Raw genomic sequence first — 112818 nt, 5'->3', positions numbered from 1 at the left:
CAGAGAAGGGTCCCTTTTGGGGACGGTGAGCAGACACGTCTGGCCAGCAGCTCCTCACTGCTGGTGGCCTCGCAAGTAGACAGGGCTGGAGGGTGCCTGAAGGAGGATGGGAAATGTGCTGTCATTTCTCCATGTCTCTTCAACCATTCATGATATTTCATACGAGATGAGGTGCTTGACGCTCCCCATAAAATAATTTCTGGCCTCTGAGAACAGCAACTGCAATGAGATCCAGCAGAGGTTGGAGGGCAGCGGGTGGTGATGGAGTATACTGTGTTCAGATCCTTCTCATGTCACTGTCACTGTCACATCACTTTCCTGGTTTCACAGGGTCTCCTGGAAGGAAGCCCTCCCAAATTACCCCAGCTTGCAGCCTCTTCACAACACACATGGATCCCATAGCCCTTTCCCCACAGACTGCCCAGATGTGAGCTGGAAACAATCTGATTTTCCATCCTTATCTTCCCTCCTCGCTGCCAGTGAAGTCAAGTCCTCTTCAGCCCCCTCCTTCCTGTAGGCCACACATGGATTCTTCCTCTCTCAACGAGTCTCTTTGTCCCTGGAAGGGGTTGTGTGTCCAGCTGAATGTGCTGCTGGGCCAGTGGGCTGGTCACTGGCTCTCCTGTGTCCTCTCACAGATGGGGAGATGGTCCTCCCAGCGTTCCCATGGTCCTTGGAGTTTAGGCAGCACAGGCAGGAGTTGGGTTTTATCAAAAGCTTGCTAGAAATGCAAATAAACACTGCCACAAATGCAAATGCTATCAGCTGTGCGTTGGCTTCAAACAGCCACAGAATGTCCCCATGCTCTTCCCCGCCTGAGGGTGGAAGGAAAAATTGTCTAAAACCACATGTTTGTGTCGGCACGGCCGTCCTTGCCCCAGCACCCCAGGGCCACTGGCCTCAGCAGCAGGTCCATGTCTGGGCCAATGCAGTCAGGGCAATGGGGCAGAAAAATAGGTTTTTCTACAAGTTCAAGGTCTGACCCAAACTCATTGGTATTAGAAGCATTTTTTGTCAGACTTTGGTGCAATCTTTTAAAAACACACTGGGAGCATGGGAGGAGACAGAGCAGCAGGACCAGAGGGCTGATGAGTTTGAGAAACAAATCTGACCAAACACAACAGACTGTAATCACAGCTTCTTTCTGAAAGACATCCCTCGTTCTATAGTTAAGTAAAAAAGACAGTCGTATTTCAAATAAACTGGAGAAGTTTCTCAATACTGCATAGGATCCTAATGGAAGATCCCTTGTGAAATCCTAAGGGTAAGGCTGGAGGCATGTTATATGGTGTCCTTAGAGCAGGACAGATTGGTAAGGTGGACCATAGTGGGAAGTCCTCTGCTTTAAGCAGTGACCCACCAAACAAGCCACAGCAGGGCCAACTGCTGAAACTGCATTTTGGAGAAATATAGAGGTTCATACATTGCAAGAGTTGATGGAAGACTTCCTGCAAAGAGAAGACAACCCAAGGAGTAGCCCCATCTGTTGCCAGCTGGCCACACAGGGAGTGTGACCTTGTCTCACAAGATAATGAGATTTATTCTGCTTTTTTTGATCGGACATCGATTAAGGCTTCCATGCTTGTGAGGGCACCAGGGGTTCAAAGGGCTGAGGGGACAGCATGGAGCAACGGCTTCACCCAGAGATTTATGCATGCTGTTTGTCTTAGAGCAAGATCAGTATGAACATCCAACTGCTTGTGACCAGACCAGAAAGGCAGAATCCATCAAAACTGCCAAACTGAGATGAACTCAAAATAAGCTTCAAGACCCCTGGCATATCAGGAACCCAAACAAACGGTGCTGCCAGCGCTGGCGGGGCCGCAGGTCAGCTGGCTGCTCTCCCAGCAGCGCGCTTCGCCGTCCAGAAGATATGAGCTCACCATGCAATGGGGCTGGAGATCAAACCCAAGCCAGGAGGGCAGTTTGTCTGTCTCGTGCTTGCTCTGACAGCGAATCGGGGACAGTTTTGATGCTCATTCAAGAAAAATGACTGTTTTGAGTGGATGCAGCTGCTCATTCCTCGTGCTTTTTGGGTGATGGCTTCAGTCAGGCCAACCCGATGGGACTTTGCAAGTGGAGCTACATGCATCTAGAAGCACTCCCTTGGAAATAAGCTCAGCTGTAGGTGCTGTGAAGTGGGATTTGTAGCTTAGGAGCCTTCGATGGACTGAACTCACCGCTACTGAGTGATTTTAACCCAACATCAGGCTAGTAAGCCTTTGCCACCTGTGCATCTGAGGCAGGAGGAGCAGCAGGGACACATGCTTGGCCAGCTCACTGCCTCCAGGAAGCCTTCGCGCACTATTTTTGCAGCGCTGACCTCACTGCTCGTATCAGACTGCCCTTTTCCAGCTTCCTCTCCCTGATATCTGGCTTTTGCCCCGTATTTCCTCACGCGTTGAGCAATCACCTTAAGCCTCTCTCCACATTTCTAGGATTCTTGTTTACCTCCCTGTGCGGCGCGGGGCTCTGATGGGGCCCTGCCTTCCGGTCCTTCCTGCCTGGTTTCTCTGTTTACCTATAACACAAATTATATTTGTTTGCCTTTTTTTTTTTTTAATCAAGAGCAACAACTTGTTACTAGGGGAGATGTTTTCTCCTCTCCTTTCTACTCATTTCTCCATGGTCCCAGCCCTCTTCTCCAGTTCTTATCACCTGCAAAGAGCTTTTCTTCTGCCTTCACTGTGGTCACCGTCTAAAATTTCTACTGACAACAGGAATTCCCAGCTCAGGGGAGCCTGGAGTCTCCCAAAGCCTCTAACTGGTCCCATACTGGCCGCTATTGTGCGCAGGGAGGTAAAAACTTCGATCCCAATGGGACACAGAGGGGAAATGAAAATCTCTTTGCCACCCCCCACTCCCTGCACTCCCCCACTGACCCCTCTCCCCTCCGTGATCCCACACTCTTCCCTCACAGAGCAAATTCTTCCTGGATTATATTTTAATATCTGCAAAGCCTCAAGTTTGAAAGAAAAACAAATGTGAAACCAGCTCATGAATTTTCTCGATGTGAAAAGAAGAGAAACGGCCTCCGTCGCTCCTGAGAGCCTGCGTAGGAGCCACATGAACGGATTAGGGTAGGCAGAGCTGACAGCCAGGCACTCTGTTAGACCTGGGATTGAGATGTCAGGAGCTCAAACTGAAAAGAGATGGGACAGTTGCACAGAGCAAGGGGAGAACACGACACCAACCATTTTGAAAGCTTAATCTCTCTTTCTCCACACATTTCTGATTCATACCCCTGGCATTATATGATGTGGGTAAAAGTGATAGGGTGGCACTGCAGGGTTTCAAGGCTGGGGATGGTGCACGAGCAGGAGCATGGTCCTGCAGCCTGGAGGAAGCCTGTCAGCAAGAGCATCCCACCCTGCAAAGGCTGGAACGGAGCTGGGAAACAAAGTCTTGCTGTTCCCTGAGCTTTTCTCTTTTGCATTTGACCCAGTTTGGGGAAATGGCAGCTTGTCTGTGCACAGCCCTTGGTTAGGGAAGTTCCAGCCCTGGTTGGCCCCAGCTCAGTGCATGGGCTCCCTGCAAAGCCCTGCTGTGTTTTTCTGTTTTGCAGAGGGATGCAGTTGTTACAAAAGGGAAGCAAGGTGAGAGATAATGGCGTAATACGGTTTCCTCTTCCCTCTCAGCTGCCAGTTTGAATCCAGCCCAGGTCAGTAGTGGAGGATGCCGTTGCCACTGGGTCCAGCGGTGTGTGCAAACCGCACCGTCTGGCTGTGGTCCCGCTTCCTATGGGGCAGGTGGACACATCCCCTCTGTGGGCTTGGCACGCTCCCTGCACTCTGTTCCAGATGAGCAGCCAGCGACCAGTTTATTCCAGAATAAAAGTCATGTTATTCTGAGTATAAAAACCAAGATAACTATCCTTCAATAAGTCCTTTCTCCACCAGAGTGAACAACCCACACCCAGGGTGCTATTTCTAAATGTGGATTGCAACACCAGAAATACACCCAAAAGAAATGCCATTGTCATCCTTAGATCCTTCAAGGTCAGGGAATGGGGAAAAAGAGGTCCTTCACGGCACAAAGGACAGAGGTTATTCTGCAGCAATGAGAGGAGCGATCACTTTGCCGAGGACACCTAGTCCCTTCCAAGAGTACAAAATGCGTCGCCTCCACCCTTCCTGACACAAACCTTTCTGAGCCATGGGGAACAGGATTAAGGAGTTTCCTCATTTTTTGCTACCAGGTTTTGATGATGGTCACTGACCTTAGTTTTTCCGAGGTGACAGGGAGTATGCAGAAACGCTGCATGGTTCTCCACCACATCTTGGCTTCCCAGCCTACAGTACGCTTGCTCTGCTTCTTGAATCACCTTGTTACAGCAGGATAACAGTTGACACAGGCTGTCCTTGAGTCCCAGGGTACCTCACAAACCGGGACGGCTGCTCCCAGAGCACCCGGTGCAGTGGCCAGGCTGGATTATTATCTCCCCTCCCAGACAGGAAAATTAATTCTCAGTATTTTGACTCTGTTTCCTTTTTTTTTTTGTGCAAACCAGTCCAGGTCTGAAGAAAAGCTCTTGGCCATCCTGGGTGTTGGGAGCATCTTTCCACATCCCTTGGCCGGGGACTTCCCCACTGGGCTCCATGTGTGGGACAGACCTAGGGGACTGAGGCAGGGACACTGGCTTGCAGTACACATGGGCTCTGCCTTACCAGCAAGTTCCAATGCCACCTGGGTGTCTCAGGCACCCTGTCACACATACGTGGCAGTAACTTCAAGCAAACTGCTCAAAACCTCAAATAAGTGACCAGTGCTGGGCATCTTGGCGGTTGGACTAGAGCACCTTTGAAGGTCCCTTCCGACCCAAACTGTTCTATGATTCTATGATCTTGGGGTGAGGTTCCAGTGCACGGGAGGAGCTGGAAACTTGGCGGGGAGGGGTTAGTCCTGCAATAAATATCATCTGGGGTTTTTTGTCTATGACCGACTGATCTGGGAAGAAATGTTCTTGACTCCCTTACTGCCACAAGGATTTGTTCTGACTTGTCTGTGCTCTAGGGTTTAAAATGTTCTCTTCCCAAAGGGATCATCTGTTCTTGGTTAGCTACCAGCAGGCCACCCCACGGTGCCAGTGGATTTCAATGGCTAGAGGGACTTGTCATTAAAGGCTCATAACTCCCCAAAGGCTTTAAAAAAACACATTTTAAGTGAAGTTTAAGAAGTGGGTCTGAGTGCTTCTGAACAATTCAACCCTGGAGCAGCTGTGCTGAAACTTATTCATGTTGAAAAACCATTTCTGCATGTGCTAATATTGCAAGAGCAAATATTGACTTGCAAGTATGGTATTTGCATCTATGAAGAATTCTTTCTCTCTTTTTAAAGTTTTAGTCCTTTTCATCTGGAGCCTTTCTTCTGAATAAATCACTGTTGTAAATTCCAGTGTTTGTTAACATCCTTGTCCTCGGGGGGTGGGTGTGCCCTGATGGGCTTTCAAGGAAACACATAGAGAAAATCACCCTTGTTATACTGGGACACAGAATTGCAGATGTTCTGGGGAATGCTGGAAGTTTGGGTTTCTCATTTTCAGTGTTTTTTTGTATGTGCTCAGGATTGAGCTCTATGTGGCTAATTCCTCTTCCATTTGCAGTTGGGCAAAATGTTTCTTGTTTTCAAGAACCCTGAAAGGTAAGAGCCTTGGGTTGGGAGGGAAGCAGAGCCCAAGCACATTTCTCATCTCCAGGACAGCTGGAAGAAAACATCTCTCGCATGATCTAGGCTGGTGGCTTCTCATGGGAGGAAGGTGTGTAGTTGGGCAATGGAGGAATCCCTGGCTATTTGTGTTCACAGGGAGATGAAATGCCTCCAGGAGCTACAGATCAGCATCATGAGGATCCACCCTCATGCTGCACTTCAGTGGCACGTCAATATAAATTAAGTGGCTTTCTCTGCCTATGAAACTGCGCAGACAGGATTAAGGCCTCCCAGAGGATTCCATGGAGTAAGGCACACTCTGTAAAATGGATGGGGAGAAAGGGAAGGAAGTGCTAATTTTAAGCTCTGTGCACCCACCCCTGTTTACAACGTGGGGAGTGGCATCCCCTGCAGCCCAGCGGTGAGGTGAGAGGGGCAGAAATGCTGTGTTGAGCCTTGGAGGAGACAGTGGCACCTGTAAGCGAACCCCTTTTTCCCAGAGGGGCTGTGCTGGGGCCCTGCCGTGTTTCTAAGTCTGCAGTCTCAGCGGAGCTATTCAAGGGAAAAACCACATGCACATTCCTCAGCACAATGGAGCCCAGTGCCAGACGATGCTGTGGTCCAGGCGCATCCTCCCAAGACCAAGCTGTACAAGAATACCTGAAAGAGGAAAACTATAGTTAAACTTCCAGTTCCCCTAGAAGGTGGAAGACAATAAGCAGCCATCAAAAGGCATTTCCTGCCCATCTATTGTTTCACTCTCTGAGTCCTGATCAAGCTTTGCACATGCTTTACAAATGCACAGACCTTCTAATTACGGCACCAGGTGAAGACCTATGCACACCCTTGTTGTGTCCATGAGCTGTGGAGCAGTCACCGAGCAGCCAGATGAAGGTGTTTCTTGCAAATGTTTTCTGCTGGCGGCATTTCTCCATCTCTCAGTTGGTCTCACCAGCCTCAAGAGCCGTCTCAGTCTCTCACTCCTATCCCAGGTGCCTGCACAGCATCAAACCCACTGGCACGGAGCAGGGACTGTTCCCTGCCTGCTCTCCCATCAGAGCACACGTAGCACACGTGTCTTCTCCAGGACAGGGCACCCAACCTGTCCTCCATCTCTGCCTTCCTTTATCTCATCCCATTTCCTGGCCCCAGCTTTTCTCCCCTAATTAAATGGTAAAAACACGTGGGATTCAGGCCAGGCACGAATGGTTTCAGCAAAGCAATTTCAGCGAAGCAATTAACCCGACGTGAGCGAGGAACAATTAGCGCTGCTCTCTGGAATTCGGCCATTGTGTGGCTCATTGTATATTTTTGCCTTAAAAGGGGGCCAATGTGTTGGGAGGAGGGCGAGGGCCCCCGTTCGCAGAGCCGGGCTGACATTTGCACTATGTTAGTCATGCTACATGTCAACATTTTTGTGAGCTTTCCAAAAACAGAAATTCTAATGGGATGTTTTAATCCCGTCTTCACCCCCGCATGTCCCCCTGCTCCCTTTCCCTGGTTCAGCTCCCACCTCCCTCCTCCTCCTCCCTGCCTCGCACAGCACTAATACCACCCTCTCTCGGCTTCAGCTCCCGGAAACCGGGCAAAGCCAAAGCAGTGAAATTCCTATTTAAACTAACATCACATGAAAAATGAACTGCTGCTTTTAATCCCTTTTGCAGGGGGAATGGGAAAGGAGTGAACAATTTCCCAGGGGTGCAGTGGCGAAGGGGCATTTGGAGACCACCAAGGCAAGCTGGGGAAACTGGTGGGTGAATATTGACTCACTGATCTACCTTTGAAAAAACACTCAGCAACTTCATTGGGACACCTGAGGGGCAAGGAAGGAGCCAAGAAGCTGTGGGGGCCCAGAGAGAAGCCAAGTTCCCCGGGGACAGCCAGCATTTGGAAATATCCTTGAGGAGTCTATTGCAGCTGGGGTGACACATGTATCTGACCTGGGCTGGATATAGAGGGTGAGATATCACTGCTCCTGGGTGAGCTGTGGGCACTGAGATGCTCAGGTCCGGGCAGAGAGTTAAAATGCATCCCTGATCCTCTTTCCTGACTCCCTGTACCCAGGAGGTTTTGGAGACCTGAATCTGTAGGTAGCTGTGGGCAGCAAACCTCCAGCCCAGGCCAGTTCTCAAGCTCCCTTTGCTCTCAGGGTCAATTCCAAATGAGACATCCGCAGCTGGGGACACCTGCATCCAGCCCGGCGTCCCTGGCCACCAGCAGTTCCCCGCTCCATGGCCTTGCGAAGAGGGGGGGCTCCTGCCCGCCAGTCAGGGAATGTTGGGGTGCAACAGCCAGGTCTGTAAGGCCAGGAGCTGCTGTTGGAAGGAGGTGCACATGATGCAGGCAAGCAGAGTGGTATCCAGCTGATTTGACTAGCTCAGGTTCCCTTTTGCTCCTGTTTTTACCTTCATTCCATGGTTTTAACATTAAAAATCCACTCCCCAAAGAAAGGAATGGAAAGGTCCCCTTGCACACCTCACACTGCCGAAACTCCCTCGATGTCTACCTCGACTGCAAAGCCCCGAGAGAGACATTAAAACAGTGGTGGCCACCACACCACCCCCTCCCCACTTCTACCTCCCCTCCCCTGGGATGAATAGGGAGCATGAGAAACCAGGCTGGGTGGGGACGGCCTCGTGCCCCTTGCTTTCTTTTAGGATCAGCGTGTCTATGGGGCCGCTTGTGTTCCCCAAGCCCCTCTCCCCCCGCAACACTGGGGGCTGTAATCTGGGGGCAGGGGGCTTGGAGATGGAGAAGAATGCAGGAGCAGGGAGGAGGGGGACAGGGACTGTCCCCTCCTGTCACCGCCAAAGCCCCAAATTCTTAGAGCTGGAGGAGTCACCACCAGATTCCATTCAACTGACAGAAAAGAAATCAAATCCTTTTAAAGAGAGCCCACTTTCCCCGCAAGAATGCTCCCTCGGCCTTTTGTTGCAGGGCTTTGCTTGCTCCCGCAGCTCAGAGGAAGCTGCTCCAATACATTAACCAGTTTAACTTGCTCGTGACCCCCTCAGCCCAACGCACAATGAAGCTCTTCGCCCGCTTTTTTCCCTGGCTCCTTTTCAGGAGCTAAATCCCCTGCTGTTCCCTGCTCGCTGCCTCTCTCCTTCAACCTTTCTCAGGCCTCTGCTTCAGCCCCAGGAAAATAATAATGTTTTGCATTTGTATAGCCCCCTTGGCCCCGTGGGATCTCAAAGTACCCTGCATGGATCGCATCATGTCCCCCCGCCTCACCGAGGGGACCTGCAGTCCCCTGAGATGGAGGAAGAAAGCAATGCAGTGTCTGAGGCCATGGATGGTGGATGTGGTTTGCAGCAGGTCCTGGTGTAGAGCAGTGGAAGAGCTGGAGCACATTGGGGGACGATGGGGATGGGGACAGTTCAGCATCAGGAGATGGATCATGAGCACCCATTGCGGGAGGTTTGGGCGCTGGATGGAGAGGTACCGATGTGCTCCATTCTCCGCAGCCACCCCAATGGCACTGCTGGACCCTCTGTTCTGAAGGCAGGAAGGTTTTATGTTCCCAGGGTGGCTAAAAAAACCTAAGAGATGAAAAAAATGAGCCCTCACACTGGTCCTGAATAGCAGAGCCCATCAGACAATGGGAAGTTAACCAAACCCAGGCCGGGAGCGCAGGAGTCTGCCGCGGGGCACTGCGGCTTTCCTACCAGTAATTGATGCACAGTCTCTTTTGTGCTCTCAGAAAATCCCAGAAAGAAAAAGCGGGGGGTGAGAGAGGGACCATGGGCAGGATCCGGCTCCCCAGCCGCCCTCCTCTGATGTCTCCCTCGCACACCTCAGCCGTGCAGTTGGAGCAGCAGCCGCCTGGCTGCTTGTCGGGGCCGAACCCCATTAAATACCCATGACAATATGATGACGGCAAAGTCGGTGCCTGACAGAGCTTTTAACCCCTGTCCAACGAAGCGCATAAATTGTTCCAGGCGGACAATGCAGCTTTGCAGCCCGAGCACAGCGTTTCTCTCTGATGACCTGAACACTTTATTACTGGGGATTTATTAACCGTTTTCAACAACCCTGAGAACCTGGGAGCCTCTTAAGGACCACCTATCGAGGACCAGGGTCAGGCTGCGAGCAGAGGGTTTAAACCAATTTAAACTGACCTAATGCCACAGTACGTCTCAAAGGGAAGTGCCCCACACGCAACCCTGGCTCTGGGTTGGGGCAGGGCTGAATCCGGACAACTCCAGTGGGAAACCAGTATGGGATTTCTGTGAGGTTAATTTGCAGTGGGGTGGGGTTCCTCTGCAAAGGGCGGATCCCTGACATCTGGGGGGCTCAAGCAGCAGATTCTCCCTCAGAACCATCTCTATGGGGCTGGGCAGAGTGGGGAGCACTTCACCACCCCACAGCCACAGCCAGACTCACCCTACGACATCCCAGTGGGTGAGTTATGGCCTGCGTTCAAAGTGGGATCCTTTATGAGGGAGGAGGTGAGACGCTCCGCAGGGTCCAGCCCTGGCATCCCTACTGCAGAGCAAACGTGACCATACCTCTCCTCTAGCACTTGTATTTATGGGGCACACAAACTTTTCTGGCACTGGGGCCACCCTGGTTAGGGTTAAGCTCTTCACACCCAGAAGAGTGGCTGAATGGCAACGAACAGTGCACAGGGCATTCCTGAGAGTACTTTCCCCATGGTAGCATCCTACTCCCTGCCCCTTGGGTACCATCCTGTGCCCACCAAGTGGTAAGCAGGGCAACTCTTTACCCCATCACCATTTCCCCAAGGGGGATGGTGCCTCGCTGGGGATGTCCATGTGGCAGGCAAGGGCTGAGCCAGGAGGCCAGGTACCTGGAGAGGAAGCCTGCGGGGATGCAGCCAGCAGCCGGGCAATCCCTGGGGAGTCTCGCTCCATTGGCACAATGCCACCAGAAGAATGTCTTCCCCTCGCTGCCACAGCTCACTGACCCTAGCTGGCTGGGCTGAACCAAGGGCCAGCCCTGGGAAGGGGGTTACGGGCAGCACCGGGGGACGGGAGCGCCCTTGTGCCAGCGCTGGCGGCAGCACGGCAGCTCTGCAGACCCTGTCGCATTGCTCAGGGGCTGGCAGCACACAGAGCTTGTATTGTCACTTGCCCTGCAGCACCAGCCGGGACCCCAACATGTGGCCATGGCGTGTGTCCCTGGCCAACACAGAGGTTGTGGAAGCAGGAGAGCAGCTGGTCGGGGGAAAAGTGCCTTTCCTCTGCTTTTGGTTCCTGGAGAAAGAGCCTCTTTCTTCATTCAGGGGTTTACCGACCAGGCTTTTCAGCTGCCTCTCGAGCCACGGTTGCTGTGCCACTGGGTTGGAGACAAAAGGCACCAGGAAAAAAAGGAAAAAAGGCAAATTGAGACTGCAAGGCTGGGTTCTGCAGCAACAGTGGGAAATGGGGAGTGTGGGATTTGGTTCCTGTGTTTGTACGGTCTAACTGCTTTTTTTTTTTTTTATTATGGGAGGCTTCTTTGGCAGCACAGGTCTCTCCCCAGACACGAGCAGTGACGTGCAAAACCAAACCCCACAGCCTCCCCGAGCATTTCTACCCTGCGGCCATGGTTCAAGGGCTGACCAGGGGAATGTATAGCCTAAAAACAGGAGAAGGCAAACGCTGGGGCTTGCCTGAGGAAGCAGGCTCTCTGCTTCATCCTGCCTGGTATTATGGTATTGTTTATCCAGTGCCAGAGATGAATGGAGCACGTGACAGTAGGAAAAATGCAAGTTGGACAAGGTCCCTGCCCAAAAATGCAGCAGCCCATGATTATGGCATTACATTGCAGCCCAAGCCCAAACCCAAATTTGCCTCCCTGTAGCAGCACACACGCTGGGAGGAAAAATCCCAAGAGCTCCCTGCCTGCAGAGAGGGGGGATCGGTGGGAAAAGAGGCCCTGGGCTTTGGCGTTGCTAAAATAGCAGGTTGGTGGCACATCCAGGACCAGATTTTGACTCAGTTTTCCTTCCCAGTCACCACTTCTCCCACTGTCTGGCTGGAAAAAGTGTCTCATTTAACAGGGGATTGTTATCTTGGTTAGCAATCACTGCGGGGGGGCTTGCTCGACATCCAAATAGTATTTACTTTCAGACACCCCTGCACTGTGGGGCTGCCCATCAGCCCTGGCTCCAAATCATGGTGCTGCACCCGGGACAAGGTTAGCCAAGCCTGGGAGCATCTTCAGGTCTCCCAGAGCAGGGATGGGAACAGACACCCAAGAACCCTGTTCCCAGATTCACCCACCAGGCTGAAGCTTGGCGGAAATGAGAGGAGTGCCGTGTTTTTTTGGGTTTTGGCTGGTTTTGGTTTTTGTTGTTTAATTATACTTGGTCTCAGAAGAGACTGATGGGAATCTGCCTGGAGTTTGGTCAGGCTGGTCGACTTTCTGGTAACTTCTTGGACATGGCTGTGAGAAAACCTCACTGCAGCACTCTGGGAAATGGCAGCTCAGGACACGCGGGTTGAAGGAAGGTACCCGTTGCTGACGATGAAGCACCGAGTGATGCTCCTGGCACGCTGGGGGCTGCAGGGACCGGGGTACCCCCATCATGCACCCTGCCCACCATCCCCCGGGCCTCGGTGGGATGGCAGGAGGTGCAGGCAGCCTGCCTTGGGCAGGACACATGGGCACGGTCAGGAGATGAGCGAGGGCCAAGCGCGACCGTGCCGAGCAGGACGCGCGTAGGGGGCTGGCAGGGCAGGCGCGGGGGGGACGGAGCGGGCAGGCTGCAGGCAGGGCCGAGTGCACTGCCCACGCCCCGCGTGGGGGCGGCCCCGGGTACGTCCCTCCCCGGGCGGGGCGGGGGCGGTTTAAAGGCGGCGGCGCGGCAGGGGCCGGAGGTGGCGCGGGCGGAGCGCGGCCGGTGGCGGCGGCGCGGAGAGGAGAGGAGCGGCGGGAGGATGCTGAAGAGCTGCGGGAGGAAACTGCTCTTGTCCCTCGTGGGCTCCATGTTCACCTGCCTCCTGGTGCTCATGGTGGAGCCGCCGGGGAGGCCGGGACTGGCCCGGGGGGAGGCCGGCGGGGCGCAGCGGGCGCTGCAGAGCCTGGGGGTGGCGGTGGCTCCCCCGGCGGCGCAGGGTCCACCCGGTCTCCGCAGCTTTGCCGATTACTTCGGGCGGCTGAGCCGAGCCCGGCGGGAGCTGCCTGCCGCTCCGCCGAGCGCCCCGCGGCCGCCGGCCGAGGACATCTCCCCCCGCGATGTCTTCATCGCCGTCAAGACCACCAAGAAGTTTCACAAGGCGCGGCTGGAGCTGCTGCTCGACACCTGGATCTCCCGCAATCGCGACATGGTAAGAGGATGGGGAAGGTCCCTGCGCCAGCCAGGATGGAGCGGCGCGGGCCGGGCTGCGGTCCGCGGGTGTCAGCTGCGGTCCCGGCCCTTCGCCGTGCGGGGTCCGTGCGTGCTGTGCCCCGGCAAATGCAGCTTCCTCTTTCTGCTCCCCTTGTGTCGCTGGGTAGAAGTGTTATTTGGAGGCTGTCCGGGCTGTTCTGCAGCCAGCGGTGTTTTCTGAAGGGTGAAATGCAGGGTCAGTTTGAGCTGGATGAGTGATGGAGGGAGCGTGACCTGGTTCCTTGCACTCAGCAGCTCCCCAAAACATACTGCTTTCAGGTCCATCCTGCTGAGCGGATCCCACTGCAGATCTTGCCCCGAGTTGCTTTCCACTGGGGAAACTGAGGCACAGTGTAGGGATGCAATCCAATCCACTGGTGCCCGATGTGAAGTCAGGCCCCTGTGGGTGCTCTCCTGGGCTGCGAGGCCCGGCTGTGGGTAAGGTTTGGCAGGGCCTCACAAGGTGCCTGCAGTTAGGCTGCCCAAAGGACGCCTGGTTTAGCAGCCCAGGGCTGGCAGGGCACTGAGATGTGCTGAGATTCTTGGTTCTGCTACCAGGAACTGGGCAAGACTGGAGTGGCCAGGGGCTCTTGCAGGTCTGCTCTGGCTCACCTGCACTGGGACAGTTGTGGCTAGTTCAATTCCTGCTGTAATAATGTCCTGCCCTGAGCTGTGGCAGTCACTGTCCTTCACATACTGAAGCAAAATTAAAAAGGAAAAAAAAAAAGAAAAGCTGTTTCCTTAGGAAATGTGCTTTGCCGTCTGTTCTTAAGACACTTCTTCTGTCCTTAAACAGTTTCCCAAGTGAGTTATGCCTGGTCCTAACCTTTCCATCCTACTGTCTTCATGTGTTTCCTCCTGGCATGGAATTGTGTTGCTTGCTTACTTGCAAACTGCCTTTTGTTTTAAATCTGAATTGGCTGGGGAGGGAAGAAGGGGTGGTGGGGGGAGATTGACCTTCCCGTGCCTCCTTCACCCAGGTCTGTTGGACCCTGCGAGGGGCTCGGCTCCTGCAGCTCACTCTGAGCATTATCTCACTGGGTTTTTTCCCATGTGAATCTTATCCTTTTTTTTTTTTTTTTTTTGCTCAGGTCTCCTGGGCTTGGCAGTGGCTCTGCCATCTCTCCCTGGTACAGTTATTTAATGGAAACCTCTTTTATGCTCTGCTGTCACTGCGAGGGGGTGGTGAGTGGTAGTGGTGGGGAAATGCTCTTTGAGCACCTACAGATGATCCTGGGAATGGCTGCTCTTTTTTTTCCCTCCCTCTTGTGAGCTCTGTCTTTCTTTTAGGGTTTTTTTTTGTTGTTGTGCTTCGTTTGTCCGTTTGGATTCCCAGGGACCCAAGGCTCGGCTCTCACGCTGTCCCCCTGGGCAAGCTAACAAAGCCCCTTTTCTCCCGGCGCAGAGAAAAGGCTTCGCAGCCTCTTGTGTGGCACTTTCCATGGGAACGCGGGAGCCGAAGCCGGCCGTGTCCAGGTCAGGTTGCCTAGAGATGAGGGCCATGAAGCCAGGGGGGCCACAGCCCAGCGAGGTGCCCGCCTGACAAGCCAAACCGCTGAGTGACGGCTCTTGTACAGCACTTGAGGACAAGGAGCTGCCGAGAGAGCTGGAGGTGGCGCAAACTCCCGCAGAGCGAAGCGAGGGCTGGGGGGGGACACGTGGAGGCAGAAGGGATGAACCCGCGCTGCTGGTGGCTACTGGCTCTAGTCTTCCCACGCTGACCTGGCTGCTGTCTCTGGGAAGCTTTGGGGCACCCTGGGCTCCCCCGAACTTGGCAGAAAATTGGTGGGTTTTTTTATTTGTTTGGGTTTTTTGCCTGCAGAGTGCAGGATTGGTGCCATGGGTCTTCTCTCCATTGTTTCCCTGTCCTAGGGGGCTGTGTGGTTCCTGCATCCCCTCCTTGTCTGGCCCTGTGGCTTCTGACACAGGGTGGTGGCAGCGGGGCGCTGCCTCAGATGTCTCTCTTGGTCTGAGTCAGGCCTGTCTCTGCTCATCCTGTCCCTCTCTTGCTCTTGTTTCACTAACAGTGCTGTGGCACTGGGAAGTTCCTGCCCAAGGCCTGAAAATCCCCCATGCCCAATGCCACGTTTCTCCTTCCCCTGTCCCTCCTCTCATATCAAACCCCATCGTCCCTCTTTCTTGGCTGTTCCTTAGCCAGTCAGGAGCAATGCAAGTGCTGGCAAGGGGTTAAATCCAGCAGGTAGCTCCAGGCTGGACCCTGGCTGATAGGGGGAATAGCTATTGTGTCCTTCCTTGGCTGCTCATTGTTCTGCCCACAATAGTCCCTGTTTCCTGCCCTCTGTCCCCTCCAAGACCCTGCAATGGGTACCCCCTTCTCCTTCCTGCTTCCTTCTGCATGGGGAGGGCAGATTCTTATTCACTTCTAAATCTGATCCCCTAGTTGCACAATCCAGGCTGGACAGGGCACGCTGCTGTTGGAGGAGAGTTATGGTTTTTCCCCTCCTTGCTTTGGGGAGAGATTCCAGCTGTCTCGGTATCATTAGGATGCTGGAGTGCAGTCTGGGGAAACTTTGCACTTGAAAGAAAATAAAGGGGGGGGAGGAAAATGGCTATTAGGCAGAAATCCTGGACAGGAGTGTGTCCAAACCCACTGGTTTCCTGCTGAGTCGGGTGATTTGCAGTGCCCGAGTTGCGTAAGACACATCCCTTGTCCCTGGGGCACCCTGAAGGCGGCCGGGCGTCTCGGCACACGCCACAGTGCCTGCGAGGGGTCCGGGCTCGGCTGCCGTCCCACCAGCGTGGGATCTGCTGGCTTCCTCCAGCTCGGCGTGATAATTGCAGGCTTTGAAAAATTCCTGCTCTCGGGGCAGAGGGAATGGGTTTGCCTTCTGGAGAGCACGCTCCACTGATGGTGGCGCCCACGTTTCTCTAGCACCTTGGCCAGGGTTCCCATCCTCGGGGTGGCTGTGGTGGAGTGTGCCAGCATGTGTGTCCCGCTTGGGCTCCTACCAGAGCAGCTGGGACCATGGGGGCTGCTCATCCCGAAGCAGCTCCTTCAAGGCTGGGCTGTGCACCACGGCCTGCTGAGCACTGCTGAACTCAGCTCAAGCGTGAGGGTCCCTCCCTGCTGGCCCCTTGGGCAGCCTGTGTGGTTTTTGGGGGTGGGGGCCTCTTAATTGCCTGCCCAAAATGATGCCACTGTCCTCATCCATAAAAGCCCTGGAGCCGGCAAGCGGCGTGCGTGGAGCGCCAGGCGGGAGGGTGGGGGACCCTCCCCACACAATGAGCTCATTGTTTGTGAGGAGGTTATTAAAAAATTATAGCATTTAAAATTACAGTGGAGGATTCTTCCTCTTGCCAAAAGGAGCAGGGGGAGGAAGGGCCCGCAGCCCTGCAAGCCCCTTCCCTGCCTCTGTGGGTCCCATCCCCGGGACCCCTGCACCAGCACAGACCCCACAGAGCCCTGGAGAAAGACACTGCCGTTGCGGGGACATCGTGCTGCTCCCAGCCCCTTGAAGCCGGGTGGGGATTTTTCCTCCTAACCCCCGTGGGCTGGAGGGAAAATATCTGCTGTGGGGGACACAAAGCTGGGCAGGGACCTGCTCTGGCAGCACCCTTGCCTCTCCCTGCAGCCTTTTGCTCATCTGGAGACTGACCCTCCCATTGCCCAGCACCTCTTCACTGCCTCCTGCACCCAAGCAGAGTGGCTGTTTCTTCCTTATCCTTGGGTAGAAGGGGGTGCACCCCCCCAGATGCTGTGTAGCTGGGCACCAGGCTGCCCCATCCTCTCCCAGAACAGGGAAGTGAGATGTGGCACAGGGGCAGGATTAGTGCAACGCAGGGTCATGGGGGGTGCCTGCCCATCTAAGGTTCCCCTTTTTGGTGAGTGTGCTGCTGTGGAAGATGGGGCCGTGACGGGCACAGGGTCTGCTGAGTGTGTGTCACCCCAGGAAGCCAGCTAGACCATTCGGCCAGGCAGGGCAGAGGGGACAGGATGACCCCAGGGTGGCCTTAGCTGGTGGGGTGTCTTTTGCACAACACCCAGCCACGGGTGACCCATGAGCTCGGTTGGTGGAGGGGGAAATGAGTCACTGCAAAAGGAGAAATGAAGGGGAAGGAGAATAAAAAGGAGCTCTCCCCAAGGGTGAGGAGGAGGTGGGGGGGCTGGTGGTGGCTGCCAGGCTCCTTGCAGGCAGCTGGGGGGTGCTGACCCCATCCTGGCCAGAGGGACCCCGGGTGCCTCTTGGTCCCCGTACGCCGAGGCCGCACATTGTGCGGGGCTGTATGGAGCAGTGGCAGCTATTGTTCGGGAGGGATTTGGCATCCTGTGTTTCTTGAAGCTGAAGTTTTGAGAACAATGAGGTTTCCTGCAGGGGCTGGGGGGGGCAGCGGGCCCTTCCTCTCCTACACCGTGCAGGAAAAGTTATTGCAGGGATGGCCAAGAGGTCCTGGCACCCTTCAGTGCCATGGCTGGCATGGATGCCAAATGGGGGAGAGGTGGAAGGGGATGTAATGACTTGGGGCGCTTTTTGGGGGGAAGTGGGAGGGAGGCTGCCCGTGCTGCTCTTGGGTTTGGAGATGGTGGCTTGTTAGGTGATAGCTGAGTAACCATGTCCCATCCCACTTACCCCGCTGTGAAGCAGACACTGCTCTGATGCCCAGCGTTGGAGAGGCTGAAGGTTGATCCATGTTTTTTCCCTAGCACAGGGTGTTTTTGTCCCCCTCCTTTCCTGGCTTGTCCCCTGCCAGGCTTGGCTGGCACCTCTGTTACTCTCCCCAATAGCCCCAGGTGAGGTGACTGAGCAGGAAGGGCACACACCATATTCCCCCCACTCCATCCCAAAGAAATGCAGACAAATTAATTTAAAAATAGAGGCTTTAATTTCTTTTATTGTTTTAATTAAATATCATGGTGGGGCTGGGAGGGAGATAAGGAACCCCCAAGGGCCCGATAGCCCCTGCAAGGTGACTTGCAGGGCTCTGTGCCCCTGTACTGGTCCCCAAGGTGCCACCTAGTACACCCACACCAGGAAAATTATGGGGATGTACTTGGAGAGAGGCCGGAGGGAAGATGCCTCGTTAGGATGAAGCCTTTCGGTGCAGGCGAGTAATAAACAATTGTCCCTGTGGTCTATTTATAGTGGCTGAGCTGGAGGATTAGTTGTGGGGTTATTTTTGGAGTGGCTGAGGGAGCAGTTGCTGGACGGCGTTTCTGAGCTAATCAAGCAAACATTTTCTGTCTTGCCTGTGTGGAGACTGTGTGTCCCCCACCTTCCCCATCCACCTTCGGTGGGGCTGGAGCCAGGGGGTTGATGTACCGAGGTACCACATCTCTCAGGATGGATGAGGATGGATCTTGGAGCATCCTTGGATGGTCTCCCCATGCCCTGTGTCAGCTCGTACCCCCAGCAGCCGCCTGACCTGTCCCTGAGTGCCTGAGGGAAATGGGGACCAGCAGTGAGGTGCTGTCTGGGGGTGACCATGCACAGCACTGACCCTGTCCCACCCCGGGAGTGACATGTTCCAGGGCTTTGATGAACACCGGCACTCTTGGTCTTGCAGCTGATGAGCCAGTGTCCCCATTCCCGGCTGTCCCCTCCTCATCAGTGGGTTCCCCATCCCCTAACCCTTTGCTTACAGCCTTCCTGACCCCTTGGGGGGCTGACCTCTGTTCCCCCCAAAAGCCAGGCTGTGTATTTATGAGAACTTACCTTCCCATCTACTGCATTCTTTTATTTTTTTTAAATTTTTCTCTCTCTCTCCCCCTTTCAAGCCCCAAAGGTCGCTTGTAGCCCCATCCCCAGGAACACACCCTTCTCCCCTCCCATTCAGCCTTCCTCCAGCTCTGGGCTCTCCCCACCAGCCTCCCCTTGGGACCTGAGCAAACACGGGCCGGCCGGGTTAACCAGTGCAGCTGTATGCTAATGGCCACTGCTGCCCGCTTAACTCTCCTTCGCTGAGTAAAGTCAACCCCGCTATTGTACCCACCTCCTCAAACAAACCACAAAACCCCAGCGCGTTCCCGGGGCCGGCTGGCTGCGGGGTGGCACTCAATTTCTAGCTCACTTGTAATTCATCATCCCCAACGCTCAGGCTCCATCGTTGTCCACCCCCCCTCCGCCTCAGCCCTTTTGTCTTTCTTCCTTTGCCCTTTTGTGCACGTCTGGTTTTTAATAGCGCTTGGCAGCTGGTTGTGGTTTCTCTCCTCCGGCTTTGTTTGCTGCCCGCTGATTGATGGCGATGCCTTTCCCACCCCCTGTCCTCTCCTCCTGCTTCTTACCCTTCCCCAGATCCCAGGCCAACAAGCAGCTCCCCCCAAGTCCCCCATCCTGAGTGGCATATGCCAGCAATTAGCTGTGTAAATAGTGGAGTGCAGCTGGAGGTGCAGCTTGTGTCCCTGGGGAGGAGGCAGGGTGCTGTCTGGCACCGCGGGGACTGTGCAGGGGTGGGCAGTGAGGGACTGTCCCCTCCTTGGGGCTGGCAAGAGGCACCCGCTGGCACCAGCTCAGCCACCCTGGGCAGGGACGGGGAGCGGAAAGGAGCCGTGGGGGTGTTGTGCAAGTGGACAGCCACGTGCTGTTGACACAGGTGGGGACACGGTTGGCAGCCGGCGCCGTGGGCAAACACACCTGCCTGGGCCTGGAGAGCTGTCGGGCGGCTGCTTTGGTATCCCCAGCCGCGTGTGCCGACTGCGCCGGCTAAAGTCTGAAGACTCTGCTCAGATTGAGCCATGCTCTGCACTCGCTCCCCATCATCTGCTCCCCTTCATGCACTCACCTTGTGCTGGGGACAGCACTTGCATCACCCCAAATCCTCCTGTCCCGTGGGAAAGATGAGAGGTTGGGGATGCTCAGCATGTGTGCTGGAAGGGGCTGGGGTTTGAACCCCAGCAAGGTGTGGTGGTGCATCTCACGTCCTGCCAGGACAGCTTTGCATCCTTCTCTGGCTGAGGGTGAGTGTGTCGCAGGGATGCCCAGCTCTCTGGTGCTGCTTTGAGTTTTGGTGAGGAGGAAGAAGTCGACACCAAGGGCCAGGGGGAACCAAGCCCCAGTGCTGCCCAGGGATGATGGATGGCATCCAAAGGTGCGTGACCTTGTTCCTCAAAGGTGCCTTGTCTTCTATTTCAGACCTTCATCTTCACGGATGGGGAGGATGAGGAGCTGAAGAAACAAGCACGTGAGTGTGTGGCCCTTGTCCCTATGAGTGTGTGACCTGGTCAGGTCCCCTGGGGAACTTGGCTGGCGTGGAGCCTGCCCTGGGGAACTCTGAAAAAATGGTCAAAATGCCACCGGTTAGATGCTAATCTTTGGAACCCTCACCACAGGGACCTGGGCTGAGAACAAGGCAACTTGTTTCATTGATGATGCATAAAGCACCCTCTGCCTGGGAGCCCCACCTGTGGACAGGTTTCCCTTCCAGCCCATCTCCTGCACATTATTAGGGTTGCCTTTGCACCAGTTTGTTCCTGGGGTGAGCTGGGATTGATGGGAACGCGGCTGGGGTTTCATGAGAGCATTTTCCTGGCAGCCGCTCCCTGGGGCCAGGGTCAGCTCAGTCTATTCTCCCCATGCAAATGACTCCTTTTCAGGCTGGGAAGCACTTGCCTTTGAGCTGGGCAAGCAAATAACAGGTGGCTGCTGTGAGAAAAAGCAGCAGGAATAGGGTACGATTTTGGGTACGGTGTCCTGGGTGAAGAAGCTGGTGCATGGACACTCTCTTGTCTCTTCCTTCCAGGGAAGCTGGTGCACGGCCCCGGGATGCACAAGGTGATGTAGGGTGGCAGCATGAGTAGCCTTGTGATATGGCTTGACCCTGCTGCATCTGCCGCATCCACATTCCTTGCTCATCCCTTATCTCACATGGACTCAAAAGCCATTCCCCCAAAAATTCATTCATTGCCCAAAATGATGTGGCATGGAGACCACTGAGTGACAGGGTTTCCATCTCCCTGGTACCTTTGGAATGTGTGTGGTGAAGCATCACTGTTCAAGTGTGGGGGAAGGTGTGGGATGCTCTGGCACTGGGCTTTGACCCCCATATCTTCTTGCAGGAAACGTCATCAACACCAACTGCTCGGCCGCCCACAGCCGCCAGGCCCTGTCCTGCAAGATGGCCGTGGAGTATGACAAGTTCATCGAGTCCGGCAGAAAGTAAGCAACACCCGGGGCTGCCGTGGGGGATGAGGGGGATGATGCAGACAGACACTCTTTGCATTTTTGGGGCCAAATCTCAGCACGGTGTCTGGGGAATTGCCCCAGCCTGGCGTGACACTGCTGTCACTGCAGGTGGTTCTGCCACGTGGACGATGACAACTATGTGAACGTGCGGATGCTGGTGAAGCTGCTCTCCAGCTACCCCCACACGCAGGACATCTACATTGGGAAGCCCAGCCTGGACCGGCCCATCCAGGCTACAGAGAGGATCAGCGAGAACAAGATGGTGAGGGGGGACAATGAGAAGTTGAGGCTGGCTTAATTTGGGCTGGGGTTTGCTCCCTGTTTGGCAGGAGCGGGTCTCAATGCCGTTGCTTCCTCTCTCTCACAGCACCCTGTGCATTTCTGGTTTGCCACGGGCGGAGCGGGGTTTTGTATCAGCCGGGGGCTGGCACTGAAGATGAGCCCGTGGGCCAGGTACGATCATTGGCACTGCTCTCCCATGGGGACTCGTCATGGTCCCAGCAGGGCACAGAGCAGTGATATCTTTGGGGATGGATGTTGGACCATGTCCCACCACCTTGTTTTCCTCGCTGGGCACCCACTGGCAAAGCCCAGACCTCGCAAGGTGTCCAGGTCCCCTGGGCTTTGCTCCTCTGCAGCTCCTCTCTGTCTCCCCGCAGCGGGGGCCACTTCATGAGCACAGCGGAGAAGATCCGCCTGCCTGACGACTGCACCATCGGCTACATCATCGAGTCTGTGCTGGGGGTGAAGCTCATCCGGAGCAACCTCTTCCACTCGCACCTGGAGAACCTCCACCAGGTGCCCAAGACAGAGATCCACAAACAGGTATCCCTGTCCTGATGTCCTGGGGTCAATGGCAGGGTTGGGGTAGACGATACCATCATCTGGTTTCATGTTGTCACTTAAAAATAGAGCATCATGGCTAAGATATTGATAGACGTGCCAGCAAAATGTCAGTGGAGGGGGAAAAACCCCTCAGGCCATCCCTGTGGGGTGATGCAGAATGATAACTGGAGGCTTTGGGAAATTGGGTGAATTTTCCAACCCCCCCGCAATGCCCCTGCTTGATACTCGTGGCTGTGTCGGCCACTTGATCCCCCTGTGCTTCCTCTCAGGTGACGCTAAGCTACGGCATGTTCGAAAACAAGCGCAACTCCATCCACATGAAGGGAGCCTTCTCTGTCGAGGAGGACCCATCCAGGTGAGATGGCGAGACCCTGTCCCCCCCCACAAGCTCGGGTGCCTTGAGGCCACCGCCACCCCATGCTCAGCATTGCTCCTCTTCTCTGCAGGTTCCGCTCCGTGCACTGCTTGCTGTACCCCGACACGCCGTGGTGCCCCGCCAATGTGGTTTACTAGGAGGCGTGTGTCCCCTCCAACCTCGTCCCAAATTTCCCCGGTATCCGACGGGTGTGCGGGACCTGCGTGCGGGTGTGTGTCGGTCCGGCCTCGCTGCAAGGCGGATGGACGGACAGATGTCGTTGCTGTGGTATTGCACAGTGTGTGTGTACTGAAGGCTGCTGTGCGGCCCCTTGTCCCCTGCCCTGCCTGCCCGGCTGCCCGTGCCCGCTCTGGCCAGGACGGTGCGGCAGGGACGGGTCCTGAGCACTTAACCTCGGGCACCCCCGTGGCGCTGGCGGGTCCCACGCCATGCGTGGGGCTGGACTGCAGGCACCGCGGGGCTCTGCCTCCCCGGGCTTGCTTCTCCTTTGTTTTATTTCCCCCCTTCTTGCTAATGTTCGGTTTTTTTGGTGTGTGCCTCCCTCCCTTGATTCTAGCCCCAGCCCTGCTCCCATAACCCCTCACCCTCCCCATCCTCTTTCCCAGTTCCAAAATCTCAGCAGCGAAGCTCTGGCTCCCGTTGTGGATGGAAGGTTTTGCTCCCTGGCTCGGTGGGCAGGCAGGGAAGGCTCCTGGCTGTGGCAAACACTGCTCCAGGGTGCTCTAGAGCTGCTGGGTGCTTGATGGCTGCACTGGAGGGAGACACCGGGGTGGGCTGTGAGCTGGTGTTGGCATTAGCTCCATTTCCCAGAGCTCACTGCTCCTGGCTGAAGTGTTGCTGGCACCTTTGATCTATGCATTATTTACAGAGGTGAACCTAAAAAACTTTCTCCTTTTGCAAAGGAGCAGTTCATGGGGTTTGCATGGGTGTCCCCCACCCTGCTGCAGGGCTAGAGCATCCTCCAGCTCTGGCCTGGCTGTGGGTGTTGCTGGGGCTGCCAGAGCACCCCCTGCACCCAGCTGGTCGAGCACCCCCTGCAGCACCCAGCCCAGCCATCGGGCTCTCTGCCCAGGAGGGATTTAGCTGGGGAGGGAGAGGGACCCTGCACCCTCTGCTGGCCCCCCTGCCTGCCACTGCTGGGATAAGAGGGCCAAGCCAGAGCTGAACATTTCTAACCTGAAGCTGAGTGAAAATAGCCCATAATGGGTGTGTTGTAAATATGTTATTGAGCCAGTATTTTTTTTACTGTGCCTTTTTTTTTAAAAAAAAAAAAAAAAAAGAAAAAAAGAAACCCACACATTGAGAAATATGTAGATTTTAAAGTGCTTTTTATACATTTTCTGTGGATCGGAAAAAAAACCCCAACAACCCAAGCCCCAACGTTCTGATAACCTGTTTAAGAAAGAAAAAAAAATTGCAATGCCTTATAACTATCTCTTACCTTAATTTATATGTTCCAGTATCTGGAACATCACTCTGTGCTTTTTGTAACTAGAATGTGTTTAAAGCAATAGATGTGGGATGGGGAACCAGCATGAACAGTGTGTTCTCAGGGACTTGAACCCGATTGGTGCCACGGCGTTCCCGTGGGAGCCATCACCAATAAAGCAGCTTTTTTTGCTGACCACAGTCACCTGGTCCTGGGCTCCGGTGTCTCTTTATGGATGGACTGTGCTCAACACCCCTTGTTTCCCCCACGGATGTTATCGCCTCTAATGAAGTTCTCAGGGACGCACTGAGGTTGGATTGTGCCTGCATCCCTCTTTTTTCCCACGGGTACCGAGATCTGCTGACCATTTGCATCCCAGGGTGTGAGGGTCGTCCACTCCTTCCCCTCCCCAAAAGGTTTGGGCAGGTCTTGACGCCTCGGGGCTGGAGTTTCCCAGGCTAAGGGGGTGGGAGCGGGGTGAGGTGAGAGCTGGGGAGAGAGGTGAGAGCCGGTTGTTAGCAGGATGCTATTAGCAGGGCGCTGCTAACAGCCAGCGGGCAGGCGTGTGCGTGGGAAGGTTGGGGGCTGTGTGAGACCCCTGCCCTCCCCTCACCATCTCCACCCCCCTTTTAGCCAACAGAAAACACCCACCTGCCAGAGACGAGCCCCAACTTCCATGGGCTGTGGCAACAGCATAAGATCTGCCCCCCCATGCTTCTTAAAACCAGCCCTGTTTGTGCTGCACTGGTACCAGCTTTTGCCTGCACCGTTCTCTCCTTCCCCCACCTTCCTCCACATTCAGCATCTTTACCTTTTTTTTTTTTTTTTTTTTTTTCCTCTTACTTTACAGTTTCACTTGAATCTCTCGGTTTTCAGGGGTTGGCCTTGCTAAAAATACAGCCTAGCAGGAAGTCAGCGTGTGCTAAAGCAACAACCAGCTCCCAACACCCATGCTGCAGCCCTGTAGGTTGGGGACCTCTAGATCCTGCCCTGGGGAGCTGAGCATCCCCCTGACCTCTGAACCGCAAAAAAAAACCCTACAGGCACCCAAAAATCTCCCTGGAGAAAGGGCAGGGTAGACAGCAAGCCCTGCAAAGCCCCCGTCCCACAGCACCCGGGGGCTGGGGCCAGGGACTATGCAGCAGATACAGGATTTGGTGCCCCTCACCCCGTGCAGGGTCAGCGAAGGGGAACTGCGTCAGGTGCAGGAAGCTGTGCCACCGCCGCTCGCCCACGGATTTTCCTATTGCTCATGGGGCCGCGGTTTCGGCAGCGGGGGCACTTCCCGGCAGCGGTGCTGTCACCCTTGCGGCAGGGTGGCCCTCCCTCCGCTCCCCCCCAGGCTTGAGGGCAAGATGCAGCCAGGACTGGGCAGCACCCATCTTGCCCCAGGCAGGGCTGCATGCTGGGGACCTGTTTGCTGCAAAACAGCCCAAATCTTGTGTTAAGCGTCCACCAAGGCACTGGGCTGGGATGTTGCTGCAAGGACCAGGAGCCCCTTGCCAAGAGTTAAGCCTGGGGGTTGCTGGGCATGGTGCAACACCTAGAGAGGGCTTAAAATATATATATATATATATATATATATATATAAAATAGAAGAGAATAGAAGAAAACAAAATAATACAAAATAAAATAACTTCACCAAGCCTTCAGGAGCGGGGGCAGGCAGCACACCAGCCTTCTGGTTTGTCCCACATCAGGCTCCCAGCCTCTCCCTTCTCCCTCCCTATTTGTGGGCTGCAAAGTAAATAAATACATGCATTAATAAACAAAAGGAAAACAAAAGCAGCGCCTGCTGCTCTTGCATACTTGGCAGGCGTGTCAGGCCAGTCTGCTTTCATCATTGCCCCGTGCTGTTGTGGGACGTCCTGTTTACTCTCACCAACTTGCAGCAGCTGATAAGGCTGCACCTTTTGGAGGTGCTGGTGTGTGGCGGTGGGATGAGGACAAGCCTGGTTTGATGGGGACACTGCCATTACGTAGGGACCACTGCTGTTGACACCGCTGTGCCCAAGGGATGCTCCAGCACTGCACAGCCAAAGGCTTTCCCGGTCCCTGAGCGGCTGCAGCATTCAGGGCACAGAGTAACACATCGATTTAGTCATTTTTGCTGCTTCCTCCAATTTTGTTGTTGTTGTTTTAATTTGCATTTACTCATTATCCTGGACTTTGTGTGAATCACGGCTTTCCCAGCCCGGCTGCTGCATGGGGACTTCTCACTGGGGAGCTGTGTGATAGGATGAACACCCGTCCTGGCACCTACAGCGGTGAGAAATATTTGAGCCTTGGGGGTGGGAGGGGGTGGTGTTGGGAGATGATGAAACTCATGTGAATCAAGTCCAAGCCCCACTTCCAGCCTCACTGGCCCAGCAGACTGGAATATTTGTGGGAAATGAACACAAAAGTGGTCAAATCGCAGGGCCTGAGCAATGCACAGAGTGTTCCAGATGCAGCTTTGGGAGTCACCCATCCCAGTGCTGGTGGGGCTTGGGTCCTCATGGGGGCATGAGCTGCACCCCAGCAGCTCCGTGCAGCTGGAGGACACTAAATTCCCCACTAGCATCAGCTGTTTTGGAGCACGGGATTGCAAAACACTGCAACAGACAGTGATGGCTGCAGGACAGCCAAGCCAAAGCTCTGAGGTGTGCCAGGCAGCCCCCTTCAACAGTTCCAAGCCATTGCCCACCTCACCTTTATTTTTTCATCTTCCCAGTTCCTACCCCTGCATCACCTGAAGGTGGTTAAAATAAATACCTCGCAAGCCCTCCAAAGTTTATTCTTCTCTTTCTGACTTTAAAGATCAAAACCAATTCCCTCCCCACAGCCTCAGCCACACAGCAGGGCCAGCTCTGCTCCTGTAGCTGTTTGGAAGCCAAGAGAGGAGGAGGAGATGAATTGAGCATCTTAAAAGCAGCTGGAAACACTTCCCACGATGCTGCCGGATGAAACCCATGAAGCTGCAGCACCGTTGTACAGCCCTGTTCCCATCTCTTCCATCCTCATCCTCAGCAGATGTGTCCCCTTCTGTTTCTCTGCCCCAAAAACGGGGTGGCTGGGGGTACGGTGCCTGGTTTATGCCTCTCCCTGCAGAGAGCAGGGGGATGAAAGCAGCAGTGACACAGCACAGCAAAGCAGTGGCACTGTGGCAGTCAGCGCTGGGTGATGCTCCAGCTGTGTCCGCCTCAGCCTGGGGAGCATCCCCTTATCTTAGGGGGGCACAGGATGGGCTGTTGGGTTAGAAGTGTGTGTGGGGGGGCATGCTGGCTCCCTGCCCAAACAGCCCATCCCCTGGCCCCAGAGCAGCCGTGTTTGCAGCGGATCATGAGTGACTGAGTGATTTACGGGGTGCAAGTGCCAGGTCCCATGGTGTTTGGCTGGTGGGAAGAGGAAGCAAGAGAAAGGCTCCAGCACCAACATCTGCAACGGCTCTCAGTGAGAAGGGAGCTGTGCTTCCTCCCGCTCCCCTCCACGGACCAACGCAGGATTAAAAAAATATCCCTGAGCAGGTATTTTTGATGAGGTCATGGTGAAAAACGTGACCTGATCCAGGGACAGTCCTGTCTGCAGAGTCAAGGCTAACGGTCCTGCAGTCCCACCTGCAGTAATAGAGACATCAGCCGCAGTCCTTCTGCTCCTGCCACCATCCATCCCCTTGCTACTACACAAGGGCACAGCAACGTGACCGGCTGCTCCGTCATGGTGGCCAGACCTGTGACCTGTGGTGGCTGCAGCCAGGCCACGCTCATCTCTGCCCGGCCACCTGTGCTGGTGAAGGCAGATGTGCCGGGTGGTCACGTCCTTCTGCACCATGGCGTTGTGACCCGCAGAGCTGGTCCAGTCTGGGCTGCAAACACAACCCGGGGTGCAGAGGAGCCATCTCTCCCCTTGTCCCTCCTGTGGCTGCCTCTGCTTGCAAACCCTTCCAGCTGCCAAGAGCAGGACTTCAGCATCCCCGTGTGGTCAGACTGATTGGAGTATCCTCGTTCAGGCTTTTCTTTCAAGCTGAGCGGTCAGCAGGTGCTCAGCAATCAGTCCTGGCCTCCCCCACAAGACGAGGAGTGGCCATGACCTCCTGAAAGCAGACGTGGTCCAGCAGAGCGGGACAGGGAGATGGGATCATTCCTTGAGGACGGGGGTGCTTCAGAAGGGGTTGAAGGAGAGAAGGAGCAATTTAGCTGCCTTCCTCGGACACGCAGGGAGGCAAAGTCCTGACAGAGACCCCAGCAAAAAAGCTGTGACTCCAGCTCTCAGTGCATCTGATGAAAGAAGCTGGGTGCACCCAGGCTTCAGCAGCAGCAGCAGATACTGCATGCACGGTGCCACGTTCAGCAGAAAGCATTACCTGTAGCACGTGCTATTTCCCACCCCAAGAGGTGACAGGAGATGGGGACATGAAGTTAGTAGCCGTGTCCCAGTGAGCACACTGCAGCCACCAGCTTCTCCCAGAGAAAACGCTCCTGTTGGCAGAGCTCAGCACACCACAGGAACAAATACATTTGAAAGCATCTCCCCAGGGCATCTCTCCCTGCCTTATCTTTGAGCACAGAGATCTAACAGACCACTACTGAAGGCTGATCAGAAGACAAGGTTTACTCAAACACATACTTCACCCTCCCCCATTTTCTCCCAGCTCTGCATCATTTAAGGTGCTGGGATGGGGAGTGGGGCAGCTGGGTGAGCAAAGCCTGCAGCTGCTGGGGACGGCTGGAAAGCACTGGGAGGGGTCACTGGGCAGGTGGCCTTCACATATTCCTATCCCTGGTGGGACTCCATAAACCTGGTAAAATATTTACATGCTGACACTGATGGGAGCTTTATTTTCCCTCACACCATCAGATTCCCTTGACTGCTCCAAGCCCTTTGCATCAAAAAGCAGGTTTAATCATTTCTCATCAGGGATAAGGAAGGAAAACATGGATTCCTCTTTTATAAAAATAAAAGAAATGGGGAGGAAGATCTGTCAGTTGTCAGTGGAGGGAGCAAAAACGGTGTCTGTTGAGATTCACAGCCATGGGGGTGAAAAGCAGCAAAACGCCTTCTGTGGTTCTGCACTGTACCGATGGGCAGGACTCGAGAGCAAGGCCGTGGGTTTCAGCCATACAAACATACACAGTGCTTAAAAAAAATACAGTATTAATTAAACCAGAGTTAAATCCTGGCTTAGAGCAGTCCAGCCTTCCAAGTAAACCGTACGCACGCTTCCATGGGGAGCGGGACAGGGCCAGCAGCACCCAGGAGGAGGGTGCCTGGGATCCCAGCTCATGACGCAGGGTGCAGGATTCTGTCCCCTCTTCAATAGCTTTCAGACTGGCTCTGCCACTTAGTGGTGACATTCAGGACCGTCACCCTGGTCCTTACAGCATCGCTGCGGAGTTTGGGAGCTTTCTGCTTTAACCCATTCAGATCAAGAGTAGTCGGCATAGACAGAGCTACCCACTGTCACCAAATCCTGCCAAAGGGATTTTCCATGTCCCTTCCCACCCCACAGGTGTTTCCATCCCCCACAAAAGACCTGCACTCCTGCGTGAGGGGCTGCTCTGCTCCCCCCGTCCTGGGGTCTGCGTTTAGGCAGCAGGAGATGCTGTTCGGCTTTAGCGTAGTTCGGTGGTGAGGAGTTTCCCCAAGACCCACAATTGGCAAGGGATGGGCTGAGACTGGGGTAAGAACAGTGCAGAATGGAGCCAGGAGCCCAATCCCTCGATTTGGCTGATAGGATCAGGCATAAAACAGATCGAGAGAATTACAAGAAGGTAAAGGTTTCAATTCATTACTTGATAGGGATGCAGGAGAATGGGCCTGCGATCAGAGAACAGTACAAATGAAGAACTACAGAGAAACCCAAACAGCCTGGGGCAGAGCAGAGAAAGACGAGCCCACGCTGAGCTGCTCCAGCTCCCCACGCGATGCTACCGAAGGCACGTATGTACGTGCATCTCCCGCAGAGGGATGCCATTGCAGCGGCTGAGCTGTTGGTGTCCACCCTCATCCCTCCATACCATATTTCCACACTACTTGCACTTCTGCTGGTGAACACGAGCCGCTTGCATTCACTGCTGCTCCCATGCAGCATAAGCAAAGCAGCAGAGGGGGCTGGGGGTGTCCCCTGTGCTGGGCGAATATCTCCAAAGCCCGATGGCCACGTCCCCCAGCTGCTCCAGCATCTTCTGCAGCAGCTCCTGTAGCCCCAGAGGCACCAGTACAAGGACGGTCCCACCACGGCACCCACCCAGGCTCCCCCCAAACCTCCTCGAGGTACAAGCCGCCTCGTTGTAAAGCAGGATTAGTGCAGCTTCCCCTGGAGGAAATGCCCATATCGATCATTTTTTCTTCAGAGGCTTTTCTGAAGCTGTCCAATTCAATTGTAACAGTCCAGTCTTCAAATTGAATTTGAAATCCCAAAGCCTACAGTTTCTAACAGCAAGCAGATCAGGTTGAGACCTAGAAGCAAAGGAAGAAAGCAGCCCTGCTCATACATGTGCACACACTTCATCTCACATATTAGCACATGTGACACTAATAACTGGGCACTCACATTCCTATTCCTTCCATCCTCTACCAGCTATTAGACTTCAATGCTCTACTGCCCATCCCCACCTCATGGATCTACCACAGAGTATCAAAGGTAATGAAAACTGAGGTAGGCTTATGGACCAAAAAAGAAAAGAGAAAAGAAGAAACAATGAAGAGGAGCAGTGCTTTTAAATTGTTTATTTTTAAAACATGAAACCCAGGCTGAATAGAAACCACAGAAATTACATTTAGGTTTTTTTGTTTAGTATTTGCAAACCAAAAAGTTACAGTAAAAAATAGCTACATTACAATCAATAGAACTACAGAATTAAAAGTAAAGATACAAAAATGGGCTCAATCCTCTTTAACCCTCACAATTTAAAAACATTTTGGGTAAGTGCAGGAACACTTGAAAGAAACTAGCAGGTCCAAAGTTTTTAAAAAAATTATATATATTTATATATTATATATGTATATAAAGTGGTATGATATACAACCATTATGGTTAAGAAGAAAAAACAGAAAAGTTACAAAAAGGCCAGGTACATGTTCACCATTAGGTTTCTGTGCACAGTGTCCAAGAAAGAAAACTTCCCTCTGAATGATGTGAACAAAACTCATGGGGCCTCCCGTTACCAAGGGACCTGAGGCACGCGACGCGACGGCTGGGCACCTGGACCCAGTGCAGAGGACGAGGAAAGAAATGAAGCTTTTCTGGGACTTCAGTGGCCTCCTGGGCAGCAGCCGCTGGAGAAGTCTTGGTGTGAGATCAGAGGAGGAAGAGGAAGGAAGGAGGTGGGAATTGCATAGTGAGGAGCAATGTGGTATCAAATATGCAGAGCACCTAAGAGCTTCATGCTACAGTTATCCCTCTTGAGGAAAGGAATTTTTTGAACTTTCTGGTTGTACATCAGTTTATGTTCCACTTTGTTCATACACACAGCCACAGGGGCTGGGTGAGCACCCAGGAGCTCCAGGCCACCAGTGACCTGTCCCTTCTCTCCCCCAGCTGGGCAACATATTCACCATCCCAGCTCAGCAGGAGATCCGAAAGCACAGATCACTGGCTGTTCCTCTAGGAACTGCTACCAAAACACCCCACGCTTCTGCTGGGCCTCCTGGAATGACTAGGGAGGCCACCTATAGCATGCACACAAACCATTTATAGAAAATGAGAGTAGGCTGTGATGAAAGAAGCCACCCAGTTAAATGTACAGATTAAGTCTTGTTGGGTCTCTTCTCTCAAGGTATTAGGTCTAACTCCTTAGTATCTGCCTGGAGGGCTTTTCTCCTCCCACTCAAGAGATGTTCACTCGTTGAGTTGGAGAAGGCTTCGGCTTCTCCTTGGTCCCCAGGTAGGCAGTACTTCAAAGACACCTCCCCTCCCTAGCTAAAGGAAAACCCACCCACCTCATCTACTGGATCAGGTGGGGTGGCTGGAATCAACAAGCCAAGACACCTCTCTTTTCTTCAAAGGGCTCAGCAGGGTACTCCAGTTGCTGCTAGAAAGAAGGTGGGACCAGAAGCGATGGGTTTATCCACACAGGTACCTGTACCTTGCTCTTACGGGTATCCACCCACTCCTGTCTGCTGCCACCCTGCAGCACTCAAAGCTCTCATGAGCGATGGCTAAGCAGACCCCCTGAGAAACGGTTTACTCTCAGAAAGGCCAAACTTTTCATGTATTTTCAGGGAACTGCTATGGAAATCCTAACTTAGGATCACTTAAAACCCCATGCACTGTGTCCCCCTCAAAGCACTCAAATGAGCATCCTTGCATCTTGGCTGAGACGACTGTACACGGAAAATTAACACCTATCAAATGGAGAAAACTTAAAAAGGACAGGAGGGAAAGGGAGCACTCCATCCTTCACATTTGGATACATGGATGCACGCTAAAAATCTTAGCTTGAACCCTTTTATCAGCACATAAAATGAAATCAGTTTAATAATACATACAGGATACAAACACTACAGTTATAATTCCCAAGACAGCACAAGAAATTCACAGCCAAGTCTCGATTCGATTTCCTTTACAATTACAATGCAGTCTTGAACACTGGACACGAGAGTCCAACATGCTATTTACATTTCACATTGTGGAGATGTTTGTGTGCTTGGAAGAGTTCTCAGTTCCAAAAGAAAGTGTCATTCACACATGATGATGCAGTGGAAATAAACCAAGCCAACCAGACAAGCCAATGACCACATTTGTGCTTCTGAAAAAGTAACATGAAGCGTCTTCACCGATGCAGTCACCTTCAACCAGACAAGCTGCCTTTCATCTGGAGGTGTCCAGAGGCCAATCGCATCTCCCCTGAATTCTGGACCCTTTTGCTAGCAACCAGTAAGATGAGTAACGTTTCAATAAGGTCAGCTGGGACACACCAAGTGATATGGCCTTGGCATTTTGTCACATTAAAACCAGAGAGACACAGTGGAAGAGAGAGAAGTCTCTACAGCTTTACCTCCTACAGCTTGAAGAGTTTGGACTCCCTCAACCATGAATGTCATCTAGAACAGATGAGTCTTCGCCAGATAGCACCTGCTGTTCACCCGAGAGGGAGGCACAGAGTCTGGGAGATCTTGGCTTTGCAAAGTCCACTCCTCAGACAAAATGTGACCATATGGATGAGACTGATTATGTCGCAGCCATAAGAATAGGCAAAGGCCATCTGTTCTTCAGCAGATCCATTCAGACCAGCCTGCAGAAATGCCACACTGTTGCTCAAGCTTCCAGTAAAATAAAATTAAAAAAACCCAAAAGTAATAATAAACCAAAAGAAACCCATTTGTCTGTGTTTCCTATCCAGCGCTCTGCACAGCATGCAGTGGGGCAGCAGAGTTCCAGGATGCTTTACAAAAGTGCAATATCCATGTCAAGTAAAGGAAGTGCTGGCTGGACAAAGGTACACAGCTCACACTGCAGTCACGTTATGCTGGCCTCCAGAGAGCAAAGTATTATCTCCATAACATTCTTTCCAGTTACAGTTTGAAGTCACAGAGCACATATCTCCACATCTGTGCCTTGCTGCAAGCCCCAAATATTCCCAGAAGTTGTTCTGGATGTTATGAGTGGCTACGTCAAACCTTGGAATGAAACCGGTCAAAGCGGCCGCTCCACCAGATGCTGCAAACAAAAAGGCAAAGACTCGCTCCCTCGTTATCCCCGCTGGCACAGACAACACCACCGCGACAATGCAGATCTGACCCAAAGTGCAGTCACACACATGCTCAGGATGCATTCTGTATACAGAACAGTCAATATACAGAAGAACTTGTTTCCACAAGGTTCCCCACACCCTTCAGCCTTCAAAACACTTGCCTTCATTGAGTAGGACCAGGCCACAGATTTTAGGGCAGCTCCCCTGAAACTGGTAGTCTACGTAGCATTCTAAGCACATCCTTGCAAGGAGAGATGACGACAGAACAACTCAGTCTTAATAAGGATTATATGGCTCTTGCTTCTTCAAAGCGAGGGGAAGGTTCAGTTGTCCCCAGATATCTGTTGCATGCCCTGCAAGCTGATCATGCCCCATGCTTGCACACCCATGTCTCCTGATAGGCTTTGAGACAGGGTGGAAAACCTGGTGCCCTTGAGCCACAATGTCCCTCCATACCACCTGTGACTACGATTCCCTGCCCTTGTTATTTGATAATGCAGAGGTATGTTTTATTGTGAAGCCCAGACATGTTTGAAAGGGCGTACTCAGACCTGAGCAAGAAAATCCTGCTTCCAGAGATTTATGGTGAAGTTGTGAAGCATGAAGTTGTCTCCAAAACCTTCTCTTCCTGTTTGCATGGTGGCACCTCCTCCCCGTCTCCCTCACTCCTTTGAATGGAAAGAGCTGACCTACAGGTTTCAAAGTCCATTAGTGGTTTCTGTCTTAAGAGGAGTCTCAGAGCTTGCTCTTCCACAGAGCTGGTACGATTTTAAAGCACATACCATCATTCTAGTTAGCTACCTGCTAGGAGCAATTCCAACCTCACTGCAAGAAGGCAACTGACTTGAGTAAAGGCAGATTGGTAGATTCTGTGCCCCGTACAGCAAACGTGGTTAAACAGACACCGAGTCTGAACATCACCGAGGTGAAGACTAACTGCCTCTGCCAATGGCTCAACTCCAGTTTGAGAGACGTTTCCCACTTTGTTTCTTCTGCCGGTTATTTAATATAATGCTCAGCAGCTACACTAAGATGTCCCTGCTCAAAGGTAAAAAAGACAAAAAGGAATATCATAGTTACCCTATTGAAAGGGCAGTACTCAACAGCACCTCGCAGGAGACAGTCTCCTCTTCCAGTGGGAAGCCATCAATGCCCTCAGAGCACGGCTCTTCAGTGGAAAGTACAGCACCAATGGAGGATGTTGCCTTCTGCAGGCACCCAGCTGCCCCTTCGCAAGCCTTGTTCTGCCTCACGTCTAGAAAAATGCCTTACATGTGCCTTAATATGGTCAGATAGTGGTTAGCAATGTGCCTTGAGGAACAAAACAGAATAAAATCAAAAACATGTTCTGACAGTCACAATATTCTCCAGATGTCATTTGGGTTTCTGACTCTGGAACACAGGAAAAGATACATTGACGATCTTGTGAGCTATAGGACTGAGGCTCCAAAGAACTCCATTAATGTTAGTTCAGCAACCCTGTGCTGTAAATTATGATTTAAAAAAGTCCAGCAGGTCACTCCTGCAGGGAGAGCCTGTATATGCTATAAATCCATTGGTGCTTCCAGTCTCTCTCGCTTTCACAAGCTGACTGTCCCATAAGATCTAGCATCAGAGAGCTGAAACTAGTGCAAAAATACCCCACATAAAGTCTTACAAGTCTTTTTCTGGAAAAATTTGGCACCAAGTGGGTTGCTGGCTCCTGTTTGATCTGCGTGTCGGCCTCATAGAGGCAGCACCCAGAACACCATCTGCAACTACCTGGGCTACCCTGGTGGAGCAGAGGTCAGTTCAGAGCCATGGACAGTGTACCTGACTGGTGCTGGGACCCCATGCTCCTCCTCAAGGATTCACATGCTGGATAGAGTGGGAAACAAAAAGGCATTTTCTTAATGGACTTTTTTTTTAAAGTTACCCAGGATAGTGGAATGGTTTGCTCTAGGAGAGCCTCAGGCTCCCAAATTACAGTGGATATGCAGTGACACCATGAGGAAGGAGTTTCCCTCCTCCCTCACACGAGGCACCAGACCAGAGGATTCCCCCCCCAAAATGCTGCATCGTGCACTGACTCAGCATTGTACACTAGTCACAGGCACCAAACCTCTGCTGCCTCAGCATTTGACACACCGCTGATCCCACTGTAGGAGATGATCTATCACCACCTTTCACCGAGTCCCTCTGGGGAACAGAAAGGGAAAAAAAGGGGCAGAAGAGATTCACCAACTTTTTCTGATAGGATACTCTAATAAGTCGACCCCCAGGCAGATAGACCCAGTTTCTTGCCTGGGTGCTCTCGGTTGCTTGCCCACACATGCTTGCGCTCTCTCATACATCAGGTACAACAAGCTGAAGGCTTAAATTCAAAAGGGGCTTCCACTCCAGTGGGCGGGTACCAGGTTGGAGGGCGGTCTGGACTGGAGAAACAGAAGGAGCCGCACTGGATTTTGGGCAGAACTGCAGGATTGTTCTACGAGGACAGCACAGGGGCACAGCAGTTGGCACATTGTTTAGTCTGACTGCACGTGTGGGTTTTGTGTTTTGTTTGTTTGTTTGTTTTTTGCTTTTGCTTTTTCATTTTAATGCACACTGCCAGCATCTGGACGAGGTTGGTTGGTGGCGAGGTATTTGGCTCTCATGCTGGAGGTGTACTGGAGGAAGACAAGACAAAAGAAAACAAAACAAATAGAATAAGTCAGAATGACTAATGCAAACACCGAACCACAGATTACGACCACCTCCCAGCATAAAATGGTCTGTATTTACAGCACGTGTATCAAAGAGCTGCTGGCTCTGACAAGGAAAGTTTCACAAGTCACTGCACAGTCCAGTCTGAGTGACATACTGCCAGCCCGCTGCAAGGATGCTGGCCAGGTCACTGCAGATGGGCTAACGGCTTATCCAAGCTCTCCACATAGAAGTCATTGAGTCAGAACATGCCGTACTTCCCTTGGGAGAAGAGGAGGAAATCAAAATGCTTCAGATATAAAAACCCACCTCACATCTTCATCCTCTCTTAGTCATGTTGTTGCTTTCAACCACACCAGAAAAGGAGGTTGAAAAGAAAATGGGTGTCCACTGCATTTTCACATTGCATTTTACAGCAATGAGGGCATCAGAAGACAGCATGCATCACAGATGGGCCGTTTGAAAGAAAAGAATGGATCTCTGAACAATCCACACCCAAGAAAGAACAGACTCTGTCAGGTTGGAAACAGGCTGCCATTAAACCAGATGATATTAGCTACAGTTATCAGATGGGCAATAATCCACTGCGGGTTGGGATCCAACCTGCGTACCACGCAGCAGTAGACAGGACTCCAGCTTGGGGGTGAGAAGAGAAAGTCAGAAAGATGAGAGGTTGCTTTGGTACGAGGGGGTTGGTTTTTCATATCGTCTTTTTTATTCTAAGCAAGGTAATCCAAAACAGCTCCCAGAAGCTACTGAGGTAACACATGCCATTCAGCTTTGAATAACAAGCTGAAAAGCATGTAAATAATAGTTGGAGGTAAGAACAAAAGACTTTGCGTCTTTATGCCAATGTGTTCAATGCCTTCATCATGACCACATTACTGCTTCTGGAATTCTGCTACTATGATACTAACAACCAACCAACAAGAACAGACATTTTTTCCCTCTTTTTATACCAGCTGGAGCTTGAATAATTCTGTAATACCCACATCTTAATTCCCAAGAGTGCTCTTCAGCATACTGACTTTTTATCACCTCTAAAACTGAACCACATAAAGCAGCCAGTTAAACTGGCAAAGAGATGACCAAAAGGCAGTTCCACACCAGGAGGTATGATTTATCTTGCCCACTGGGAAAGAATATTATGAGGCATCTTTAGGCTCTCAAAAGCTCAGCTATCCAAAGAAGTTTTCAGAGAATTAATAGTATTTTATCAGTTTTCCCTTCAAAGACTGACCCAGGCTGAACCTCTGCACAATAGAAGAGAGAAGCTGCTCCTTTGGCAGAGCTGACCCCATCAGCACAAGATGAAGACACCTGGGGCTTATTTGCACACGCATCTTTTAGTGTCTTCCATAATTGGAAAATTTTCTGCAGAACATGGATCTTAATATAAAACTCTGGCCCAGAAATGGCATCTATATTTAGAAGACAAAAGGTACATCTGTTCTTTCTCTTTTTAAAATGTATTTTTTTGCCAGTGAGAAGGAAAGAGGTAGAAAAATACCAAGCTGGGCCAGTTTAAGGATTATGTTCTATACAGTTTATTAAATGGGAATACTGCTTCAGAAATAAACTTTAGGGCATTATTAAAGCATATAGGACTAACCCAGTGGGCTCAGAGAGGCTTAGAAGTCAAAGAACTTTCTCATAGAGTAAGTAGGGCACATTTCAGGTAGTGCAATGCTCAAACTGCCAGCCAAGCAATGTGCCAAGAAGAGGGTCTTAGAAGGAAAAACGCATTTGATTGCTCGTTTTCCATTCGTATTCTGTATGTGACATGTAACAGGAAATGAGTATGAATAGAGAACGTCCAGGTACTAAGGTTTGGTAAGAAGTATATAGAAAAAATCTCTGATCATGGAAGGTTATCATGCATCTTCCTGGACAAGTCTCATAGGTTCAGCACACAACATGCAACATCAACATTCTTTAGAGCATCAAAATCAAGAAAGGCCACTTGATGAACTGCATTTTGAGGATGTACAAAGTACACCCATCATGGAGGGAGAAGTCAAAAAGAATTTACTTCTTCCTCCACCAAGACAACACTCCACAGTTGATTAAATGTCATTAAAACAAAGTAATCAGGAACATGAGATTTGGACAGTCAAGCAGAGGGCATTTTACATTCAAACCTACCTGCAATCCAACATAAGGAACAAATCAAGACTCAGAGTAGTCAGAGTTAGGGCTGACGTTCTCTCCTTAACTCAGAATTTTTGCGCCTTTGTACCTTTTCCCATTACAGCTTGAACCAGCTACTCCTGTTAAAGCATGTTGTTAATGACCATGATAACTATGATTGAAACCTGAAGTAGAGGGCTAACACTTCACTGTGCACCTCTCATAACCAGCACAGCTCTATCAGCGTGAGCTGGGTCTTCAGTCACTGCAGTAGCCTCCATGTGCGACCACTTTGCTCCACATGCTGTCGATCATAGTCCCTCATCCAAGTCCTCAGCGCATCCTCTGCTGGGAAGCAGGGGAAAGATGCTGTGGAATACACAGATCCAATATCTGGACAGGCGAGCAGATATAGATGTATCAGCAGACACTTGCCAGCCACATGGATATGAAACCAAACTATATTTTCCATAGTTAAATTAACTAAGTCTTTACCTCCTTTAAAAAGTATTTCTAAAGGCTTAAAGCCTGAGCACAATTCGGAGCTGAGGAGGTCTTGGACTCTATTTGGAGGTAACTGGGATAGAGGGCCTGACGCACCTATGAGGTATACAGTTGCATTTAGTTTCCTTAAAAGAGGAGCTTTCATAGAAGGTTAAAGAACACGCACAATGCAGTCATTCTTCCCGTACTCTCACTGGAAGTACCCACGAGCCCATACACCCTTCATCTACCCTTTCAAAAACAGCACAGAGGACAAGTTTCAACCCATACCTCCACCACACCATCAGCTACCCTAAAAAGAGTACCTAAAAGATCTCTTGTGGTCCCTTCTCCTGGCGGCTTGTGCTGTTCACCACAGCACACCTCTCAGTCACTTATCGGTCAGCTGGGACAAACACAGCAGATTGCACACAAGTTTATTCTTCATTCCTCCAAAGGAAAAAAAAGCCCCTTTCCTCACATTCAGCGTTGTTGAGGGTATAAACTTCCATAGGTATGATTTGCCAGCACATACTAGTTAGGTGCTTAACATGTATAGCCTGAGTACAAAGGAATCATTGCTTGCAAAAAAAAAAAAAAACCCAACAAAATAAAACCCACCCAACTAATGGGAATAATCAGTTAATTTTAGAGATGATAAATTCTACCAAGCCCTGTGCAGATCATGAGTACTTCACAGCTAACTGAGCTATGCTGCAAGATCACTTTCTATATGAAAACATGACTTCAAGTATAAACTATTTACTATTTGTGGTTAGAAAACCCACATGTATCTCTGTTCAGCTACCCTGACTTTGATTTCCTGCCAGAGCTATTCGGGTAATCCAATAGAGACCAAAGCTTCTGGATTGAAGTTCTTAAAGGTTGATCCTCCTCTCAAATAGCTGAGCTGGAGCACAGTAAACATCCAAGGTTTGGTATCGTTATGTACGGGAGGTGCAAGATGCAGGGAAACGGCCAGTTCCAGCCAGTGGTTATGAATTCAAAGTCAAAAGAACAGAGCTTCTGTTTGTTTTGAAAGTCTTGGAAAGAACGCAATGCCTTTTTCTTAGCCCTGCAGACAGCCACATTAAGCTCTGGGTGTGACCTTAGGTAAACAGAAGACAGTGCAGACTGAGATCAGGTCGTGTTTCAGCCCAGAGGAGGTTTCAAGTCCAGAGAAGACACTAGAATTCCGCCCCCCGCTACAAGCAGTATTTTATTTCATGGAACAGACCATTTTATTTCATGGAACGGACCCATCTAACATCACTACAATGCTACCTGCAGGAACCAAAAAGCAGAAAACCAATGATAAGCTGACACCCGGGAGCAGTCTTTGCAAGATTTCAGAAAGCTGTGACCCTCTCAAGGGTGTTAGCACCATGCTGCAAGACAAGTTTGCGTTCATGCACCACGGCAGAGGGCACCAAGACACCCGATGCAGACGGCACCTTCCCAGCACGTCACAAGGCAGGCAGACAAACGGCAAGAGGCAGCAAGAGTGCAGACCAAGCAGCAACATGACAGAAAGGAATCCAGTGCGAGGCTGACAAGAGTCTCAACAGGAATGGCAGGAAAGAAGGAACAGCAGCTTTATGGCCATGTATTTCTGGGAACAGAATGTCAGATACGGGTCATTGATTGCATGAGCCAAAAGCAATGGACCCTCTGTTTCAACTGGACCCAATGCCTTCCAGTCACTGAGCGACTGCAGTTCCCTTGAGGGAGCACTGTCCTTCACACCAGGCAGCTCTAATTACACCCTATATTCAACCAAGCTAAAAACTACAAGGCCTAATGCAGACAACCTACTCTTTCTGCAGGTACATGGCTTTGTCATGGACCACTGCAAAAGAAACACGGGAAATGGTACTAGGAAGGCCCCGTTCACAGAGCCGGTGGGACATGAATGGGATGATTTGGACACACACAGAACAAACAAAACAGTAAAAAGTTTGGAAACAGAATGAAATAGATCTTAGTGCTCATGTCTGTACCTTTAGGGAAGTATTCTTTAAACTTGCTCCCTTCTGACTTTAAATGTAAGGATAGAAGGAGAAGCTGCACACAGATCTAACAGGCAATGAAGTGACTTCTCAGGACAGGCCACCATTACCAGTCAGAATCTTTCAACAAATGAAAAATCATGCTGAGGAGCTTAATGCATGTGGCAGGGAAGTAGTTTTGGGCACATGCTGTTATGACCAATCGAGATAAACACAACAGCAGCAAGTCTCAAGGGAAGTCAAAAAGCTGAATTAAGACAAGCAGTCCCGACTGAAAAGCTGCTAGATTAGTTCTCTTTACTTCTAGAAAAGGGCTTCTTGTGATGGGAGAACTTCCATTCTGCATTTGAAGTTCAAGGTTAGTTCTACACCCAAGCGTCACTCAGTACTAAGCGTTTGAGCTGTTCTCAAGGGTGGACTCTGAGTTGAAGCTGCTGGGACTTCGCTTTTGTGAGGCATGACAGCCTAAAACCCTCGCAACGTGCACCAGAAGCCTTTACAAGGTTGATACTGCTCCTCAAGTCTGCACCAGAGCAAAACCTGATTTTAATTTAAACCCTTGGCAGGAGGGAATGGGGTGGGAGGTGCCGAGGGAAGGAATGCGAAGAAATAAAAGGCACTGGCCTGGGATAAACAGTGCAGGGATGAAGGGAGTGGTTGGGAGTGGAGAAGGGGTTGAGCAAGAAGGACCTTTTTTCCAGTACCTGTTCCATTTGCGGGCGCTGTTACCAGTATGTCCGTGCACTGTCCGAGGGCTTAAGCTGCCAGCTCATATGGCTGCTACTGTCCATGGCAGCCAAATACAACTGTGATGACGCAAGAAAGAGAGAGAAAAAGAGAGTGCAGCCTCAACGTGCATGAAAAACACAGTGCAAGCAAGTGAAACGCTGTGGTGTGTGTCAGTGACAAGGTGGGCTCTACAACCCTATGGGAATAGTCCTGTGGCAAGAAGGAGAAAACAGAAGGAATGAGAGAAGGGAAAAAACAAACAAACAAACAAACAAAAAGCCAGGAAAAGTAACGGACAAACAATGCAGCAGGATCATCACATCTTAGTTTACACTATCTGTTCACAGAAAGCTAAATGGAATACATCAGCTCTGTCCACCCACTGGACGTAACCTACTTGGTTTCACCCTTTCCTCCCTCCCCAAAAAGAGGCAGGGACATGTGCATTGGTATTGCCATTTCATCTTTTTCCTCCCACAGATTATATGCTATGAAGTTACAATTTCTTTTGCCTCAGTATAGTCTCAGTCACCTGCTATGGAGAGCTGCAAATGCAAAAATCCCAAAAAAGCCTCCTTCCCTGCTGCCTGACAATTGGAGAGTAGACAGTATTTATCTTCTCTCCACTGCCCATCTACTGTGTCCCTCCAGAAAACACATTTGTGCTATAGCCTGGTCCTTGCCTCATCTAGGGAGAAGCTCCCCATGTCTATAGGTGCAGTGCCACACTCTCCTCCTTCCTCAGATCCTGCACTTCCCTATAGGCCATCCTGATGGCTGCCAAGTCAAGTTACTCTGAAAACAAAACAAAACAAAATCCCTCATTTTTATCTACACTCAGAAGCCAGCCTAAGGCACCAGGACTCAGATTACCCCTCAGGGTATTAACGCAGACAGCCACTGAAGAACCCAGGAACTTCTTGCATAACTAGAGCCCCTACAGAAAGGAATGTGCTTTCTCTGAAGCAGAAGAGCTGGAGGGGAAGGGGAAGCAGGACCTTGGCCTACAGACACTGAAGGAACATGTGCCCTGGCAGCAGCAGAGGGACAGCGTCCTTCCTACAACAGGGAACGCCAGTGGGAAAGCATCTGCCGCACTGTTGTGTGCGCAGCACATCAGCTCTTCTTCTGAGGACCATCTTCTTGCTGAGAGCAGGTAACGTTACCAGAGCTTGCAAGAGTGCCACCAGGAATCACGAAAACACCCTTTGTGAAGCCTGAAAGACGTCTGGCCAAGTAAACTTTCCGCTTTCTCTACAGCAAGATGAACTGGTCCTTTTGATGTGAAAACACAGAATCATAGAACACCATAGAATCACTTTGGTTGGAAGAGACCAGCCACCACCTAACTAAACCATGTCCCTAAATGGTTTAAGGCAGTAAATGGGTTTTGTACACCTTTATCCTTGGTCCCAGCAAGGCAGCACTTCCCCTCAGAAGGAATGAGGGGTGAAGAGCATCACACCTCCCGTTCTCTTTAGAAAGGAGTCTCCTGCAACTTTCTTGTTTTGTTTTGTTTTTGCTTTGATTCCTTTCTTTTCTTGCTTTGTAGGAACTGTTTTTGATGGAGGATACACAGTGATCGAGTCACCTCTTACCACCTCCATGTTGTAGTTTGGTTCTGCTGGTCGGTAGGTTCGGTCCAATCCGTTTCCATCCAGGAACGGACCAGGCTGGGCAGCAAGGTGCTGGCATTGGCCCCTATTTCTCAAGTCACTGCCTTCCCCATCCAGGGCTTCACAACTATTGAACAAAGGCACCTGCTGGAAGGGTGGTGAACCTATGATCCCCAGCTCAGGAGCCCAGTGCCTTATCCATTAGGGCACTGGGGCCCCAGTGACTGTGCTGTCCTCTCTTCCACCACAACTCCTAATCCTTCATCCTCCCCTTCCCATGAATTTGAACCACACGTCAGTGTATTTTCTTTATACTTATTCCTAAAGACTGGTTGATTATTAAGCATGCTACTACTCATCCTCTGCAATCACACCACCAAGTCAGTGAGCACTGCGATGTCACGTTCTCCAAGTTCTGGTGTAAGTCAGGCTTACAGGATCCAGTGAAGGAGGGCAAGATTCATCTAGTCCTTACACAGACATGAAGGCAAGTCCGTGTTTTGTCCAGCATACAGAAATGGCTATCAGGCCACTCCAAATAACAAAACCTTCCATGAAAGTTTTTTTTCTTCCTCCATAGGAAATTAAATACAAAAATAGATTCTAAAGAAAGTAAAACAGTTGTGAAAGAAAGATTAAACAAAAAAATCTCAACAAAAAAAAGGATACAGGTTTCATCCTACCATCTCTTTAGGGCAAATTAAGGAGAGAGGTTCAGCAATAACTCTGAAATTACTGTTTTAACAAGTTTCTTTTTAAACTTGAGGAACCAATGCCACGGATAGCAAGAACACTGCATGCAAGTGAATCATCCTGCTGAAGTCACCCACCAAGATACCCATGCACTTCAGTGGTGGCAGGACTGGGCCCATAGCATTGCAAGTGTTAATAGATGGAGTTTTATTCTTTTTATGTGCAACGTCCAAAGTAGAATAGCAAGGTTTCATCCTCCATGGGAGGTGAGACAGTTTGTCTAGTCAAATTGCTGCCATTTATGGGCCAGATCCTGCATTTGGTTGCACAATCAGCTCTCTTGAGAATATACAGGAGTGGTAAACGTGTATTCCCCAAAGTTGCTGAAGCAGAGAGGAGCAGTAAAGAGAGACTTACTGAGGGAGGTGGGGACTCCCGGCCAATGAGCGGGGTATTCTCGCAACGGGGGTTCTGGAAATTTGCATTCTGGCTCCTAGGAAAGGAAGACACACATGATAACAGGGGGTACGTGCCATGCTTCTCTCAGGAAGGTCTCCGATGGTGACATGGGATGGAGCATACGCACCCCCAGAACTACCGTGTCAGGTCAGTCTCCCTCAAAACTTTTCCTACAGGCCAGGTGGATCCCTTTTTTTCAGACAGGGGCACAAAACTAGCATTATTTTCCTCAGATTAAGCTCTATCTTTACACTCAGAAGGGCCCACACTGAATCACGTCAAGTGATTTAAAAATAGGTCCATGCGAAAATCTGCCTCCCTACAGCATCAGAACTGCCAAGCTGCAGAAACAGAGATAAAATGAGGACAAAGTCTAAGGGGAAGAACAAAATTATGTGCCAGCCTAAAAAAGATGGGCCCTGAAGGCAGCACAAGTGTGCTCAGGTTTAGGCACTTCTGGACAAAGCTCTGAAGATCCCACCTGGACTAGGCAGCTCTGGACTGCAACGGATGTCGGAGCTGACTGCAATTTTGTAGAAGGACAGAGTCTGCAGGCCTTGTCTTGGCTCTCAGTCTCTCAGGAGGCTTAAAGGCTTCTGGCAAGACTGCTCTGTCTGAAGAATTAAGTCTTCTGGTGATCAGAATCATTGTGTAATAAGGAGCCCAGACAATACTTTCCTACTTCTTTTCTCTAGACTGTTTTCTAAATCCTGCAGGGCAAAGCTGTTCACATTTTGGATTGTGCTAATACAACTCCTTCTACTGCAGCACTTTCAAGCTATTCCCTTCTCCCAGTATATGTCAATCAGAACACCTGCCTTTTGATGCTTTGGACGAAATCTTTCATTGCTTTCTACCGCTTGGTTGGAAGTGCCAGTGTCGCAGCACTTGGTGACAACAGAAGTCAGAGCGAAGCAACCTGGACAAGCCACAATACAGTCCTCTGGTCAGGATACTCACATGTACTCTGTGACGGGAGCATTGCTGACAGTGTGTGCTGCTGCTGGAATGCTGGTCTCACTGCCATAACTACTCCCACAGCTATAGAGGCTGGGCATGTGCACTCTGTAAAGATTATCGTGTGTTTGTCTGCTCCCTTGAGCAGCTGATTCTTCTTCCCCATCATCATCTGAGCTTCTGCAAGAAGGAGAAAAAGTTCCTCCTAGAACCCCTACAATTACCCCACATGTGGGGTTTGCAGGAAACCATGGTAATCCTAGGAACCTCCCAACCATCTTCTGCACCTCCACATTGATACCCGTTTGGGATGCCTCGGGTGGCAGTGTCAAACACAGCCTACGCCACAGTGACTCAGACCTCCCACAGACGCCATCTGGACTTTTACACTGCGTGATGCCCTACAGTCTCCCTGCGGTCTTCTTTCAGGGCTTGGCAGGCAGCACAGCTCTGCAACTGCCCAGTCACACCACCTAAGGATGGACACACATCCTGAAACACAGAGCGCTTAAAACAAATTAAAAAAAATTAAAAAAAAAAATTAAAAAAAGAGAGAGGCAGTGGAGACATAGTGCCATGCACCCCACAGAAAGCATCCTTCAAAACTGTAATCTGTGTCCTTCCATTTCTTGTAGCCACGTCCAGAGAGCTTTTAAGGATAAGTCTCCATGGACTTCTCTAGACTCCTGTTCTGGTTACACAGGGTCTGCTTCAGCTTCTAACAACATTTCAGAAGTCTTTACAGAGACTAAGTTGCAACGTTCATGTCTGAAGGTTTTATTTTCTTAAAAATGCCAGAATTTTAAATTAATTTAATGCAGAGCGGAGCCAATTTGCCAGATGGTTCCTTCCCCCCTTCCCATAGTATTCTCTTGTCTCTACACTACTATTTTCTCTCTCTAATTACGGGATGAAGCAGCAAGATTTGAAATCTATTTTAGCGACACTTGACAAAGCTAGCAAAGCGTTCTCCAGGAAACACTTTGTTGCTGGGGGAGACAGCATGGCCACCGCTGGGACATCCCCAACATCACCCACAGCTTCGGAACCACAAGGTGGCACTGAAGATTTATTCAGGGAATTGCAGCCTGCAGGGCCCCTTACAAGCAATGAAGTATGGCATCTTCCACCTCCCGGAGGAAGGCAGAGGGAAAAACGGTGCTCCAGGGAATGCAAGAGGGAATCCCGCAGTTCACAGCTGCAGCTTTGCAGCTGAGCCTGGCTAGGCTGGGCAGGACAGGCAGCAGCCCACAGGAAAAGCAGCACAAGACATACCCCTGTGTCAACCTTTTTCCTGCACACAGGCAGACTGCCATTCTCCTCTTGGTAGCACCTCTGCTGCTGCATGTGGAAAAGGTAAGGAAATGAGCCGTTTTTTTAAAGTGCTATTCTGACACATTTCCCAAGGTTTTCTCTGTGGGCACTGCAGGCCTGGAGGGCTCTGGCTTCCTGCTATTGTTTAGGATGTTCCATTTTACTTTGAACCTTGAGCCTGGGCTTAGACCACAAAAATCATGTTTCGGAACCACAGAAGAGAATTCGTTGCACAGTCTACTGCTCTTCTGCAAGAACAGAAAACTCAAAGCTGTTTTAGTAGCTGCATGTGGTGCAGAAGCCCGTCAGTGAAGCCTTGCCAAGGTTTGCTCAAGACTTACTGATCAACACGGTTATTACCATTGTTAATACTAGTTCCAGATAACTCTGCTGTTAGATGATCGCCACCACTTTGCAAGTATCTCATCTGCTGATGTTATCGCCGGCAAGACAGCTCCAGTTTGTAGCAGCTATGCTAGCCAGTCGCCCCAGTGTGAGCAAAGCCAAGAAAGGCAAGTGTGAACTGCTTCTTGTTCCAGTTCTGTTCCCCGTACTAGAACAAATGCCTCAAAGCGATGCAAGAGAATAGGTACTTTACAGAGATGGCACGGAGTTCAAGCATTACTCCTCTCTACAGCTGTAATCATTCATCTCTAACTTGACTCATAATCCTACAGCGTACTGAATACTCTGCACACATAGTATTCCAGTGCAATAAGGTTCAGATGTAAATATTGACCACAGCCAGAGTAAAAGCCAATTGTTTTTTTTTTTTTTTTTCTGTTGGACCTGCACTTATAAAGCCTCAACCCTCACACTCCTGGGATTATATGAGAAAGAGATCCATATGCTCATGGGCACAAATCCAATAGCCAGTCTTCCTTAGGAAAGAACTCTATAATGCTGCAGGATCTAAAACCTCTCTGTACCTCTTTTGCTGCCAAGTGTGTGGAACGCTGCACACAATGGAACTGAACATGAGGGCTGTGACAAAGGAGAAGAGAACCAGGTAGATGAGGCCTTCCACTCCATCGTAGCAAAAGCCCGTCAAAGCCTGGACGTAATCCTGGAGAGAGAAATGAGCAGAGGTTCCCAATCACTAGGGAGTTAACAAAGAGCTTCGATTCAAAAGCCTTTCCCTGGGATTACATGCTCTGAAACAACTTAAGGGATCGTAGTTTTTTTTCCAGAGCATATTTCCATTTTAATTTCAGGGACCTCAAGTGTTTTTCATAACTGATCTAACCTTTCTTCCTCCTCACAAAGCCCAGCTTGGATTTAGACGTGGAAAGATTTTCAACCCCACACAATAAGAGTTTAAGAGGTGGGGAAAAAAAGAAGCCAAAGCAATCTTATCCACCCAACTTAAGATACCACATTTTTCATCAAGCCTCTCAGCTCCTTCACTATGACAAGAACACAAGCACGGATAATCTGTTTCTCTACCTTTGGACACGCAGCTAGTGCAACCGTTAGGCCAGACTATACTGCAGCTCTTAGGCATTCCATGAGAGAGGCAACAAGCTATGAACTACAGAAAAAGCCCAGAAGGTCCCTGAAACCCTAGGGCTGCAGTTTGCAGATGTATAAAAGCATATTATCTAGTTTCCTATGCTGATCTTTAAACAGAAGGCTAGCTTGATCCAAATTCCCATTCTCCTTTCTGATGAAGTCAATCAGTAAAAGCTGCCGTAAACTGTTATGGTACAGCGGAGATTTAAGACTCCAAAATAATCAGCACGCTACAGGCTCTACGCTCCCTTTGTTCTCTCTTAGCTCAAGCCCAGTTACTGAGTACTCACCAAATGCAGGCTCCGGCAGTCTACTAAAGCTGTCAGTTGCTGCAAGTTGATCTCTGTTGAATTTAAAACCTCCTGGATCCGAGTAAGATACTCCTGTAAGCAACAAGCTGGTGATTAGGGCAAGGAAATGGCTCAGCAGGAGCTGATCCTGGGCTTTGTGCAAGGGATGTCAGAAGGCACATAGAGAGCAAACTCGAGGAGAGTTACCTTGGAGGTGGGGTGCTCTCTGCTTGCTGACCTCATGAGTTCTGTAACATCATCCTGCATTTCCACCAAAGCCTTGTGACTTCCTGACAGCTTCTGCTCAACACAAAACATGTGGTGTTTCAGCAATTCAGGTTATACACACCAACAGAACTCCTGGGAAATAAGACTTAAGTCCTGTTGCCAAATATTGAAGCATTATCTTTATGAATGGTACAAGTTAAGGATGTCTAAACTGACATGGGGGCAGCTGCGATAGGGTTAAGTTTGACTTTTACCAACCTGGAAGAAGAACAGACAGAAAGAAGAAGGGAAGGGAAGAATCAAAAGAAAAAAAGAAAAAAAAGAAATTAAAGAACCACAAGACATACACATACACACAAAAACCATACACACAGCTGGGGCTGGCTCCAGGACAGAGGGGAAGGACAAAGAAAAGACACAAAGCACTCATGATCTCACCGCAGAGCACAGCTGGATTTTGCTACTAAATCAGATGGCTGAGAAAGACAATGTTAACACTAGAAGTTGTTTGTGTTAGGGTGCAGTCTTCACATCCCATCAGAGCATCCCCGGGAATTTCACATGCAATAGCTTGTTGGAGAGTAGACTGAGCAACCAGAAATGCAACAGATGGAAATGGTGCATCATACCACAGCCTGAAGGGTTCTTACCACACCCTTTAGAACAGAGGAAGACAAGACCCAAAAAATCCTAAATATAAATGGTGAAGCAGCTGGTGTCTGCCAAATGGTAGGTGGTGTGGGTTCATTCTGGCCTCTGATACATAAGACACAGTTTGGGATGGGCCCAGGTGCTGTTCCTCAGCCCCCACACAGAAGAATAATGAGTCACATTTATACTTCAGGATACAAACCCTTCAACATCCAAGGGATTTGGGAGGCATATGTGAGAATAACTCCCTCACCCACAGAAGTGGCTGCATTTTGGGAGGATGGTGTTGCCACTGCTTAACCTAAAGAACCTGCGAGAAGAGATTTAAAGCAGGACATAAGTTGTTTCTCACCCTGGCGTTAATTGTGGGTGCTCTGTCTCCAAGTTGCTGCTCTTAGAAGAGTGCCACATAAACAGAGGTACCGCAAACAAAGCCATGGTCCTCACCACATCACACACGGGCTGCTCTAAGAGGGCATCCTGGACCTGAAGCTATCCAGGTTGTGATGAAGTTGGAAAAAGCTGCTCACTAATCACAGTGCCACCTCTTGGCACAGCTGGAAAGTAGCTACCAAAGCTTTACCAACAGGTGGAGTGCTCCCTACAGCTAAACACCTTGCAACGTGCTGCATGCTGGCATCAAAAGGCTTTCACGATACCCTGCAGGATGCTGAAAAGGGGTGAAGGGAGCCAGGAGGATGCTTGCACTCACCTGCTGGAAAGGGTTGGGGTACCCAGCACTACAGGTCATGTAATAGCGGAGAGTATCTACAAAGGCAAAAGACAAGAAAGTCAGGCTAGACACATTGTTCCAGCTTTGCAGTATTTTAGGACTGCCACAAGGGAGATGTTAAGTTCAGAAAGCAATACACAAAATGAAAATGGAATATAAATGGAATCACTTCCCTCTCTCCGGGTAGGATTACAGTGCACGGATGGCAGTAGAGAAAGGGATGTAATCTGCCTTTGGGGAGAAAAGAAAGATTTGGTTGTTTTGGTGGAGTTCTTTCCTGGCCGTCTGTTTTGTTGAACAGTGAAAGGCATGAAGCTGCCTCACTTTATTATATACTTAGGTGAACTATGAAAAAAGTTTTATTCAGAAGTCAAGCACTACCCACAGTATAACCATAAGACAAGACCTTAGCCTACAAGTCATCCAACCGCATGTTACATTTCTGCAGCTTCCAAGTGTCAGAATACCATTCTACGGTCACTGGAAGCAACCAGAGGTAGAGACTGCTGCCCAGGGCACACAGCAAGAGACAGCTCAACTTTCAGCCCATTCAGTTCACAAGCCACAAAACATTAGCAAAACATTAGTGATATAAACAGTGGTGATATAAATACAAGCTGCTATCAAAAATACCTGTGCAAGCACACCGTTGGGTCAAAGACATGGCAATAAATAGTCCTGTGCTACTGTGATGTATGGCTAAGTGTACGAGTTCACGTGTTTAATTAAAAAGACCTCTTCTTCTATCACATTCAGGGAGAGACTGGTTTTAGACAGTGTTCCGCAGAAGAACATAAGAAAGGCCTCTTCCTTCAGGAAAATCATAACTTTCAGTAATATTCTATAAAAACGGTATCACTTTGAAAGCAAGTGAGGAAATAGATGGAAAACAAGTTCTACTGACATGTTCTAGGGATGAACAAGTAAATAGTCTGTTTTCTGATGGATGTCACTTGCACACAATTAGATTTTAATTAGATGCTTTAATTAGACTTTAACTAAAAGAGTGTATGCCATTTGTTTTACATCCTTCTTTTGACTTATGCAAAAAAACACGTTCTTTTTGGTATTGAGCCAATACTGCAGACTTCATCATGAAAGAAAGCTCTTACCATGCATGAGGATACCAGCAACACATTATCTGTTAAATGGATCTCAGATCATGTATTGGCAACATCCCAAAAGTTAGTCTTAATACTGAGTAGCCATATGAGCAATCACAGTACAGTGAAGATATAACTTCTAGATAAGACTGCTAAAGTGTTCTGCTAGCAGCAGCAACATTTCCAGACTTGAAGTCACAAGTTCTCCTTATTCCAATGTGTATGAAACCAGCCTAGTGGCCTCATGAGCCCACTATAATACTGCACTAACTGCCACCATGCATAAGTTGTTATACAAATATCAGGTTTTCCCCTGCCATTCTCAATAATGTTATTGAGGGAGGAAGCTCTGAAAGACTTGATCATCCCAATACCTTTGGATTCTTTCTCAAACATTTACTGTTGTTCTTCAGATGAATGGGAGCACGTCAGCTCAGCAAAATCAAGGGTGAAGCTGGGTTGCTAAAGATGACAAAAGCCCCAAAACACACATACACTCTGCATTTCCCTCTCCACCGGCATCCTTTTCATCTTTCATCTGTAACGCATATTCCAGCCCGCCAAGCTATTCTAATCGCTCCCAGCTCCAAAAGCAGTAAAACGCAGAACCACAAGTGAGCAGAGCTGTGAAGGAAGCAGACCTGACTGTATCCTGACTCTGCCGCGATTCCCATAAATATTGGATGCACCTTTCGGCAAAGGCAACACGCTGGAGACCAAGTGGTACAACACAGACTGTCAGCTCCTGCACAACAGCAATGCAGCCTGACAGCTGTTATTTATAATTCATTAGCCTACTTTGGGGTAGCTTCCGCCAGCTGCTCCATCTCCCCCCCCCCCCCCGCAACTCTTTCTTTGGGATGTCTTATACCCCCCTAGATGAGCCTCTAAACAGCAATTAGCAAAATCTGAGCTGATAGGAGGGCAGCAAGAACGGCTTTCTGTGCCTTTCTTTGGGCAGAGCACACAAACGACTGTCCCCAGCTACTGAGCCAAGGAAAGAACTCATAGATCACACTCAATGGCTACAGAAAAATGGATTAAAATCCACCTGTGCTGTGAGAACAGCATCACAAGAGCAATCCACGGCATCACACATGGTGACCTAAAGGAGCTGTGACCTTGTCACCTATTTCTCTTAAACCAACAAACCACTAAAGGTTTCTTTTCGGCTTCCAACTGCTATGAAGTTTACATCACCTTTGCAGGTGAATTAAGTTGCATGACCTATTGCTAATACTCAGCTCCCCAAACATTTCTTCAGGGCCTTCTGGATCAATCCTGGTGGGCAGATTACAGGTGGAAATTCCTGGTATCATCATAGTTTGCAGCCTGTAAGCCCAGGCTAAAGATTGCTGGTTACAAGTGAAGCGAAAAGCAGTACAGTGCAATAAGTGCTTCCCTTGCCTCACCCTGGAAGGCAGGATCAACAAGGCTTCGCTGCCACAGCACCAGCTTTGCCTGACGGAGGCTGTCCTGTACACCACCAAATCTCCCATTTCTGTCCAGAAAACAGCTATACTAACCCACCGTTTGCACTCCGCTAACAGCTCCGGGCAACTTCTTTCTGTAATTATTTTTATGATGCATTTTTCTCTCAAGGAAAATTCCTGAAGGTTAGATCTGATATTTGAAGCCAGCCTTTAGGCGCTGTAGTTTATAGGAGAAGGGTTAGGCAGGGTCACATTTGCAGCTGCAGCCATCCTCCTCTTGGTGCATACACAGTACATGAGCAGAAGGCAAGGAAGGAAACTACCCAAAATGCTTTATTTTTGCAAAGTCTGTTTTTCCTAGAAAGGAAAGCAGAACTGCCTACTAAAGGCAGCTTCAGCTGCTAGAACTCCTTATCACTTTTGCAACCATGGAGACTTACTATTCTCTTCAAAGCTCAGCTGACGTGCGAAAGCAGCATTATGCACCTGCCAAAAGGCCGTGAGAAGGTCTGTAGGGTAAAGAGCAATCAGATAAAAGATCCTCGTTTAAAAAAAATCATCCCCACACTTAGAACAGCTTTTCCCGGCCCTTCTTAATCACTACTTGAGCATTCTCTAAGCAGCTTGCATTTTACATATCCATCCAGATGAGCCTGTCTCTGTGGGTTCAGTCAGAGAAAGCTGAAGTATATTGCCTGTGATGGCAAAGGAAGATGACTCTTTCGGCCAGGTTTTCTTGCCCAGGTAACATGTTTTCGACCAGGAGTTTCATTTCCCTAAGGCAACAGTCTGACAGCAAAGGGAGGTATCTGCATAACATTTATATTTCTCTCATATATGCCACTCTTTACCACTGAAATCAGTCACAGTGAGCCTTCAGCAAAGAGCTCGTAGCCTTCCCAAGTGCCCTCCACACAAAGCTTTCTGCTAATTAGGAGTCCACGCAAAACACACAGCAAACCAGCTTCTCAACGCCGACATCAGCTCAGCATGGTTTCTTTGGGCAAACTCTTTTCTGCGGTACCCACCGAGCCCAAGCAGTTACTGTGCAACCACCCCATGCCCTGTGTGAAGTTTTGTCCTGTCCTTACTTCTAGAGAGGAAAGGGAGGTGCTGGGGTGTCAGTCCTCTGGTTCATTCGGCTCTGGGCTTCTAAGATGGGAGTGAATCAGTGAGAGGCCAATTAGGAGGCTGTTCTGCTTCCATCTGAGCAGCCAAGTCTCAGCATCCAGCCCAACAAACCCAGCTGAACCGGAGGTAAAAGGCTCCATGATCATCCCCTGAGGTTTGCAGTTCCTTCGGATGAAGCGAATGTCTGTTCACCACTTCTAGTAAGAGAATCTGCAGAAAGCTCTTCCTGTTGTGTAGACAGATTGTGCCTTTTTATTTAATTTTATGCCACCAGTCATCTGATAATAACATAATATCCCTGAAAAAGAATGAGACTAGAAGATGGCCTCCTGCTTTGAAAATAAACATCTTGACGGCACCAAGTATTTTTACTAGCAGCAGGAGCCGATTATACAGCCACTGTTCAACTCCATTGGCTTTGTCTCAATTAATGAATACTGGGTGAGTTAGGCACATATATCAGCCTCTTCTGCAAAATGATTTAAGTCTCTCCTTCTCCAGGAAACCTGCATTAGGGCTCTTTGCCCCACATTCCCCCTCCTTTTTTTTAATGCAGCACATTTTATCTACAAAACAAGGACATCTCCTCTCCAGCTAAAAACATGACAACAATAATAATACACTTAATCAGATTATTCTCAGCTCCATTAATCCTATTTAGATTTGCAAACAGCAATTAATACACAAACAGAAACATTAACACACTAGTTGCCCAGTATCCACAGTTATTTTTCTGTGACAACTACTATCACCACCACAGCATTACAAATATGCAAATCTAAATGACTCAGTCCTAGTCTTAAATGCCAGAGCATAGGACTGGGAATATTACAACATATTATATTTAAAAATAACAACTAAAAGCAGTGATTAAAGGCAAAAATTGACTCAACACTACAAAGCTTCTGAAGATTACTTGTTGGTTCCTACATCATCAAAAAGAGATGGCAGCATATAGCCCAGTATGGCACACCCCAGCGCTGGCCACACACAGACACCCAGGCAAGACTGAAAACACAAGTGTCTTCTTAGCCCAACTTCAGCTCAAGCAATTCCCAAGGTTAATGTGATTACTGCATACATGGTAACTCCCAATGGGTTCTCCTTTCATGGACTCACACCGTCTCAGTCATCTCTTTCCTGAGCTGAAAAATCCCTGGTTGGATACACTCTGGTGAAACTAGCTGGACCAGCCTTAAAATGCTTCTGCCTCATCTGTCTGTGCTGCTGTTTGTGTTGGAGAGCATCACCCCCAGAGTAGAGGCAGCAAACCGGAGCGTGAAACCTTGCACTAGAACTGGAAGCCTTCAAACAGGACATCTTCCACCATGGGGACAGCGTCGGTGCTGCCTTCCAGCTGTCTGCCACGTCTCCTCGAGCTCATTGCTCTCGTATAAATGGCTCAACCGATCACGAAGCAGCTGCCACAATCTACAGCCAGGGTATTAAGGAATACTGATGCTTATTTCAGGTTTTTAAGATATTTCTGAAGAGCTATTATTGGGATTAAAGTGTGATTGAACAGTTCCACGCTGCAGTCCTCGCATCGTGATTTTCCTTCCTGCTCAGCTGCACGAGACAGTCCCAACATTGGGGACCAAGAGCTATTTCTGTAGCTTCCTGATCATAAACTATGACAGAGCAGTGACAAATCCACATGGGAAGGCAGATCACCTCCCAACCAGCTGCCTCGTGCGATGGCAGGCACAGAAGTTAGACTGATTTCGTTCTGAAAAAAGGAAAAGGCGCTCACGAACGCTCCACGGCTGCCTAACAGCAGGGAGCTGACACACCAGCAACCCACGGAAGGGGCCACCCTTCCAGCTCAAGCCTGTGACAACACCTGCTCTTCCTCCTCTTCAGAGCTCCGCTTAGACCCATTCACTGTTATTTATGGAGCCTTAACAACTGTTAGAGCTGGCGGTGCTGCTGAACAGAGCCTGATTTCACCCGGGGGAGCCGACTGTCCCTGCCGGGGGAAGCAGGAGGAGGGACAGGAATGTCAGCCCTGTGCTCGCCCTTAGCCTCTAAATGAATGAAGCTGATTAACGAAAAACTGCAGGAGCCAAGCGGGCAAGCACAATTGCAATGGAGAAGTAGCACAAAGGGGCACTTCTTCAGCTTCCCAGGGTCAATCTAATGGTTCCTAAGCATGCTCCAGAGCTGATTTGGGTTACCAAATTATTATAGCACATAGCTGGCGGTAGCATCAGGTATTTCCCCCTGGCCTCACTGGCCCATTTGCCCCCTTCAGCAACTAGGAAACCAGCTTGGTACCTGAAGCCACACCTTTGTCACCTTCACAGATGAGAATTTTCATCTTGTGCGGTGTTAAACACTCTTTCTCTTCCCTTATTGCATTGATTTGTTACAAAGAGCTGGTGGGCTCTATCCTCTCCTTCACAGGAAATCAACAAATAAGGCATTCCAAAAATAAGCAGTAGGGTGGTAATATCAACCTCTATATGCTCTTTTATACTACATTGTGCCTCCAGACATAAACATTTCTTATTGCAACCCCAGTCATAACTATATAACCTAAGTTCCCTATCAGTTTTTTGCACAGTAAGAGGCAGCGTTTGGCTAAGTGCACGGCCATACATTAGATCTTCTGTAGACAAGGCCGAGATTCTCTGTTTCCAGCAAGTAAGAACAAAGGAAAACAAGTGGCTCCTTTTGCAAACCGGTGTCATTGCTTATTGGTGTTTTACCAGACACAGAACTATAGAGAGGAACTTTCAGGGGGTGAGAGAAAAGAAAAATTAACTTTGTTCATCAGTACTGAGCCATGAAAAATATCTTTCCATTTTAACACTTACAGTATCTCTGCCAGCAGGTGCCCAACCACATTTTTGTTAAACCACAGTTCTGAAAGCCACTTTTGTCCCCCTAAGATCCAAATTGGAGGCATCTCTCATCTCACCAACCCAGAATCCAACAGTGCTTCAGCTGGATGCCACTGTGATACAGGCATATTGCTTTAAATGGAACAGGGTAACAAAGCAAAATACCGCATTTATAATGGAAAGGGAAATTCATTCCATTTATTTGACCCTTTTAATTAGCTATAAAGAGACCCCTATTTATAGCCAACATTAAGAGAAAAATATATGTATATATTTTGTTGATAACAAATATAAAAATAAGCATTCTAGACAAAGGAATACAGACCCAAGAGTAAGTTTTTAAAATGACAATTCAAACTGCACACTGTTATTGCCACAGTTCTGCCACTTAGAGAGGAGAACGAGATTCAAGACTGCTACATTTAAAGCAAAATAACCCAAGGACTTCTGTTGTTGTCTTATCAGTTATTTCCACCTAAGGGTCAACACAGAAATAAGATTCTCAAGGCTCTTCTGACCAAAAAAAAAAAGCGAACAAGTGCACTTCTGACTGGTGTATAAATGCTTCTTTGGGAAGAACATTGGTTTTCCAGAGCTCCACACATACGTGCTTTTCCCACTGTATGCAAGCTCCTCTGTTCCAAACGCAGCCTTAAATTCTGAGCCGCTGCCACGCTCCTGTGTGACAGCTGGAGCCACAGTGCCCCGTGCCAAAGCCATCCCAGCACTTACCAGCACTAAGCACTGCGTTCTCTTCAACCACTTTGGAGACATAAGCATCGGGGTTAATGCAGAAGTCACTGGAGCCCTAGACAGAAGAAAGACAAAAGGGAAAAAAGGAATCTCAAAGAACATCAATAGGAAAGAGCAGTTGAGCCAGCTTAGCATCAGGGAAGCCTCGACTATAGGGGTGTTTCAGATGCTGAAGTCTCATCATCATGCCCACTAGCGCTGCCTTACACACCCACTGGAACACCAGCACGGAGGAAGCCAGAGCTCCGTACCTTTCATAAATGAAAACTGCTAAGACAGCTACTTAAAACAAGATGCACTATAAAACAAGCAGAACGCAACATTAATCCCCTCTCCGATAAACCTGCAGCAAAGAGTGAAGGGGACTTGGATCGGAGCCACTTACCACAGCGACAGCCAACTCCAGACCCAAGGATCCCCAGCTGACAATCAGGGCAAACACCCCAAGCAAGCAGACCCTGTGGGAGACAGACAGATGGCAGATGTAGAAGCTCTGATTTCAAGCAGATCCTGCCACAAGATGTGTTATTTGGAGTCCAAAGAAATTACCAAAACCAATAAGTTATCAACCACTGTTATCTTCAGATAAACCATCCCATTTTACATGTTGTGGACAGCAGCAACCAGAGAAGTTTATGTCCAGTTTTTGGTTCCCCTGGTCCTGGGTCTGCAGGGGAAGGAAGGAGAAGATGGAAGCAAAGTCTTACCCAGCTTATAGCAGGGAAGCCAAAGGCACAAAGACACAGGGATGGCTGTAGGGGAGGCAGATTAAGAAATAGATAACTACAATCTCATCACTTCCACTATTCCCATTCTGGAGTTTACTTTCCTAGTCCAGAGATATTCAAAGAAAAATTTGCCATAAACACCACAAAAACATACTGATCCAAACAAAATTCAGTAAATCCCTCCTGTTTCTACAATAAATGAGGCTGTCAGGTATAAGCACTGCCTGGCTACAGACAGTGGGAGGGAACACTGAGTACCTGGTAGGACACCATCCAAGCTGCATCCAAGCTGCTCTGCCCCAGGAGAGGGACAGTCACCTGCAGGCAAACAGCTCAGAGCAACAGTTTAGGCACCTACCACTGCCCTGTGAGTCCATCTCTGCACGGCTTTACAAGCTCTGTTCTGACAGCTGGACCTCATTACCGACAGAAATAGTGGGAAGCGTCTGTTCTCAAGCAGACAGAAGGCGGAGGGGTGACAGAGCGGTGGCCTCGGTGACACTCAGCCAGCACACACCAGCGGAAAAGGCTTTTGCGCTTCTCCAACCAGCACATTAGCTCTTCACCTTTGCTGTCAGTGTGAGTGCTGGAGATATAAAGGCAAAAGTGCTCCTCGGCTCCCTCAGGTATGGGGATGCAGACTAATAAGCTGTTTTATGTATCCGTATCTTCAAAGTAAAGAGATACGGGCTTGCTCTCTCAGGGATGCTTTTCCTTCAGGCTTTGAAACACAAGTAGGTTCCTCTCAACCACCCCCTGAATAAAACAAAAATCTGTTCATAACCAAGGTATTCTTTATTCAAACTTAGTGCAAAAGCATCTATGTGAGGAAGGGACATTTTTTTTCTGCTACATTTATCTTACTGAAGACTAGAGCTTAAAAACAAAATAAATCTGTCCCTCCGTTTACAAATTTATTTTAATTCTGAGTAATCCCTATTCTGTGAATAGATCTGTGGGTCACCTTGCAGAAGTAATGGAGCTTCAGACTGACCTCTGTGCAGCACGCCGCAATAAGACGGCTAAATACTTTACTATGCTTTTTCCAACTGGATGCAAAAATTATCAGTCATGGATCAGCAAGGTTCTGTGGTTTTATGACATAAGGACAACACGGCTTGGTGCCTCCAGCTGAGCCTGGTAATCAGTTCAATAAGACACGTGTTGTTTTACTTTAAATGAAGATGGCTGGGTCAGTAACCGCTTGCTTGGCTAAAAGATCTAAAGCTGGCATTTCACCATCCTGCTTGGCCATGGTACACTTGCTTCTTTATGCCACGTGCCCTTTGGGGAATGCCTTAATGCGAACTTCTGGCCAACAGGGAATGAGATTCTAATTTAAACCCTGGGTTTACCATCTGTACATACACTTGGACTTTTGTCTGTATAACCTGCCAGGTATGGAGTCATCTGGCAAATAATAAATTTGAATACACATTTCAGTTATTAATGGCATCACCATGTACCAGGATAAACTCTTGGCGATGTCGGTTGTCAAACTGTCACTGTTTATGATACCAGTGTCTTTGCCAAATACACCAATCTAAACCAAGACATAAGATAGAGAAAAGAATTATTTTTTGTTTCTTGTAATGGGCATGAGCATGGCAGCATTTGCAGTGCCTTTTAGAAACAGACACATTAATACTGCAGTACCGTGGCAACAAGACTCCTCCTCATAACGGTACAAACCATCGCTTGTTCTTGGTTTAACATCTCTTCAGGTGTGACAGCCAAAGGTAAGCAGGAGCAGATCGTGACACAAGATACATGTTACCAGGTTGTGTAGACACATGCAGTGCTTATCACCCATTAACAAATGCCTTTGCAAATGGGAAGATTATTTTAGAGAGATCTTTTTAAAGCCTGCAGATTTAAGGGAGGATGCTCACATTGCTCTCTCCCAGCAAACAGAGGCTGCCAGAAGGCAGACTGGCCAGGTGAGCTCCTTGTCTTTGATGTGAAAGGAATGGACACCATGGACACCAGTACCATCACATTTTATAGTTCAAGAGCCTTCCTGTGAACATCTGGCAACTGACAACAGTCTAGAGGTTTAAAGCAGCAGGAACTTGCCTTCAGCTGACTTCCCTTGTGCATCACCCCTGGGTCAGGACTTACCCCATAAGAATGGCCCTGGAGTTCCTAATGAGCCCAAAGAGCACCAGCAAACAAATCAGGACATTGAACAGGAGCAGGCCCAGGTATCCCAGCCACCTGCAGCAAAGAAAAACACAGTCTGCAAAGGAAAACCGGTGTATAGAAGTCACAGATCAAGAAGGTGATGTGACTTGCAGGAAAAACGTAGCCCTTCTTTTCTTCAAGTAAAAGCCACCACTAATTAATATTCTCCAGAGAGCTCTGGATATTTGCTGTGTCTGGAATCGAGGCAAGTAAAAGCATTTGCACAACATGCCTAGCATACACAGTTGTTGAGAAATGAAATGGCTAATCTTGTTCTAGTGTAAAGTTATATGAAACTGGACACCACCAGGTGAAGAAGAGGCATTGCAGCTTCTTGAAATTCCTAGGCGTTTGTCAGAAAATGCTTTGGTTGTTTATTTTGTGCGTGTGGATAAAGGTTTTCTTTGTGGAATACAGTTGATGTAATCTTTTATTAAATACGTTTAATACAAAGGAATGTTAGGGTGTGATGTTAAGTTATGGAACTAGTACTGTTTTCTATTCTGTTTAGTTAATGTGTCACACAACTACAATGCACTTATCGGGACAGGAGAGCAGCTATCTCTGTGGCTGGTTTTTTCCTCCCCAGAGTGTTAGACTACAAGCTACAGATTTTGTACGATGAGAATAAGTTTCCCTTCAGCTGGCAGTAAACACAGTCAAGAAAAAAAAGTTGTTGTCATGCATTTTGATTTAAACCGAATGTAACTTTGCTGTAAGAAACAAATCAGCTGGGTGGCCCAACAGCCATCTGCAGTAATATATACAGCCTTTGGCTCAGCCACCCAGAACATGAACATTGTTGTTGTGAAACAGGCCAAAGCAGATGCTACAACCACTACACCACAGGATGCTACACACCTGTACCAGTCGTAGAGGTCAATCTGAATGGCCAGCTCCTCCAGAGACACCTCTTCATTCTTCCAAAAGGGGATCTCAGTTGTTTGCCTGACCAGATCATCCAAGAGACTTTGCAGTTTCTGGACAACATGCAGGTAGTCTGTCTGCTTTGTGAACATCTCCTCCAGGACCAGCAAGTTTGGTTCCACTGTTTGGTTCAGGGCCACTGCAGTATCTAGTACCTGTAGTATAGGAAAGGAAGGAAGAAAATAAAAAGGGAGAAGAAAAAATAATGAAAGGACATGAAATCAAGGAAATAAAAGAGGATGCATTCTTACTAGCAAGTCATGGACAGCTTCCAGATTACCAGCCCTCTATTGGAGGAGGCTCAGACTGCTTACCCTTCAAAAGCAACTTATAAGCATCTATAAAGTAGATTGTTTGCAGGTAGTCCAGCGATGGCATCTCAGCTGAGCCTTTAGCCATCAGGGTTGTGGTGTGGTATGGTACCATGAAATTAGAGGTTGCACAGGAATAACTGACTGTACTAAAATGATAGATTTTACTAATAGACTTGTATGCTTTGGTCTGCCTCCGCTTCGGGTGTGGAAGAGAGCTGATCAGAGGCTGTTTTTAAACTTCGCAAAGAGGAGATTTCATTTAACAAGGTATGCTTCCTTTGATATTTTTAGAAGAGCTGAAGAAAGCACCACTTCATTAAACAGAAATTTATAGCACATTTCTATAGTCCAAAGACTAACAAAAAAAGAGGACGAGATACAGGCACAGCCAGATTCAAGAAGAGGTGCTGAGCAAGCCTGCCCATTACCGCACTCCCCATTTGCTCGCGTGTCTCCCCCAGTGCTTACCCGGTCCTGGACACCGGCCACAGTGCGGTTCGCGTGGCGCAGAGAGTACGTCAGCCGGTGGATGCCGTCACTGGTCTCCCCATTCCCGTAGAAGCCAACAGCTATTCCAGCACTGCAGAGAAAGCGAGCAAGAAAGGGTAGAGTCAAAGCTAAAAGGCCAGCTATACATGTACAGCCTACCTCCACTGCACCCTTCCCAGCCACCTCAGCACTTTCTACAGAGATGGAAGCCGTGTGCGTTCACAAAGTGTAGCTGGGGTAGTCACGCTCCTCAGCGACCACTACAAAAACTCACCTGGAAACATTCGCCTGTTTTTTTCACACAGCCACCAATTCTCTGTATAGCATCCACGTGACGAACAGCGGAACACCATTCCCTTCTCAGTATGCATGTTTTATTTATGGTACAGTAATGAAAATCTGTTAGAGAACTGATAGAGAGTTCAGATCTAGCCATGGGCAACCAGAAATCCAGGCAACCAAGCAGCTCTCCAGTGGCTCCTGCAAGAGCTACCATTGCCATGTCAGGAGACATGTGTCTGGACATGAAATATGGATTGGTTTATTGTATTTTTTTTGACAAGCAGGACACAAAGAGCTTGCATTAACTACATGCCTGTGGTTCCTCTAGATGCATTACCCATGCCCTCCTCTCTACACAGTGAAATATCTACAAATATTATCTATCTTGATTTATCTTCCCATTAGAAGCATTTGTGTTGCACTGATTTACAGTACTGGGAAGGAAGGCTTACTAACTCACTGGGACAAAAGGCTTATTTATTTTTAAAGCAAGAGAATTTCAAGCTTGCAGACACAATTCAACTCCAGCTGCTTAGCAAATTACCACCCATCAGCTGATTTGCCATAACTGTCCATATGTATCAGTCTGCCCCAATTATGAAGTAAACCATATTAGCTTAAGCCTCACTTAAAGGAGGAAGATGCTGTAGATGAGATGCAACCTGGAGATTATCTCAGGCAAGTCAGTGATATCTCCTTCTATTAAGACACTGTTGCAGGAACTCACAGCTCCTCCTACCAAACCTATTTCTTTCCAATAAAAGAGGAGGAAAAAGCTTGTGAAGGGGTCACACAACTAAACTCAGGGCAAACAAACATTACCAAGATATAGATTTCTTATTCTCAATTCATATTTCGCTTCAGAACACCCAGAATCTTTTCTGCGAAGGTTCTCAAGACATCAAGGTTGTGTTTGTGGTAGCGGAAGGGAAGGGGGTGGTTCTGGTGTAAATCTAAAATTATTCTGGATGAAACATTTTGTTTCTTCACAACAGCTCTGCACTTTGGTTATAGCGGGTTGGTTTGGAGGAGGAATAAAAGAGGAAGGAAACAAGGCAAACAACAGCTTTCAGAACAAGTAAGCACAGTGCCTTTGTCTAACTGCAAGGGTCACTAGAGGACATTAGGCGTTCTCCACCACCATCACCACCCGGCTGGGAAAGGAACCTAAGCAGGCAGGCCAGAGTGGGCTCTGTCTAGATAACCCACCCTTGCACAGATTTGCTCTGGCACGTACACCAGCCTGCAGCCCAAACGACTGTTTCTGCCCTCGCTCCTCTGCTGCTGGAAGGTGGAATCCATCCCTCCTTTCCTGGGCTCATCCCCTCCTGAAAGAGTGAGCAGAACAATAGAGTTCATCTGGTTGCATTTCTGCTTTCTCTTCATACATACAAGAGAAGGAAACAAAGATCACGCACTGGAAGCAGATCCACTATGAAAAAAATCTGTGTCAGCCTCATGCTTTTTCCAACAGTTGAATCTCCATAAATTATAGAGAGCTTGGCCCATAAAAGCCTCAGCTGAAGAGTCTCCCAGGGACAGCAGGCAGCCTACATCATATACAGAAAGAGAGGCAGCAGGTATGTACCTCCAAATATTTAGTGTTAATACAGAAAATCAGCCTCTTTCTTCATTAATACCATTCCTCAAACACTTTCCTAATGCAAACAATGCTAATAATTAGAGAAAAGCCCTCTGCATTCCTCCCTGGTTGCAGCTATTATCAGAGCTTGATAACACACGCCTAGGATGCACGGGGGTGGAAGGGATAAAAAAGGCACACACACGCCTCCCTCTGAACTAGAGAGATTACAGATCCAGAGCCATGCCCAGGATAAGACAAATCAGCATCCCATTGCAGCTATTACAGACCTTTGGCTTGAATTTCCCCTTGTCTTATCAGAGCAAACGATTTTAGACAGACCCTTTCACTCTCCTGAGCAACAGAAAACTTCAGCAGTTGTTTCTACTGTAGACATCAAATAAATTCCAGAACATTCTTGACACTGAAGTGTACATCTGCCCCCTTTAATTGGTGAGCAATTTTTATTCAGCCTGTTACAGCTCCTAGAAGCCTATTCTTTCTGCAAAGGCTTGGTAAGTGCCCAAACCCTGCTGCTTGGCTCTCAGTATTCCCAGCACAGTAGTGCTGTTTTGGTGGAAAAGGCTCAGAAACAGCACTCTGAAGTAGCAGCAGTCATCTTGTCCTTAAAGATGCAGCACAGCTAGGTGCATTAGCCAGTTTACTCAAAGGTACTCTTTATGAAGTGCTAGCAACTACAGGAAAGTGATTTTAAACTTGTTTCCCCGTTCAAGGCAGTCATGTTCATAGGCTCCCGATCCAGCCCTGCGTGACCCATGGCTTCAGCTGCCCTTAACCCTCCAGGCACAGCCAAAGAAATCACTAGAGAGACAGGAATTGGGATAAAAGCCATTTAATTCAAGTAATTCCTTTAGACATGCGTATCACACATTCAATGAAACTACACATAAAGCATTAATTATTCCATCGCTGCCCAGCAAAAGCCAGCTCCGCATTCACACCCTGTGCTAGCAAGAGCCACTTACGTAGCTGTTCCTCCTTCTCAGAGCAAGCTGTATGGTTTGGTGGAAGTTCCCCCTCCTATTATGTTGGAGAGGGAAGGAAACCATCCCAAAAGCCAGGCTGGGGGCAGTTGCCCGGACCCGCTGTGCCTGCGGAGCTGAAGCGGGGGAACTGCCATGGGGGAAGAGCAGAGAAGCACGGCTGTTTAGTTTTCTGTTTGCATTTGGCTTCGTCTAAATCCAACTGTTGTTTCAAATCCCTGCCTACACACACTGGTATAAGTTGCTATTGTTTAAAGCAGATTTAAGGATTTGCGCTAGTTTTTAACTATCTTTTATTTGGTTAAAGGGAAACAGAGGGGTTCGTTCTATTTAAGTGCATTCTTTCAAAGTAAAAATAGATCAACTCATCTTAACCCAACAGTGTAAGGTCCTCGAGGTCAGGGCAGATCATATAGCTCCTCGCACAAACCCCAAGAGGCTTTGTAGCAGATCTACCCTCCAGTACAGGATGACAAATCAGCCCCCGGTGGGGACGCCTGCCTTTCCGTCACGCCATGTGGACACCAGAACAGCACTCCTGAATGACAGCTTTCTTCCACCCTAGCACCCTCTGGAAGATACTCCAACGCATTTTCAGCACTTCCATAGGAAAGTCATCTCCACTGCTGCTATTTTTGCTCCTGTCGCACTCCCCAGCACACACACACACCTTTCTCCTCCTGAATCCACACCGTCCCATCCTCAGTTCTTTCTCCCAAACCCACCTTTGCCAGTCTCCTGTCCCCTCCGCTAACCCCACCTCTCCCCACCTTCCTTCTCACTCACATTTTTTGAATAAAAACCTTAAAGAAATTGATCTTCCGAGCTCTTTGGGCCAGGTTTGGTCCCTGCTTCACAAAAAAGTTGTGGACAGGCAAGGGTCCAGAGAAGGGTCACAAAGGTGATCAAAGAACTGGGAAGCCACCGTGCAAGAAAAGGCTGAGACAACTGGGCTTTCCTGTCTTCAGAAAAGGATGCTGAAGGTAGACCTCAGCACCATGTTCCAGTAGCAAAAGTGTGGCTACAGAGAAGATGGAGACTCCCTTTTTACATGGAAAAAAACAAGTGGTAATGGGTACAAGTTACTCCTGAGGAGATTCCGATTGCACACAAGAGGGAAATTTTTCATTATGAGAACTATCAGCCGCTGGAATTATCTCCCCTGGGAAGTGGTGGATCCTCCAACATTGGACACTTTGAAGATTCAGCTGGACAGGGTGCTGGGCCAGCTTGTCTAAGCTGTGCTTTTGCCAAGAAAGGATGGATCCTTGTGGTCCCTTCCAAGCCGGTATTCTATAATTCCAGGATGATGCTATGATTTTAAAAGTTGTTCCTGCTGTTCAATACTACATTTAAAAAGCCACTTGGGTACACAGTCATTTTGGTAAGTTTTGGAAACCCACTTAAGTCAAGAAAACACTGCACTCCTGAGATTAACACTATCGTCACTGGTGCACACCCACAGAAACACAGTAGAGACAGTACACTATACCAGCTCTTTGAAGAATTATATGAGACAGAAGAGCAGCATGCCATGATTTCTATGTACTCCTACAGGTACAACAGTAGGATTTAAAGCACTGCAGGTTGCATACATACTCTTCAGTATCACTCTTCAGCAAGACTGAAGAAGTTCAAGTCTGGAGCACAGCTTTCCTGGTGTGTCTATGCAAGAGTCATGTGGGCTTAGGACATCCCTTGATTAAACAAAAAAACCCCAAAAAAGCAAACAAACAACAACCAAAAAAACCACAACAATGACAACAAAACAAACGAACAAACAACAACAAGAAAAAAACCACACCACAAAAAAACCCACACAGAAAAGAAAAAATCAAGTGTAATTCCAAATTATCTTGCAATGTGACCTGCAAAAGATATGTTTTGTGGATTATACAAGGTATACATGAATAGCAGAGTGTTAATCTGACACAGAGAGCATATGCATGTCTTCTGGTGGAGAGATCCTCCTGTTGTAATACCCACACAGACACAGTGAAAACCCCTCTGGGTATCCAGTCACCAGTCTGAAAAGATGAACACTAGCCATTCCCATCACATCCTTAGAAATGAATAATCTAACTACACCGAGTCATCTTTAATTACAGGAACTTCATAAGGAGAGCCCTTTTTAGACTTCACGTTCTCAGGAGGAATGTTAATTTGTCTGCCTAATTACCACCTTGCACTTTCGCACTAAGGGAATGTGCTATTACTGGCACTTAAGAAAGCAAGTTTTCACCATCTATTTGTACCCTTTTTTTGCAGGTACCTTCTTCATGAAGCCTCCTACCCACCTTTGGAGCTGAACTCCCTTCTGGGAGAGTCAGGGTCATCTAACTGGTGGATGAAATGATGAGAAAGGACTAGAAATGAACTAAGTATTCAAGGAATAATCTAGGCAAATCACTCCTGCAGCTTTGTGGCTAGAGAGACTGAGAAGACTCATTAGAGAGACATTTTGCTGGAGAGCTCCTGCTACACCATTATGCCTTCTGCTGGCTCAGCAGGAAATATCAAGTCATTAGGAAATGGGGACCCATAGCACTCAGCAGGATTCACAGCACAAACAGCCCTCTGCGATTAAGTCTACCTAGATAACCACCTACTAGACACAGCTGGACTTAACCAGAGGCAACTAGTTCTCAGCGAGGAAGACAACAGTCCACTTCACGGTACTTGGACAGACCAGCTGCTGTTTGGAACCTCTTGCTGCTCCACCACCCAAGCTCCTTCTCTTCCCTGCAGAGAATAGTGCAAACCAGGTCAGCCTGCTGGACACAGACATTCAGAACAGACCTATTCCCCATCACTCTGAAACCTAACAGCATCAGTCTGGCACTTCTGTTACGTGTAATGCACAGCCAGGACAGGATATATCCAGTGGACTAATCTTTAACTGTGGGTATCTAAGTGGGACCTCCTGCTAGCACTGATTAGCTTCTTTGCTTTCCAGAAGCCGTGTCTGCATTCCCAGCCAGATGCTGAGCACAGAATGCCATGAGGCACCAGTTCAAGCACACGTTTGTGTCCATCTGCTCCAAGATGGGCCACAAAACTGACCGTGGCTTTGCAGGAGAGTGGGCAGCACTCATCACAATGGTACCAACCTGCTCAAGCATGCCAACTTCAGAGTGCAAATTTAAAACTTAATTAAAAAGGTCAAGACAAATACTCATCCAATACCACTGCAGATTCAGGCAGAATCTTAGTTTTCAGGATACTCCTGCATTTAATATTTGCAAAACCAAATGGTACATCAGGGCTGAAAACCAATGGTTCAGACTTCGAGGAAGCCTAAGCAGTTTTCCAGCTTGCAGACTTGACTGGCAGTCACATCAAGTTTTCTAGAGTTCATATGCTGATCTTCCAACTTTAAATTATTTCATGCATGCTGTGGAATATGTGCAGAATACCTCCTTCTCACCCTTTCTACAATTAAAACCAAACACAAGTACCATGCTCTGCAGCAGCTGCCTTGGACACACATGCTGTGTAACAATAGCCTGTAGCAGCAGCACAACTATAAATAGCATCAGCTAGAGCTTCTGTAAGAAAGGGTTAGGACCACAGCGCTTTCTGTGGATTGGAATGGATGCAGCTGAAGCTCTTGAGATCACTAAAAAGAGAGGTGACTGATGCTGAGATTTCTTCCTTGCAAGTTGTTTTCTAGTTTGCCTTTCCATTCCCAGCACCTCTTTGCATTCGGAAAAGCACGGATGAGCTCCCTGTGAAGACGGCAGCATTTGCTAGTGCTCGAGCTCTCCTCAACACTGAGCCCCTGCCTCTACAAGCAAATCCATCCCCAGCTGCTAAACTCACAACATCATGCCTGCTCTGCAGTGTTTGTTCCAGTACTTCAGGGGGTTTCTATTCTCTTAAGTATACATCTCAAAAGAGCAAATACACAAATGCATTAGAAGTACCGTCTAGCCCTTGAACAGCTAAGCCTGGCCTTCAAGGAACACACTGGCCTCTAGAAAGATCACATACCAGATCCACCACACATCAGCAGGTCAATGCAGAAAGTGAGCCATGAGACACCGCAAAATACAATTGTCTCATCATCTCCTTTCTGAACAGGGGACTGCTCCAAGACCTGCTGAGGGGCAACAAAGACCACCTGGAGCCTTGGGGAAGAGTAGATGATGCTTGAAATTGGTAAGAAATGCAGTGCTCAACCTCAGGGCACATATCCATAGAGCTCAGAGTAGTCATTCTGCCCAAGTCAAAACAAACTGAGTACATAGTTCCTTCCAGAGGTTGGCAAATATGTCTCTGCTTTCAGATGCCCCATCATTAGCTTCCTAGGAAATGGGATCCTCATCTGAGTTGATAGGGGGTGGGGAAGAAAATAGAAAACAAAATGTAAATTCTTTCCTTTTAACTTCTTCTGCCTATGTTCCACAAATTACTTATTTGCTTGTTTTTCAGCAGCCCTTCTTTTCACCTCACCTCCAAAAGCTTTGTGTTGCTCAGTCATAACACAAAGTGTTGCTGACACCAGCAGCATTACTAGCAACCCTTGGAGATGGCACATTAGCAGATAATGAAATGCAGCAGTGTCTTACACAGGCTGCAAAATCTGAACATCCACTCCAGTCAAATACCAATACCTCCAAACCCAAAAGAACAATCTGTGCCTCTTTCTTCCTAATCTACTCGCCCACGTAGTCATTCTTTTTGGACACCAGATTCTAAGAAATCTCCATCTAGACCCGACAAATATTTCAACTGTATCCATCCTATTTAAGCGATAAGCTTCCGAGGACGCAGTGTCCTTGATTTACCACTTGCAAAGTATCAAAGAGCAGGACATTAGCTATTCCTTTTCCCATTGCTCAAACCATTAGGCAAGTGGTAGAAAGAAAATACATTACCAATATTCAAAACAGGGATTACTACCAACATCGACCACCCACAGACACAGTCCATCAAGCGTGAAAACGCACACATAGGATACACCTCCCCAAGCGTTAATAACAGCGAGGATCCCTTTGAGGCATCGGCCGTACCTGCACACCAGGGTTGCGATGATGACGCACCACGCCGTACAGCAGCAGTCAGCATTGAGATGTTCTTCGCTCTTCCGATGGCGGCAACACAGCCAGAACGAGTAGAAGAGGAGGAAGAGCAGGTCCAGAGCGAGGCAGGAGAGCGCGATGCCGCCCAACAGCAACAGGGCCTGCGGGAAACACAGACGGCGTCACGTCCGACCAGGGCACGGCCATAGCGCGGGACGTGAATCGGGGCCCGGGTGTCTGAGGGCTCTGCACTAAGACAGACCTTGAAAACAAGATGGTTTGTGGGTTTTTATGTATGTTTTTTCAATATAAACAGGAGATTTTTAGCCCACTTTCTCCCCTCCCTGCATTCAACTCAATGAAACCATGTTCTGCACCTAAGCTGAGCCATTTTGGCTGTTCCCTCTTTACTCCTGATCAGGGGTCAGCAGATTTAAAGAAAAATAAAATTTAATTAAAAAAATAGTTCAGCCAGGTGCCTCTATCCGTGCAGTTCTTTAATCTTCATGAATAAATATGCAGGCTTATTCATTAGAAATCCAAGTGCATGAGTGGGTTTGAAAGGGGGTGGAATTTATTATACATGCATGAGATTGACTTTTAAAAAATGAATCCCCATGCAATGCTTCTGTTCAAGGTAGACCTAGAATAAGTGCTAAACCCCTTTATATACTATCCATGTATATAGGTACAACAAGAGCGGATGGTACAGGCACACTGGCTTGGAGCCGTCACATGCTGAATTCTTGTGTTATACCTGTTTCTAGTCAGATGTTCCTGGGAGAAAAGGGAAGCAATGTTTAACTCCATTCTAATTTACTTTTATTCAGAAAATCCTGGCCAGGACCCAAAAATGCAAATCAATTTTGTGAAATAAAATAAAAAATAATTAAAAACTCCATTCTAGCACCAAATCCAGCCACACTTTCCCACATGAATGAATGAAGTATTTTATCCAGAAACTAGTTTGTATAAACCCTTGGTAGTGGTGACAAATGCCAACTTATTAGAAATTACTTCAATATCTGGAAAGGGCCTAAGTCACCTACTGCTGCTCCAATATTGAGACAGCAGACATAGATCTGTATCAGCAAACCTGAAACAAGTGTTTAGGGCTTGGGTTTTTTTTAAATCAGTATCTTTTTCTCCCCATGCAGAAACCCCTTAAAGAACATTTATATGCTCCCTTCTAATTGAAACAATAATTTCCTCCTGAACAAAAAAACAACCAAAACAAAGAATGCAGTGATTAAAGTACAACTCCCAACAAAACTGGCGACTGTTTCTAACAGGATCTGGTAGTAACTTGCTCTTTGTAGACTTTTCTTCTCCGTCTTTCCCCACATCTGCTCCCCAGGTACTCCCAAATGAGGAGTTATCCTGGCAAACTATACGAACCACACAATGTACTTTCCAGCCAAGCAAATGTCAGTGTGTATGGGGTGTAGGGCCCATACGTATCGAGATTCACGCCACTTAAACCAAACAGCAGCGTCGCAGAGACTCCACGTCGCCGTGGAGTTGCCTTCCCAGCCTTCAGAAACCCACCCAGCGCACCGCGATGGGGGGACATGGCAGGCGCTGCCTTCCCAAAATAAACAGCCAAACCCCAGGCCTGTTGTAGAAAGCGAATTTTGGGATCTTTAACAGAGCAGAGTGGGGGTGGAAGGGAAAAAGCTCTCTCCCCCTTTCCCAGGATTGCACCAGATGGTGTGCACGCCGTTTGAGCTCCTGAGCAGAAAGGGGCCTTCGAGAGGGAAGCTGCGCTCGGAGCCCCACGTTCTCCCACTTCTGAAGGCTTGCCATCCACCAACACTCAATACTAATTTAACTAACACACTCGGCGTACCAAAGCTCCTTGGGGATACTCTTTATTTTTTAAACACGTCAGGCTGCTGTAATGCAAAGCTTTCCTGCGCCGCTTGCCTGCACTTCTTTCTTCACACCTTCAGCCTTCCTGCGTTACCACTGGGAAGACGAACCCAGCTGTAAACATCCTCCCAGCAACTCTTTTTTACCAAAAAAATTCACATTGCAGCTCCAGATGTAGGGAAACAGCCTCCATTAAAAGGAAAAAAAATAGCTAATACTAAACAATTAAAAAAATAAAGACTGCCATGCAGCAAGCAACCTGAAGTTTGACACTTAATATATGCTTTAATTTATGCATCTGGCCAAAAGGACTTGGCTGGCCACTACACCACGATCTGCGTTTCATTTTTCCAGAGAATATTTGTTTTCCATTAATGGATATGTGCCATGACAACAAGTGAAATCATCCAGCAGAGCAGTTATTAATCCTTCTGACTGATGAGTCAGTTTAGGACCCAGAAACTGGCAGGCAGTGAAAGCCTGGTCGCAACCAAAGATATGCCTGTGCCTGCTCATCAGGATTAAAGGACTGTATTTAAAATACGAGGGGGGGTTGAGGCTAGATAAACCCTCAGACACTCTATGCTGCAACATTAAATCTGGGACTCGGTTATCCAAGGCCACGTTATCCCGAGTAAATGTAAAATTATGCACTGGGCCTTTTGCCATAAAAGAGCATCAATTCGTCTTTGAACATTTGCTGAGCTATCAGAACCTTTACAGCAAATGATGCATGAACTGCCCGTACGGGAAAATGGAGACAACTTCGAGGAGCAACATTTTACCACTGTGCTGACACTAATGGCAGAAATGGAGACAGAGCAGTCCCTGAAAATGAGTGTAAATCCAAGCGGTACCAGACAGACTGGCAGGAGACAAAGCTACAGCGGTAAGATACACTTTCAAAATAAAAGTTAATAGCAGCACGCAGGGAAGTAACCACGAGCAGCATCACTAGCTTGGAAAGGCACCATGAAACCTGAATACACTGTCTCGTACAGCCTGTTGCAGTGTTAACAGCCTTTCTGAACCCCAGCATCATTGCTGGCATTCATGGTATTTACTCTCTCAATGGGATTAAAGAGCCAAAAAACGGGCAGGAAATATCTAAGTCCCCATACACACAGAGGAGCACCATCACAATCAGAAACACAGGGCACAGCAAAAACATTGCCTGCAAAAACACTGGGGGATGGTTAGGTCAGTATAAGGATACCCATAGGTGCTGATGTTACACCTAAGGACATACGTGTAGATCAGCCTTCAGTTAGCACAACCCTTGGTCTCCAAGCCCATGCCTTTTGTTACTGTGGATGGATTCAACCAATACTTGGTCTACTGCATGAAAAACTTCCATACGACAACTGGTTTCAGCTCTCAGACTGCAAGTTCCAAACTGTGATCCACAGCATTAGTTCCCTGAACGCATCTCTGATCACTGTGCTCCTGGAAGGCTAATTTTACCTGCTGAAACTACATTTAAGGGGATGTATATTCCACCTCATCTTACATACAAAGTCACAAAGAGGTGTGATCTACATAACATAAGAAAAGGATACAGAAGATACGTTTCAGTATGTTGCCTTGGAAAGGAAAGCCTAAACCAAGTCACCAAGCTTTGTAACACAGGAGGTAAATGTCAGGTTGCATTCACTGAAGTGTCAAGGTTTAGCACTGCCTTAAGTGCTGTTTGTTCATCACTAGACCGTAGAGAGGAGTGTTGGCTTAGGGACCCACAGCTCCTCACACCACCACCCCCCTCTGCCACAGAGGATACTTGGCACAAGAATTCCTGGCAGCAGAACACGTTTAGAAAGTTAATTCTGAATATACCCAGGCTCGAAATAATCCCTGTGTTTATTAAGTACAAGTTTTACCAACCTCAACCTATCCAATTTGTAATTACCACATTCTTCAGACCTCAACTGTACTAGCAGCAGCATGGCATAGTGAGCAGCTCTTCACATGGAACAGATGATGGATATTTCTGAATAGCACTACTAGTTAGAAAGTCCAGTAAAGCCTCATTAAGGAAATTGAGAGCAAAGCTGAAGCCTTCAGATGGCTCCTGAAAAGCATGCAGTTCTCCTTTTAACTTCAAAACTATTGATGGAAGATTATTTCATCATAAAACTTCATCATTTCAACTCACAGGACAAAACAGCTACAGCTTTTGAGCATCTCAACAACACAGCTGCCTTAATCATTGCCAGATTGAGCACTGCTTGTAGTTTTACCTTAAAGTTAGCTTTTGCCAAAAGAAAGCTTTCCACTGAATATGCAACTAATATTCCTTCTGGATTTCCATGAAGTGACTTGAGATCGTGATACTAAAACAGAGAGAAGAGGTTAAAGGAGTGTGGGAAGAGTAAAACGTTCACCCAGAAGAACAAATGGAGCAAACTGGGCTGCTGCCAATGGAGCACTCATGTCTATTTATTCCATGAAGGACGGAAGTCTTCTTAGCAAGAAAAGAAACTGCTGTGGGATAGTGTCATGCCTACACTACTTCCTACACCATTTTTTTGCAGACTTCAAGACATCTCTAAGAAGCCTATGTACTAATAGATGATAAGTAACTATGTCCCACTAAACTGGGTTTTTTTTATAATGCTGGCAACACGAGGAACACACTCTGACCCCCTCATCGACTTGTTCTGAACACGCTGTGTGCTCAGAGACTTGATTTTCATTTCTGAAAAATGCTGTATGTGGTGTTTGTTGAGATACTTAAAGTGTCTCAGGATGTCATTCATCCCGCAGCCCCTACAGAAGGATGCAGGCTTTGGTAGGGAACGCAGCCAACGGCGTATTGGCAAACGCAACGTGGGGGGAGGATGTGGAAACCACTGCTGATCTCAGCACTAAACCATCCCTATCTCCTCTGCCCGCGGGGACAGGCCTTCCCAAGCCAATTCCTGTGCTCAGCACAGCAGAGGAGCGAGGCTGGGCAGGAAACGTGCTCGGGAAGAGGCTTTTCCCACGGTCCCAAGATGTGTTCTCCTTGTGAGGGATCCCTCGGCAGCGGGGAAGAGCACCATGGAAACACAGGACAGGTTCCATCGTCTCATCTCCTTACACAGACACCTCCCAGACAAAGCACCCTGTTAAGGGAGTGCAGTAGATTATATATATATAGGGCAAGTCCACACTGGAGCAAACAATACAGGCCAACACTTTGCCTTGAGCTTTTTTGGCTATTGGCTTTCCTTTCTGGAAAACACCAAGGATTATGTCACTTCTTTCTTTTACTTTTTTTTTTTTCTTTTTTTTTTAAAAAAATCACCTGAAGACAATAAAACAGATCTGCAGTTGAAACACCTCCTAGCATGACTAGATAGCTCAAGTCTACTTAATCAAGTTGGTTAAACAAACGGGCTCGCTTCCTCAAAGCTGAGAAGCTATCTACACATGCAATGCCATTCCACAGTTAATTGGTATTATTAGAGCTGTGAACTAAAGCCACTTTAATTACAAATGAGAGTTCACACAGGGTTTTAATGTAGTTTGACTAGAATGGCCTTAATTCAGTGTAGTTTAATTCACTTTAGTGTATTTGAAGTGGTTTGACTAATCTGCTTTGAATTTATTCCTCCAGTTAATTCAGATTAATTTCTCAAGTGCCCTTGTGCAGGCAATGACTGAGAACAAGGCAAGGTTGATTAAAGATTCATCATCGCTTCCTCCATACTAACATTCTGACCCCTTATTTCATAATTAAAGACTTTCAACGCTGCCTTTATATTTGGTCCGATTCACAGAAGTTACCAGTGCAGAGGCTGAAAAGACACAACCTTGCTGATACTCAGTTTAGTGCAGTAACCAACACGCAATACAATCCTCACCAGAGCTTTGAGTTTTATTTTTGGCTAAACAATAGATAGCGCAGATAGGTCTGCACACCTCAGCTTCCACAAGTCACACTGGGGCAGGTGTTGGAATTCATCAGAGCATCTCACATCACAAACCAAAGAGAGAAGGAAAGTCCTGAGTAGAAAGGATTTGCTTAACAATTGGGTTGGATTTTTTCTTCCTGCCCACAAATGCAGATCTAAGCCGTGCTAATCAGCAGCGAACACTGGAGTCCTATTGGGGTGAAGCCAAATAACAATCCATTTATTCCTTAGCTGTTACAACTCAGCAATCTCCATCTTACACAGCAAGGAAATGTTCCCAGAGGTAAAAGGGTCCTCTAAACTGGATGTTCTTATCCCTAGTTTCTCCATAATGCTGGCTGAAAGCCTCTATGCACTACAGCGATGAAAAGAATGAGACACTCTCACCAAATTCAGTTTCCACTGACAGGTCCCCACAGACTAAATCTTTATTAAATGAGGCTTAGTTCAGAACTGGCAGCTTGTCAAATGAGCATTCTCGCTGAAAAGGCGGATTTCCTTTCTGGGGATTCTGCAAATTCCCTTGCCGGACTCTACAAAAATATAAAACCACCATAGATGCATCAGTGTTCATGCAGGTCTCTGCCTGAAATCCCAGACCAGCAAAACGTGTAAGGAATCCTCTTGGGAACACACCTTCGGCTTTAGAAGTTTATTCTTTCCTAATATTCCCAATTGGACAATGTTAAAACCATTAATTGACCTTGTTTAAAGGCAAGAATCAGAGAAATATTTGGAATATTGAGGCGAAGGGCACCAACAGGATAGCTGGAAGAATTTGGTGGGTCACCGGCACCGTTCAGCTTGCCCAGCTCACCCATAGCAGATCTGCACAATTTCACCAGACATTCCTTTCCCACAATTCGTAAGCTCACACATTCCCACCCAACAGTGATTCTGCTACTCAAGGTCTTTTAGAACCAGCCTAATTTCCTTGGTTAGAAAGCTGTATCATGCGTTGAAGTCTTAAAACAGTCTCCTCACAGGGTAATTTTCCAGCAAACTGGATAATGGAAAGAAACCCCGTGCTGTAAAGAAAGTATGAATTGCATGCTCCTACATCTCCGGGATAAGCGAGCGCTGCCTGCGTTACCCAACTCCAGCCTAAGTACTGTATAAATTCTCATGCCAAGACAACTCCCCAGTCCCAGCCCTGCAGTGGGAGCTCAGCTTTGCTCCCGCAGGCAAAACGCGGGGCTGCCAAGCTGCCTGTTGCACACAGGCAGGAGCAGGGCACACTTGCACAGCCCGGCACGTGAGTGAGGCAGGACTCATGTATTAAAAAATGATTTCAAAAAAAGGCAGGAAATGCTTAGGCTTGAAGCCCAGTGACTTAATCCAATTTCCATCCTTTTTCCCTTCCCCCTCCTGCAATATGGGCTCTTGGAGACAATGCACTTCATTTAGAGGCAGAAAAAAAACAAACCCTATGTGCCTGTGCTTGCACACTATCAAGCAAAGCACTGGGACACCACATTTTTGTATCTCTTAGTGCTGACCATGCATGCTCCAGAGTGGATGCCAGCCTTGAGAATCCTCTTTCAAGGCTCCAGCTGCAAGGAGCCTGTGTTTTACTGCAGGCTACCAGCTCTCTTTAGCTGCTGCTGTTTCTTATTAGATACGGTTTGAAACCCGAGTATTCATACTGCTCCTGTGAATTTCAGAGTTCTCCGCAAAGATAGGATCTTTCAGTAGAGATGATTACACACATCATTTACAAGCCTCGTGTTCCTCTGTAGGACCTAAACCCTATCCTTCCCAGGACTGGATAGGTTAAGATTAAATGCTGTATTTAGGCTTGAGGCATTCTTGGTCTTTTCTCCCCTTAAACCACCCACCCAAACTACAGAGTTTGAAGACGCCACCTTAGCAGGCAGCCATGGGTCTGCTTTGAGAGAGGCTTTCACACACCATTTCTGTTTGGAAGAGGATGCACAAGGCACTGGGGAGGAAGAGGAAGAGCAGAAATGAGCGGAGCCACCCGTAAGTGGAACAGAAAACAAAAACTCATCCCAGTTGTGGAAACTTTGCCCAAAAGAACATCAACCCATCAACAGGGTTAGCCTGTCTCATCATCAGGGACCGTAGTGTTTCCATAAGCATGATCGCTCTAGATAACGTGGTTCTGTTCACTTCTGCCATTATTTTTAACTTGCTGCGTTAGTTAAGAAGTTTTGCTGGGCAAAGATTTGCTCAAATTTCTTGGCAGTGTATGCGTTCAGTTGCATAGGATGCAAGCACAGACATCCAGCACAAGCATTCTTCCTCTCACTGTACTTTCCTGGCATCTCCTCCATGCAGCTTGTGACTTGCAGGCATATCAAAGCAGCTGAGAGGAAAGCAGTTCAAGCATGGCCACTTCCCGTCTGCCCCGAGCGATAAAAAACCCACACTGAGCTTCCAAATTTGTCTCCAAAATTTCCATATGAAAGAAGCTCATTTTAAGAGAAGAAGATATTTTTAACCACCACACTTGGACCGAAACGATTCTGGAAAGCCAGTGCAGGCTGACTTTGTGGGTTTCCACTATGGGATCTTGCACGGCGCCTCGTTCCCTTTGCAACATCTCTGCAACCTTCACCTCTGAGTAATTTTGGTGGGATTGTAACCAGAATTTAGAAGGGTCACTGATCGGGCCCAAAGCAGAACAAGACGACTAACAGAGAAGCAGCCACTGTGTGCAAATAATGTTATTTCCAACATCTACTCAGACCTACCAAGCTCGTTTTTATGAGACTATTCGGAGTAGAGCAATGATTTATGGCAAGACCCATAACTGATCTGCAAAGAACATTAAACCTTTTTTTTAAAATCAGTTATACCCGAAAACACGGAATTATTACTCCTTGCAACCAGAAATATTATTAAAGTGTATTGGCTGTACCACAGAAAGTATGAAGAAATCCAAGAGAGATTAAAAAATTCAAGACAAATGTAGAAAACCTGAACATTGCGGGGCCAACAGGGTTGTGTTCGTGAACCGCTTGCAGAACGATGTCTTGCCCAGAAAATTCTCAATGGCAGCGTCTCTGCAGACACCATTTCAATCCTATTTATGTCTCAGGAGTTTCTGTGCTATGCATCTATTGCTGCACACTATAAACTCAAGCACAACATTTTCTGCACTTAAGCACAAAAGTGATGCAGAATAATTTGAGAGAGAGTCCAAATTGGAATGGAAACTTCAACATCAATTTGTTACTAATGTTAGCAGGCACCTAGATTTGCATTTCAAGTCTAACGTTTACACAACTTGCTTCATATCATTAGCACCATGAAGAGGTCTTTTTCTAAACAGCGGCTATTAGGAAAATGTTTAAGCCACAGTAAGAAGCTCTAGCATACACCTTGGCATTTGGAAGCACTTATTAATAAATAAATAAATATGTATAATTAGGAAGAAAATAGGTGTTTTCTGGCCAAGATAACAAACCCACCACAAATGGCTTCATAAACTGCTTCTATCAGCACTGATTGGATAGGAAGGTAAATTGCTGTAATTTGGCTTCTGCATTTATACATCAGTGATGGGAACGGGCTATAGTGGTTTTAACTCAGGAGACTAATGTGGAGATCCATGTCCAGTTTGTGCTCAGTTTGCAACCTGAAGTCAATCTTCAGAATCAAAAGTGAGAAGTTTGGAACAACGTTAAAAAAAACAAACCAGAACAAGAACAAGAAAGGGACACTGCATTTCCATTTATATTTTTGCCCCGTTCAGCTTCACTGGCATTTGCCTACACAACTGAGGCAGCAAAAACTCAATGGAGTTCATCATACACAAATACACATTAAGCCTACGACGAGGTGAGAGAAATGGCACACTCGATTGCATTAGCAGATGACACTGGTCTCGCTGACCTCTGGGAGGAGATAAAAAGCAAAATCAAAGGCAAACCGCCCCCCATCTTTAAAAAGTCACAGCCCATTGTTCTACAGCTAGCAGCCCGTATGACATCTTCCTTAAAATAATTCGTATTTGAAGTCAGCTTCAATGCAGCGTGTCAGTCATGCGGAGAGGCCGGGAAGAACCGGGAAGGGGCGATGTCCCACGGGGATGTGTTTTGTGAGCTGGGGAAGCAAGAACACAGACCTCTGACCCACCTATTGACTGTGGGGCTGAACTGACCTCCCCGCACAAACACCACCACTTAACTGCCAGAGACAACAAGGGCCACACTTCTCACCATAAATTCACTCCAAACTTGCTCGTTGAAGACTACAGTTGGGGTTAAAAAAGAGAAAAAGGGGGGAAATAAAAAAAGGAGATAATCTCTTCCTTCAACTTAAAGCTGTATTTTACCCTCCCCCCAAAATATGCTCATTCATGTGCAGGAAACGTTTCTACGTCAAGTCTTCCTTGGTTTTCTTTTGAGGTTTATTGAGTTGTGGGTTGTTTTTTTTTCTTCTTTCTTTAAAGAATAAAAAACAAAGCTCTCAAAAAAATCCTCAGGGACAAAGACAACCAATATTCACTATTGAGAACCTTAAAAAAAAAAAAAAATACCATAGAGAGACTAATAGAGGAAGCAGATCAAAAAACTACCCAAGCCAGCCAAGACCCACCACAGTCGCAGCTGGAGCCCGTGTTTCTGCACCGCTGACATGACCGGGAGCGTCATTAACCGCTCGCGTGAGGGACGCTCCCGAGCTGAGAACGGCCTCACGCAGGCTCCTCGCCAAGCGCCGCGAAGGGACGGGGGCCCCCAGCAGCTCGTCCTGGTCTTGTCAAAAACAAGTTTCTCTTTTAGTGAATTTGCCTGTCAGCTAAAGCTTTATATTAGCTGCATTTTCCTGAAAAGCCAGATATATGTTTTGGTAGACATATCAATGACCTTGCATGCCATTGCTAAGAATGGATGCACATCTAGTGAGGGGGACAACGAGAAAGAGGTGACCAAAAACTGACCAACCGAAGTATTCCATCCCATTCACATAATACTTCATATAAAAGTGGGAGACCATGAGGATCTCATCCCTTTTTCCTCATGGCCGACATTAGGAGAGGACCTTGCGAGTTGTCCCTGCAAACTGAATCCAGCTCCGGTTGGCTGCAGAGTCCAGTCCAGGGCTTTGGGTACTGGCCCTAAGTTGCCGGGACTTTCAAGATTGGTTTTGTATATTTTGTATTATTTTCTCTATTTTTACTGGCAGCATCAGTAAAGCATTTTTAATTTTTCCAACTCTCTTCTCCCTGTCCTTCTTTCCCTCCCAGTCACCTGTCCTGAGTGGGAAGCGGGGAGAGGGATGGATTGAAGGGGAAAAAGGGGGGAGAGGGGGTTAACAATACATCTGCCATGGTTTTATTATCACCCCGCAATCAAAACCTCGACACAGCTCTACCGAAGGGAAATGCAATTTGAATAGAGATGGTTTCTTTACAGCTTCCCCATTAAGCGATGCAGAGCTGTAGATGGCCCTCCCAGCGACCAGGGTAAAGGCAGATGCTGTCCCCTCCGGAGCAGCATTGGGCAAGGGCTCACAGCCCCGCTCCTCCAATTCTGCTGCCCAGGCGTCGTGCTGATAAAAAGGGGAGCACGTGCTTTTTAAATTGACCTCCTGAATGCCATTCATGAGAGCTAACAGTAGATGGGCATACAGGTTAAAAAACAGCAAAAAAAAACCCCAACCAACACCACCACCACACACACAAAACAAAGCCAAACAAACAAAACCAGAAAACAAAACAAAACAAACAAAACCCCACACAAAACAAAACACAACACACTGGGGTTACAAGTCATATAGGGTGCCACAGTATGTATTTTCAGAGGGCACCCCGCTTTGTGGCTTTGGGTCTCAGCATCGCTCCTCACAGTTTCTCCATTTCCCCATGGGGCCAGGGGAAGAGGGGAAACTTTCTCCTTTCAACTAAGCAAAGCTGTTCGATTCTCTTAGGGTTTGTCTATCTGCAAAGCTGAAAGTTGTTATGGACCACTGGCCTAGAAAAAATTGAAGTACTGGGTTCATATCAGCTATTTAGGGACAAATATACCTCACTTCTAGCTTCCTTTACCACCAGATTTTGGGAATACATAGGACATGGGACTCCTGCTGTAATAGCAGTTTTGTCAGTAAAAGAAGCGGGTGCTTACCCCACTGTGTCCCAACGGGATTTTTTGTTAGCTGCTCTACTTTCCCAAGACAGATGCATCATTTCCACTAGAAATCGATGCACTTTATAGGTAAACTAATACGCACACAGCCCCCCTTCAGGAATTCTTGTATCCTGCTCACAAGATTAGTGCTGGCAGGACTTCTCCAGCTCCTGAGCAGGCATTCACTCATTCATTCATCAGTTCTTCTGAACTGCATCTCAAGATTGATTTTACAGCAAAGTTCCCAGAGCTCCCTTAGAGGTTCTTCCTACACTGATGCCATGGCTATATTTAAAGAAGGAATCCCACTAAAGTGGTTTATAACATGCTCTGGCAGGACAGTATAGACGGAGTTAAATCCTATTAAGCTACTTAAGTTGCTTTCCCCCTCTAAAGTCACCTGTTAAATGCTGGCCCTGCACATCACAGCCAACCATCAAAACAGCTTTATCAAGAGTCACGCTTAAAACACCAAACAAAACAAAGAAATTCAATCATCACACACATGAGAAAGAGAAACTGGGGCACTGTGCTGCTCCACTAACCTCCCGGGATCCCGGGGGCTGGAGAAGGCTGGTGATTAGCTTTTCATTACAGTTAGATTGTAACCCACTTGCACACCGCTTGACTTTATTAGGTAAAGATAAAATAAGAATGACTGTTTCTTTACATGCTACTCTTGACATAGAGTCAATATATTATGAAAAGTCTATATGGAGAATATGTGAAAATAAGGTTTACCTTTCAAATAGAGATCACACTAATTGGAGGGGATGGGGGCAACTGGAAAAACACAGTTCAGCCTTAAGTCAGCATCCCATGGAGAAGAGGGAAACCACCATTCATAGTTATTCTCATCTCCTTTCCCAGTAACTTGAAAATAGGCACCACAGAGTCTTGAAAGATTCATTCCCATAAATGTTAAACTGGCACCTTCAAAGCTCCAGTTTTATGTAGCGTTCAATTCACCAAGTCAATGTGTTACTGTTATGAGTTCTCAGACAAACCTTGATTCCACAGATCCCATAAAATAATAGAAGACAATAGGCTGGAAAAGACCTCTGGAGGTCACTGTAATCCAGCCTGCTGCTAAAAGTAGGGCTAATTTAATAGATGACGATGCTAAGAGCCTTGCCCGGGCAAGTTTCAAGTGTCTCTAAGGGTAGGGTTTCCAAAACTTCCCTCAGCCCCCGCTCCAGCACTACAAAGAAAAATGTTCATAAATGATTGCACTCGAGTGTCATTTCCCATTGCACTTGTGGTTGTTGTTGCTTGTTGTTTTGCTGGGCACCTCTGAGAAGACCCTGGTGCTGTTTTCTCCAAGCCCACCCTTCAGGCACGCGAAGGCCGCTCACGGATCTGTCCTCTCACTGTCTTGTCTCCAGGCTGAAGGGTCCCAAGCCCCCCAGCCTCTCTTCACAGGTCAGGCTCTGACCATCTCAGTGACTGTCCCCAGGCATGCTCCAGTTACCCAGCATCTCTCCTGCACCAGGGGACCCAAATCATTATGCAGTTAAACAGCATTTGTGCTGGCACATAGAAATGGAGGAAAACCCATGCACACGAAATGGCTAATGACCCCATTTTAGGGCTATTTTTGGCTTGCTTAGAGGCCTAGGCAAAGTGCAAGCCTTCGGAACTTGGGTTTGCCTCCAGCTGCATGACCTACCCCACCTGATATGGTCACGAAGCACCGAAAGGTGGCAGATCTCCCCCCACGCTGAACAGCACAGACCGTTGCTCTGTGGGCGTGAGAAATGCAGCAAGTACCATTTGAGATCAAGCGAGAGACGCAACAGCACGGCTGTTATTCCTCAAAACAACAAAACAAGACAACCAAGGAAGGAGAAAAGCAGAGGTAGGTAAGGAAGAAAAAAAAAGCAAAGCAGCTATCGCAAAGTTACACATTTCAGACTGAAAACAAGGCACCTCGGGAGTTATTTGGTGAGCCCAACTGTGTGGATGCTCATGCAGCCCATTGGCTGCTGCCTTCCAGTGCTGCACAGCAACGAGCCGGGAGGTGGGATGCTGCGAGGAGGCGGGATGGAGGCTGCGGGGAAGCGGGATGGAGGCTGCGGGGAAGCGGGATGGAGGCTGCCAGCACAGCACGGATGAGAGCTCCTAGCTCAACCCCTCCTCTGCAAACCCACAGCCCAGCCTGACACGCACCGCGGCTGCTCCAGCTCTCCGGCTGACCGCGATATCGATCGCTCTTCCCTCAGCAGAGGTCAGTCAGGGAGAGACAGCCAAAGGAGGCAGGACCGCGGTTAAATGAATGACGGGGTCAATGTAGAGCAGCCGCACCGGGTTATTTCAACAGAAGCAGAATAGGACAATCCCGCGTTCTGCCTCAGTCCACAGCTCAGGTTTTCCTTGGTGGTGGGGAAGATGGTACTGCAGAAATAAGGATGAGGTGGACGGGAAGGGGAAATATGTGCAGTTGTGCTTTTATCTGATACAGGTCAGAGAAGTGCTGACACCCAAAAGGTATTAATACTCCTCAAAGGCAGTGCTGCACAGCACAAGTGCTGCTCTTGTAGGTGTTTCACTCCATTAATTTGGGAAAGTGAGGGAAAAAAATGGTCACAAGAGAGAAAGCTACCCATCCCCAGCTTCCTTATAAAAGGGGCTCCAATCCCAGGCTCTTAGACAATGCAGACATTTACAAAAGAAGATACAAGCTTCTTGCAGAAGGACGAACAGGAAAGCACACAGGAACTGGCATAATGTGGAAAACTGATCCAGCTATTGGGCTTACCCCCACAGCCACAAAATAGATCTTGAAGTGTGCTATGGATGTGGAGGAGGAAAGCTAGTTCTAGTGCCTGAGCAAGACAGCTCACAGCAGGAGAGCTGGCCACAGCTTCCCTCCAGCACAACCACCTAAATCAAATCACTATTAGATGCCAGCAAAAATTAAGACAAAGAACTCAGATTTACAAACTCTAGCACAAGAAAGGTCTGGAATTCTTTCCATCCAGACCCAAAATCCATATCTCCCAGAAGCACTCATAGTTAGAATGAGCAAAGGATACCCTGAGCCCCTCTGCCCCACTTCCCTGTATGTGCAGAAGTTCATCTTCCGAGCAGTGATTACTGATCGGGGCATCTTCACACACAGAGCTGATTCTCAGCTTGGAAAAGCAGAACTAACAGGAGGAAGAAGGCTCAAAACTGAGCAGCAAAACAAGCAGCCCAACTTCTACCATTTTTAAAATAAAGCAAATCAAAGTTCTCAGTTGTTACATTGCTGAGTTGGCCACTGAAAACAAGACCAAAGGCCGGACAACAGAATTTTGGGGCAGAGAGAAGGTATTTTAGAACATAGGCACATACAACTCCTCCAGCTTTTTTCAATGGTCCAGCTGCTACAAATCTCAGGAGTCCCATCACAAACACTGTCACCTTCACCTTTTCCACCAGCAAGGAAAAGTGTGTTAGAGGGTGGAGAAGCATTAGCATCTCTCCCTTTGGCCATCATACAACTGTAATTACAGCAGCTGTTTATGCAGCCTATAACAGTTACCTGCTTCCCACTATGTATAAACCAAAAGTCAAACCACTGCAGAAAGAACCGTGGTTTATGTCACTGCATCCCCCAAGCCGCCTGCCCCTCAGCTGATCAAGCCGCACTGGAGCAGATGAGAAGCGCTAGCATGGAGTCTAAGCTTGGCTCCTGATGACTGATCTCCGCACTGAAATGGGAGGCCCTGAAGCAATCTGCACTGCCAGCTCTGTTGGGGATGCAGCAAAGAGCGGATTTAATATCTTAAAACACAAAACCCACAGATTCCCTGCATGCACGCATACCCAAGCCCATTTCTGCTATGGTCGTCTCAAATGGAGAAAAATCTCCAAGAAATACACCACCTTCTCTCTTAGAAGAAAGTTTATGGGGAAGTGGTAGATCCTGCCAACATACCCAGTACAAGAACATTTTAAAAGTTTTTAGAGACTGAGAGTACAAATTCATTTGAAAACCTGTCACATCTTTTGTTAGTTGTAAAGATGTTTGATAGGTAGACAGCTAAGGATTAGATTTCTTCATTATTTGGCAGTAGCCAAAAAGGTTCATAATCATTATATGAACATAGTTCTTAAGCTTATAAATTACTGTTATTTCTGCATCAACTAGCTTTTACTGCAACAAAAAAATAAAGAAGTAAAAGGCATAGTTTAAACAGGTGAGATCTCCCCAGTACTGACAAAGCACTACTTTCCCCATTAACAGCTGCCGCTATATATGGAGGCGTCAGAGATTATTTCCTTTCTCTTCTCCAGCATCACCACTGAACATTTAGCAACAGGAAAACAACAAGAACACCAACATGAGAAGGCTGTGACAATTCAGCACAGAAACGGGTAGGCTGGCTCTCACCGGGCTCCAGCAATCACTCAACGTGCCACTGGTGCGGTCTCTGAGCTGTAGACAATACCAAAAAACAATACCAACATCTCACTAAAACAGAGCCAGGAAAAGAAGGAAACAGTTGGTAGCACAGCTGCTTCTAGAACTTGCTATTTACCCCATCCACAGGGCGAAGATATCAATGTTTTCCTCCATTTTCCTTCCATCTTACAACAATGCTCTAAATCCCTATGTCCACATCCACTACACAAATATTACGATGTGTTGTTGAAGTTAGCTATCCAGAGGTCATCATCCATCCCATCTGACCTGCTAGAGCAACGAACCGCAGCGGACACAACTCCACCCTAACGAGCAAGGCTATTTTTGCTGCTGCGCTTGAGGATCAAAGCTTGTCCCTAAAAAGCTCTGATCCCAGGGTCTAAGACCACTTTGGTAACAGCTGAGATGGGAAGAAAAACCTCCACTTTCAGAATACGCAAACACCAAGTTCAGGGGAAGAAGCACCACACAATCTAGGTGCTAAACTATTATCATCGATGGCACAGCAGCAAGAATGCCCTATTAAAACCTGTAACTAAATCAAGGAATTATACTATTCATAACTGAACTAAAAAGCACTGTCCTCTGGGATAGGAGAGAATTTCTCCTCAGACTGCTCACCTCATTGACAGTCATGTTGCTTTTCATAATCTTGTCCACAAATTCAATCAAGCTCCAGATAAAATCTAATCAAGTTGGACAAGCTGAATTGCAAGGACTGTCTTTTCAAGTCCTTTAACGAGAGGTCAGTGCAAAATAAGCCTCTGATGTCCCAGGACTCACACGGGCTTATTTCATATAGTGCTTTGCTGTAGGCACCAAAGACTACCTTAGCTCCTCAAATTATTTGTAATACTCCAGTGCAGCATTTGATCTCTAGACAAAATAGGTTTATTCTTCTGTCCTTTTTGTTGATATCCTTAGTGATTTCTCCAGGCACAAAAATGGCTCTCCTACATATAGGAAAGACCTGCTACTCACAGAACTCCGTAACTATAATCATTCCTCAACTTAAAGTTTGTCTCTCTGGAAAACATGATCTTCCCTGAGAACTACTGCTGGTCTGAAGACGGTGACCATCCTGAAGCAAATGTAAAAGCATCCATAGATTGTCAGGGCAAAGCATTCGCATTTAAGAAGACCTCATCGTTCATATTTATACATGCTGGTCACTTCAGTCTGTCATTCAGAGACACCCTTTGTCTTCTCCCCCCAACTCAAAAGACAAACTTTAAGCCATAGGCAATATCTGGTTACTCCCGAGCAAACAGGCATTAGGAAAAATTTACTCCTACAACAATTAAATAAGAGAAGAAGCCTTATTATATTTACTACTTCAGACTAAGGCATTCAAAAGTATCAACTTATGATCTAAAGTTAACTTAAAAATTAATTCATGGAGCCTGGGAAAAACAGCATAACATTTAAATACCATATGTGACCAATGTGACATTGCAAACCTACGCGACTGGGGTTAAAGCCTGTCCAGCTGTGCGTGGCTACTATCTGCCTGTTCTATTCACCAAGCATGTAGAAACCTTTATTCACACTTACAGTTCTGATGCAGATTCAAGGAAACTCTACAAAAGTGGTCTTAGGGTGGCAAAAAGTTTTGTAACCATATTAGTCGCAAATTTTACTGATACTAAAATCTTACAAGGAGAAAACCACTTCTTCCTAGCATCATATTTCCATAGATAACAAGACAGTGAACGCTCCCACTAGCCAAATTCCTAACATTTCAAAAGTAATCATTTCTAAGCTACCCAACAGATAAACAGAACTAACAAGCTTTTAGCCAACAAGCCACTCCCGTCTTCCTCTTGTTCAGCATGTGCAGCTCAGGTCATTTCCGATTTCGACTCCAGCAGGAAGAGCTCTTTCAGCCAGAACACAGAAATAAGGTGCCCAGCAGCCCAGACTCACTGACTCTGCACTGTGTTAAAAAAGCACTTGGAAAAAAGGCTACTGATTAAAGGAAGGGTGCTGTTATCTCCAACACACCAAACATCTGAAAGGATGTTCCCTCCCAGACACTTCAATGTATGAAGTTCAGTTCCCCTCCTTTTTATTTTTTTTTTTGTTAAATAAAGTCTTTCTAAAACAAAAGAAAGTGTTTGTTCATTTGACTGTTTATCCAACCAGCTTCAAAATTAAAATATTCCTGCCCTGTCTCCACTCCAGGTTGGTCCCTGGTGAGTATCTCCAATATTTTACATATCAATATTTCTCTCTAGAAACCCAGCTCTAGGGAGAATGAGGAAGTGAAGAAGCTCGAGCATATTTATCAGACTTGACACTTCCTATCAGTATGCAGCACTAGAAAACAATTTCCCTGATAAATGGATGGGCCTGAACTACTCACACAGCCCTGTATCCTGCTTTCAACCTCATTACTCTTTTAAAGAGGTACAGCTCTGCAAAGGGCTTCAAAAATGCAGACAGACTTGCAGCAGAGGAACCTGCAGGGAAGGTGGGGACTGTCGGTATATTATGGACACACAGCTGGACCCCAGAGGTCTGGGAAAGAAACATTTGTGTTACTGCTTGTCCCTCTGTAAAAGGCCTTACACCCCACCTTAGACACCACGCATCAACACGAGGTTGTGTGTGATTTCACAGGGCACGTCCAAAGCTCTAGTGCACTTTGGTGAGGAGATGCACGCACGCGACCCAACGAGAGCATCAAATCACACCATCCACTGCTGCAGAAGTGCCCAATTGAGCCATTGCTCGTGTGGCAACAAGAGCAGCTCAAGACTGTTAAAGTGATGGACAGTGTGGTCTTTAGGGCAGAGAGAAACAAAGCTCTGAAGGATGGATTCATGGCAGCACTTTAACAGGAATATTCCCTGCTCAGCTACAATTCTGCAGGTCACAAAGTAACCAGAAATGAAATGCTATTTCAGACCCCTTTCACTAGTGGCACAGTGGTTTGTTCTATCAGCTTTCAGCATCGTTTCCAGCTACAAACCAGAAAGAAGCCATAAAGAGCAGGAAACAGCTAATCTATAAGCCAAACCCAGAAGCATGTTTTTTTCCATGATGATGAAATAAAAAGAACAAAATCAAACAAACTATAGTTTAAAAAACCCTATGAAGACAGAAGTCAGCCAGAGATTTTTTATTTGGCTCCTGAATTTTGCTTATTGATTCAACACCTCAAAACATTCCAAAAGGGAGATTCAACACCAAACCTTGTGCATTCCACACTTTCCTACCCAACTTTCTTAGCACTGAAGCACAGCCACTTTGTTTCTGCCCCAGGTTTATACCAGACCAAGGTTACAACAACTCATCCAACAAGAACAGCGTTTTACATCTGGAGGATCAGGTGCTCAACCTGGTTCACCGGGCAGCCGTTCAAATACCTTGATCTCCGGTTAGCAGGATCGCTTTATTTTGCACCAGGGCTAGTTACACTATAACTTGAATCGGTGATACCTCTGTGCTGGGGTTCAAACCTGTTTTCAGCCAGGGCAGTTCCCTGATTTAATCACCGAGCTGCTCCCAAGTGTTGCAGCTGCCTTCCTGGACCACAAACTTCCACTTCAGACAGGTACGATCACAGGGTCTGAAGCTGCAAGCTTTATTAAGGATGGAAGAGTCACATCAATTTAGGATTCCCCATGCAGGCACTCAGGTTTAAGTCCCATTTACAGAAAGGCACAACCCTGAAACCACAGTTTTGCGCTATTTCTCCACTGAGGTCTTGCTTGAAAAGCCCTGGCACATACAAACATACATGTTCAGAGCCCAAATTTTAAATCATGCTCTATGTTAGAATATAGCACTATCATTTTTTTTTCTCATTGTACAGAAACAGTGTCCAACAAGGAATATACATGAGAGATATTTCTACCATGTATTTATTCCAAACGGGTGCCGGCGCACGCAGGTCTCAGCACTGCAGTGATACAGCAGCGCCGTTCCACCTGAGTTCAGGAGCTAAAATAGTCTTTGATGCCATTAAAAAATAATCCAGCCTTTCAAGGCTGCAGCTCAATGCTAAATTTGTGCAAAAGACTTTCTACAGAGAAATCTAATAAGGACACTTCGAGCACACAGATAATGCCAGAAAGTGCTAGTTGGAACCTCGCTCCCCCAAATCACAGCTCCCCATAAACACAGCTCAGCATACCCAAATCAAACCTCCCCATAAACACAGCTCAGCACCCCCAAATCACATCTCCCCATAAACACAGCTCAGCACCCCCAAATCACATCTCCCCATCAACTCAGCTCAGCATCCCCAAGTCACAACTCCCCATAAACACAGCTCAGCACAGCATCCACCTCAACCTTCTTTGGAGATTTGTACTAACTTATTTACTTTTTCTTCTTATAATTACACTGACAAGTAATTCAGTGCATATTACCTTAGAATTCTGGGTGGTTTAGGAATTGACAGCAACAGTAAGTGCCATTTCCAGCATGCATTTCAAAAATCAGTCACAGCCTGCCTAGCAGAACCCATTTATCGATGTTTAAATAAATATCTGCCACTCTGTAGACAAATAGACTCATTCTTCAAACATTCTGAGAGCAAATACAAAACAATGCAGCAAAGTTTGGACTGCATGTAGCTGCTTTTTTAGTGTATTGAAGTGCAAACATGAAGTGGATTTGTTTGCATGGACTTCTACAATTTAATGGGGGAGGCGGGGGTTGTTGTTTTTAAACAACTTCAAAACTTCTGTGCAACTTGTAAGGAAAGTGACGATAGCAAGTTTTCTCTTGGACCCTTTGAGCATATTCAAGCACCTGCATGTTGCAAGAAAATATTAAAAAAAAACAACAAACCACACAGGACTTGAGAACAGCCTGTTTTTTCTGGGCTATTAGAATAGTCTTTCCGAACACAGCACAAGGGAGGAAACATTTTGTAATGCTTCACAGTTCCCAGAACAAAGCGTGACCTCTTCTAGCACTAACCCCGTCCGCAGGGTGCAGGCTCGGACACCATCAAATCCCTCTGCAATTCACAGATGCGCAAGAGGAAACGGTGACACTTCAGGCAGCCAAAGCTTCCCTGTTAAGTCTGGGACTGAAAAGTGTGCAAGACAGCAGAATTAGAAGTCACTCGGTCACAATTTTAGCAGGAAATGCTTTGCTCTTATCAGCATTACTTCAAGCCACCCCTATTATGCTAATCAAGTAACTTGTGAACACTGAAGCGCCCTTGATAGAGAGGGCCATTGTCAAGAAATAATAAGTCCTTCAACATTTGTTTTCGTAGCAGCTACATCTGGGGAAGACATTACTGCAAAGCATCTACCTCTCAGCAGAGCCCGACTTGGATCAGTTTGAGAGGCAGAAATGCAAACACCATATGCTTTGCTGAAGCTTTAGCTGCTCAGAGCTTCACAGACCCGTGTTTCATCAATATGTGCCACCCCAGCCCTCTGTGCCAACCGAACCGTGTGTGTCGCTTGGACAATGCTTCATTACCTGGGACTGCTGCTCCAAAGCTGGGCCTGGGGTACCGGTGTTAGCACCGAGATAACAGCAAACAGCTCCCCTGTTGTTATTGTCACACCTGATAAGCGCAGAGAGGCGAGCCATCATCCTGACAGGCCTTCGGCTGGCATCGCTGTGCTTTTAGGACCATTCAATGCATGATTTACATACTGCTACTAATGCAGAGGCGCACTAAATGCCAGCTTTTGTGTAGGAAAAAAGGTGATCCCCACAAGCTAAAAGCATAAAGGCGCTGACTGCAAATTGGTTGCCCCACTTGTGATCAACATACCCTCCGCAATCTTTCACTTTGTATTTCATTGGGAAATTTAAGCTACTTTGAACACTTGCCGTTGATACAGGGACTTTCCCCATTTCTCCACCGGCTAAAAGGGCATTCATCTCACCGCTGCGCTTCTGCATTTTGAAAGCATCACATCCACCAAAGGACAGTCTCGCCAGCCAGCAGCCCTGTGCCCCTGACCTTGAAAACCCTGAACACTGAGGGCTTCCTTCAGATAGCAGCAGCAACCCTATTTACTGCAGACAAAATTAAAAAGAACTGGAAGAAGGAAGTACCTTCTCTTTCACATCCTAAATTGGCTGATAGTTCCCCCCTCACAGTGTAATCCTGAGCTATGCTTCCCACCGACCACTTTTTCTTTTGTCTCTAGATAGGCATACTGTAATTACTGTATATACTGCATATTTGTGTGTCTTCTCATTGCTACCTTTACATTAATAACCAGTACTGGAGATGAATCCTTTCTATCCATGGAGAATTACACCAAGCCAGAAGCACTACAGCTGAAGAGCTTAACAGGTCAAGTCCAAGGTGTTGCACAGCCACTCAATAAACCTCAAGGGAAAGGCTCCTTCGCTCAGGGCAGCTGCTGTGAACACACCACCGTCACGACATCTGCATCTGGCACACGAGCAGGGCCAGAGCAGGACCAACAAGCAGCAGAACCAGCTGGAGCCCCAGGCTGCAGTGCCCCTGCTCCCCAGGTCCTCACGCGCCGTGCGAGGGACTTTAACTTCTAACCACAAACCAGGCTCTTTTCCTCCAACATCTTCACAAGTGCTGACTGGCAGAAGAGCAGCAGACTTCGGATTACAGCGTGTTTCAGAAAGAAAGCACAGACTCTTCACTCTGCTGCTTATTTTTTAATCTCACACCTGGGAAGAGAAACACAGCCCCCTGACAGTCGAAATATGAGGAGGGATCCAGCAAAAATGAAGAAATCCAATGGACGACAAGCAGCTGCCTCGTCCGCTATTATGCACGCACGTACTGTGGCACTTTGAGGTGACACAGAGTCAGCACAGATTCCTGGCCTGTCAGCTCTTGGGAAGGACTATTTAATCCAGGCCACAGCAGAGCAGTGGGCAACTCCTGCTATGAACCATCCTTGTGGTTGCTGTGACCTTTGGCTTGGCAAGACACCCAACACACACCTCATGGTGCTTCCTAATGGCTTCAGTGCACTTCAGGCTCCATCATCTCCTTTGTATCATCACTAGTGAGCACAGTCCCTTCCTACAAACTCAGCTCGCTAAAAACACCATCCATAAGAAATGTAGTTTGGGCAGCAATACAGAGTTAGATCCGCTCCAACCAAGCGCATTAGATTAGTGGGGAACATTATCTGACTCCCAACCCATACACAAAACTGGATCCTTGACAAGAGACTTTTCACAGCACTTAGGGGCTGGCAGCAGTTGCCTGGAATTCTTCACCCTTTTAGCAGGTGTTAAAGCTCCTGGGAAAAAGCCAAGCAGTACTTTTGACTCACTGAAGCAATCGAACCGTTCGTTACATCACCCAAACACTGTAAAAAAGTGAGAGCAATTCACTAGAAAGAAGTTTTGAGCAGCCCCAAGATAAGACACCCTGAAGCCACAAAGCAAATATCTGCAATAACTCTCGTGTCTTCATGTTGCTTTTTATTGAATGAAAGCAAGCGGTGCATAAACTGCGGAACAAAGTAGAGCAGGGCATCCGCTCAAACACTCTTATAAAGCATTCAGTAACTGTTCTCGCTTAACTCTATGCAGCATAAAACCCACCACAATACCTCTGGCAGTAACTGCATGCAAGTAAAGTAGCTCTCTTTCCTTTATGGGTCTGCAGAAGAATGCCACAAGACACCGTTAGTCTTCACTGCAGAAGGAGCTAAAGAGAGAAGCTTTTGATTTTGCTGGTTCTTCCCATCGTCTTTAACAATAAAACAGACAGCTCAAGTTTTTACTAAAAAGAGAAAGCAAGCTTGAATGCATATTGAGAAAGCATTTTAATTTAACTCTACAGACAGTACCAGTGGGGAAAAAATGCAGTAGTTTGTAGCAGACAAACCTTACTCCCTCCAGACTGGGGGTAAGGGTGCTCTTCATGGAGGAGTGGAAAGAAGGAAGGTGGGAAGAGAGATGGCTACAATACATCCCTGGTGCCCTCAGGGCTTAATTGTACCACCCAAGACACGGCAGCCAGCCGCACTTGCACCTTGGGATCAGCAACAGGCTCTCTGAAAGGTTTACTAACAACACAGATTCACCTTCTTAAGGCCTCATTGCATTAGTTTAAGGACACAAGTCATGCTACACACACGTGCCTGCGTGCCCTTCCTCCTCCTGGTGACACAGCCCCGGGGTGCCACGCAGCAGCCAAACAGGACACTGCTCTCCGCACAGAGGTCACTGAATTTACCCTTCTTTGCCCCACGTTAATGAGGGTATTTACATGAGGGGATACTTCCTAAATTCTTTGTGCCCTCCATCCTTATTAGGCACCATAATCCCATTTATGACATGCTGGTTGCTATGGAAGTGATTATACTGTCACTGCATTGTACAGGTGGAAAATGTGTAAGTGAAGAAACAGGAGCAGGTTTTTGCATGCGTTTGAAGACACGATAGTGCAATCCCCATGTAACGACTAGGAGCTGTAACAGTGGCTTCTGGAGGCAGATTCTGACCACAAGGAATAGCATGGCATCAAGTTTTCACTTGGTTTTCTCCTGAAAAATCAGGTGTTCCATTTTTCTGTCACTGGCTCCCACTATTTAATGCTAGACAGTGCCCTACAGCTGAACAGTACAGTCCCAGCCACTTTCCCAGGACCCTGACATTTTTCTGCACTCAAAACACTATCTCCTTAGTCCAAAGATCACAGCGAAAGAAGTGACAAGATCATATAACCAAGCTCCACAACTCTAACCGCCCTTTAGTTGATTACTGTCTCTTACAGAGCAAGGACTCAGAGAGCAGAAGCAAGAGAGACAGACCGTCTCAGATCTGACACGCTCGGTGAGACGCATGACTAACCCAGCTCGGGCTCGCCGAGCAGGACAGCGTACGTGCCTGGAATGCGTAACCCCACTTGGAAGCCTGTTTACCAGGGGCACAAGGATGGGGAGTTAGCTGGGTGCTGCCTGGAAGTTCAATACAGGACAGCGAAGAGTGCATCATAAATAGCCTAAAAACCCTGTTCCTTGCAAGCAGCTGGGAATCAAACAAGACGCTTTACTACCTACCCAGACCCTGCTCAGCAGCACTGGAAGAGGTTTAGATCTTTAGAGCCAGGGTTGTACAGGGAGACAGCAACCCGAGCACAGCACCGATGCTCACATGCAGTGGTTAGCACCGCCACAGCTGATGGATGGATGGATGCATGCATCCCTCTGAACTCCTGCTGACCCATAGCACAGCTTCATCTATCAGGACACTCATCTGGATCAGGCAATACAGGAAAACTGCAGGAGAAGCCAAAGAGCCATTGCACAATCCAAACCACAGCTGCACCAAGAACAGGATTCCTATCTCAGCATAGTTAATGCTGTGACTACAAGAAGAATATATAGCTTGCAGTTAACATCAAACCTTGCGCCGTATAACACTTCCTTACTGCATCATGTGAACAAAACCTCTCAATGAGAATAAATTTGAGGACTACTCTGTAGTTTCCAGAAGCTCTCAGCCCTGTTTACAGTTAATCTGTGCTCATAGCATATGGGAGAAACCACACGCTGACCAACATCCAAGCGCAGCTCAGGATCTCTGTTTTCCCAAGGGAAATGACCAGTGACTTGTCAAAAGGCAACAGCACGTCAAAGGGTAGTCAAATAAATCCCCAAGGACAAAAGTCTTGTAGGACTAGTTTTAGTATCAAAGAAGTGGTGACGTATCTGTTTGTGAGAAGGAAGTAAAGAACCAAATTGCTGGTGGATCCCATCTGAAGGCAGAGGTGTTGGAAAGGAAGCTCAGCGTTCACCCCATCAGACATCAAGCAGCAAATTTCACTTCAGAAGGCAAAAGAAATACAGACACTCAAACCTTGATAAGCATTCAAATACTGTCCTTGAAAGTGGTTTTTTCTTAGGAATCTTATATTTCATTTGCTGTATCAAGTAATCGAGATCATTCTCACTGAAGCCAGCACAAGAATTACATTAGTGCTGAAAGTCCTGCCCATAGGTTATACCTGCAGAACTACATTTCACCTGTTGGATATGCCACTGGTGTGGTACGAGAGGTACATCTCCTCCCAGTCCCAACCACAGCTGACCTCAGCAGAAGATGATTCAGATGTACCCACCAAACAGTGATCTGCAGTCCTTGTCAGCCCTGGGAACACGTTAACAGGTGGGTCAATCACAGGCAGAAGACACAAAACTTGGTAAACAGCTATTAAATGTATTTAGGTACAGTAATAAGACAAGCAGCAGTCTCACAGAGCAACATTTTCTTGAGAACAAAATTAACAGCAACGAAATACTATAGCAGACAACTGAATTTTAACAGCTGCAAAAATGTCCACACAAACAGAAAGGGCACTGAAGTGAGACACATGTGACCCAGAAAGCAGTTGGCTCAGTATTTCAGACTTAAGATACAAGTACACAGACAAGAAGAATTAACACACCAAGGGGGGATTAGGGTAACAAGATCCCCATACCTTCTCACCATCATCTGCTGGCAGAGGAGGAGAGTTCACAGCTTGTCCCTTCCTCCTTCTCCCACAACCTCCACATCACCCGAGGCGAAAGCTAAGCTGCGCTAATAAAAACAGCAGAGCTAGCGTAAACTGTCCAACCTTGTTATTTACACCTCAGCAGAATGCTCCCAGCATCTACTATCACTCACACGGCTTCCCCAAGAGCCGCCTGCTAACACACAGGCATTGGAAGCACGTCCCAGCGTACTGCTCGTCCACACGGAGAATCTTGTCAACAAGACCGGACATATTCTTTATACATTGCCTTTAGTATGAAAGCATTTTAAATGCTTTTGAGGAGCTTGTGTTTGAAGAGATTTTAACTTGCAGCAGGTCAAGCTGAAAAAGCTGGAAAAAAACCATGTAGTAATCAAGAGGCTCCCTGGTCAGCCTGTTAGAGCCTCAACCTGCCCCAGAACACGGTCTCCAAGACCAACCGAGAACTTTACCAGGATCTTTACTTGGCTGTACTTATCAGAATTAAAGGCTGTTTTAACCCTGTACATTTGTTGCATCCACTAATTTGTCTACTCAGGTTGATTCAGCATCTGTTGTCTAACCTATAAGAATTTATATACATATATAAGGAACGACCAGTGATGCAACATGACCTCACTGACCAGGGATGAAACCGTGTCCTACTGAAGCTCTATGCATTACTCCATCTTGTAAATCAACTATAAGCCAGATTGCGTGGGGGTAGGACGAGAAGGACAAACAAAAAACATTGGTCACATTTTGGAATACTAAAAGGCACATAGGAAGTATTGTACAGTGTTTTTAAAATAGCGCTCTCATCCAAAGTAAAGACTTCTGTTTAGCTACAGCAGAAGTGTCAAGCAAATCATGCCATCGTCACTGGATGCGCTATCTGTGCTTTCCACTAAATCCAGACAGAAAAAGACCCAAAATACAGCTGGTCCATTTTTTCCTGCCACCTACTACAAGTGAAATGGTTTCCCTCTTAAGGAAGCGTGAACATTAATGCTTGCCATTGACTAGAACTACCTCTAATCTAGTCTGGTGCAATAGCTCCCATTTGCTCAAGTCCAAGGTGTTCAGTCTAACTTTAAGTTCAAATCCTAAGACAAAAAAACCAACTGTCTTTTTAATCATAGGTGGCTGTCACTGGGCTGGGACAGATATCTCCATCCCCAGTCTTTCCCTAGGTCTGTGCCTTTCAGTATCGCTTGCGCTTGACAGCCTGTCAGTCCAAAGTTAAATGGAGATCATGTTTTCAGGGTCTACCATTGCATTCACAGCAATTGTAACTACAAGTAGAGTTGTAATGGGCTAGAAATAACAAGTCCTTCCCTAACGTCCTCTCAACCTTCCCTATAGTACTCTTTCTGGGGAAAAAAAGAAAAGAAAAAGCACAAGTATTTCAAAGATACCAGAAGTAACACAAACTTCTCCTAAGACCTCAATCATCTGTTGCCGGAGGTCAGCCACACAAATCAGTTCTGTAACTTACCCTCTTTCTTGTTTAAGAAACAAGAAGAGATTACAAAATAGTGGAAGTTTACTATCTATTTTCTTCCCCAGAAGACTCAAAAGTACCCGGTACTTTTTGTTGTAAAACACTCGGCCATGCCCAAATGCCTAAACAGCAGAATGGGCACCGTTTGCAAAGCCTTCAGCTGCTCCTCTTACACTCTTATTTCAAAATTCCCCCAGGTACTAAAGTTTTAAGAAGAGAAGTTTGCCTAAGCTTTCATCAGATTCTACTTCCTCCTGTGTCTCCTTGAAAGTTACATTATTACACCTCCCAAAGAAAAAAAACAAACACATTTTTAAGCAGGACAACTCCACCCTTCCTCTTAGTTCAACACCGGTAGGCAAGATTAGCCAAAGAACAGCCCCTACACACCCACAGCTCCTTCCTTCATTTCTCTGCCCTTACACGTTCCTCACCGAGAAAACAAACCAAATCAGAGCTCACCACATCTGCATTTGCCAAAAATCCATCATTTCTGCAATTGATGCAGCACAGCTTATTACAGCTGCAAACGTTCCTAGGCTCTGATAATTATAAGCCCATGGCTGGGTGTCTAATTAAAGGAGGAATGAATTAATGAGTTTTATCAAAGGCTTTTGAGTCACCATTATAATTCTCACTCTTAACGGGCAGCAGGACATTCAAAGGACAGCGTGAGCGGGATCAGGAGCAGAGAGGGGGAACAAACCACCCCCAGCCGACGCTTCCCCCATCACGTCACTGTCATTCAGACCCCAACAGGCAGATCGAACCCAGCAGGAAAACGCCTTTTGGACAGCTGAATACAAAAAACGCTTCCTGCAGCGGCCACAAAGCACACACACCGGCCTTTGAATGGCGGGATCGGTGAGATGCGGGCGAGGGGTGCGCAGAGCGCTGACTGCACCGCTCTCATTCATCCCCAGCCCCAGCCCCCACCCAGCGCCAACAATTACAGTTCAGTCTCAGGCTCCCGAGGAGGCAGAAATTGAAAACACGTTTTCATTGAAGCACAGCTTGAATTTCATGAATTCCATTACTCTCGACTTTCTCAGCATTTCCTGGAGTGAACACTGTAAAACGAGGGAAAAAGGGGATGGGGGGGGGCATATACAAGGCAACAATTGCATGCCACCCCTCCGATCACGACTGTCCGAGAAGATGCTACAGAGGCACCTGCAGCAAGGAAGCAACACGAGGAAGGACTGTTCCTGAAGTGAAGAAAATAAATATATGCTAAACATATTTTTTTGGAAGAAGGAAAGTAACCGCCAGAGGCCTCGGAACAGTAACATCATGCGTTACGACTAGCACTTAAATAGCAAGGCTACAGGCACAGCCCAGATGCGAAGCATGGCAATTTCAGCAATGCAACAGAAAGAGTCTCTCCAGCAGACTGAAGAAATCTTACCTGCTATAACAAGTATCAAAATTACCCGTTTATCAGCTACAGGAACCTGAGCACAGTGTTAAACTGCAAGGAAGCTTATCCAAAGGAAAGAGCACGAAGTATCATGAGGTCATTCTCTGCCCACCGCGTTATTCAGAAATCTACTATTCAACACCACAGCGATTATAACTATCAGAGGAAACACACAGCACCAAGCAGTGCTTCATTTTTTTCCACATGTACAGTCGTAACTCCATCAACTTTGGGATTATTCAGGTTTGCTAATTAAGACCCTATGGACAGTTTTGCTGCCATTACCAATACTCTTAATGGTTCCTTCACTGACATTCTCTTTCCTCTCTCTTCTCCCCCAGCTTGGGCCTTATCTGAAGGAGCATTACATCATCTGCCGCACTGAATCCTCCTTGTAACAGACACTATTATGCATCTGAAGTGCCTCCATTTGGATTTTGGTGTTATTTTGAATCTCAGTGTTGAATAGAAGGCTTGTTTAAATTCTCTGCATGAGCAGCAGCATTTTATAGAGTGAAAAGGGTGTCCATGCACAGACACCAACACTGGCATAACAACGTGGCTGGATGTGTTATACATTTGTGAAACATCCATTCCCCACATTCCCATTTCCCCTTATCCAGGAATAAGTCCAGCATTGTTAGGACTGATTAGCAATATCTTTCATCCCTAATTTCACACTACAAAAGACTTTCATGCATATGGACATGTGGCACCATTCTGAGATATATCAGCCAGAAAAAGCACTTAGCAGTGACTGCAGAAATCACAATCTGAGGGTGCAACTCCAGTTTGAGTGAGGGCAAAGGGGGTGTCAGCCCTTTCCCCAGCTGCTTTCAATGCTGCTCTTACTATTGACCAAAAAATGCTCATTTGTTAAAATAATAACTTAAAAGAAGTTTGGCACATTACATCTGCTGTAGCAAGCAACCTGATAACCATGTGAAAGCACAATTATAAATGTTACCCTCATATCCAAGCGCTTTGAGACGGGAATTAGTACGAGTATCGTGACTGAGTTACACCAACTGCTGTGACCATGTATTGCACGCTAACCTACTTCTTTTCCTTTTTGGCAAGAGAAAACCCTTGCAGCCTGAAGCACACAAATGACTCCTTTGCAACAACACGCACATTTGTGGCTCACCAAACCTTAACGCTCACAATTATAAGATCCGACTCAAAAACTACAAGTGGTTCATTACCCAGAAATCTTTTTAAAAAAAAGGACAAGTTTGAGATGAAAGCCTTAGCAAGCAGCATGAAAGGACACTGTAGAATGACATACCCAGAAAGTGCAGACAGCCTTGCTGAGAGAGGAACAGGGTTACTGGGTGTTGATTCGGGTTTTTTATTATTATTATTAGTGAGAACTCTCCAGCATACATCAATATGTTCCCAAGAATTTGGAGTCTTATCCAGGTCTCAAAAGTGAGAATTAAAGTTTAGCACAGAAGGTAATCCTGAGTTACTCAAGTCTAGTCTGAATCTCAGAGCAAATAAATTCCCAGACATCATGTCCCTTCTCCCAGCTATGGGAATTACAGTCGGTTGAACCCAAGCCAAGTTCTCCTGCCCACTCAAGGGGAATGGGAAATCTCAACATGAGTGGTGGAAAGTTTACTACTAAAAGATAAAACAGAACCAAAGGGAGAACTGCCTGTCACCAAGAGCGTAGCTGCAAACAAGATGCTGACTCTCCTCCACCTCAAGGAAATTAAGAGTGAGCACCATCTTACTCAGTGCTTGCTTGCAGCCACCCAAGCATATTCACTTCACATCAAAGAACATAAAAGAATGACTTCAGAAGAAACATTCACCGTTGCTTAGTCTGCAGCATACTGATCCTTATGGGTACAGAAGAGTCCCCAAAAAGGAGTCAGAGAGCTGACCAGGCAAAGCTCTGTCGCAATAGTGTCTTAAGCCATGAGTACAAACAGCACAAACCATTGATTCTGGATGTCAGTAAGTGTGCTGGTGGGGGGAACGGGTGGTGGAGAAGAGATGTAAAATTACTCTTGTCCTAGAAGGGGAAAAATAAAACATATATATGCCAAGGGATTGGAGGGTGCTTGTCCCTCCAACTGTCTGTTCTAAACACCCCTGTGTCAAGAAACCTGATGTGACAAAGACCCATAGATTTTGTCTATCTCATTCCCAATAGACAAATTTTTGTTTACAGGTTCAAAAATAAATCTAATCCCAAAAATAAAAGTAAGAGATCAAGAAGACTTGCGGCACAGCTCCTTAATCCACATTCAAAGCCTTGGGATTAAGTCAGAGGAAAGCACCTGACTTCCCACCCTTAATCTCCAGAGTCATCCCTAATGCTTCTGCGTGAGAATTTCTCACTTTCCCTAATAATGAAAAATAAGGAGCACTAAAAATCTACACCAACATCTGCTTGAAGCAACGCTTGTTTTATTGCATCAACATTTAAACAAAGGCTTTTTGTTAACCTGAAGAGTATGGCTTTTCTTCTGTTCAAAAAGGTATTGAGAATTGAGGAGAAAAAAAAAAAGGAAGAGATGGTAAAACCGAACTGATTTTGATTAGTCCTTTCTCCAGAACACTAGTGATCAGCTTTGCAGCTGGACACTGAGATAAGCCTCCTAAGTAGCTACAGCCTTTTGGTGGCAAAATGAAGGTTACAGACCCTCATCTGCATTTGCAGTTCCTGCTTAAACTGCCTTTTTCTAAAGCAAACCCAAAATACAAGATTCTTGGATGGCTGTCAGCTCCTCCCAACCGATAAATACTTGTGTGCATGCAGGCAAGTGCAAGATGCACGCAGCGCTCGGAGGAAGCGGATGCATTACTCAAGATTTACTTCATAAGCACTTAAATCCAGACCAAGAGACATAAGCTCACGTAGAAAAAGCAAAAAAATAAAGGATTTTTTAAGAGGACAAACGTTGTCCTGGTGCAGAATCGCTGAGGCGCCAGCAGCTGGCCACCACCTGCCCAGACTAACGCTTTTAAGCCTGGTTCTACTCTTCCAGCTACGACAAGCATGATACCTTCAGAGCACCATGTGCTGCACAGAGGTCTCCTAAGACTGGGAAGCTCACCAGGCCTGGCAAAGGATTAATACTTAGGATTCCGCCTAGAGGGAGCAAGCCTGGTTTACATGTTGGCACACTCGCCACCTCCTTCCCCCACCACGTGTTTCACGTTTCTCCAAGTCACCACAAGCATGTACTTAGATCTGCTAAAACCATACATTCACAACAGTTACTTCTTTTGACTAAAGTAATCTACAGTCAGGGTTTCCAGAAACTGTCCGTTCTCAGGAGACCATCTGAAAACGTAACAGCACAGCATGGGTCAGCAAAAAAAGTAAGGCTGCAGATGGAAAGCTGGCTAAGGTTGACTCTTTTTCTTGTCTGTATACCATAGATGCTGCACAACTGGATGTTTTAGCAGCAGAAACAGTTGCATGTCTACCTTTGGTAAAAATCAGCCATCAAAAATTGTCTTGATTCTGTATTTTTCATTATGCTGCAGTTCCCTAGTAAAGGCTCTTCCAGATCAAGGAGGAGTCAGACTATAGCAACGATTCGCTGGTAAAAGATATTACTGCATGGTTACTCATGCAACTGAGACTGATGAGTAAAGGGAAGAGAGAATTTACCATCAATTGTTAAACACCTAAATGCAACTCTAATTTAATGAGAAAACATTGGATTCTACTAACCAGGGTCAACCAACCTTTCTGGAAATACAAGCAAACCAGTGCTACAGCAGGAGAGCCGATCAGATCTTGGAAGTGGTCCATCTATTCTTGAAAGAAACCTTCAGTCTAACCCCTTAAAGAAAGGCACATTGCCCTCTGACTTCAAGCCAAGTAGACAAAAAACACGTCATCCAACTTTACTAATACACATGTTTCCAATTTATGGAAAGGCTCTTGCTTTCAGAATTGAAATAAGACTCCAGTACAGTAGAGGAAGTTCTAAAACAATCTCTCTAATCCAAGTTTTTTGGCAGTTTAGGCTCCAGCCAAGAAATACTTCCAAAGATGACATTAGCTGTTATGTGTAGGGAAACAGCCTCACAGAGCCAGAAAGTACCTGATTGAATTAATTCCCTGCTGAACCTTTGCTTACAGGTTCAAGCACACATGCTTGGGGTTTGCAAGCCAAGAAAAGAGAAACATGGTTGGGCTTACAGAGCACCTTTCACTGCTGGACTCCCCCTTAGTACCCTTACATTAGCAGAAAAAGAATATTACAACACAAAACCAGTGACAGATGTATGAAAGAAAACTCCTGGGTGACAACACTAAAGAGACCATCGCAAAACCAAGGACTAGAGCGTACCCCTCTTCTTATCAATGTGTCCTTTAGCGTGGTTCCGCATCTTAACCGGTGTGAATCAATCATCCAGCCTTTTTCGAAAGCACATACAGCCACCATTGCACCTCCTATCTGTGCATTTGCAGTTCTGACTCTTGCGGAAACAGCACAAGAGCGGCACAAGGAACGAGTTCCAAAGACACTGGAGAATTTTGGTTTATTCCAGCCTAATTCACATATAACCCATGCATTTACACCAATTCAGCTCAACTTTGCCATTTCCAGCAATTAAGAAAGAGCACAAATTCAAGTCAAAGTGCTCTGTAGCTTGGCTTTTATAGCCTCTTTTCTTCTTCACTGCTTATAGTACACTTCTCAGCACACAGGGAGACTCAAGAGCTGCAATAAAGTGGAGTAGGCTCCTTTTCTGTCAGTGCCAAAGACACACTGTCTCAGTCACATATCCCATCACCTGTTGTTGTACTGAATTAAAAAGCTATTCAGCTTTTCTCCTTCTTTCCAGTATGTCACCAAATCTACCCTGAGAAACAAAGTGAACTCAATGCCATGCAACTAACTAAATCACAAATAGAAGTACTTACATTAGTAAACAGATTAAACTAGTGACAACATCAGTCTCAGGACCCTTTTACAGGCTGATTAACTGAATCAGAAAGTAAGTGGACAGTACTAGCAAGACCATCACCATTTTCAGCAGCAAACCATGCAGTGACCAGAACTGGAATCAATGTGATGCTCTCAGAAGGAACACGAGCTTTGCTCCATTTTTACATTCCCTTCACTCTGGAGTTTGTGACTCACTACACAATGAAAAGGCTTTGCAGAGCACTGCAGTATGACTCAGATGAGAATACAGCCAGAACAAAACTGATCATATCAAGATATCTTCAAATCCCAATGATTCATGGGAGGAGCAGGGAAAGAATCGGTCTGATAAGATCCTCTATAGGGATGACTTTATGGAGCAAGTCCTGCAAGCAGCACACGAAGGCAGCTCTGGCAGGACTCACCAGCACACCAAACCCCTGCAAAAAAGGGATCCCAGCCCCAGCTTGTTCTACATTGAGGCTCACCTACATTCCCCCAGAAAAAGGAAACAACCAGTTGTACTGCGGTCCACAGCTTGTCATGGCAGAAGTGGATCATCTGAAGGACACACGTACATTTTTAAACAAGCTAGTCCAGAGAGAAAGGACCTGTTCCGCTCTTTCACATTCACAGACACTGTTTGAACCTCATGAAACAAGATACACTGTGGGAGAAGACAAATGGTAAGTAATACCGAGAGAGAGCATTTTAGAGATCGACTCAGGTGAAGAAGGTACGCAGCCAAAATGCAGCTGCATTGATCTCAGCCCTCAGCAACAATATTGCCGTGTTTCTCATGCTCTCAGACAAAGGGAGGAAGCCCCTGTAAGTTGGTACACAATGGAAACGGTTGCCTTGAGACAGCCCGGTGCGCAGCGGGTGTCCCTCCTGCTCCGTAAAAAGGGACTGCATGGGACAGAACAGCATAACTAGCCATTAGATCAACGTCCTTCTTGATATTCCCCATCAACCAGCATCCCAAAAGACACAACAAAGACCTAGACTTTAAAGACTGGCAGTATTTGCTAATCTACGAGCTACACGTGCTTCAGAGAGGTTTTGGGGGACAATAGCTTGTCTGCTGCTTCAGTGGAATAGTGGCTTGTGCATTACAGTAATCCTCGCTGGGCAGAGGTGGGAAGCCCGTTAGATCAGCAGCCTCCTCGCCTGCAGGAGCACGTGGCCCTGCAACCAGTGACACGGCGACACTCGAACCCAAGCCACTGCGTTTCACTTTTGGTTCAGGCACAACGTTCCCTTGACACGCAGGTTCAATGCCGATCATCAAAACACAAGAACAAAACACAGGCAGCTCTTCACTAAGAGGTTACCAAAGAAAAGAGTTTTATAAGGAAAGCACCATTTTCCCTTGGGCATCTATTGGGAAATCTTTTCTAGAGCAGCAGTGAAGCATCAGAAAGGACATGCTGCTTCCTTCTTCATAACAAATCAGAATGAGAACGGACACCAAGCCCTGTTGTATGTCTGTTGATGACAGTCTAGCTACCTGATGAATTGAAGTCATTAAAGATATTCTCAGTTTAGTAAAGCTAATCCTTCCTTATTCCAGCTAGCAACACTCTGTCCTTTCCCATCCCCATAAAGTCCCAGCCAGCAACCCCCACCAACCCCTCTTCAGCCACTGGAGAACCCAAATGCAACATGCAGTTTAACAGTTTATACTTAGGAATCAGGATGTCAACCACTAATGGAACAGAAAACAAAAATACATACAATTTGTGCCAATGAGACCTACAAAGAAAATACAAATATGTGGAATTTAAATTTTAAAAAATGGACTTTCCTATTTTCAGGATGTGTATGATCTCAAGCTAAATACAAACGTTCTTAAAGAAAAGGGAGGGCTATGCCAGCACAGGCTGCAAACAGAACAAGGGATGCAAATTCATAACAAACCCACCAGAAAAAGCTAGAATTCGAACCAAAAAAATAACTTCAGAACAATTTAAAGCATGAGAGAGCATTTAGCACTACAGTTCCCACTCCTGGATTAAGTTTCCTTGTTTCATTGCATTAGAATTAATCGGCATGGCCGCGAACTCCACAGTCAACTTGCAGAGCCACAGCAGCTTCATTATATAACCGGCGACACCAATAACAGGGGCTGCGGTACCGGAGCCCGTTTGCTGCCCCTCACCAGCGCCAAAACCAGCAAAGCTGCTGCTACTCCAATCATTCTCTCAACAACAGATGCTTAAGTAATCCAGACACTCAGTTTTTGGATTTGAGAAAACGTTTTCTTGCAAGGCAATGTTAAAAGGCTATCTACTACTGTGTAAGAAATCCTTAATATCACCAAGGGAGGGGAGGCAGCTACACAGGAGAACAGCAGAAGGCTTTAAATCAGAATGTGATTACTGTAGAGAAATTAAGTGACAAATGAACACAACCCCAGATTGTTGCAAGGAATGCTTTTAAGCAATTTAAGTGAAAAACGGTACATCTGCTGCCTATTCAAAGGTCAATGAGTGCTTGTTTCATGACAACGCAGTCTGAAGAACATCCTTCCATGAACTCTTAACTTCTGATCCTCAGCATCTCATATCCCTTGTCTTAAAGGCAGCTGCCCTCTGAGGTCATGGAAATGCAGTTAAGCTGCTGTGCAGCGTTACATCTGTGTGTGGCCATCTTGAACTCTGCTAAGCCAAGGGAACTAAAACAAATTAACAAATTGAAGCCCCAAATACCAAAGTTAGGTCAAAAGTCTGGTTTGTTTACTGATTTATAGACGCTTCTTTGTATCTACCCACTGCTCTTAAATTACATTTCTCACGTTTTGCTCTAGTTTCAGCCCACAGATCTGTTCATCTGTTTAAAACAAAAACACAAAACATACTGCTTTCTGAAGTATTTGTAATACCTTTTATTTCTAGGGCAAACAAGAACCATTTAGATGCCCTGGCCTTTCTGCCTGTGTGCATGATAGGATGCTGCATATATAGGACACTGCAAGTATGTTCAGAAAAGCAAAATGGTGTTTTCAAAACCAGAGACCGTGGCAAAACAAGGCAGCAGAGTCACTGCAGCTCTGTTCCAAGATGACAACAGAGAACACAGATGTTAGAGCACACAGATCCACTCCACAATCATTTTAATTACCTGCCTAGACAACCGAGCCCAGGATACAGGCTAAGCAGCATTTAAAAAACAAAAAGTGACACACAAGCATCCTGCGAGCATCTTCCCGTGCACTTGATGCTAACGCTGCTCTCATGCGTTAAGTCATCTGTTTTGCAGCAGGCAGTTGGTCGGTTTCGGGAAGGCACCGCTGGGCTCTCTGCGGGTCAGGGCGATGCGGGGCTGGCGGGATGGACGAGCAGGTCCAGGGCAGCGCAGTTACCCCAGCAACGAGCCGCCAGGGGCATGAGGCTGGGACAGCGCAGGGACCCGGCGAGGGCACCTGGCCAGGGCTGCCTCCTGCCCCCCCCTCCCAGGGGACCATTTTACCTTCTCCCAAGAACTTGGGCTTTCACCAAGCCAGGATCAGCCCCGGCTTCCTGCTCACCCTCCCGGGGGGTGATGACCTCCTGGCCCAAGCCAGCAAGACCGGTGTCCCGCTCTACCCCTCGTGGGGTGGACACACAGCACAGGGAAGGCATGCCCCCCACAGACACCCACCGAGGAGCCCCAGCCGGCTGGGTCCCCCCCCGCTCTCCCCCTCACCCCCGGGCGGGCTAAGCCCCCAGCCCCGCACAACCTGCGGGGGCACAAGCACCCCCCGCCCACCCGCGCGTCCCCACGCAGGACACGGGCGCCCCCCCCTCCACACACACACAGACCCCCTGCGGGGACCCACCTGCTGGTACTCGGCGTCGTGTGGTCGGAAGTCGGCGGCGGTGAGCTCCCAGCGCAGGCTGATGTGCGGCAGCCGGTGCAGCAGGCTCACCCACCAGGGCGGCGAGTAGCTCACACCCGCCATGGCCGCGCCGCCTCGCCTCACCCCGACCCGCCGGCCATGGAGCGCCGCTCGCCCCGCTGTCCCCCTCCCTCCTCACACGCTCCCCGGCTGGCGGCCCCGCATGGCCGGCACCCCCCACCTCCTCCCGCCGCGCTCGCTCCCTCTTTGTTCGCCGAGAGGCTCCACCGCCCCCGCGCCCGGCACCGCCCGCCCGCTCCCATTGGCGCCGCCGCGCTCCGCCCCGGCCGCCCCGGCCCCTCCGGGCGGCCCCGGCCCCGCCGTTCAGGTGGGCTCTGGGGCGGGACGGCGGCGACCCCTCCACGACGGGTTGTTCTTCGTGCCCCGCGCTGTCCCAGCGGCCGGGGGTCACCTGTGCTTCACCACCAGCACCACTCGTGCTGTAACATGGCGCCTGGGCACATGGTGGGTGTTGCACCCAGCATCAAGAGACGGCGTCTGCTCTCATACCAGCACCTTTCCGTCCAAAATAACCCCCAAACACACCCAGCGTTTCACTTTCCTGGGTGCTGCTGAGGAAAGCACGGTTCCCAGGTCTTCAAACGCTGACACACCAACCACCCTGGCCAAGAAACACACCTTGTGCAACACACCTGTTCCCACAGCACTGGCTCCCAGTTCCTTTCCCCAGCCTATCTTGGCATTTCCAAAGCCAACAGGAAAGTTCTAGAAGTAGTGGAGTGCCTAAAGATGCAGCTGGGACCCTTGTGTGATTTTTCAGGTGTGCCCAGTCTTCACCTGTTTCACGGAGAGATGAAGCGCTCTGGTTGAGCTTCCACCATTCTCTCTGCAGCCAAAGGTTTGGCCTCTTACCCTGACCCAAAACCAATTACATTGGTTCATTAACTTCAGTGGACTTGGAAGTGTCAGTTTGTTTTGATGACTGTGAATCAGAGCTGAGAGTTCAACACCTCAGCATTTAGGCAATAACAGCCTCTCACTGCATAGCAAAACCCAGGTGTACATCACATTAACAGATCGTGTGCTGAGCCCCTCAGACACAACGACTTTCCCCAGGATTATAGCCTGACTCAGTGGGAAAGGCTTTTCATTTCTTTTTAAACAGAACAAAACAATTTTTAGTCTTAAAGGTAAAAAATATGACCATACCCTCTTGGGATGACATCTCAGAAACCAGTAAGTACATAAATACTCTGGATAGCAGGTTACTAGATATTATACAGACAAAGGACTTTACACTGTCCTCACTAATGCATTTTATAAATAAAGAGAGAAAAAAATGATAAAATTGACTATTTAACGCATCAGGATCAAATAAACATTTCTGCTGATGTTCTGAAATATAACATCAACCTTAATAGCTTTTGACTAGGACAGGATTTTCATCTGAGTATTATTAACATAGCTAAAAGGAAATCTTATCGTTCACAAATAGCATTAAGACACACGTCAGAGAGTTCACAGCCACAGAGTATGTGAACAAGTACAAGATGTACAAGCGTACAAGATATAAGACCTCAACTCCCTCCAGCCTTCTGCAAGAAAAGTTGCTATTTTCCTGCAGGAGAACAGCAGAACAGCAGCCAGTTTTGTTTTCTTTTGAAGCCAAATGATCCAACATACTTCACCTCCAGTTCAAACAACCCGAAGATGAGGAGCTGAGAGACCTCGCTGGGGGCAAGAGATCTCTCTGCACAAGGCACTTATACCACAGAGTTTATGCAATTCGGCACTAAAACGCTCAAGGCTGGAATCTGCCCTGCAGATGTTACTGCTGCCATGGGCCTCTGCACAGACAGAAAAACCCCACCAGGCTGCAAATCCAAGTACCTTTGTCAGCAAAATGATGGACACAGAATAGAAGCAGATGCAGCAGGCACTCCACGACGAGATCTTGGTTGACAGCGCTGATGTAAATCAAACTGAACAAAACGTTTTGGAACAAATGACAGAAATATCTGGATGCTATTAAATGGGGGTGTAAGCACCGGAGCGGCGGTTTGAGGCACCGTGATGGGGGGTAAGTGGGAGAGGAGCAGGCTCAGCACTGGAGTGCATGGTCCTCTCAGAGCCAAGTGCTGCAGAGACAAATGGATTAAATTACAGCAGAATGAGGATTTGGGATTACAGAGAAACAGAGGCATCAACAGTTTTAATTTCCCCCCTGCATTTATTCATAATGATGTGGGAAAATACGAAAATGAAGAGTAAAATTAATACAGCAAACTAGGAATAAGAGACAAACCGCAGGATGTAGCACTAGCCGTATTTTCCACGGTAGGGCACTTCAGCCTGTTGTACCACATCAGGAAGCAGTGTTTGCATTTCTTAGATGTCTAGCACCTCTCATTTGATCCTATTCAGGTAATTCTTGATTACATGACAACAAGACAGTTCTCAAGGCTCTCATGTTTAGATAACAGCAGCTTCTTTCCCTCCACACACAAATAGGTACTCTCTGTTTTGCCAAAGCAAAATGAACAAACACACCACTGCTGTGACATCCCAGGAATAAAAACTCACAGTAAATCACCCTTGCATGGAAAGCAGTTCTACGATAACCAAAGCAAACTGCGAATGTCAGCCTGTTAGCTGGTAATCCTGCTAAAAAGTAACCCTGAGAGCCATATTAGTGTTCACTAACTTGCTTTGACTTGGCTAAAGAATCACTGGACAAAACAGGCAAACGAGAGATGCTTCTAATTAAAGACAGCGAAGATAAGACTAGTTTAAACCTCCAAAATAAAGCAGCCAGTGCTGTCTTCTCTCCCCTTGAGACCACCAGACATTCTGCAAAAGCACTTGTAGAAATGCACCCTTTTTCACTCTTTGCAAGCTTCTCTCTGTCTCCAGACATCCCTACTGCTGACATGGTTTCTGCAATGAGAACACCTTTTAGAGCAGCAATCCCATACCCCTGGCTGGTTTTTATTCACTATGAAATGAAATAATCCAGCTTTTAATATACTGTGAAGCGAAGAGTCTTCTTCCCCCGACTGTCAGACCTAATATGCATTATGAAAGGTTTCAGCCAACAATACAGATTCAAAAAAAGAAGAAAAAAAAAAAAAAAAAAGAAGAGTTTTAACTTAAAGTGCCAGCAGATGGATGAGTTACCCTCTTGAGACAAAGGAGTAAATTACAGGTGGTCAAAGGGAGGTCGCCCCGCCGCTGTTGGGCATCGCTCGCCTCCGCCGCTCCATCAGCTCTGCTCCTGGGGCTGTGCTGCCTTCCCGCTCAGCCAGGCTGGGCCTCTGTGAACATTCCCCTTCCTCTCCAACCAGGGCTGCCTCTAATTTTCAGCTGAACGTCAATGGAAATAACAAAGCCAGGGCAACTCTCCAGCCTCCCCCAGATTCCACTGCCCGCTCCTTGAATAGCCACAACTAGGGCCAGCATAAAAAGGTTTAAGCAAAGCCAAAGAAATCATAAGAAAAGGTTAATTCTGGCATTTTCGATCCTGAGGCAATACTCTCTCATGTTCTACTGGTCTTGTCATACTTGGTGAGTTCCAGGGAAATGGGTGGAAGAGGTGGAAATCCTATTGCAAAAGCACCTGCCCGCTCCTTTCCTTTCCCCAGAGAGCAACATGCAGAACATTCTATTATTTAGTTAATTGCAAAGAAACAATTACAAAGGAACTCGGCAAAAATTCTCTAATCGCAGCAAGAGCCATTGCAGTTCAGTGAGTTCAGCAAATTAGCAAATAAGTGAATACAAAAAGGAAAGAATAACACAGCTCAAATTGCACTTTGTTCGTTTGTTTTGTTACTCATAGTTACTGTTTAATTATTTAAGATACCTCTTCATAACATTCTGGTACATTTTGTATAATAATGAAGGTTTACTAGCATAGAAATGCAATATGTGGCTATTAAATATCTGCTGAGAGATGGAAGAAGACTGCCAATTCTGCGTGCAAATTATAGAGGGCCTGTTCAGAAAAAAGTCCAGGTTAGATAAATAGAAGGTTCTGCCACAATTTGTGTAAGATACAAATAAGGATTATTGCTGGATAATGACAATGCTAAGTAATGTTTGTGCAGAACATTATAACTGGTACTACAGGCATTCATGGTCCATCCCCTGTTTATTAAAAGCTATTCTTTCTGTGCAAATAACTAGAGGCCATTTAAACATAGCCTTTTTTTACAGCAGCACTGTAATCAAATGATGGATTTGACAGTATTTCCATTCGAAACTCACGTTACAGGAAAGACTCTCAAGCTCTGCTACGTTACCAAAGAAGAGCCTCATCTCTGCAGAGCCGATGGACCGAGGAACGAGATCCAGGCGTGACGTTATCTGGCTGACAGCACGGGGAGGTCAGACAGCCCTTTACAAACAGGCATGTTGTCCCTTTTGGTTCTTCCCAGACCATTTTGAGCACCGATATTTAAGGACACATCTGTTCGTACTACCAAGAAGAGAAGCCCTAAAGGGGCTTATGCGCTACCCAACGCAAAATGTCTTTGAGGCATGCTGGTAAAACCCTGCCAAACAGAATGGGAGCTGCTATAGGCTGAGCAACATCTTGAGGGGGGAGTGTTGTTTATACCCAGCTCCAGTGAGGGGAACAACAAGCACACTTTCCTGCAGACCAGAAAAGAATGTATACACTCTCAGATCTGAAAAAGGTAATTAGGGCAGCCAGGCAGCGGCAGGGG

General features: G+C 47.5%; 2 protein-coding genes across 6 annotated transcripts; one reads left to right on the top strand and one right to left on the bottom strand.

Moving 5' to 3' along the window:
* The first annotated feature begins 12461 nt into the window (after nucleotides 1–12461).
* Nucleotides 12462–23962, top strand: LFNG (LFNG O-fucosylpeptide 3-beta-N-acetylglucosaminyltransferase). The gene is made up of 8 exons (XM_005504572.3): nucleotides 12462–12923; nucleotides 20053–20101; nucleotides 20976–21075; nucleotides 21211–21364; nucleotides 21470–21555; nucleotides 21762–21927; nucleotides 22218–22303; nucleotides 22395–23962. The coding sequence occupies exons 1-8, from the start codon at nucleotides 12534–12536 to the stop codon at nucleotides 22459–22461; spliced, it is 1098 nt and encodes a 365-aa protein (XP_005504629.2). The 5' UTR covers nucleotides 12462–12533; the 3' UTR covers nucleotides 22462–23962.
* Nucleotides 23963–30446: 6484 nt separating this feature from the next.
* Nucleotides 30447–108322, bottom strand: TTYH3 (tweety family member 3). Of its 5 annotated transcripts, XM_065031461.1 has the most exons (15): nucleotides 108071–108321; nucleotides 69708–69877; nucleotides 61804–61915; nucleotides 60956–61176; nucleotides 60032–60127; nucleotides 57568–57640; nucleotides 57162–57237; nucleotides 49896–49951; nucleotides 48512–48604; nucleotides 48305–48397; nucleotides 47432–47568; nucleotides 45192–45368; nucleotides 44190–44265; nucleotides 41439–41540; nucleotides 30447–36075 (listed from the first exon to the last, which is right to left on the bottom strand). In XM_065031461.1, exons 1-14 carry the CDS (start codon nucleotides 108191–108193, stop codon nucleotides 41460–41462), a joined length of 1584 nt encoding a protein of 527 aa, XP_064887533.1. In that variant the 5' UTR covers nucleotides 108194–108321; the 3' UTR covers nucleotides 30447–36075; nucleotides 41439–41459. The 5 variants fall into 5 exon arrangements, with proteins under 5 accessions (XP_064887533.1, XP_064887534.1, XP_064887536.1 ...); XM_065031462.1 differs by lacking the exon at nucleotides 41439–41540 and having other exon boundaries at nucleotides 108071–108319; XM_065031463.1 differs by lacking the exon at nucleotides 45192–45368 and having other exon boundaries at nucleotides 35957–36075; nucleotides 108071–108322.
* Between the last annotated feature and the right edge of the window lie 4496 nt (nucleotides 108323–112818).

This window comes from Columba livia, chromosome 15, assembly GCF_036013475.1.
Source record: "Columba livia isolate bColLiv1 breed racing homer chromosome 15, bColLiv1.pat.W.v2, whole genome shotgun sequence".
NCBI lineage: Eukaryota > Metazoa > Chordata > Aves > Columbiformes > Columbidae > Columba > Columba livia.
This window is presented reverse-complemented; position numbering and strand designations above follow the sequence as displayed.

Excerpts from the sequence above, each read along its gene's own strand:
- LFNG (XM_005504572.3), top strand. The coding sequence starts at position 12,534 with ATGCTGAAGAGCTGCGGGAGGAAACTGCTCTTGTCCCTCGTGGGCTCC. Across the intron at positions 21,928-22,217 it reads AGACAGAGATCCACAAACAG|GTGACGCTAAGCTACGGCAT; the intron begins GTATCCCTGTCC and ends GCTTCCTCTCAG. Across the intron at positions 22,304-22,394 it reads GTCGAGGAGGACCCATCCAG|GTTCCGCTCCGTGCACTGCT; the intron begins GTGAGATGGCGA and ends TCTTCTCTGCAG.
- TTYH3 (XM_065031461.1), bottom strand. The coding sequence starts at position 108,193 with ATGGCGGGTGTGAGCTACTCGCCGCCCTGGTGGGTGAGCCTGCTGCAC. Across the intron at positions 61,916-69,707 it reads ATCGCAACCCTGGTGTGCAG|TGCTGGAATAGCTGTTGGCT; the intron begins GTACGGCCGATG and ends CTTTCTCTGCAG. Across the intron at positions 45,369-47,431 it reads CACACTTGGCAGCAAAAGAG|AAGCTCAGATGATGATGGGG; the intron begins GTACAGAGAGGT and ends TCCTTCTTGCAG.